At 42.0% G+C, this 144,179-nt stretch overlaps 3 protein-coding genes across 5 annotated transcripts in view; 1 reads left to right on the forward strand and 2 right to left on the reverse strand.

The window, feature by feature from the left end:
- Positions 1-7,810, forward strand: part of Sccpdh (saccharopine dehydrogenase (putative)) — a 21,078-nt gene extending 13,268 nt beyond the window's left edge. Inside the window, exons 7-12 of the mRNA XM_051186396.1 lie at positions 520-637; positions 1,685-1,804; positions 1,903-1,959; positions 4,777-4,888; positions 6,385-6,466; positions 7,190-7,810. Of these exons, the coding sequence (XP_051042353.1) occupies positions 520-637; positions 1,685-1,804; positions 1,903-1,959; positions 4,777-4,888; positions 6,385-6,466; positions 7,190-7,295 (595 nt within the window). The 3' untranslated portion in view covers positions 7,296-7,810. The remainder of the gene's footprint in view (positions 1-519; positions 638-1,684; positions 1,805-1,902; positions 1,960-4,776; positions 4,889-6,384; positions 6,467-7,189) is intronic.
- A 10,153-nt stretch (positions 7,811-17,963) lies between these two features.
- On the reverse strand, positions 17,964-59,426 carry LOC127223684 (kinesin-like protein KIF28). Its single transcript, XM_051186409.1, has 23 exons — positions 58,602-59,426; positions 52,855-53,046; positions 50,690-50,893; positions 48,464-48,499; positions 47,218-47,442; positions 44,816-44,970; positions 41,582-41,693; positions 37,669-37,736; positions 35,806-35,912; positions 35,109-35,221; positions 33,866-33,956; positions 32,803-32,857; positions 31,316-31,439; positions 30,407-30,551; positions 28,598-28,716; positions 27,982-28,089; positions 25,680-25,954; positions 24,273-24,407; positions 23,754-23,920; positions 23,469-23,575; positions 23,130-23,277; positions 22,313-22,500; positions 17,964-18,119 (listed from the first exon to the last, which is right to left on the reverse strand). Exons 1-23 carry the CDS (start codon positions 58,683-58,685, stop codon positions 17,964-17,966), a joined length of 3,114 nt encoding a protein of 1,037 aa, XP_051042366.1. The 5' UTR covers positions 58,686-59,426.
- Positions 59,427-59,570: 144 nt separating this feature from the next.
- On the reverse strand, positions 59,571-111,745 carry Ahctf1 (AT-hook containing transcription factor 1). 3 transcript variants are annotated; one of them, XM_051186408.1, is made up of 36 exons: positions 111,648-111,745; positions 106,962-107,089; positions 103,747-104,000; positions 101,976-102,156; positions 100,069-100,276; positions 98,396-98,512; positions 97,693-97,777; positions 96,475-96,625; positions 95,244-95,376; positions 94,970-95,151; positions 94,446-94,507; positions 93,600-93,728; positions 92,618-92,708; positions 91,332-91,421; positions 90,217-90,357; positions 89,414-89,518; positions 88,005-88,098; positions 85,725-85,848; positions 85,528-85,584; positions 84,248-84,394; positions 83,626-83,813; positions 82,309-82,453; positions 82,095-82,226; positions 80,915-81,065; positions 80,598-80,748; positions 79,946-80,053; positions 77,513-77,705; positions 76,536-76,745; positions 75,545-75,941; positions 73,706-73,805; positions 70,663-70,757; positions 68,242-68,441; positions 65,134-66,898; positions 63,072-63,205; positions 61,103-61,182; positions 59,571-60,017 (listed from the first exon to the last, which is right to left on the reverse strand). In XM_051186408.1, exons 2-36 carry the CDS (start codon positions 107,080-107,082, stop codon positions 59,822-59,824), a joined length of 6,717 nt encoding a protein of 2,238 aa, XP_051042365.1. In that variant the 5' UTR covers positions 107,083-107,089; positions 111,648-111,745; the 3' UTR covers positions 59,571-59,821. The 3 variants fall into 3 exon arrangements, with proteins under 3 accessions (XP_051042365.1, XP_051042364.1, XP_051042362.1); XM_051186407.1 differs by lacking the exon at positions 111,648-111,745 and adding an exon at positions 111,411-111,545; XM_051186405.1 differs by lacking the exon at positions 111,648-111,745 and adding an exon at positions 111,018-111,334.
- Positions 111,746-144,179: the final 32,434 nt, after the last annotated feature.

Here is a 144,179-nt window from a genome sequence, read left to right on the forward strand (position 1 = left end):
GTTATAAAACTACATCTTAGCTGGGTGGGGGTAGTGCACACCTTTAATCCCAGCACTCAGGAGGCAGAAGTAGATGGGTCTTGAGTTTGAGGCCAGCTTGGTCTACAGTGTGAGTACCAGGACAACCATGGCTACACAGAGAAACCCTGTCTTTAACCTACCCCTAAAAGTGATCATTTAACATAATCAATGTAAATAACTTTAACATAGTCAATGTGAGAACTTCAGCAGGTAAGGCATGAGAGTTGGGGTTTGAATGATCTGTAAGTCTCTAGAGAAGCTGATGGGATCAAACACTGTGCGTGTACATGTCAGTAGTATGAAGAACAACAAGTATCATTGTTACTTCTATGGGTGTAGGTATAGAAAATAACTATTAGAAACACAATGAACTAAAGGCACACTCTTTGCCTTATTTAGTCACTCCAAGAAAGGATTCTGGTTTTTTAATTTGGAAATCTATTGTGATCACTATAGTAATTGGAGGAAATGCAACATTTTCCTGGCTCTGTCTTGCAGGTGGCCAGTTACCTATTGTAGAGAGCTGAACTCGTATTCCATTCCTTTTTTGGGATCTGATATGTCTGTTGTGAAGAGGACACAGCGTTACTTACATGAAAATTTACAGGAGTCCCCAGTAAGTAAACATGGCCTATTTTTGGTTATGAGCCTAGCCTTTAATGGCTGAACCATCTCTCCAGCCCAACATGGCCTATTTATTAATAAGAGTAAGCCTGCCGGGCATTGGTGGTGCATGCCTTTAGTCCCATACTCGGGAGGCAGAGGCAGGCAGATCTAAGTTCGAGGCTAGCCTGGTCTATAGAGCTAGTTCCAGGACAGGCTTCAAAGCAATACAGAGAAATCCTGTCTTGAAAAAATAAACAAAAAGAGTAAGCCATGTTTTAGTTTCTCAGTATGTTTAATATCTTAAAATTTTGATGCCCATGTTTGTAAATAAAGTTAGTAAATAATGTATATAAGGTTAGATCATGGGCTTTATGTAGGATTGAAATCTAGCCTGCTTCAGAGTCAACAAAAACCACCCAACTATTTCAGCTGCTAGAATTCTATCCCTATAGGGAGTTTTGGAGGTGTCTTGACCCCCACCCTTTGGTCTCCTTCCTTCCCCCTAGAATACCAGCACACTCTTTTTGGTGAAGGAAATAGTCATTCATACTAAGACATCAAGAAGAAACTACCTCAGGTTAAAAGATAGAGGGTAAACTAGCTTATATAATCTCAGCATTCAGGAAACTGAAGCAGGAGAATTTCTGAGTTCAAGGCCAGCATGGGCTATGTAGTAAGTCCAGGGCCTCCATAGTGAGATTAAGAGGAGCAGCCTGGGTTTCAGATTGAGACCCTGCCTTAAGAGATGAGGGAAGAGGAGGAGAAAAGGGAAGAAATAAAGGGTGAAATGTATTGTCCCCTAGGGGGGAGCAATGATGTATTATTACTACACACAGATAATTGTAGATGATGTGGACTTTGGTATTCAAGAAGAACAAGCTAATTGCCATTTATAATAATTCCTTTAAAAACATAGGCACTCAGTGTTGTCTAAGCAAGCTTTCAGAACATAATGCAGTCATTAAATGGGAACTGCTTTGTTCATTGTAACTAAAAAGTGTGGTGTAGCCATCATTCTTTGAACTAGACTAATACTGACTTTGTATTGTGTACCTAGGTTCAGTATGCTGCTTACGTAACGGTGGGAGGCATCACCTCTGTTATTAAGCTGATGTTTGCAGGACTTTTCTTTTTATTCTTTGTGAAGTTTAGCATTGGAAGACACCTTCTCATAAAAGTAAGTGAGCTTTTTTATGAAACAAGATCTTCAGAAATATTTCTCATGAAATTTGAAAGTATCACTAAGTTTGTTTTCTGTGTTATTTTTTCTTTTAGTTCCCATGGCTCTTTTCCTTTGGTTATTTTTCAAAACAAGGTCCAACACAAAAACAGGTAATAGTTTGTCTAGATCTCCAACATAATACACTTTTAAACTTTCTTGTGTTGTGAGGGGATTTCTGAGATAAATGTTGCTCAGGTTTCCCTCCTTGTCTTTCTGCCTGCTGTGCTATAGTCTCATCTCTCTTCTAGTCGAACACCCCTAGGAACCATGGCACGCACTCACTCCTGGCAGAACTCACTCCCGGCAGAGCTCTGAGCAGGCACACATATCCAGATTGACAAGTCTGCCTGTGGACATTTAGTGTGCTGAAATCTGGCATTCTTTCTCCTAAAACTCTTCTGTATTGTCCATTTTGTTTGATGGCACTACCAATTTCTCCACCTATAAAGAGGCATCATTATAGATTTTCCTCTACATGTATCTTATATGCCTTGGTTCAGACCCCCATCTCCTAGAGTTGGCTCTCTCCTACTGTATGAGTCCTGGAGAATAAATTCATATGATTAGGCTTAGCAGCCTGTTAAAGTGTATGTTACTGAGAATTTGGGAAAGTCCTAGAGAACTGCCATGTATTAGTGGGGAAAACAGGGTCCCTTCTGGGCTTCTTAGTCTCATTAGTGAAAATATTTAAGAATGGATTCAGAAGAAAGCTCAAGGAAAATTTTGACCATATTCTTTCCCTTCCCCCAGCTCCTCCCCTCCTCCCTTCCCACCCCACCTTCTCTCAAAAAAAAAGCCCCCCCCCCATGGAGTCAGTTTTGTATTGGCCAATTGCTCCTGAGGTTGCCTTTGCTTTTCCCTTTCCCAGTGTTTATCAATATCAAATAGCTTCTTAGGTAGTTGGGTTCTTAGGGTTGGAACTTCATGTCTACCTTCTCAGTGTTGGCACTTTGTGTGGTGTGAACCTGTGTAAGTCCTGTGTTCTGAACCTGTGTAAGTCCTGTGTTCTGTTAATCCTGTTGTCTCTGGAAGAGTTTCCTTGGAATAATCCACTACCTCTGGCTCCTATAATCTTTCCACTACTTCCACAAGGATCCATGAACCTTGAGGGGAGGGGTTTTGTGAAGATACACATGTAGGACTGAGCACTCCACGTCTTCCTCTGCAGCATTGTCCAGTGTGGGTCACTCTTAACTCCCATCCACTGAGAGAAGGCACCTCTCTTACGAGGGTTGAGGGGTGCATGGTTTTCCTCATCTGTTGGCTGTCTGCCCTGTCTTGCATTGCAGTCTCTCCAGAGTTACTCAAGGATGGTTTTGTTAGAGTTTAAAACTAAAACTTCAGGGCAGCAAGCTGGAATCACAGTCGCCTTCCTGAGGAGAAAGCTAGATTAAAAAGTGGGAATAAAAAGTCCTGCCTTTTAAGTTGGCATGGTGGTCCCACCACATGGCAGGAAGAGTTTTGGAGAAATAACGAAGCCCAAAATGTTAGGAAAAGAATGCTTTGAGGAGAGACAGAAGGGTTTCTATTGCTGTAAAGAGACACTATGACCACAGCAGCCACTCTTGTAATAAGAAAACATTTCATTGGAGTTAGAAGTTCAGTCCATTATGTCAGGGAGCATGGCAGCTTGCAGGCAGACATGGTACTGGCTGCATCTTGATCAAAAGGCAACAGGAAGTTGATTATCACACGGAGCAGAGTTTGAGTAAAGGAGACCTCAAAGCCTGCTCCCTCAGTGACACACTTCCTCCAACAAAGCCACGCCTCCTAATAGTGCCATTCCCTGTAATCTTACATTCAAACTACCACAGGGGGACAGGTAAAATTTGGAGTAATTCACAAAAGTGGGGAGATTTGGTGGAAACTGCATGGTGGCAGCATAATCAACTACATACACCCTGAGGGGATTCTGGGAGGAAAAGTATACTAGATCATTAAAGGGTTAATTCTTTCTCCTATCTTTTACATGGTTTAAGGTGAACCCACCTTCCTGAGATGTGGTCCCTTGGCCAGGCATTGGACAGTTCCAACTGGATTAACTTTGCTTTGTGTAGCTTGGAATATTGGCTCTTCATCCAGGCCAGAAAAATGACTCCCTAATGGGCACCACAGAGTCCTGATCCTAGCTATACTGTAACACATTTAACATCCCAGCATCTGGGAGGCTGAGGTAGCAATGACCATGTATTAAAGTCTACCTTGGACAACATAGTGAGACCCTATTTCAAATACATAAAAATAAGATCTGAGGCCAGAAAGAAAACTACTTTTGCAAAAGAACTGGGTTCAGTTCCCAGCACCCATGTGGTGGTCCAGGGAACCCTGTCTTGAAAAACAAAACAAAAAAACATACCTTGTGTGGTCCCAGACAAGCCCATGTGTGTTGAGAGTTTCTCTGACTAGCCTCCACTGGGCCATTTTGCTTTTCATAACATAAGGCAGTTGCCATAGCTGTCATCAATGCTGTGGACAGCAAGGCTGCCGGAGCTGGCAAAGTCACCAGGTCTGCCCAGAAAGCTCAGAAGGCTTAAGTGTATATCAGCCCTAATGCCTGCCGTCCCAGGCTCAATCAGTGGTGGAAGAATGTCTCAGAACTGTTTGTCACAACTGGCATTTAAAGTTAGTAGGGAAAATCTGGTCAATGACACAGGCTTTGTGTGTGTGTGTGTGTGTGTGTGTGTGTGTGTGCGTGTGTGTGTGTGTGTGTGTGTGTGTGTGAAAGAGAGAGAGAGTTTAGAGTTATTAGTGTTCAAAATCAGTACTTTTTAATGGAAACAACTAAAAATCTATCACAGGATTTTGAGACCCATTAAAACATTTAGTGAGGAAAAAAATGTCTCATGTGAAGTAGGACAGCAGGGAGTTTGTGTTCTAGAAGCAAATGACATTATCACTAAGCACACCATTTGCATTTTCTTTCACAGATGGATAGCTCATCATTTACGATGACATTATTTGGTCAAGGATACAGCCATGGTGTTAGTACTGAGAAGAACAAACCAAATATCAGAATCTGTACCCAAGTGAAAGGACCAGGTACTGTGTGTGTGGCATAAGAATGTTTGAGTTTTACACTGCCTTAGACTGTAGACTGTAAAGTGGTATTTGTTTTAGAATCCATTTGCATGGGTGGATGAAGTATTTTCAAATTATTCTGTCTATAGCCAAGTTGACATTGTTATTAGCCAATTTTGTCAACACATCTAGCCTTTTTCATAGTTTAATCAAGTTTGAGAATGGCAGAGTTTTAATTAGCAATAAGAAAGCTGACTACTACACATTTTATAAGGGGGCATAATAACTTCTGATAGGTTGTTAAAAGGATCCATTGCCCAAAAGACTGAAGAACTTTCTAGAGCACTGTGCAGAGACAGATGCTCTCACATGAGCCACCAGAGAAGTGTAATTACCACAGTCTCTGACAGGTTTTTGCATCTCACCTTTTTGATTTTAAAACTTGGCTTTTAAAAGTAAAGTGCTAATGATTCACTTAGACTTGAAGTTACTAGATGCAGTCAGTTGTTTTTCCTCTTTTTTAAAATTTCTTTTCATTTTATGTGCATTGGTGTCTTGCCTGTATGTATGTCTGTGTGAGGGTATTGGGTCCCCTGTAACTGGAGTTAGACAGTTGTGAGCCACCATGTGGGTGCTGGCAATTGAACCCTGGTTCTCTGGAAGAGCAGCCAGTGCTCTTAACTGCCACACCATCTCTCTCCAGCCCCCATGTTTTTCTTTTAAGATACTGAGTTGTTTTTGTTAAGTGTAGAAGGATCAGTGTATAGGACTAACAGAAGCTGAGATGAGTCTTCAGCATCCAGTGTTAGGAAGCAGTGTGGTGGTTGCTAAGACTCAGGAGCCCTGGATGAGGGTGATTGGCTTAGCCTCTGTTTGACTTTAGCTTTCTGAGACCAAGTGAAGTGTCCCATGGTCATTGCTCTCATCTGGAAGTGAGATGGAATGGTGTTGCTCACATACAACTGTGGTGCAAACTGAGTTTAGTTCTCAAGTATAGGTGGGGAGCTGTAATCTGAAAATCCAAAATTTGAAATCCTCCAAAATCAGACCATTTTGAACACCAACAATTACACAAGCGGTAGATTCTGCACTTGACCTCATGTACTAGTAATGTCAAATTGCAGGTGTGCTCAAAATATTTATAAGATTATCTCCAAGGCCAGGCAGATTGGTACACACCTTTAATCTCAGCAGAGGCAGGTATATCTCTATGAGTTCCAGGCTAGCCTACATAATGAGATCCTGTCTCAAAAAATAAATAAATTACCTCCAGGGTAATAATTTCAGTGTGTGTACATATTCCAATATATACTAAAAAGAAAAAACAAAACCTAAAGCACAGAAGTCAAGCAGTTTGTAAAGTTATTTAACTACATGATTAAATAAATAAATGTTAATTATTTTTGATATTAAGAGACCAGAATATTTATTGGGAAAAAAAATCTGTATACTCACCATTGATTTTGAGGTGATGCTCATTTTGAGAACATTTTTCTTTGCCCAACCCTTCTCTGCAGAGGCTGGCTACGTGGCTACTCCCATAGCCATGGTTCAGGCTGCTATGACTGTTCTGAATGATGCCTCTGACCTCCCTAAAGGGTAAGTTTGGATTTCTCCTAGTGAAAAAGTGTTTTCAACCTGGTGACATTTTACCTACTTTTGAGTTGGCTTTAGTCTTGGGTCTACACACAAGTTTTTGTGTTCTTTTGTGCAAAGATATATGTTAAAGCAATGCCAGCCAAGGACGTTATCTGCCTTAGGGTATACTGTGAAGGTGAGTGAGCGCCATGTAAGCTGCTTTCTGTTGTTTATGTAGCAATGTTGTCCTGGCTGAGCAACTGGAACTGAGCTGTGGGTGCTGCAGAGGCATTTATGGAGTGTGCTCTCGTACCAGCATTTACCCGGTGCCCTGGAAACTAAGCCAATCTCACCAGGGCACAGAAGACCATAGCTGAAAAGCAAGTCAGGCACAGCCTCAGACTGCATTAAGTAATACACATAGAAGTTATAGTTAAAGAAACTTCTTTTTTATCAACTTTAAGTGCTGAGTGAATCCATTCATGTTTTTAGTCCTCCTGAGTGTGAAGACTCAGTTGTATGGTGCTCAGAGTCCCCTGAGCACCTGTAGTGTGGAGTCTCTTGAACTGAACCTAGCTGTGTAAAAGCCATGTGCTCATTTGGCTGGTTTTAGAGATGGAGCCAGAAGTAGCTATGGTAGGGAAGACCTGATTTTCAGAAGTTAGACAGCCATTCAATCGCTAGTCCTACAGAGGAGGGCTGGAGAGGAGCCTCACAAACTGTTCTCTTGTTACTGTTTTACAGGGGCGGTGTCTTTACACCTGGAGCTGCTTTCTCCAGAACAAAGTTGATTGACAGACTCAACCAACATGGCATTGAATTTAGTGTCATTAGCAGCTCCGAAGTCTAAACATTTGAAGATTAACTGAATCATAAAATGCACCAACAGCTTCTGTATTTGCTATTATGTGGAATCTTCTATAAACCTATCTGACTGTATGTGGAAGACTGTCATTCTACAGTATCTATACATTAAAAGCAGGAACTTATACTAGCTTATCCTAAACTTCATACCTCAGCTACTTTTATGATTTTATTGCTTGTGAGAGAAAACAGATATTCTCCTTACCTTTTTTATTGACAAATGAACTGGAAGGTCAGATAGTGACGGGTCCCTTGTTTGTGTACTAACAGCATTCATTCCTTAGTGATGGGGCTCGACTGGCATTAGGCTATGGCAGTAACTTCCGCCTTCCTTGCCATGGTGGTGTGGAACCTCACCTTCCTGGGAGCTCCTCTGCATAGTGTGTGAGCATTTGCTAAGTAAAACTGTACTTTTTTATTTTAGTCTACTTTCTCATCCACCTACATGGACTGATCTTGGATTGTTTACCTAAGTTGAATAATAAAGGGTTGTTAATTGAATGATGATTTTTTTTTTGATTTGGACTTCCATGCTTTTTTTATGCATCAGCACGACTTTACAGTGACCTGACCTATAGGGCTAGTGCTTTTTGTCCTTGATTACATTAGTTTACATTAGTCTTAAGCAAATGGCTTTTGACTTTCTATTGATCTTGACAACCTCAGAATTTTTCTCAAATTTTCTTTTTGCATTTCAGCCACATTTGGCATTGAAATGCTAAAATAAGGAAAAGAATGTTTCCTTTCCTAATAATCACATGACATACATATACTCAAAGGCTGGGGATGACAGCTGGGTGGTGGTGGTGCATGCCTTTAATCCCAGCACTCAGGAGGCAGAGGCAGGCACAGCTGAGTTTAAGGCCAGCCTGGACTACAAAGCAAATTCCAGGACAGCCAAGGCTACCAAAGAAAGAGACCCTGTCTTGAAAAAAAAAAAAAAAAACTTCAAAATCCCCCAAAAAAAACAACAACTGGGGGTATCTGTGAATTCAAGGCTAGTCTAGTCTACAGAGTGAGGCTACAGCCAGGGCTATACAATTAGACCCTGTCTCAAGAAAAGATGCATTTAAATACATGTACACATTATAGAATAAATAAAAGTAATAGCATCCATCACCTCAGACTTACAACTTCTTTGTGATGAGAACACTTACAATCCCCTTACTTAGTCACTATTAACTGCGGTCAGTTAGCCTGGGGCAGAACACAGACTTACTCTGATTTGTACCATTGACAAAGGACTACTTTTCCCAATTCACCACCTCCCTCAGGCTCCAGGGAGATGCCATCCCACTGTAGATATGAGATTATATAATAGTTCTTCCTATATATTTTTATTATTCCCATACCACAATATCCTCTAGGCTTATCTGTGTTGTCACATATTAGAATTTCCTGCTTTTAAAGAAAACTTGTATTTGTTTGACAATTTCATACACGTAGGTAATACTTTCTGGTTTCTCTCACCCCACCCTCTTTCATTACCCTTTAACCCCTGTCAGCCCTACCTGTTGCTTCCCCACACTCAGGCCATTTTTATTCTGTAACCCATGGAGTTTAACCATGGCTTTCTGGGTACCCATGGTTTTGGAGTTATCATTGGAGCCCAGTGGGCTTATCAGTGAGTATACCACTGAAGACAGTGACTGGGCCCGAATTCTGTCAGTAGTCAATACTTCGGGGGGGGGGGTAGCAGGGAGGCCCAATGAGCCCCTACCCAATCTGACAGATAGCTGACAGGCCCAGTGCAGGCAGCCACAGCTGTTGTGATCTTGGTTGCAATGGCTGTATCATGCCTAGAACAAAGCATTCTACTGTTATTTTTCCTCTCTTCCAACTCTTACAATCTTTCAGCCCCCTCTTCTACTATGTTCCCTGAGCTTTAGAGGGGGGTGGGATAAATGTCCTGTTTAGGAATGCACATTTAATCCTCGCTTATCACCAGCACCTTGACTAGCCACGGTTCTCTGCATTCACAGCCATTCATTGCTAAAAGAAGGTTCTCTGATTATGAGTGTCATTTGCATAAAGGTATAAGTATGAATATTTAGAAGGTAGTTTGGTATCATTAATTTAGTTAAACAATCCTGTTTTTCGTACGTTGGAGGAGCATTCATATATTATATGCCATATTTAAAAATCTGGCCATGCACTAGTGAACACTTAAGCCCTTTCTCAGCTTGAGAATAATGCTGCAGTGAACATGGAGTATGGCTAGCTTTCAACATGCTGATTTCAGTTATTTTGAGTATATAATGGGATTGCTTGATCTGTTGTTTCAAGGACCCTTCATGGAAGTACTGCAAACATTAAATGATAAAATTATTCTGAGAATTAAATGAGTTAACAAAATGTTCGGAATTATAATAAGAGTCTGGCACCTGGTAAATGTGTGTTCAGGCTATTATTTTTTAAACTTTTAAAAATTTTACATTCATTGGTGTTTTGCCTACATGTATGTCTGTGTGAAGTTCTTAGAACCTCTCTTTCAGACAGTTATAGATCCTTGAGTTGCAGACAGTTGTAAGCTGCCATGTGGGTGCTGGGAATTGAATCTGGGTCTTTTGGAAGAACAACCAGTGTTCTAAACCTCTGAGCCACCCCTCCAGCTCCAAGATTCACTGGTCTTGTTACTAGAGGATCCTCTGGCCCTGAAAGATTTTTCCTATAGACCCTTCTTAGAGTACTCAGGGTCTGTCTCTTAGGACTCACCAGCCACTGGTGGAATCGATGTCCACTGCAGGATGGACTGTCTAGAGTTTGCTAACAGTTAACTCTGTACCACAGGGATGCTACAGTATGGCATGGCTCTGTGTGTGTGTGTGTGTGTGTGTGTGTGTGTGTGTGTGTGTGTGTGTGTGTGTGTTTTGGTTTTTCGAGATAGGGTTTCTCTGTGGCTTTGGAGCCTGTCCTGGAACTTGTTCTGTAGACCAGGTTGGTCTCGAACTCACAGAGATCTGCCTCTGCCTCCCGAGTGCTGGGATTAAAGGTATGTGCCACCCACACCCAGCCCATCGTCTGTTTCTGACAACAAAAACAAAACTAATCAGACAGGCTTTTTATTAAAGTGTGGAATGGAAAAGCCAGGCTTGTCAGCTCACATCTACAATAAATAAAAAACAAAAAACAAGACAAAAGCAAACAAACAAACAAAAAACCATACTGGAGAAATGGCTCAGTGCTTAAAAGCATGTACTGGTCTTACAGAAGATCTAAGATCAGTGCCCAGCACCCAAGGTGGAGCTGAGAGCTGCCAGTAATTCTTCTAGCTTCCCCTTTAGCCTAAAATAGTACCACACATGTATATAGACACAGACATACATAGACACATAATAAAATCTTCTTTAAAAGAAAGTTGGCTCTTCTGCCCCCCCCCCATTGGCAGCCTCTCCCTTACAACCTCTCTCCCCCTACCCCGGAACTCCCTGGGTTGGCCTCTGATCCCCTGGTCCTGTCCCCATCAAGAGCACCCTTGGAGCTCTGATACACCTCCACCCATCTCCACCGCGAGCCTTCCCACCCTACCCTGTGCCCTACCCTGCCCACTGTCCCGCTGCTCTGGTTGAGCACTGGGACAGAGGGTGGAGCCAACAGTCCACCCTACTTCGGGGACTCTGAACAAAGGAGACCTGCCTATGCACGTGGGACCACCTGTAATTTCCACCTGCTTGGTCTCTGTCCCCCACCTCCAGTCCTCTGCTGGAGACCTGGGCCCCTCCCAGACACCCGCCTATCTCTGCAGGACCACTTTGAGTTTCTGCTGGCATCTTCTACTGGATCCTCATCCCTGACCCCATCCCTGGGTCCCTGTGTGCAGTGAGACATCCAGTAGAGCTTGGACCACCCAGAGCTACAGACATTGAAACTCTGACCCACAGAAGCCCACCAGGGAAGTACCAGAGAGAGGGGGGAGACCCCACCACACCTACTGGAAGAAGCTATGGGAAGACGGCAATACAAGAAAACAACAACAGAAAGACAAGCATGACACCTCCAGAATATCTAGGGAATCTACACCAACTAGAATGGAACACAACAAAGCAGAGGAATCAGAAGGGAACGACTTAAAAATTACTATCATAAAAATGATAGAGACCCTTAAAGAAGATGTGAGAAAATACCTTAAAGAAATGGAGGAAAAAACAAACAAAAAAGTGGAAGGAATGAACAAGTTTCTTAAGGAAAGTAAAGAAAGTACAGAAAGCCAAGAAAAAACAATTAAGCAGGTGAAGGAAACGGTTCAAGACTTGAAAACTGAAATAGAGAAAATAAAGGCAACACAAAATGAAGGAATGCTGGAAACAGAAAAATTGGGCAAAAAATCGGCAACTACAGACATAAGCAAAACCAACAGAATTCAAGAGATGGAAAAGAGAATCTCAGGCGCAGAAGATAAAACTAGAAGAAATAGATTCATCGACCAAAGAAAATCATAAATCCAACAAATCCTTAACACAAAACATCCAGGAAATGTGGGACACGTGAAAAGGCCAAACCTAAGAATAATAGGCATAGAGGAAGGTGAGGAAGCCCAGCTCAAAGGTGCAGAAAACATATTCAACAAAAATCATTGAGGAAAACTTTCCCAATCTGAAGAAGGACATGCCCATGAGAGTACAAGAAGCACACTGAACCCCAAATAGGCTGGACCAAAGAAAAAAGACCCCTCGACATATAATAATCAAAACACCTAGCATACAGAATAAAGAAAGGATATTAAGAACAGCGAAGGAAAAAGGACAGGTAACATATAAAGGCAGACCTATCAAAATTACACCTGACTTCTCCATGGAAACCCTCAAGGCCATAAGGTTCTGCATAGATGTTCTACAAGTATTAAGAGACCACAGATGCCAGCCCAGGGTACTATACCCAGCAAAACTCTCAATCACTATAGATGGAGAAAACAAGATATTTAATGACAAAACCAGATTTTCCCAATAAGTATCTACAAATCCAGCCCTACAGAAAGTTTTGGAAGGAAAACTCCAACCCAAGGAAGGTAACTACGCCCACAAAAATGTAGGCAACAGATAATCCAACTACACCAGAAACCAAGGGTAAAGCAGAACTAATATATTCACAATACCACTGCCAACAACAAACCTAAATCAAACAAGCATAATCAATCAATGGTCCTTACTCACCCTCAACATTAATGGTCTTAACTCACCTATAAAAAGACACAGGCTAACAGAATGGATACGAAGACAGAATCCATCCTTCTGCTGCATACAAGAAACACATCTAAGCTTCAAAGATAGACATTACCTCAGGGTAAAGGTTGGGAAAAGATTTTCCAATCAAATGTTCAAACCCAAATTAAAAGAGACGAAGATGGTCATTTCGTATTTATTCATCGCAGGAGAAATCCATCAACACAAAGTCTCAGTTCTGAACATCTATACCCCAAATACAAAGGCACCCACATTCGTACAAGAAACGCTACTAAACCTCAAAGCTCATATAAAGCCTCACACATAGTGGGAGACTTCAGCACACCACTCTCAACACTAGACAGGACCACCAATCAGAAATTCAACAAAGAAACAAAAGAACTAACAGAAGTTATGTCTCAACTGGGTTTAACAGACATCTATAGAACATTCCATCCAAAGACAAAAGAATATACCTTCTTCTCTGCTCCACATGGAACCTTCTCTAAAATCAACCACATACTAGGTGGCATAACAAACCTCAACAGATACAAGAGAATAGGAATAGTCCCCTGTATCTTATCAGACCAGCATGCTTTAAAATTGGAATTCAACAACAACAACACAAATAGCAGAAAACCTGCAAACTCATGGAAACTGAACAATGTGCAATTGCACCACTCCTGGGTCAAAGAATAAAGAAATTAAGGACTTTCTAATATTCAATGAGAATGAGGACACAACATACCTGAACTTATGGAACACCTTGAAAGCAGTGCTACGAGGGAAGTTCATTGCACTAAGTGCCCATATGAAGAAAACAGGATAGTCACATAAGAGAATTAACAGTGCAGCTGAAAGCCTTAGAACAGAGAAAAGCGAATTCACCCTGTAGGAGTAGACGCCAGGAAATAATCAACTTGAGGGCTGAAATCAACAAAATAGAAATCAGGAAAACAATACAAAAAAAAAAAAAATCAATGCAACAAAGAGTTGGTTTTTTGAGAAAATCAACAAGATAGACAAACCTTTATTCAAACTAACGAAAAAGCAGAGAGAGAACATGCAAATTAACAAAATCAGAAACGAAAAGGGAACATAACAATGGACACAGAGGATATCCAGACAATTTTCAGGTCATACTTTGAAAACCTGTATTCCACAAAAACTGAAAATTCAAAGGACATGGACAAATTTCTGGATAACTATCACTTACCAAAATTAAATCAAGAACAGACAAACAACTTAAATAGACTTATAACCGGCAATGAAATAGAAGCAGTCATTGAAAGTCTTCCAACCAAAAAAAGCCCAGGGGCAGATGGATTCAGTGCAGAATTCTACCAGACATTCAAGGAAGAACTAATACCAATACTCCTCAAAACTGTTCCACAAAATAGAAACAGAAGGTTCATTGCCAAACTCTTTTAATGAGACCACAATAACCTTGGTACCCAAGCCTCACATAGACACAACTAAGAAAGAAAACTACAGACCAATATCCCTGATGAACATCGATGCAAAAATACTCAATAAAATACTGGCAAACCGAATTCAAGAATACATCAGAGAAATCATCCACCATGACCAAGTAGGCTTAACCCTGGATTGCAGGGATGGTTTAACATATGAAAATCTATCAACGTGATCCACCATATAAAAAATTGAAAAAGAAAAACCATATGATTATCTCCGTAGATGCTGAAAAAGCCTTCAACAAAATTCAACACCCCAGGTCTTGGAGTGATCAGGGATAACAGGAACATACCTAAACATAATAAGAGCATATATACAACAAACCAACTGCCAACATCAAACTTAAGAGAGAAACTTAAGCCAATTCCTCTAAAATCAGGAACAAGACAAGGCTGCCCTCTCTCTCCATATCTCTTCAATATCATACTTGAAGTTCTAGCTAAAGCTATAAGACAACAAAAGGAGATCAAGCAGATCCAAATTGGAAAGAAAGAAGTCAAACTGTCTCTATTTGCAGATGATATGATAGTTTACATAAGCGACCCAATAAACTCTACCAGGGAACTCCTACAGCTGATAAACACCTTCAGCAAACTAGCAGGATACAAGATAAACTAAAAAAAAAAAAAAATCAGTAGCCCTATTTTTTTTCAGACGACAAAGAGACAGAGAAAGAAATCAGAGAAACATCACCCTTTATAATAGCCACAAGCAACATAAAGTATCTTGGGGTAACGCTTACCAAACTAGTGAAAGACCTATATAATAAGAACTTTGTGGCTCTAAAGAAAGAAATTAAAGAAGATACCAGAAAATGGAAAGATCTTCCATGCTCTTGGATAGGTAGGATAAACATAGTAAAATGGCAATCTTGCCTACAGCAATCTACAGATTCAATGCAATCCCCATTAAAATCCCATCACAATTCTTCACTGACCTTGAAAGGATAATAATCAACTTTATATGGAAAAACAAAAGACCCAGGATAGCCAAAACAACCCTATACAATAAAAGAACTTCAGGAGGCATCACCATTCCTGACTTTAAGCTCTACTATAGAGCTATAGTTCTGAAAACAGCTTGGTATTGGCACAAAAATAGACAGGTAAACCAATGGAATCAAATTGAAAATCCTGATATTAACCCACACACCTATGAACACCTGATTTTTCGACAAAACAGCTAAAATTATACAATGGGGCAAGGACAGCATCTTCAACAAATGGTGCTGGCACAATTGGATGAGGTATGTAGAAGACTGCAGATAGACCCATGTCTGTCGCCATGCACAAAATTGAATGGACCAAATGGATCAAAGACCTCAACATCAATCCAGCCACACTGAACCTCTTAGAAGAGAAAGTAGGAGGTACCCTTGAACAAATTGGTATAGGAGAACGCTTCCTGAACATAACTCCAGAGGCATAGACACTGAGACCAACAATTAATAAATGGGACCTCTTCAAACTTAGAAGCTTCCATAAGGCAAAGGACACAGTGGACAAGACCAAACGGCAGCCCACAGACTGGGAAAAGATTTTCACCAATCCTATATCCGACAAAGGACTGATCTCCAAAATATACAAAGAACTCAAGAAACTAGTCAACAAAACACCAAATAACACTATTAAAAAAATGGGGTACAGAACTGAAGAAAGAATTCTCTATAGAGGAAATCAAGAAGGCTGAAAGACACTTAAAGTGCTCAACTTAGCTATCAGGGAAATGCAAATAAAAACAACTTTGAGATACCATCATACTCCTGCCAGGATGGCTAAAATTAGAAACACCAATGATGACTCATGATGGAGAGGATGTGGAGAAAGGAGAACACTCCTCCACTGCTGGTGGGAGTGCAAACTCGTACAGCCATTTTGGAGATCAGTATGGCTGTTCCTCAGGAAAATGGGAATTAGTTTACCACAGGACCTGGCATTTCCCCTCTTAGGCATATACCCAAAGGATTCACATCCATGCAACAAAGACACCTGTTCAACTATGTTCATAGCAGCACTATTTGTAATAGCAAGAACCTGGAAGCTACTTAGATGCCCCTCAATTGAAGAATGGATAATGAAAATGTGGCACATCTACACAATGGAATACTACTCTGCAGAAAAAAATAATGGTATCTTGAAATTCGCAGGCAAGTGGATGGCACTTGAAGAAACCATCCTGAATGAGGTAACCCAGTCACAAAAAGCGGAACATAGTATGTACCCACTCATATATGGATTTTAGACCTAGATCAGAGGATCACCAGCCTATAATTCACACCACCAGAGGAACTAGGATACAAGGTGTATTCTAAGAGATTCATATAAAGTCCCTCACAGAACCAGGAAGGGACAAGTCCCCCCCAGAGCACAGGGGAAGTGGGGGGGGGGCAGTGAATGGAGAGAGAAGTAGGAGAAAACGAGGGGGAGGAAAGGAAAACATGTGCGACCAGGAAGATTGAGCCCGGTTAGGAATAGAAGACAGGAGAAGAGAGAGAACATAAAAAAGGGAGCCAATATTGGTTTGAAGATAAAGTTGAACACAAAGAAAGGTCTAGAGAACAACAAGACTGCCACCAACTAACAATTTGAGCTTCTATGGAAAGGCTACCATAAATGCCCTTCCTGGATAGTGAGATCAACAACTAACTTATCCATGGAGCCCTCAACTAATGCCTGTTGGAAACAGGAGCAAACGCCCAGATATAAACACTGAGTCAAACTAGAACCCAGATGTAAATGGAGAGGATGAGACCAGACTGCAGAAACACATAGAGACAGCTGACCTGAACAAGGAGGAGCTAACAGGCCCCCAGACTGATCGATAGCTGGGAATCCAGCATGGGACTGACTCAGGCCCCCCTGAATATGGGTCTCAGCCAGAAGGACTGAACAGTCTAAGGGACCTCAGACAGTGGAGCCAGGATGTATCCCTGGTGCACAAAAGGACCTTGCAAACACATCTCCCATAGAGGGATAACTGCCTTAACCTAGAGACAGGAGAGAAGCCCTAGTCTCTACTTCACATGACCTGTCAGATCTACATGACTCCAACTGGATGGCATTCCCCTACATATGGAATTGGAGTTGGGGGAAGGGAGGGGAGGGTGGTTAGGGTGCATGTGAGAGGGCAGAGAGGGTAAAAGGGAGGGAGAGAGGGAGGGAGAAAGAGGGAGGGAGAGGGAACTGGGATCAGCATGTAAAATAATAAATAAAATGCTTTGACTACAAAATTTAAGTTCAAGGACATGTTACTGGGGAAAAGAATTTCTATTTTTGTTTCCACAGAAAATGAAAAGCTGTGGATTCCTTCCAGGCTAATGTGGTTTGATCAAGCCAGACCGCCTGAAACAGAGTACCAGGTGATCCTACATTCAAAACAGCTGGACAAAGCAGCCTTGCAGACTACAGCCAGGATTTCTGCACCTTCTTAGAATCCCCCATGACAGCGCCCCTTACCAGCTGGAAGTAGTTTGGAAAGAATGACGCCCAAATTCCTAAATATTGTCTATAAATGTTTTTTTCATTTAAATGGACTTGGTTATAATAAGTAAGAAAGGTGAACTACTTTCCAGGAAAGCACTGATGGTAACTGCTTACTGAGCATGCTCTCTGCCAGGAGGCTGATAGTCATTAACCATCCCAGATAACTGATGAGGAGGAAGAAGCTTAGGAGGGTGAGTAAGTGCTGTGTAAGTGATGGATTTAACCAGGATTGAACTGTGGGCAATCAAATACAGAGCTCCAGGTTCTGAACATTTACCACAGACATCTCCCCCCCCCAATCTGTATAATGTGTTAATTTTTATAAGATTTTAAAATCCAGTTAAGGCCCAGTGTGTTGGAGGCATAGGCCCATATTGGGCCTGGGGATATAGAGGCAAGATAAGGCCAATCTGGTTCACATAGCAAGTCCTTATCAGAAAAAAGGCAAGTGGAGGCATCTTACCTAAAACTGGTAGATGCAATTACGTGAGTCAATGACACTCAGTAACTCAGAGCATGTTTGTCATTTGCTCATCTTCACTGTTGGATATGCAGTACATCCTCTTTCTTCTTCTTCACTATGAAGGCAACATCATTTTTCAGCTTCTGGAAGCTAGATTCAAGCAGGTCCTCCAAATCCTTCAGCATCTGTGACTGTTGGTGCACAAAATGTTGAAGCATTTGCTCATCTTCCTAAAAAAAAAAAAAATCAATGAAGGAAAAAAATGACAGTAGACTTCATATGACTAAGGTTAAAAAAAAAAAAATACTTGGTGTGTGTGAACGAGGTATCCAGTAAATGTTGCCATGAGGCTGAAGAGCTGCACTGGACCATTCTGAGCAGTAGGGACCTAGAGCAGGCGCTTCAGGAAGGGCATTTGAATCTACCAAGAGTAGATGAGATAGATCACAATTTCACATTGGAATGCTGTGTTGTGTCAGTAATGTAGACATTCTGAAGCTTGCACAAGAATTCCCAGAGGCAGGAATTTGCTGATGTCTTCCGTGACCTGTGGAAGCCAAGTGCCCCTGCAAAGGTTTTCCAGAGTTCAGGGAGCATCAGCAGAGGGGAGGGTGGGGCAGACAGGTGACATAGCACTGGGCTCCAGTTTGTTTCCTGGATTGTCAATAGATTCCTGCCTGTTTGGATCCTTTGCACATTATTTCCAATGAATTTTCTGCATTCTTTCTAGTTCAAAACTCATCATTTATATAGTCTGAACATTAATACTTGGTATTTATGGCCTAGCAGTCAGGAAGTTTCAGGTTTTAGAGTATTTTGGCTTTTTGAGTGAGAGATGTTCATCCAGTTAAAGTCCATGAAAACATCCCCAAATCAAAAAAACAAAACAAAAAACCCTGTAACATTTTAGATAAGGGATAGCTGACCTATGATACAAACTGGTTTGTACTTATTTTTATGTGTAGAGTGGGAAGGAGGGTGTGTATGTAGGGACCTGGGATCAGCCTCAGTTGTTCATAAGGAGCAGTGCACCTTGGCTTTTTGAGTCTGACTAGCCAGTGAGCTCTAGGGATCCTCTGCCTGTCTCTCCCTAGGACTGGAATTTTACCCACTTGCTATCATGCTTGGCTTTTGTATGTGGTTCTTTGGTTAAACTCAGGCCCTCATGCTTTTGCTGCAGGCGTTCTACCAGCTAAGCCATCTTCCCAGTCCCTCGTGCTAATTCTTAACTTTATTTATGGGGCCTGTTTGAGTTGGGATTTCTATTGCTTCCCTCATTAAAATCCAAACACAATTCTTCAGAGACCTTGAAAGAACAATACTCAACTTCATATGGAAAAACAAAAAATCCAGTATAGCTAAAACAATCCTGTGCCATAAAGGAACTTCTGGAGGTATCACCATCCCTGACTTCAAGCTCTGCTATAGAGCTATAGTCATGTCATAAAAAACACCTTTGTATTGCCATAAAAACAGATAACATAGACCAATGGAATTGAATCAAAGACCCTGACATAAATCCACACGCCTATGTCTTTGACAAAGAAGCAAAAATTATACAATGGAAAAAATGAAAGCATCTTCAACAAATGGTGCTGGCATTAACTGGATGTCAACATAAGGAGGATCCTGCACAAAACTTTAGTCCAAGTGAATAAAAGACCTCAACATAAATCCAATTATACTGAACCTGATAGAAGAAAAAATGGGAAAGTAGTCTTAAACAAATTAGTGCAGGAGACCACTTCCTGACTATAACACCAATAGCATAGACACTGAGAACAATAAATGGTACCTCCTGAAATGGAGAAGCTTCTATAAGGCAAAGGACACAGTCAACAAGACAAAATGGCAGCCTACAAAATGGGAAGATATTCACCAACCCCACATCTGACAGGATTGAGCTCCAAAATATATAAAGAACTCAAGAAACTCAAAGCATCAAAATACCAAATAATCCAATTAGAAATGGGGTACAGATCTAAATAGAGAATTCTCAACAGAAGAATCTCAAATGGCCAAAAGACACTTAAGGAATTGTGCAACATCCTTAGCCATGAGGGAAATACAAATCAAAATGACTCTGAGATACCATCTTACCCCTGCCAGAATGGCTAAAATTAGAAACACCAATGACAACTTATGCAGGAGAGGATGTGGAGAAAGGGGAACACTCCTACACTGCTGGTGAAAATACAAACTTGTACACCCATTTTGGAGATTACTATGGTGGTTCCTCAGGAAAATGGGAATCAGTCTACCACAAGACCCAGCAATCCCTCTCTTAAGCATATTTCCAAATGATCCTTATCCACGCAACAAAGACATCTGTTCAACTATGCTCGTAGCAGCATTATTTGAAGTATCAAGAACCTGGAAGCAACCTAGATGCCCCTCAACTGAAGAATGGATAAAGAAGGTGTGGCACAATTATACAATGGAATACTACGGAATACTACTCTGCAGAAAAAAATAATGGAATCTTGAAATTCACAGGCAAATGGATGGAACTTGAAGAAACCATCCTGAATGAGGTAACCCAGTCACAAAAAGAGGAACGTGGTATGTACTAGCTCATATATGGATTTTAGACAGAGCAAAGGATCACCAGCCTATAATTCACACCGCCAGAGAAACTAGGATACAAGGAGGAATCTAAGAGACTCGTACAAGATCCCTCACAGAAGGGGAAAAGATCTCCTGAGCATATTGGCGGGGGGCAATGAGTGGAGAGGGAGCTAGGAGAAAGAAGGGGAGAAAGGAAAGCTCATGGGACTAGGAATATTGAGTTAGGGGAGGAATAGATGAGAAAGAGAGAGAGAGAGATCATAAAAGAGGAGCCATTACAGGTTTGAAGAGAAAACTGAACCTAGAGAAATGTCCAGAGACCTACAAGACTGGCCCCAACTAACAATCTGAGCAACAGTGGAAAGGCTACCATAAATGCCCTTCCCTGATAGTGAGATTGATGACTAACTTACCCACCATCATAGAGCCCTCATCTAGTAGCTGATGGAAACAGAAGCAGACACCACAGCTAAACACTGAGCTGAACTGGAATCCAGATGCACAGAGGGAGGACAAGACCAGGCTACAGAAACCCATAGAGACAGCTGACCTGAACAAGGAGGATCTAATGGGCCCCCAGACTGAAAGCTGGGAATCCAGCATTGGACCGACTCAGAACCCCTGAACATGGGTGTCAGTTAGAAGGTCTGGGCAGTATAAGGAACCTCTGACAGTGGAACCACCTCCTGTAATCAGATTGTTGACGACCCCTAACTGTCTTCAGAGATACTCTATTCAGTAACTGATGGAAGTAGATGCAGAGATCCACAGCCAAGCACTGAGCTTAAGATCCAGGAGTTTTGTTGAAGAAAGGGAGGAGGGATTATATGAGCCAGGGGGGTCATGACAGGGAACCCACAGAGACAGCAGACCTGAGTTTGTGGGAGCTCATGTACCAACAGTTAGGGAGCAACCATGGGACTGACCTAGGCCCTCTGCATTGTGTGACAGTTGTGTAGCTTGGTGCCTTTGTAAGGCTTCTAGCAGTAAGACTGGGACCTGTCCTTGGTGCTTGGCTGGGTTTTGGGAGCCTGTTCTCACCTAGCATTGATGCAGGGGAAGGAACTAGGTTCTGCCTCCACTTGATGTGCCATGCTTCATGCTCTGTTAAAGCCCATGGGAGGTCTGCCCCTTTCTGAATGGAGATGGAGGAGTGGAAGGGGAGATGGATAGATGGGAAATGGGCGGCAGGGGGGAGGGGAAGAGAGAAGATGGAGAAATGGCAATCAGTATGTAAAATAAATGGAAAAAAGTTATTTAAATAAAATTAAAAAAGGGTATTTGTCCCAAGGCTGAGCAAGCCAGCCTGTCACAGTTGGGCACCAATGACAAGAACTCATGTTTGCTGAGTTCCTCTTGCATGCTGGAAAAAAATGATACTTTCTATTAAAAAAAAAAAATTCTGTTGCTGTGAAGAGACACCATAACCACAACAACTTGTATTTTCTGCCTCACTGTGCTAACTACAATCTGAAATTGCAGGGATAGATTAGCCAGAACGCTAGACTCGGTCAGTTGTTAGTCATGGGGCACTCCATCTGCCTAAATTTCCCTGATGAGAATGAGGACTGTCCATTTGATTTCTAGTTCACTAAGAATTTGTTGTTGCTGTGTTTTAAGACAGGGTTTCTCTGTGTAGCCCTGGCTGTCCTGAAACTCACTCTGTAGACCAGGCTGGCCTCAAACTCAGAGATCCACCTGCCTCTGCCTCCCCAATGCTGGGATTAAAGGTGTGTGCCACCACCACCCAGCTAGGACCTACACTTTTAAGGCAATAATGTACTCATCCGCTCACACAGTCAGATCTGTAGGCTTAATTGAGTGTTTGGGTGTTGCCGAGAGACTGGGTACTCACGGGAGGTCTGCACTGCCTCAGTCTGAGCAGCTGTCCTCTGGCCATGCTCATGCCTCGATAGAACACCTTCAGAGCTCTGGCCAGTTGTGCATCACTGCTGGCTTGCTGAGCACACATTTGCGTAGCCTCTCTGGCTGTTGGCAGCTGTGACATCAACCCAACTCTCTCTGGATTATCTGGCTCCTGGGCTAGGGCACACAAAAGTATTTTCGTCTGTATTCAAGCATTTCTGTACCTTTTTTTCTTTCTTTTCTTTGAGACATGGTTTCTCTGTGTAGCTCTAGCTGTCCTGAAACTAACCCTGTAGACCAGATTGTCAAACTTGAAGATCTAACTGCCTTTGCCTTCTGAATGCTAGGATTAAAGGTGTGTGCCACCACAATCAGCTTTGGTGACATTTTATGTCTTCACTTATCAGCATATGTCTTTGGACCCACTCAAAGAAATCTTAAGGGCAAAAGAAAAAAAGTTTTTTTATTTATGGTCTTAGATATAAATCAACTCGTTGAGATTTCCTATTCTTCTGGAGCTGGAGGTATGACTCAACAGTTAAGAGCACTGGCAGCTCTTCCAGAGGACCTAGGTTCAATTCTAAGTGTCCACATGGTGGCTTACAACCCTCTGTAGCTCCAGTCTTAGAAGATCCATCTGACATCTTCTACTGGCCTCTGTGGACATACATACATTGAGGCATACATAATACATACTCATAAAAATGTTGTTGTTGTTTTAACTAATTCCTATTCTAGACAAATAGCACATCCCAAACATGGGCATTGGGAATGAGATGAACCACTCGAACAATACCATTTCTCACCCTGTTGAGCAGAACCAGTTTTTTCCAGTGAGGCCTTGAGAAACAGGTTTTCTTCCCTAAGGGCTCTGTTAACATCTCTGAGTAGCTCAGTCTCCTGCTCCAACTTGATCAGCTTGTGATACATTTCTGGCACCTGGTTTGACATGACCTACAGAAGATACGTCAACTCAGCTTTTGTGGGATTACCTGTATAGCCATCCAGACCTCATGTAAACAAGGATGGAATGGGAAGGCAAGGACACACAGAAAGGCACAAACCCCACTTTCACTGAAGGGATGACTCTTACGGGGCTGTCACCAAGCTCATTTGGCCCCTTGTGATCTGCCATGTATACACACCTGGCTCACAGTCTTCACACTGGAAAATTTCTTGGTATCTACCATGATGTGGCTCTCTCCTGGGAGCAAGATGTCCAGATGAGAGAACCCTAGCTCGGCACAGCCCTCTGCAGTGTGGGAGAGAAACTAGAAACTAGAGTCTGAGCTGTGGAGCTAAAGTGAACACCAAAGATGGCGCTTACCCACTGCTCCGCAGACACTTCCCCTTCCCCCACCTCATCCCCTTCAGCGTTAGATCCAGTTGAATAGCACACACTGTAGGAAAGAAATGAGTGAAAACATTACCTTGGAGGCCCCACAAATCAACAATTAGGGCATTTGTCAGTAAGTAATCCAGAAACTCTCGGGATGCACTCAAGGCTACAACATGGACAGTCTCTTCAATTCTGGGATTCACACTTTTCCACACAGGCTTGGTATACAGAGTGTTTGGGAGATCATAAATTTTGTACCTGAGGCAAGAATGGAAAACAACTGAATACCAGAAGGGGAGTTTGGATCTAATGAATTTAACCCTTTCTGGTTGTGTCTGTACCATTGTAAGACATTTTACTTAACATAGTTTGGGCAATTTTTTTTTAATGACAATTAAAATGTCTGACCCTGATGCTTTAATCATGTAAGAGACTCAGGAACCATCCTAGTAATGGGGAGGGCCATGTGGCTTCTCTACCCGATGGAGAAAGTAGCCATTCTGCAGTTGAGAAAACTGAAAAACTTAAAATGTTATGATAAACTCATCTTGTAAAAGAAATAAGGCCCCTCCCACCAGGACCCACACCTGGGTGGTGTGCAGACCCGTACCCCATCTGAATGCCCCGGGTGGCATCTTCCTTTAGCCATTTGACATCAAGGCATCCAACAATGTGAATCTGGAAGTCGATCCTCTTGCCCAGTAGCTCCACAGGGTCAATAATCATGTCTTCCTCACCATGTGCCCTACAGACAAGAGTTGAACCTCAGTCTCTGGATTAGGCTGGACCCAGGCTAGTTAGCACTCAAATGTCTCAGGAGTGAAAGAGTCCTTAAGAGACAGACAGAGATAGATGATTGCTCTGAAGAAGGGTTGGGTGCTAATCTGCTGTGGAATCCATTCACTGAAGAGCCAGTTCTTCATGGTGCTTCTGGAAAAGATACCATCTCCAACAGCTCGAAGCCCAGAGAAGAGTCCAAACATCTTCATGCGATGAATGTGTGTGGATATGGTGCTGAACCCACACTGAAGACTGAGGTTGGTCCCACTGGGGAGGGGGAACGGCCAGCTGCCTGCTCAGATGCTGCAGCCTAATTTGTCATCCACCTCGGTAAGTCATTCATAGTCCAGTGTCGACATCATCCCTCTATCCTCAGAAACTGACTTGGGACAGCTTTCTAACTGGGGACCTCTCTTATGTCAACCATGTGTAAATCTAAAACTTAAGCACAGAATATCATGTTGTTCACTTTCGCTGTGACCACTGGGCAGCTGAGATAGCCAGAGTAGACAGGTGACTAGCCTGTGACCTGAAGTCCCTATAGACACTGAGGTTGTGGTCAGTTGGCCTTTTGGACCCAGCACACTGAGGCTCTCCTACTCCCTTCTCAAGTGGGTTTCCTTTCATCAAGACAAAAGGTCACACTGGCTGCTTGTACCCAGCCCAGGACTCATGCCACCTCTGTGCTTAGGATTGCTAAAATACTTTTATATAAATGTCCTATGTCCTAAAACAAAATACTAAATACTAAAACAGGAGTTGAGGAACAGCACAGATGGAGTCCAGATACCTAACACTCCCCTCAAGCCAAGGAGCAAAGTTCTGGCCTCTGCCTAGAACCAACTTTCTGCTTCTGGCTCCGATGCCCACTAAGTATGACAAGGCATCCTGTGGCGTGGATGCCATACCTCCAAGGCACCAGGAGTAGGCTGTGGGTAAGCATGTCTACAACATAGGCTTCTTTCCCAGGTGTCCCCTCATAGAACCAACCCAGGCCTTTGGGTTCAGTGTTCCTTACTCCATCTTCTGCTTTATGGGATTGTCCTCCTCATTCCTGGGTTCCCCAGGGCAGTGATGAGCCATCTCTGATGCTGGACATTTGGCAAGAATCTGATTCAACAAGGCCAAGTCATAAATGAGCTCATTCACTTGTCTCATTGGTAACCCCTTAAGGGTTCCCTCCCCTCATGAGAACCCGGGCTCTTTCTGAACATTCTGGGAGGGGACCGAGACTCACCGTCCCTCGGGGGAGCAGGGGGTGATTTGGATATGCAGCACCGCCTCCTCCAGGCCATCGCAGTTCAGAAACTCCACCTGCTCCTCCAGCATCATGCAGTAAGCCAGGGAATGCAGCCAGATGTGCGCTGAGCCCAAGTGGACAACCTCCACAGGGTCCCAGAAAGGGTCATCTTCCTGAGCCACCTGGCTGTCTTCTCTCTCTAGGAAGCGCTGGTAAAGTTCTCCCATCAGGGATTTCCTATTGATAAACTTGGCTTTTGACCAAATCCATACCTGGGGATGCAAAGGGCATCACCCAGCATCTTAAATTACTTTATTTCTGTGAAGAGACACCATAATCAAGGCAACTTGTAAAAGAACATACTCAACTGGGGCTTGCTTACAGTTTCAGAGGGTTAGGATGTGATCATCATGAAGGAAGGGTGGCTGAGGTAGATAGGCATGGCCCTGGAGCCGTGGCTGTGAGCTTTATTTACATCGTGATCCAAGGTGGAGACAGAGAGAGACAGACATACACACACAGAGACAGACTGGGCCTTCCATGAACTCCATGAACTTCCATGACATACCTCCTCCAACAAGGAGACACCTAATCCCACAACCGTTCCATCAACTGGAATCTAACTATTCAAATATATGAGCCTATGGGTGCCTTTATTATTTGAACCACCAGGCCATGTGTGTTCTTTCTTTTGCTGCTTAAACAACCTATCTTTTTTCCATTCTGCTCCTCCTAACGGGTGGAGTTTTGGGAAGACCACATACTACTCTCATCAAACCGTTTTGTGAGGCCCTTCCAGAACACCATATCTAATGTGATGAAAATGGAGCCAGAGAGGTAATGTGTGGCTCATTAAAGATAGAAAGGTCATGAGCCAAGGTATATTGGTAGTGTCTAGAAGTTGGAAAAAGCAAGGAAATAGATTTAACTGCGGGTTTTTTCCAGAACAACATGGCTAAGCAAGACCTATGTTAGACTGTCTGCCTCCAGAGATTGAAGGTTATAACCTTGGGTCATTAGTGAGTGAGAGTTTGTTATATAGACAATAGATGACAAATACAGGACAACTTGCCTGCAGAAAAGCCAAGTGGCAGCATAGCAGATGCACAGCCCTGAGCTGGGGGACAACCCCTTCCGCCTTTCTTGTAGCTAAGCACACAGGAATGTTAGCTCCTTTTCTCAGACACCCCTAAAGGGGCCATTCTTGTTCAGGGGTTCACCAGTGAGCAACAAGTCCGGGACATGAATTGCTCTCCTCTCACTGGGCAAGGGCAAGGCCTCTGTGAATTACCAGCTATGGAGAGAAGCTTACACTGCAATATACAGAAACCCAGATTTTCTTGACTGAAAATGTCCCACTAGAGGTGGTATGAAGTAAAACCAACAACCTCTTCTCTGGGCAACCAGAATAAGAACAAAAGCCAATGGACAAGGGCAATGGAACATCCCCTTCAATGGGACATTTGCACAATAAACAGTTTTTGCTGTCTCTCTGGCCAAAGCACCATAGAGAGACTGTATTTCTCTCTCATGCACACACAAAGAGACATGGTCACCTTTACCATCTGGGTAAACTTCCAGACCCTCCTTTTTTTGTTAATGTCCAGGCAAGGTCTCTTTGTATTCCTAGCTGTCCTGGAACTTAGTATGTATACCAGGCTAGCCTCCAAGATCCACCTTCCTCTGCCTCCCAAGTGCTGGGGTTAAAGGGTATGCACCACCACCTTGGATCTCTGAGTTGGAGGCCAGCCTGGTCTACAGGCAGAACTATACAGAGAAACCCTGCCTCCAAACAAAACAAAACAAAACCAAAAAAAAGCAGGTTATAGTCAGGTCTGTAGAGCATTTATTAATTAGTGGTTGATATAGGAGGATGGAGCACATGGTTTGGACCACCATGGGTTGGTGGTCCTGGGTCCTGTAAGAAAGCAGGCTGAGCGAACCATGAGGAGCTAGCAAGCAGCAGTCCTCCATAGCCTCCAGGTTCCTGCCCTGCGAGTTCCTGCCCTCACTGCTTTCAATGATAAACTTACATGGGAGTGTGAGTAAAATAAGCCCTTTTCTCCCTAAGCTGCCTTTAATTGCCATGTTTTGTCACAGCTGTAGTAACCCTAAGTATAATGTCACCAGAAAGAATCCTATGAGAAAAGGACACACGACAAAGGGTCCCCAGACTCAGCTCCCACTCAGAGAACATCTAGGATTTTGTCTAGCTTTCCTGGATGCAGCTGGCAAAATGCCCTGTGTACTTTGGAAGCCTCCCAAGAAGATGCATACCTGCCTGCTGATGGTGTCCTACCTCGTGAGTCCTTGGTTTGGTCACCTTCACCATGACCTCTTTCTGGAGGTCAAAGCCCCTGGAATCCAATGCTGCTAAGTTCTTCACCTTCAATTCCATTTTCAGACCCTGGTAAAGAGACATCTCGCTGGACAATCCCCTAGTTCGTATTCTTTTGGCAGTCTCTTCCCCATTCTTCCCATCCTTGGATTTGTAAAAGAACATGGCCCATCTCTTCTTGTTCTGTGGAGTTCCTGCCCACCCAACAGCAGAGCACCAGCACAGTCCCAGTACCCTGGAACTAACATTTGTGTTTCCTAAGTTGGTTAATTCCCTCCCAAGGCTCCTACTGACTGGGGTCAGTAACCCCAGCCCAGGTCCCCTTTGTGGCTTATCAGCAGCCCCTGAGATGTTGGAGAGGCACTGGGGACATCAGAGGTATCCCCAGTAAGTGTTGGTCTAGGATGCTGGTGGCTCTGATAAGTAGAGCAGGTGCTCAGCTTGCTCCCAAGGCCTGAGGGTTAGGGCTAGTCTAGTTCTGTCACTAGCTCTCAGCACCATCACGGGAAAAAGCTTCATCCTTCCCTAGGCTTTTTGGGACCTTATGTTGTGCCATCATCAGGAGGTGGAAGGTCACCTTCTCTAGCTCCTCACTCATCTGATTTGCTTCCTCAACCAATGGCATGAGTTTGATGTAGTCCTGGAACACAGCTAAGACGCTGGGGTCAGCTTGGCCATCTCTGGGGCTCATGGTACCTAGTGAGAGAAAGTTGAGTCTGATTCTTGTTCTATGATACTTTTCAGTTGTCACAAAACACACACACTCAGCTGTTAGAGTTGTTCATCACTACCTTGAAATTGTGGCTATCCTTATCCTTGATTTCAAGGACCAGTGTAGCTCTGGACTATCCAGGAAGGAGGGTTAAAGTGAGTAGAAGCCAGAGGAGGGGCTGAATCCTCAGTGGCCCAGCGAATAATCTGTTCTTACTCCAGTTGTGGGTGCTATGGATTAAGGGTCATAGCGACTATGGGAGGCCCTGATCCCCTTTCCCTACTTGGAGGAATATGGCCTTGTATTAGGATCTGTCTTCTCTTTAGAGACTCCCTGCCCATATGTCACCACTTCCCCATTCTGGGAAGGCATTCTGTATAGTCAGTTATGAAGAACTCAATGTAAGGTGGGTTATTTGTGGATAATCTTGCTTACAGTTGTGTGTTCGTGTACGTACAGATGTGCATGCAGAGAGCAAAGAAGGGTGTCAAGCGTCCTCTCTATCACTTTCTACCTATTTCCCTGAGGCAGCATCTCTCCATGAACTTAAACAAGCAGCCACCAAGCCGCACAGACATCCCTCTTGTCTCTGTCCCCCTGAGACTACACTCAGCTCTTTATATGGATGATGGTATAAACGCATGACCTCATAGCTATGAAGCTTGCATTCTTAGCCACTGAGCCATCTTGTTAACCCTGGCCTTGGATTTATACCAAAGACTTCAGAAGAATGTAGATGTGGTAGCATACACCTGTAATCCCAATACTCAGCAGGCTGGGGCAGGTTAACAAGTTGATACCAACTTGGGCTACATAGTGAGTTTCAAGATAGTCTTGGATACCTAGTGAGAACTGAAAAACCAAAACAAAGCTAGATATGGGGGGCTCATACCTGTAATCTCAGCACCCAACTGCCCCTCACCTGTGGCTTTATTAAGGTAAACAGAGCATAGGCGCCTCCACTGAGAAGCCAGCACATTACAAAGACCTCAGTGGGCTCCAGCCAACCCTGTGCCGGTGACTTGCGGCTGGGGGAAGAGGTGTGGGAAAGTGTTAGAACTCCCCACCTGAGGTGGACGGGCACAGGGTGAACCCTCTAAGAACCTGTGAGGAATCCAAGATGGTGTAGGGGTGGAGGATAGGTTGAGGGGCAAGGGGGTATCTTTCACTCGGAAACCTAGAGCTCCAACTTCTTCCAGACCAAGGCCTGGCCCTTGGCCCTCACCATCTCTCAGGGCCTGCCGTTGAGCCTTCCATTGGCTGAAGGCCTGTGTCTGACCCATTGATCTCCTGTCAACATTCTCACCTCCACTTGCTGCACGTGACTCTCTCCCATACCAAGCTTCCCCCTCATCCCTGGGGAACGGTTAGTGAGCTCAACACATCTTTGACAGGTACTCAGTTTTCTCTATTTCTATGAAGACCAGATTTGGGGGCTGAGATTGGGGCTCGGTGGAGTACTCGTCTAGCATGCAAGTTCTTGGGTTTTATGGTCAGCATGCACAGAGAGGGGGATGGAAAGGAGGAAGAGAGAGAGAGAGAGAAAGAGGGGGGAAGAGGGAGAAAGAGAGGAGGGGAAGGGATAGAAAAAGCATGCTCACATTCTAACTTCCTCCTGCATACTGTATTCTGACTCCATGAATTCACAGGGAGGTGCCCGAAGGTGGCACTTACCAAGCATGTCCACACTCACTCCCTCAGCAGCTGCCCGTTCCAGCTGGAAAAAGTCATAGTCGAATCTGCTCAAATCTTCACCACGTCGCTCTGAGGGAAACCCGATGTAGAGGAAGGCACTGTTGGATCCCAAGATGATGCGGTCCTGGGAGGGAGATCTTAGGCAGGAGAGGCCTGGCCTGCTCTGGGGACCCAGGCTTCTACTCAAGCTGAATGGAAAAGGGCTGAGAATGCTCTTGTCTCCATGACCACCCAGGCTCAGCCCTCTTCCGGGATGAAGTCAGAGCCTCAGAAGAAAGCACAGGTATGGAATGCACTAGGTCTAATTCAGACTAGGACCTCAGAAGAACCCTGAGAGGGCAGAAGATTCACGTGCAGTGGTTGTGCGGGGGCTTTTCGGTGAGGTAGACCACACTAAAGGAAGTCCTTGGAATGGGGCGTGTGCTGGACAGTGAAGCTCACCCAGTGCTTCTAAAAAGGTCGTGGCTGAGCTACCTGCCCATCTTAGAAGCGTGTGACCTCTGATATAGTGACTGGTGAAGGGAAAAGGCTTCGACTCCAAGGAGGGTGGCAAAGCAAGTGTGAACAAAGGGAATGACGTAAGCAGCAACCATCACTCGCCATCAGGCTCTCTCAAGCCTCAGATCTCATCAATGTGAGCACTGAGGAAGGGCACTGAGATCCATTCCCACCCTTCTTGTGTTATGGGTGATGTTTCTGGATGATGGGAACGGGTCTGTCACCCTAGCCTATTCAGTCTGGCAGAGAGAGGAAGCCCCAGGCCCGGCCAGCCCCTCTCTGTATGACAGGAGACATTTCACAAGACAGTCCTGTCCCCACCCCCTCCCCACCCTGCTACCATCTTGAGGGTCGCACTGAGGCACTTGTGTGGCTGGGCAAGGAACATACCAAATGCTGCAGCTTTGTCCTGTTGGTGACAGGTACCCCATTAACAACAACCTTGCACTTGTCATGTGGCATGACTGTCACTTTGCCATTCAAATTCACGAAGGAAGCATGTTTATCTGAAATTCTAAGACAAGAGTTTGTGTGGGTCACCCAGTAGGTTATGATTTCATGGCTGGCCCAGTTGCACAGTGAGATCCTCAGCTGTGATCAATGGGAAATCTCCCACTGTCCCTTACCCCACACAGTACTGTGGTTCATAGGCATTGGAGGCTACAGGGCCTGGCCCTGGGAGTGCAGGAGTTGGAAGTCAAGGAAGGTGCTAGTCTATTCACAGAACAAACCCTAGCTGAGGGCCCACAGCTGCCAGGAACCACCGGCTACTGAGACAATCACAAGTCCTTGAAAGCTACAAGCTAGCAATGGAGAAATGAAAGCAGGTTTCAATAGCCAAGATATAGAATAAACCCATGTCCATCAAAAGGCAGTAAAGAGATGCGCTTATGTACACCAGGGAAAACTATTTGTCCAGAAAGAAGGAATAGATTTCCATTACGTCAGCAATTAGATGCCGCTGGAGGGCATTATGAAATCAAGCGAGCACAGAAAGATAACATGTTCTCACCCTCATGAGGCCAAAACACTGGCGTCAAAGAGGCAAAGAATAGAAGAGTGCTTGCCATAGCCGGACTGGGGAGTTGGGGGGGGTTAATGGCCACGGAGTGGAGCTTGGTAGGAAGAGAGCCATCTGGTGTTCTACAGTATAAGTTTATGATGCTCTAAGTCATTAGCTGAATGTTTCAAACCCCCTAGTACATCTGATCACTAACTATTGCATGTGTGTTCTGAAAATCACTATACAGAACACACACGTAACTACGATGCCAATTAAAACATTACTTTAAAATTAATTTGAAAAGCTGCTTCAGTCAGAGTTTCAAATAGCTGCGGATGCAGTCACCTGAAGATAGTCATGAAAGGCCCTCCAGGATGTGCTTGGCCTTTCATCTCCCCTAGTTTTTGCAGGGTCTCCTTACTTCTGCTTGTGGGGTTCCGTCTTACAGGCCCTAGCCACTGGCGTCCCTTTTCTCCCAAGATGAGCGGAAGGAGACAGGCAGTGTGTACTGCACACTGGACTTCAGCAAGCACTCTTCATGAGTAGTGGGGGAGTTGCTGAGGGAAGTCTGGCAACTTTTTATATTGCCCATCCAGCAGGACTTAACAGCTTGGCATACCTATGACCGGATGGATGGCTTTCCAGAATCTTCTCTAGTGAAGCATGTTACAACCTGACAGTGCTGCTCAGAGGAGGAGGAAAGGGGAAACCCTGGCAACCCAGCACTCAGAGGAGGCGGCAGGGGGTTTCGTGTTTGAGGCCAACCTGGGCTACATAGCGAGATCCTGTCTCAAAACATCTAAAACATAACAAGACAGATCTCTGGGCTGAGAAGTCGGGGTCCTCTGGTTCAGGCCCCAGGTGCTGTTCTTACCCCAGGCCTTGAAGACGGATAGCATTTGAAGCAGCTCGGCCAACGTCACAGGAGCCTGTAAAGAGTTGGGACAGTTTTTCTTAAAATCGTCAGCATTTGGCCATGATGAAGTAATGTTCTTGGTAATTTGAAAGTGGCATTTTTTTTCTTCAGTAAGAGCATGCAAAGAGTTTGGTTTGTTTCCCAATTGGAGCTGCCAATGTAATATCGCCTGGACATGAGATTGCTTTATGGATAATTGTTTTACTTTCTGCTGTCTTTGTCTTAGGATCCCCAACTCGATGCAAATGCCACCTTCTTCGTGGGCCTTAGTGCTCAGTGACCCAGTGAAGCTACGCAGCAAAGGCTCCTGGAAGCTCCGTTTCTGTGGTAGCTGGCCCCTCAGAGTGCACTGTATACCCTACAGCTCCTGGCTGTCCTGCCACCATCATGCACACGGCTTAGTTAGATGTGCACAGTGGCCAGGGAGGGGAGAACAGGGATCGAATGTCACATATTGGAGAGACAGTCCAAAGGCTGCCACCTCCTCAGAAACCACCAGGCAAATGTGATGTGGCAATGCAGGGTGATGGGTAAATAACATGCAGTGCTGGTGTATGATAGGGACCATTTGCCTTAGCCAAGGAAAGAAATGCCAAGCCATGCTAAACCTTAAATGAGTTGATGATACTCAGTGAGACAGACACAAAAGATCTTGCTGCTATGAGGCACCATGCATGGAGAAATCCAGATACAAAAAGAATGGTGGTCGGTCACCCAGGGCTCATGGAGGGGCTCATAATCGATACAGAGTTTCAGTCTGAAGAGATGGAGAAAAGTTCTGGAAATAGATGTGGTGATGGTTAAGAACCTCTGTACTGTATGTACTCAAGAGTTGTTGAAGAAGTGAATTTTATGTTGTATGTTTTAATATAAAATTTAAAATATCAAAAAAAAAAAAAGAAAGGAAGAGAGGGGAGGGGAGGGAGCAGAAGGGAAGAGGGAGAAGGGGAAGAAGAGAGAGGGGAAGGGTATGGAATCAGAGCTGGCCTGGGGGGGTAAGGGTAGCAGGGGGATCAGGTACCATTGTGAATGAAGTACTTGAGGACCCCCGTGAGCTGCGGGTCCTCATTCACATTGAGAAGATGTGGGAGAGTCTTCACCATCTGCTGCTCCTAAAAAGATAGAGAAGCCTGTAGGTAGAGACCTGAGCCTGTCCCAGGAACCTCAGAGGAATGGGAGCTGTCCCAGCAGGCCTATTCCAGAGCCCAGGGGCCTCCCTTCCTTTCTCCCCCTTCTCCACCCCCACCCCCCACTTTGCCACCTTCTATTGCCCTCCCCTTCATTCTGCCCCACCTGTTTTCTTCAGGCCCCTGGCATCCTCGGGCTCCTTGCTCTCCACTCCCCACGGCCCCTCCCTGGGTCTCTCTTAACTTGCTGGTAGCACACTGCCCTCCCCCCTCAGTGACACCCAAGTACATTGAAGTCTTCCGCATAGACTAGGACCTTATTGTACTTATAGAGGACGGACAAACTGAGCAAACACCATGGCTTAGGATGATTTTTAAATCCTGAAGTTCCTTCTGATTAAGAACACGAAAGCCCTGGTGGTTGTTCACTGAAATAGTTTTGTAGACCTGTACCCTAAATTCCACTTAAACCTGGAATCACACAGGGCCACCCCCTCTGCAGGATGCTATTTAATGGGGCTTCTGCTGTCACTGAGTTTTGCCTAGACCTTCATGATCCTTGACCTCTAACTTGATCTGGGGCTGTTGACACCACAGACCACACCCTACTCCTACCACCTGAGGATTTATTCTGAGCTTCATGAACCTTCCTGAAGTCAAGTTGGATTTCCCCCTCTCTCCCAAGAGTTCTGAGTCCGGTCCATGACTTAGGCATTTGCTCGGAGCCTCGTGGCTAAGAATCAGATTCGAGTGAGAGTCGGGGTAGTAAAGGGAGGCAGGGAGGGCAGGCGTCTTCCTTACCCAAGGATGACATTCACAGCCCAGCCCAGAAGCTGGGTGTGACTCGGTGCTGCACAGGCCCTGGATTTCACCCCAGCACCCAAAACAATAATGATGGCTTGTTAGGATCTGACAGTGAAAGTGAATGCCAGCCAGGAGGGATGCAATAGCTCAAGCCAATCTATTGTCCCCAGAGGACACTCACACCAACAGCCCTAACATCCGTCTTCACTCATCAGAATGCCATGATCTCCTTGATCCCTTCAGGCCCCAACTCCATCCTCCCCACAGTCTGGAGCCTGACAGCAGAACAGGCAGTCAGCTGTGTGGAGGGAGAGTAGACAGTGTGAGCCTCACCTGCGAGAGAGCCGCGTACTGTTCCTCCCACTCCTTCCGCGCCTGCTCCAGCAGCCGGGCCCAGGTTCCCCGAGTCCCCAGCTGCCATTCTGCCAGGAAGCAAGCTGAGTGCTCTAGAGGGAGGGCGGGCCTTTAAGCATCATCACATTGAGATGTAGGGCGACTGTCGCTGAGGAGTGGGGAGCTGCTTCTGTGTGAAGACTCAATGGGCTCAGTCCTGCTGCATTAACCCTGGGGCAACTCAGATACCAGAACACAAAGGATGGTTCTCGGGGAAGCATGGAGCTCACAGGTCCCCTTTTCTCCTGTTCATCTGTGCAGGCATGTGACCATGTGTTCAGGGAATTCCCACCAACTGGAGGTTCAGAAAGAATTAGATGCTTCTGGTCACCCATAACTGTGACCGGCAGAGCCAGGTGTGTTCCCTTGGGTGTGTGTGCCTGCCCTGTGTGTGAGCAGTGTGGGAAAGCACGAGGCTGCTGTCTCACGTCAGCGGTAAACGAGGCCACACTGATGTCAAAGCTGGAATGTTTCAAGGTTGAACCAGAAGCTCCTTAAAGTGTGTGCCCCCACCCACCCACTCTACCTGGCCAGCCCTCCCTCTGCAGCCCAGCTGGTGAGCAGGCCACCCCTCAGTCCTTCCAACCGGGCTCTGGCTGTCAGGTGTGGCTGAGCATAGTGTGCTGACTTGATTTACCTGCTGCTCCGGCGTCCCCGAATCCTAGCAGCCGCTGGTTCTCAGCCCTGGCTGCTCTGACCAGTGTACAGGTGTTGATTGTAGCTCTGTTCTGAACCTTTTTAGCTCTGTCATGCAATGGCAAACACTGTCTCAGGCCCCTTTGTAAGCCTGTACTACCAGCCCTGGGGCAGCAGTGGGCAAACTCAGATCCCAGGCAGAACCATGTTAGTTTTCACAACCAGGAAGGTCCAGCCTTTTGACATCTGTCATCTACAAGTTTCTTGGGCCACATTCACAGGTGGCTTAGGATGCATTGTGGGCCCATGGGCCACAGGCTAGACATATCTGCAACCATTAGGAACAAAACTTACCTAAGTAACCTACATGGTTCAGAAACTCACAAAGCTCAGCTGGGTCCTATGCTAGGCCTCTGAATGTCCTGGGTCATGACCACACTTGGCTAATTCAAGAATGTGACTTTCAACAATCAAAACCCTGGGGGGAGGGGCGGGAAGCTACCACCCAGCTCCCAAATAAATACACAGAGGATTATTCTCAAACACCTGGCCTTAGCTTGTCTTATTTCTTGCCCGCTTTTCTTAACTTAAATTATCCCATTTATCTTTTGCCTCTGGTCTTTTACCTTCCTCTATTTCTGTATTTCTTTCTTTACTTCTTATTCCACGGCTTGCTGCATAGCTTGGTGGCTGACCCCTGACGACTTCCTCTCCTTCTCCTTTGCTCTTTGATCTTTTCTTCCCAGATTTCTCCTATTTATATACTCTCTGCCTGCCAGCCCCGCCTATCCTTTCTCCTGCCTTGCTATTGGCTGTTCAGCTCTTTACTAGACCAATCAGGTGTTTTGGGACAGGCAAAGTAACACAGCTTCACAGAGTTAAACAAATGCAACGTAAAAGAATGCAACACACGTTTGCATCATTAAACAAATATTCCACAGCATAAACAAATGTAAAGTCTTAAAATAATATTCGGCAACAGGCTACAGTCAACACAGAGGCTTCTGTTCCTGTCCCTACTCCCATTGTTACCACAGAAAGCGCAGGCATATGGTAACATGACTTATTCTCTGTCTGAAATTCAAATTCTACAAGGGTGTCTTATACTATTATTACCTTGATGTCGGGGATTAAACGCTAAGGCTTAACTCACAGATGTTTTATGTTTTACCCTTTCATTTCACAAAAGGAATGTATGGATTCCAATGAGCCCTGCTCTAAGCACAAAGACAGAGTACAGAGTACAAAGAACCCAGCGCCGCTGTGCACCCCTCCCAGAGATCCACAGTCAGCAGGACTGCACGGATAGGCAGGAAAAAAGGAACATTCCAGACATTGCTACCGTCAAGTTCTACTTAAGATCTGAGCTTGCACTGCGGATTCTGGGAGAGAATGCCATGGCATGCAGCGGTCCTGTGTCTGAGCAGTGAAAACAGAGTGGGCAGGAGTCCACTCACAGGAAAGGGCTCCGTGGCTGAGAAGTGTCTGGAGGGCAGGTCAGGAGAGGCAATTTGCTGGAGGCATAATCTGAATGGTAGGGTTTTGTTTTCCTGAGACAGGATCTCACCTGGCTGAAGCTCTTGATCTCACAGAGATCCACCTGCATCTTGCCTCCCACGTGCTGGGACTAACGGCTTGCGTCACCACACTAAGACCCAGAGCATCCCTGAGAGAGCAGCGCACAGTGAACATCTTGCTGCTCAGCCGCCTCTGCAGACCCTCCTTCTACTCCCATTTGTTTTGTTTTTCCATTCCTCTCTCACTAGTCACTTTATTCTCCTGCTCCTGGATTCACACACCAAACAAAGGAGTTGTGACTTAGGATGTGGGACCTGTGTCCAGTTGCTGCTCACAAACCACTTACCTCTCAGCGTATCTCAGGGTCGACAGGGTTTCCTCATAGCAGATATCGGCTGGGCTTATGGCTGCAATCTGGAACCATCCCAAACAGACTTTTGTCATCCAAGCATTTATTACCATGCAAGCTACTAAAATAGCTACTATTTGGGTCAGGGAAATGGCACTGATAAGCAAGAAGAACTGAGTTTGATACCAGAACCCACAAAAAAGTGCCATGTATGCTGATATTTACATAATCCCAGCACTGGGAGGCAGAGACAGGAGGCTCCTTGGGGCTCACCGGGCAATGAGCTCCAGGGCAATGAGAGATCCTGTCTCAAAGGAAGTAGATGGCACTCCTGAGGAGGACATTCAAGGTTATGGTCTGTCTGGCCTTCACACATACACACAGAGACAAGTTTGTACCCCCCCACACACACATGCACCTCATGCATGCACATGCTAATAAAAATAATGTTCACAAAACAGCTTGTATCATTTAATTTTCAGTACTATTTAACTTTAAATCACTTACTTTAATTATTTATTTTTATTTTATGTTCACTGGTGTTTTACCTGCATGTACGTCTATGTGAGAGTGTTGGATTCCCAGGAACTGGAGTTACAGACAGTTGTGAGCTGCCACTTGGGTGTTGGGGATAAAATCCGGGTTCTCTGGAAGGGCAGCTAATGCTCTTAACCTCTGAGACATCTCTCCAGGCCCCTCATTGACTTTTGTAGATTTACTTAATTATTTTATGTGTATGGATGTTTTGCCTATGTGTGTGTGCATGTGTACCATGTGTGTGTCAGAAGAAGGCATCAGATTCCCTGGAACTGGAGTTGTTGTGAGCCACCATGTGGGTGCTGGGAATCAAACCTTGGTCCTCCATAACAGCAACACGTGCTCTTAACCACTGTGCCAGCTTCCCACACTTCTGACCTTTAAATTTTCAAAAACTAAATTTATTTTTACATTTACTTGTGTGCGTGCGTGCACGTGTGTGCGTGTGTACGCGTACACACCACTCCAGCACCATGATGTACATATGGCAGTCAGAGGACAAGTTGCAGGAGTTGGTTCCCTCCTTCCCCTCTGTCCTGCTCCAGAAATAGAACTCAGGTCATCAGGTTTGGCAGCAAGCACCTTTTCCTGATGATCCATTTCACTGATCTATTTAAACTTTACAAGCTGGAAAACTCTGCTTAGAGAATAGTAATACAGCCAAGGTCACCCAGATGGTAATCGGCCAGAACTGAATTTGAGCTGCTGGCCTCTGGCTAACCCTGAAATCTGCCGCTGTCCTGCTGACTGCCACAGGCTCTGTGTGCTAGGCCCTCAGCAGGCTCCTCAGGAGATTGCTCAGTGTTCTCAGGGTAGGAGAAAAAAGCTTTGCTCATTTCAGATCCCGTCAAGAGCACCGCAACTAATCCTGTGTGACCTTCCCATCCCTAAGACAAAACACCGTGGAAAATCAACCATAAGAAGGGTTCCTTTGGGCTCAGACTTCTAGAGGATTCAATCATCCCAGAGGGTACTGAAGGCAGCGCATCACACCCCACAAGTGGATTGTGGGGCTAGGAGAAAGACTATGCTGTGGGCTTGCTTCCTTTTCCTCCCTCTTATCCAGCCCAGACTGCAACCTCGGGAATGTTACCGCCCACATCAGGGCCAGGGCAGGTCTGTCTTCTTTGCTGAATCCTCTCTGGAAACACTCTCACAGACTCAGGCTGAGGTATGCTTCAGGAATCTCCTATCTGTGGTATTAAATGCTTGTGAAACCTCTCACATTCTACGAGAATGGAACTTCAGCTGGACCTTGCAGCCAGAGTTAATAACACACCTTGAGGTCATTAAGACTTATGACTGCTGTCCTGCTGTGTGCTCAGCCAGTTCCTGTAGCCTGTCTTTAAGGTTAACAACCTTGCTTGCCTTGGATTTTCCATGTAACCAACATTTACAACCTAAGGTAACTTAGCACGGCTGTGAGCTCAGGTCGTGTACTCTTCATGCCGCTGACTAAGAACAATGCGTGTGTTAGCATTTGCTGAGCAAATACAGAAGTTGAAGGCAGCTTCCTAACATCTACCCTAAAGTTTGAAAGTGGGTATGGATATTGGCTGATAAACACTGATGTCTGGAGTACTGTCTGCTGTCTGGGTCAGTTGGAGCCAGTGACTAATCCCTTTTAAGAGAATGTTTTGTTGATATTCATAGGAGGCTTGCCATTTTTCTAAACAGAAAGGGAAGGAGTGGATGGGGGAGGGAAAAGGAGAGGTGGGAGGAGGGAATGGGAGAAGAAGGAGGGGAAACTTGTCAGGATATGAAATAAATAATTAAAATTAAAAAAATAAATAAAGAGGGCTGGAGAGATGGCTAAGCAGTTAAGAGCACTGCTCTTTCAGAGTTCAATTCCCAGCAACCACATGGTGGCTCACAACCATCTATAGTGAGATCTCATACCTTCTTCTGGCCTGCAGGCATACATGCAGGCAGAACACTCATACCAAAAACAAAAAGAAAAAGAAAACAAAATTTAAAAAAGATTTTTGCTGAAATCAGGACAGGTGTCGTAGAGCTTGGAGGAGGTTGACTGTGCCCATTCTGTTTTTTTATTTGAGTCTTGGAACACTCAGTATTCATCTCCTACCTCCTTTTCTCCAATAATCCCAGCATTTGGGAGGCAGAGGCAGGCAGATCTCAAGTGAGTGAGAGGCTAGCCTGGTATACAAAAGGAGTTCCAGGATATCCAAGACTGTTACACAGAGAAGCCCTGTCTCGAAAAGCAACAAAACAACAACAACAATAAAAACCACTACAATCGGGGCTAGGGGCTGCCTAGAAGAAATGCCTAGGATGGAACCCTTTTGTATTTCCAGCGATTTTTCAGGCTGGGCTAAGCTATACAGTGAGACCTTCAAAACTCATGAATCTTGCAGATCTGCGAGGTGTCCTGGCCTTACTGTCTCAGGTGACTTTACTCCAGTGAGATTGCTGGGTTGGACACTCAGTCGGTGTCTTGGGAACACTGCTTTTGTTTTTGCTTTTCCAGTACTGGGAATGGAACCCAGAATCTAATACTTGGTAATGCTGTACCCCGAGCTCCCCAGCTCAGAGGAGTGCTGCTGTTCTATTCCAAGGTCTTGGTGAATGTACCACTGGGATCCACAAACAATGGACACGGGAAGGACTTTAAGGTGAAGTACTTAGGCAAGTATTTAAGCAAGGCTGTGTTTTACTGTAAGATTGGGGAGAGGTGGCCTTTAGTCTGTTTTGTCCCATTCTGCGACTGGAGAGAGAGGGCTCTGGCTTAGAATGTTGCACCCATATAGCTGACTCTCAGTGCTAAGACTGAAACTCAGTCACCCTGAATATTGTACATCTGCCTGGCAACTAACTTACTTACAGAGTGAGGTAGTGTTATTGTTAATTCTGTCCTTATAGAAAAAGTAGTTATATATACAATTATATATACATAGGGCAGTGGTAGCATACACCTTTAATCACAACACTCAGGAGGCAGAGGCAGGTGGATAGCTATGAGTTCGAGGCCAGCCTGGTCTACAGAGCAAGTGCAAGGATAGGCTCCAAAGCTAAACAAAGAAACCCTGCCTTGAAAAACAGAAACAAAAAGTAAAGGCTGGAGGCATGGCTCAGTGGTAGAGGGCTTGCCTGGTGTGTGCCAGACCCTGCTTTCCATCTGCATCACAAAACAGTACAAATGGAAAGCAATATATATTCCAGTAGATACCCTGAGAGCTGCAACAAAGAATAAAATATTTAATGTTGTGGAACCCTGTGACACACTGCAGTGGACAGGCATCAGGGACTGGGAGATGATGCAGAGGGCAAGCACTGAGTCCTGGTGTGTTGAGAGGGACTTCAGCCACAGAACTCTAAAGCTGAGCCAGTGCTATTAAGAAAGAGGCTCTCTTACCAGTGTCGTCCTGCTGTTCCCGCCCAGAGCCGACCGGAGCAGTTTGGTTAGAACAGAATCTCTGTAGGGAATGTGCAGGACTTTCTTCCCCATGGCTGAATCAGCCAGAGCACTGCATGAAGGAGAAAACATAAAACAACGGAGGGGATAAGAAAGATACTGCCTCTCCAGGAGTAACTAGAGATGGCTCACACATCCCTGCTGTGGTCTTGTGCTGTGGTCTGAAGGTCAACCCTGTGGGTAAGCCAATGTTTGTTTCTACCTCCAAGGAACCGCCATGCTTTTCCTCCCTAAAGATAAATCCTTCCTCCCTGAAGTGGCTTCAGGTCAGAGAAGTGACTAATGCACCCTGTAAAGTGATATTAATAACACAGACTAGCAGACACCTGTGCAAAGGTGCCCAAGCAAGACAGAACACAAGCTAAAGACCTTGTGCACAAAGCCTTGGACAGGGACTGGAGAGATGCACTGAGCTTAAGAGCCTGTACCACTCAAGTAGAGAACTCAAGTTTGACTCCCACACCCATAATAGGTTGTTCACAAACACCTGTAGCTCCAGCTCCGGGGGATCCGATGCCCTCTTCTGGCCTCCTGGGGCACCTGCACCAATGAGGGTATACCCACACTCATACACATAATTAATATTTTTAATTATAAAACTCAAGACAATTAAGCAAAAATGAATCTGATGGCAAAGGTCAGCTTGTTTTGGTGGTGTGCCAACAGGGAGGGGCTGTGTTCCAATGGGGGGGTTGTGTTTGTATGTCTGTTCCAACAGAGAGGGGTGTGCCCCAGTGTGGTGGGCTGTGATGGAGACTTGTGGCTTCTGTGTGAACCCCACTTGCTCACAGGGTCTCTGAACATAGGAAAGACAACAAAAAGGCCAGTTCTGCATTCTTAGAGGCTACTGCTGATGCTACCAGCCGCGCAAGGCCCCGCCTGAACACTCAGCTTTTGACCACACTTGGGCGCAACCCCAGCTTGTGGACGACACGTCATCACTGTCGTAGCAGCAGCACCAGGCACCTTTCCACTGTTAACTGTGGGACACACAGGCTGAAGTGGCCACCAGACAGTTCCCTCCCTCTCTCGTCTCTCCTGCCTCTCTTGTCTGTGGCCTCTCTTCTTGCTTGTTCTTTCTGTCTGCCTGCCTTCATGTCCCTCTTTAGCTCTTTCATGCTCCCCTCACTCCTCTCCCCAATAAACCTCTTGCACTAACTCTGTTGCACCTGGCATGTTGGCTTAGTGGCATACCTTGGCAGGGCCTGAAAAAAGATACCAACTTCACCTTTTAAAAAAAAATCCTTTCAATCATCCCTCACTACAATCTATAAAGTCTCCCTGCTTTAGTTCAGGAGCAGGACTTCTCCAGGCTCGAGCTCTGAGACTGGTGAGCTCGTTGCTATACTTTTTCAGTTCAGCTTGATCTGGCACATTGCATTAGAGGAGAAACTTATGGGGGGAGACACAACACCTATTACCTTTATACATGAATTTTAAAAGATGTGTCCCATATATGCACTAATATTCACATGCTAAAACAAGATTGGAGGGGGCTCATTGGATGGGGTGTGAAGACTGGGGTTCTAAGCACCCACATAAAAGCCAGGCAGGTGTGGCAACCCACCAGAACTTGGAAGGTGGAGACCAGAGATCTCCCTGGGCAATCTGGCTGGCTAGACTAGCTGAACCAGCGGGTTCGATCTTCATCAAGAAAGCTCACCTCGGTAAATACAGGGGAGAGAACTGAAGGAGACATCCTACATGAAGAAGACATCTCTGGTCTCTGCACATATGTGTACATGTGAGCCCACCCACATGTGCCCACACACATACAAACACCTCCCTGGCAAAAAGAAAAACAAAAAAGAAAGGGAAACAAGGAAGACCAATAGTCGGGGAGGGGCAGTACCACAAACCCCACATGGTACTTACCTCCAAGAGGGAGAAGGCACAGGGACAAAATTCTGTACCAACCACTTTGCTTGGTAGGCTTGGAACTGGGGATGGGATCCAGGCTTGGGCTCACCAGGGAACTAGGACACCACCCTCTGCCCTCTTATATGTCATTGTTTCATGTCATGGTGTAGTGGTTTGAATGAGAATGGCCCATATGCAGAATATTACTTTAACTATGTAAAGGTGTGTTGCATTTGTTTATGCTGAATTTGTTTAATTAGGCAAAGATGTGTTGCATTTGTTTACTTTGCCTGCCTAAGGCACATGATTGGTCTAATATAAATCTCAACAGCCAATAACTGGGCAGAGAAAGGATAGGCGGTGCTGTTGGACAGAGAGAGCAAGTAGGAGGAGGAATTTAGACGGAAAAAGAAGAGGGAGAAGAGAACGGGGGGAGAGAGAGAGAGATGTTTGAGGCCAGCCAAACAGACTTGGAAGAAGCAGGAAAAGTAAGACATACATAATGAAAGAAAGGTAAAAAGCTCCAAGGCAAAACTTAGATGAATAGAAACATGGTAAATTAAGTTAAAAGAGCTAGTGAGACAACCATAAGCTAAAGGCTGACTTGTCATAATTAATAAGTCTCTGTGTCTTGATTTGGGGGCTGGTGGTCCAAGAAAGCCTGCTATCGGCCTCCATAGGCTCATATGTTTGGATTCTTGGTGGAACTGTTTGGAAAGGATGAGGAGGTGTGGCATTGATGGAGGAGGTGTGTCACCAGGGGTGGGCTTTGCGGCTTCAAAAGCTCACAGCATTCCAGTTAGCTCTTTGTGTCTCCTGCTTCTGGATCACGATGTGAGCTCTCAGCTACTGCTCTAGGACCATGCCTGCCTGTCTGCTGCCATGTTCCCCACCATGAAGGACACGGACTCTAACCCTCTGAAACTGTAAGCCCCAAATAAATTATTTCTTCTTTAAGTTGCCTTGGTTATGGCGTCTTTTCAGAAAAAATAGAAAAGTGTTTTAATACCTTGTTTATACTATAACAAAGTTTGCCTGAAGATCAAAGGGTGGTGCTAGCCTCCAGTTAACCACAGAGGTCTGGAGGACTGTACAGACAGACAGGAAGTGATAAAGCAGGAGGAGACAGGAGCTCAGTCTCTTTTTGGCTGGGAAGTTAGAGGGGTAAAGATGGCTGTGGTTTGCTCCTTTGTCTCTCTGACCTCTCAGCATTTTCCCCTACATCTGACTCCAGGCTTTTTTATTAAGACCTATTAGAACTCGTTCTACAGAAAGTAACTAAGGCACATGAATATCTGTGTGCTGGTCACATACCTGATAACATTTCCTAAGCTGGTTAGGCTTAAGTTGACCCTGGATCCTTCCTTCAGCCTGTCTCCTTCAGACCCTGATGACTTCTGCCTCTCACTTCCTGCCAAGTCCACCATGTTGATGCTGGATTTTTTGGTGAGGGCCATGTCCAGGAAGACCTGTAAAGACATACCTCAGGCTGTGAGACTGATGCCTCAGAGACAGACTGTTCCACGAGCTTACGTGGCTCTTCAAGGTATGTCACAGACTCCAAATACAGTAAAGCAGTGGCAGCTGTCACTGAAGGTGCTGTCCCTGTTCAGTGACAGTTGACAATGCCAATACCACGATCCTGGGTTCAAGAGTCCTGCTTGCCTCTCTCTAGTTCTGCAAAGCACTTTTGAGGGGCATATTAGATAGCAGCCATTATAGGCATTTCAGTAAACTTTCAGCACATCAGATGCTGTGAGCCCTGCAACATCATGAGCATCCAAAACTGTTCAGTACTGTGGCTCGAGTGAACACACAGGGTTTCCTGCTGGCTACAAGAACTTTTGTTTTTCTTTTAACATTTTAGTTTTCTCAGTTAAAAGAAAAAGAGGGGGCTGGAGAGATGGCTCAGTGATTAAGAGCACTGACTGCTCTTCCAGAGGACCTGGGTTTGATTCCCAGCACCCACGTGGCAGCTCACAACTGTCTGTAATTTCAGCTCCAAGGGACCCAACACCCATGGCAAAACACCAATGCACATAAAATAAATAATTAAAAAAAGAGTTTCCATTTATTTACCTTCATCCAATTTTTCCTCTTGTGCCTAGATAAAAAGTTCAAATAACGGGGTAAACCACATATACAGTATATGAATTTTTCTAACACCGTAAAATTCTTCCAGGGAACAGCACTTACAATGTACAAAATTCTCTGTTGTGGGCTATTTGTTTATACTGTGTGAAGATGCATCACTGTGCGTGGTTAATAAAAAGCCGATTGGCCAATAGTTAGGCAGGAGAGGATAGGCAGGACTTCCAGACAGAGAGGAACTCAGAAGGGCTAGAATTTGGCTCAGGAGAGATGCCAGCAAGACACAGAAGGGGTCAGATATGCAAAATGGAGGAAAGGTCAAAAGTCATGTGGCAGAACACAGAATCATAGGAACAGGTTGATTTAAGTTATAAGAGCTAGTTGGGAACAAGTCTAAGCTAAAGGCCAAGTTTCATAATTAATAAGTCTCCATATCATTATTTGGGATCTGGTGATCCTAAAAGGAAGTCTGACTACAATTCTCCATGTCTCTGTGTGTGTGTGTTTATGTTTAGGTGCTCGTGCACGTGTGTGTGTGTGTGTGTGTGTGCAGGTGCACATGTATAGGACAGAGTTGCTATCACGTCTTTCTCAACTGTTCTCCACATGATTTTTGAGGCAGTTTCTCACTGTCCTGAAGCTCACTGACTTGTCAGACTCCTGGCAGGCAAGCCCCTGTAACCCCCTAGTCCCTGCTTCCCCAGTCAATTATAGAAGCATGCTATCATGCCTGGCTCTTTTACATGGGTGCTAGGGATTTAAACTCTTGTCCACATGCTTGCACAGCACATGCTTTACTGTTGAGCCACCTTCCCATCTCTAGAGAATTCTTTAGACTGCCTCATCTCAGCCTCCCAATGTGCTTTCACCCCATTTTACAGAAGATGGAACGGGTGTTGGGAAGATGGTCTCCTCAAAGTCTCAGCACTGGTACCTAACAATCACTGATGTGCCCACTGTTCATGTGGACATGATGCTTTTCTGCCATTGCTGATTCAGCTCTGAAAGGACAAGGGTCGTGTAATCACAGCTGGCTGTGGCAGTCACCCAGGAGCAACTGTTTCTAGAACAAACTGGGGCTGCTGCTCAAAGACATCCTGACACCCACGGAGGAGGATGGAAAAGAGAGGTCCTCTCTGGTTTATCAAAGGCTGTAGTTAATGGATGTTACAAGATTTCCAGGAACTAATCTCGGCCAGGCTTTGTCTCAGAAAGATGTATTAGCACCTGGCTGTGCCCTTGGCTCATGGCTGAGCCTCTCAGATGATAACCTTGGTCCTGCTGGTCTTAATTCTCCATGCTAGACCATAATCAATATCTTTACCATGGACTCCTTTAGCAACTTGGCCTCAAAATTCATTCCTCATAGTGTAGAATTTACTTGAGGAAAAACAGCCAGCCATGTCCTGTGGGTGCTCCAAGGATCGGACGACAGTAAGACCCCTCTGCCATAAGCAAGGAGCTGCTTAGTTGAGGGGTGGGCAGGGTGAGCAAGGCCCTCAGCTCTTCCCACCCTGGCCCCGTGGTTTATGTTTTACCTTAGCCCACTGGTCCACTTTGGACACATTCCATGGTCCCACCCCTACTCTGTCACTGGAGCCTGTCCCATAGACCAGGACTCCTACCTGCTTCAACCGGATGGTGATGACCATGTGTGACCGGCTGCTGCTGGCATTCATGTTGGTTGACGCTGTCATTCTGATTTTGGATCCCTGCTCCATGAGCTTTTCAATTTGTGCATAATTCTCACAAGGCACCCACTTCAGACCTTCCACAAAAAACCCCAGCTGTTGGTCTTCCCTGACTTTTAACCCTCCAGGAGTCTTGGTTCTGGACAGCAAATCTCTTATCTGTAGGAGGAAAGGGAAGAAGTAGCATGCAGTTCACTTCCTTCCTTATCACTGTAACCCCCAAATAAACCTTTCCTTCTATAAATTGCCTTGCCATGGCATTTTATCACAGCAAAGGAAAGTCACTCAGACAGCTGCTGTGTGGCTAAAGCATAGCGTGTGAGTGAAGGGACTCTACCCAGCCGGGCCTGGTGGCATGGCTCTGGCAGGCCTTGTCCTTCTCCCCAGCCCTTCTGCCTTGCTACAGACCATTAGATCACATCCCTAAAGCTGGCCACCAAGGCCTATTCCCTTATTTGACCACTTCCTCCTCCTGTCAAGGTTCCAGTATCAAAGTATGGAAGTCCAGCAATCAAAAGCCCCCTTTGGCCACCCTAATTAACATGCTCCATGAAAAGCAAACACATCCTAACAAGGGGTTTCTCCTTGTACCTTTATAAACTGCCATTTGCCTATGGGTCACATCTGTCTCCTCTATCCAGAGACAATCCTTTGTCCCTCCAGGGCAAATCTCCTTTCCCCTCCCTTGTTCTCTCCTCCATCTCCCTGTCCTCTGTCTCCTGTCTTTGTCTCTTATCCACTGTCCTTTGTCCCTCTGGGGCAAATAAATCTCCTTGTGCTGAGAACTTGGTCTTGGAGTGTGTTGAGCCAACTCTGAGGTTCTCTACAGTGAAGGACAGGGGATTTGAGATGGTACTGGAGAGGCAGGTGGGCTACATTCAACACAGGGTGGCCGGTGACCAGAGCCGTTGGTGCTGGCTATCCATGGAGTTGCTCCGGCTGTGTATGCTGTTAGCACAGGCTCTTGGGATAGGCGAGGCTCAGTGATAGAGCCTGTGTTTAGGTTGTTCCAGGACCTGGGTTTGATTCTCAGCAGAGACAGACAGACACAGACAGACAGACAGACAGACAGATAGGCAGGCAGGCAGAGAGGCAAACACACACAGACAGACAGAGACAAAGATAGAGGCAGACAGACACACAGATAGACAGAGCGAGATATAGATAGAGAGAATGTTACCTGTTCATTGTAGATTTCCAGCATGCTGAACATGACCTGTAGGGAAAGCAGTGTGTAACGTTGTCCTGAGTCCAGAAGTGATGTAAGAAGGACATAAATATTCAACAACGGTAAAGGCTAACTAACATTATAATAAACTGTTTCAAACTGCCTGGTTCTCAAGGAATTTTACAGCAATGGAGATTCTCTCAATATACTTTTTTTTTTTTTTTTAAGAACAGGCTGGGGATCTGCTCAGTGGGTAAGAACCCTGGCTGTTCAAACACAAGGACCCAAGTTTGGATCCCCACACCCACACACAGAGCCATGCGTGACTGTGCTCATCTGTAACTGTGGGGACACAGACAGGAGGAGTTTGGGGCTCTCTGCCTGCCCGTTTACCTAAAAACCATTGAACTCCAGGTTTAGTAGAGACCCTTTGTCAAGGGAACAAGTGGAGAGTGATGGAAGGGACACCCAATGTCCTCCTCTGGCCTCCACACATGTGCACGGAAGCATGTATACCTACTGTGTGGATATACGTGCTTGCACTTTTCTATCAATCATACATGTACTCATGCATACACAGAAGCTAAAGCAGGACGACTGACTAGACCATGGACAGGAAGAGAAGAGGTGGTTTCAACCGTTTGGTGCTGTTGGACAGTTTTAGGATGGGCTTTACAGGAATGACCGGCACTATATATATATATACTTAATCTACTAAGCCAGGTGATCCAGAGGCCTCTAGCCGTGGATGCAACCAGCGATGTATAAAAAGCAGTAACATGCAAACCCTGTCGCACGGAACAGTGCAGGCTTTTGTCTCCCTTCTCTTTAGTCTGGTCCCTGCTATCTAGAATGAGCAGAGACAAGGACTGTGCCTCCAGGTGTTTACTGACAACCAGCTGTCATATTTCAGAGCTAGTCACATCAGTGACTGCCACCAACATTCAATGCATCCAAAGTTTGCTCTGGAATCTTCTGTGCCGGGGACAAAATGACCACCGTTGGTGCTTGGGTGTAATTCAGGGGTGTAGTTCAAATGCAGAACACATGCTTATGCTTTACGTCAGGCTGGGTTCAAGTCCTATCACCATATATGACATATAAATATGTACCTATTTTAGGACACACGCGCAGGTGGCATTTTCTTTCTTAAGCGCCTACACACAGTAACCTGTTTAAAAGTAGTTTACAGTCTGCACCTGTTTTACTGTGCACGTGTAGCATTCTCTGACCACATAAGCCAAACCTTAAACTGCTGAGCAGAAGTTAGCCGCCCCCCTCCTGCCCGCCCCCACACACCATGTTGTTCTGGCAGTTGTCCCCACCCATTCCCTCCAGATGGACGGACAGTGAGAGCCAAGCCTGGGCCTGACCAAGAGTTGCATTTTCCTGGGACCCATGTTTAATTGAGACCTGCATTTAACCACCTCAGCTCTAGGAAGTTGGTTCCCACTGTGGCAGGCATTTTTCACTTACCTTGTTTCTACTTAGTGTGCACAACAGCGCCTCTTAAAGGAGCAGTATTTTTTTTTTTCCTTTCCTATCTTTTTCAAGCCCTATGTGGAAATTTAGGCCCAACATGGGATGACAATTTTTTTTTTTTTTTAACTTCAACACAGTTGTTTTAACTTCAGCCTTAACCTACTGCTATATCAGCCAGCAATTGTAACTCTGTAGTTACCAGCCTATTTAATTAACAGCGGCTTGGCCACTCAGGCTGCATGCAGCCTGGTGAGAATTCTGCTCCCATGGGGAACCACCCTGTCACTGCCCCTATAGGTAGCTTTAACCAAATCTCTATCATTCAGTTATGAATAAGACTTGAGATAAAGGCTGGGGTGAAAACCTGTGAGCTCAGAGAGGCTGGGTAGCAGCTAGCTAACCCTCTCACCTTGCTGACATCCATGGAAGGCCCATGCTTCCGCTCTGAGGACAAAAAACCCCGTGCTACTCCAAACCACACCCTACTACTTCCCGTTTCACTCTGTCCCTCCCAGATGCCCTCTGAGGCTCTAGGATTACTTTCTATCAACTGGTCGATAACTCAGCCTCCCGACCCAAGGTTAATTTTATTTAATTAACACAAATGAAAACTCAGGATTCACAGTGTGATGGGGTATCCCCAACACACACACACACACACCCCTGAAAATACAGATGCTGGTGCCTTCCACTTGTAGAAAAGGAAAGGGGCAGGCAATTCCCAAGAAAAAAGGATTCTAGAATATGAATGCACACCTGGGGTTCCATGTTTTTCTTCTGTGTCTTCATAGCTTGGAAGAGCTCTTCACACACTCTTGGAATAATACCCTTGTTTGTGCCAAAGCCAACCATGGAGTAGCTTTTCCCAGAGCCAGTCTGGCCATAGGCCAGGAGAGTAGCATTGTAGCCTCGCCAGGCACTGTCTAGAATTCCCCTTCCGATGTCATGGAACACATGGATCTACAAAGGAAATTGTGTCATCCGTCACTGCGTTTGGCTCTAAAGCTTTTTGTCAACACATATACAAATGTGTGCACACACTCACACAACACAGACCCCTCCACAGAACTGCTGTTTGTATCCAGGGTTGGTAGCACTGGGAGGCTGTGGAAACCCCAGTCTCTTCCTGTCTTTATCTCCTGCCATGAGATCTGTAGCTTTGCCTCCCCCTGCCTGCTGTAATCATCACTTTCACCACAGGCTGAAAAAGTAATGGGCTAGTACCTCCAGAAGGAATGGAGTAAGCCTGGACTCTTCAAAGTGCATTATTGAGGGTTATTTCTTTATACTAACAGAGAGTTGCCTAATGCATACACTCTTAAAAAACAAACCTTCCCCCCCCCCCCCCCCCCCCCCCCAGTGCTCAGCGACCACTGAAGAAAGGCAGTACAAGCCAGAGGTCAGGGGGCGCCAGAGCTTCTGGGACATGACATGACAGGAAACTGCACTCATGAACTCTCAAGACTGCACAACCGCAAGCCAGGCACCACTGCAGCACAAGAGTGGAGCAGCTTGTGAGCCCCACTCCCTGCCCAGGAGATCCTGACAGGTGTGGCCCCTGGCAAGTTGAGAGGCTACAGTCAGTGGCCCCACACTCCTCAGTATATGGACAGCTAAAACTGGTCTCTACTGCAAAAGAAAGAGAGAGGGAAGGAAAGAGGATAAGAAATTGGGAGGAGGTGGGAGATTGGGGGTGGACCTAGGAGGAGTTTAGGGGGAGGAGCAAGGGGTGAATACCATAAAAATACAATGTACCCATGCATGAAATTCTAAAAGAATTAATAAAAATGTTTAAAAACCTGTAACATTTTATTATTGTATGTGCATGGGTATTTTGCCTACATGTATGTTTATGTACCACACGTGTGTCCGGTGTCCTTGGAGACCATCAGATCTCCTAGAACTGGAGTTACAGCCTTTTGTGAGTCATCATGTATGTGCTGGGATTGAACCCAGGTCCTGTGGAAGAGCAGCCAGAGTACTTAACCACTGTCTCCAGCCCCTAAAAATACATTAAAATAACAATACCAACCAGGCATGATGGTATAGTACTTTGGGAGACAGAAGCAGAAAAGAAAGAAAACATTTTTAAAAATGGAACCAAAAGATATTTGTACTACAATTGTTCAAAAGGCAGGGTGTGGCCTGGCTCCCCCCCACCCTTTTTTCTGATCACAAAAGTCTCAAATAATAAAACAGGAAGATTCATGGAATCCATTTGTCACAATATATACATTTGTGGAATTTATGTAATTTTTATTTCTGAGAAAGACACACACACACACATAGTATGATCTACAGAGGAAAAATTTTAAATAACCAGTTTAAATACTACTTGTTTCTAGCTAGCCAGGCAGTGGTGTTACATGCCTTTAATCCCGGTACTCAGGAGGGAGAGGCAGGCAGATCTGTGAGTTTGAGGCCAGTGTGGTGTATAAATCGAGTTCCAGGACAGCCTGGGCTATATAGAGAAAACCTGCCTTGAAAAACAGGAGCAACAACAAAAAATACTGTTTTGTTTTTCATAGAAAAGAATAGAAAACTTCATGCTCAGTTGGCTCCATTGCTATGGGTTTGTGGTGGTACAATGTATCATGGCAGGAGCATATGACAGAGACTTGTGTCCTGAAGCTAGAAATCAGAGTAAGAGAAAGGAGGAATATGGGTCCCCACATTTCCTTCAAAGACATGCTAGTACCCAGAGTTCCTCCCACTAGGTCTCGCCTCCCTCTCATAAGCACCGTAGGCTGAGAAGCAATGCTTGGTGTTTGCACAGATCTAACTCAGGTCCCCATGCTGCCACAGCAGGTGCCTAACCAACTGAGCCATCTCTGGGCTCTGGCATGGATCATGCTGAAGCTGGCGTAGAACATCAGAAAACACAAAACCCAGTCTACCACTGACGTCTCTAAGCGACTTACCTGGCCTGCGAATTTACTAGTTGCATTAGATGGAATAAGTACGCCATCTTCGTCCTTTTGAAATCCGTCATGAGACCAATATGCCAGGTCAAAGGTGAAGGTCTTCAAATGTCCTTTGTTCTTAGGGTCTCGAATGGTGGTGCTTTGGGAATGCATGGAAATCACACATTGGCTTCCAGAGTTCTTCTCTCTCTGTAGTCAGGTTATACATTCAGAATTACGGTACATTCTGGCTAGAAGTTTCTTGTCCTGAACACTTGTGGTGGTTTGAATGAGAATGGCTTCTGTAGGCTTGTATTTGAGTGTTTGGTTTCCCAGATGGTATGGCATGGGCTTTTGAAACCTCAAAGCCCACCTGAAATGGCACAGCTCCTTCAATAAGGCCGCACCTATTCCAGTTTCCATTTCTCTGCCTCTAATTTGCTGATGAGATGTAAATTCTCAACCGGTGATGGTGGTGGTGGTGGTGATGGTGGTCGTGGTGGTGGTGGTGATGGTGGTGGTGATGGTGGTGGTGGTGATGGTGGTTGTTGTTGGTGGTGGTGGTGATTGTGGTGGGTGGTGGTGGTGATGGTGGTGGTGATGGTGGTGATGGTGGTTGGTGGTAGTGGTGGTGGTGATGGTGGTGGTGGTGATGGTGGTGATGGTGGTTGGTGGTAGTGTGGTGGTGGTGATGGTGGTGGTGGTGGTGGTGGCACACACCTTTAATCCCAGAACTCAGGAGGTACTACTCTAGGGCCATGCCTGTCTGACTGCTGCCATGTTCCCTGACATGATGTCATGGACTCAACCCTTTGAGACTATAAGCATCCCCCAGTTAAATATGCTTTATGTGTTTTCTTGGCCATGGTGTCTCCTCGCAGCAACAGAATGGTGAGAAAGCCTAACTTACAAGCCTTGTCCTCTGGCCAGAGTTGTAGGAGCTTCCTAGCCCCATGCTTCTGCTAGTAAAGGCTCACTCTGCAACCCCAATCTCTGCTGCTTCCCTTTGTCTCATGGCACCTTGTGGCTGTTTTTCATATGTTGGGACTGGAGTTTTTCTAGAACAATTGGCAAGCTAAGCAGAAAACTGAGGAACTGGACAAGAGAAGAGAAGCTTGAGCAAGAGGGCACTCAAGAAGGAGACATGATTTTTTATGGGAAGGGGGTCCTCTGTATGGTAATGCTTGTATGAATGTACCCCAAAGGCATTGCTGGTTTTTGAAGAACTATTTGCACCTCTGTCAAAAGAAGGGCAGTATTTCGATACTGTAGTGGGGTTGTTTCCATGGATTGGGTGGCCACCCATGTACAGATGGCTATGGGCAACGGAGCTAAAAATTCAGAGGAGTTATAGCCTGTACAATGCTGGGGAATGGAACCCTGGGACACAAGGAAAGAATCCCAGAGACCAGCTTTGTGCAGGAGGTAAAAATGGGAGGAGTAGGGAACCACCACCTCATCAACACATTGAAAGAAATGAGGACTGAGACCCCACTTTCTCCTGACCCTTGCTTTTCTGTGACTATTAGTGACTATTAACACAAAGGTGTAGAATGCACCAATAAAGGCAGAAATCGGGACTGTTCAAGACTGCAGGATTCCTAGACAGCTGGCAAAATCTTTTTGCTTTGGTTTTTCAAGACAAGGTTTCTCTGTATAACCCTGGATGTCCTGGAAGCTCTGTAGACCAGGCTGGCCTCCAACTCACAGAGAGTCGCCTGCCTCTGCCTCCCAAGCGCTGGGATTGAAGTTGTGCAACACTACGGCCTGGCTAACAAAATCTTTTCAACAAGTATTCCTGAGAATCTTGCCTTCATAAGTGAGTACACTCTGGGATATGAGAAGGGCATTTCTATGAGAGGAAATGGAGCTGAGAGCAGAGTAATAGTACCCATCATCTGGCCTAAGGAAGAGCATCCAAACTGCCTGCCAGATCCAAGGAACTTGGTCCATGGTAGAATCAGTCGTTGTGGCCATAAAAGAGGCATGGCCAAATGAGAGGGGTGTGCCAGGGCGGGTAGCTCACTGCAAGCATCGAGGAAGTCTCGGGTATTTTGTGGGAACTGTATGAATGGGAGAAGCCATTTATGCCTAGGGTATGAGGGTATGCAAAAGACTGCATGCATGTGTGCATGCATGAATCCTCACCATGGTGCATGTGGAGGTCAGAGAACTTTTGGGAGTTATTTCTCTCCTTCCACTGTGGGTTCTAGGGGTCAAACATGTCATTAGCTTGTGCCATCTCACCAGCCCAAGAAAGCCATTTTTATGGATAGAATGAAGAATTTACCAACTACCTCTTGAGAATGGAGAGACCCCATCCCATTCCCCATCCTCTGTTCATGTGATGGTTTTTAAAATGAGAATGGCCTCTACAGGCTCACATTTGAATGCTTTGTCCCCAGTTGGTTGACCTGCTTGGGATTACAAGCTGTCACTTGTTTCAGAAGTCCCCATCATTCCAGTTGGCTCTTGCTCTGCCTGTGGTTGTCTCAACATGTCCCTCAGCTATGGATCCAGTGCCATGCCTGCCTGTCTGCTGCCATGCTCCCTGCCCTGATGGTTATAGATGCAGTTAAACCCTGGAACCATGAGTCCCCAAATTAAACATTTCTTTTTGTAAGTTCCTTGCCCAAGGGTTTTGTCACAGTAAGAATAGTAACTAAGCCCAGAGTTTATGATATGGACAAGACTATTGATGGTCTTTGAGAAAATGTGCACACATTGTCATAAAGCCTGATGAGAGAAAGAACAGGCAAAAATGAAAGGGAAAAGGGAGGTAGGGTGGGTGGCACTTGGGCTAGACAACAGGAATGGTGTGGTGTGATTTGCTCCATTCCTGAACTCCAGAAAAAGATAACCCAGAGTGATCTTGGTAGCCTAGCAGATGAGAAGTAGGCCCAAACCATAGTTCTCACCTTTCTGCTACCCATAGAGGATGAGGCTTCTTGTAGGGCAGAGGAATGGGTCCCCAAGTCCATGTTATAAGAAGTGGAACTTAGATTCTCAGAATAGGCTTTAGAGGGTGACACAGTCCTCCCAAGGAGCTCACTATGTCACTGGGCCTGCGAAGACAAGGAACACACTGCTCTGGTGGATACAGGAGCTGTAGGCACATGGGCTCATGGCAACTGAGGACGTTTTCCAGGGCCATGTACAGTAACTGGTGGAAAGGGGCTAAGATCATCAGAGAAAAACAAGTGTTCTGTGCCGGGAATTAGAATACCTCCATTCTATTTTGTACTAATATCCCTGATCCCTGAGAATATTCTGGGGGTCTCTATTAGGAGAGACATTACAGACCTGGGAAAGGGAACAATTCAAAACTCAGGTTGTAAAGACCCTTGACTTCCTCATCTGGAAGTAGTTACTTTTCTCATGCCCATGACAAGGTATTTGAGCAAAGCAATTTAAGGGAAGGGCTTGTTTGGGCTGTTTCAGGGCTAGGCATGAGGGTGGGGATGGCTGGGGTATTGGTGACAGGAACTTGCAGCAGTTTGTTCATAGCTTAGCATCTCAGTATACAACAATGGGATTCTAAGCAAGCTCAGGCTAAAGATCTTGGTAGCTTTCATAAGCCCGTGAGGCCACCCCAAAGGCCGCTCCACAATCTCCCAACACAGTGCCCCTGGCTAGGAAGGAAACACTCTGACATGCAGGGTGGGAGGCATTTCATGTTCAAAACATTTAATACACCACAGGGTGTTGGGGGGGACCACAGTAAAAACAGTTAACATAAGCTGCCAATGAACCTGAAGGGATTGGAAAGTCTGTGGAATAGAGGATGGGATTTTGACCTTCTCACTTTGTGAGAAAGCCAGATGGGACTTGACTTGCAGGAGCTCAGTAAGATACCTCCCATCCTGACTATGCACAGGTGATAGAGGAAACTGGACCTTTCTTGGTTCTGTGCACACCACCCAAGCATTAGGTGATAGCATTTTGAGCATCCCTTATAATTAGATCCATTGAACTGGACATTCTAGGTCCTGCCTAGTAGTAGTTATAGGACAGGTATCACAAAGCGGAGTGGCTGGGAACCTGGTTCCTTTTCTTGCTGTTAAGACCTGGCTCTACTATAGTGGCATTATGCTAACCAGTGAAGATTATAACCCTTTAGAGGACTCATCTACTTACCCATGAGGGTATGAGCTGGTTGTGTCAAGATTCAGGACCCTCAATATCTGAGACATTTTTAGGGGTGACTGGTGAGTAAAATCCTTTTGTGACACAGGATACATATTTGTGTGTGTTTTGGGGGTAGGTGTATAAAGTGCACACTGTTCATCTCCTGTATGGAAAAGATGTACAGGGTTTACAGAAAATTCTCCTTCCTCATGTAGTGCAAGGTCTATGCCCACAGTACGAGCTAATGAAAAGAGCCACGTGAGGCTGGGATGGTGTCCAAGGGAAGCACCCTGACATTCCAGGCCTCACGAGGTAACTAACCTCTTATCAGGGTATCAGTCAAGTTAGCTGCCATTTGTAGATTCATGAGCTTGGCTCCCAGGCAAGAACAGAAAAAGTACCTCTAGGTTTTTGGTCCCAGCTTAGGAAAGGTGTAGAAAAATCAACTGGATACTTACTTAGCCTTTATTTAAAAGTTCTTAGACTTTTGTATTTTGACTGCATGTAATATGTGCATGTCTGGTGCCTGTGAAGGATGGAAGAGGCCATCAGCTGCCCTGAAACTGGAGTCATGGACAGTTGTTAGCTCCCATATAGGTACTAGGAACTGAACCTGGATCCTCTGCAAGAGCTCTTAACCACTGAGCCATCTCTCTCCAGGCCCCTAGATACTAACCTTTAGAAGTAGCATTTCCTGGCAGTTTTATAGCAACAACACTTCACTGGTCACGGTGGGCAAGTACAAGTCTATGATATGGGAAAGGTGGAAGGCAGGTTCTGGTACAATGGGTACAGTGCAGCTCTCTACCTGGCAAGCCCATTACAACACAATATCCTCTTCAAGTTCTCCACTCCTGCAGAGGGGCTTAGGTGCAGGGCTTGACCTGTGTGGTATGGACAGTGTGCCTACAAGTGTTAAAGTAAAATGGGGCACAGCCAAAGGAAAAGGGGGCTGTGTGTACATGAGATAGGAGCAGAAGTGTTTCCATAAAGGCTATAGATTTGCAAAAAACCCACCAATATTCAGGTGTGGCCTGCAAACTTGATTCTCCTACCACAGCATTCGGTGTTGAGATCACTGCTGTGTGTCCACAAATGGCAAGACCTACTTTTAAGAAAACAAATTGTTTTGGGTGTTTTTGAGGAAGAGTTTCATGTAGCCCAAGCTGACCTTGAATGCACAACACAGCCAAGGATGACAGCTTCTAGTTGCTGGCTGACTCTCTCCTCATGCTGGAAGTCCACGTGTCACCATGCCTAGTTTTACTGAGTGCTGGTGAGCTACCCTAGGGATTCATGCGTGGTAGGTGAACGCTATAAACTGAGCTACACCTCTGCCCCCATACATGTATTAAAAGCAGATACCACACATTTTTATGCACAAAACTGCACTGGTTTGAATAATTATTAACTTGACAATATTTCTCTTGTCAGTATTTTATTGTGCTACTTGTACCAAGGAATGAAGTTGTTTACTAAATTATGCTTAGACCTCTGTTATTCATTTGACAAATTCATTTAAATACGTTTAATATTTCATAAATGACAAGCAGCTCAAATACAAATTCAGCAACTATTAGTAAAAAACGAGTAAAATCAGGCAGTAATTGTCAACAAGGCAATGAACATGGACTGACCTGGCTGAAAGGCCGGACCCGAACCGCCACTCTCACACTGTCTGGGCTTGGCACAGACATTTCCCCCATTTTCTCATTATCCATAATGCTATTTGGTAGAAAAATAACATACAAAGCACACTGCTACACTTCACACGAAAACATCCAAAGCTTAGCTGACAAAGGCAGTCTGTTTCTAGGAATCAATTATTAAGAGTCCATTCATTACACACTATCAATTACCTGTCATAAATTATTTGACAACACTTATTTATTCATGAGTTTCATAGCCTCCATCAAGTGACATTCGGTGTGCACACTCATACTGTAGAACAGGGCGTTTCGTTTCTCCTTCCCACATCTACTCAACAACATTCTTCCATTCTGGATAATCTGTGCCTGAGGTCCTGTGGTAATTGCAGTTTTAACCTGAATACTAAGAGGCTTCTGTGATTCAGTAGCTTTTGCAGCATGGGTAGTCAGTCTAAAATTGGTCCGGACCCCTCTTCTCAACATCAGGCACACACCAGGTGTACTGAGTTATCTGTAGATTTATTCACATTTCTTTCTCAAACCCTTTCATGAGGTTGCTAAGAAGCAGTGAACCGGTCAATCTAACCTGGATAATTAGTCTCTGAACTGAGAGACATGATAGTCTTTAAGTTACTGAACAAGAAATGCCAGCATTATAGTTAACCAATGCATTACTGGAAAATTACTCTTTTGAGGTAGATTACACAAAATTTGTAAAACTACAAAAAAGGCAGTATCACATGCCCACAATTCAAATTCAACACACTATCAGGCAAAGCCCAAGGAAATCTGATTAACAGACTCAAAGTGCATAAATTATAAAACAGCAACTTTAAAAAATAATCAATAGTCCATCCTCATTTCAGGACTGGTTCTAAAATGGACAAATGTCTAGTTGCATATAAAACCACGACTAAGACAGAGATCCCCTCTCAAAAATCTAACAGACACACAGCATATACTTTACAGTAGTTTATTTAACATCCCAATAATAAGTCATATTTACATATTATATAAACGTATGAAGCTTTATAAAACGCCTGGACTAGAAGAACCCCACTCCATATGGAGCTACTTTACTTATTTACTTGTTTACAAAATTGTACAATTTATATAAATTATTTCCTTCCAAATCAGGTGACTTTTAATAATTCACACAAATACTGATGACTTTACAAACGGTGCATGTTAAAATCTTGAGCTAAAAATTACAGCATCTTCCTGCGTAAAATTTGCTTTGGAAAGGAAGATAGCTTCTTTCTGCCCCTTCCAAGAGTTTTTCCTGCTGCTTCTGTAGTTCTTCTTGGTTTGTTGATCTTTATTTCATCAATCGGGCTTGCCAAGGGAGAAAGCAGCTTAATTTCTACAGGAGGAGGTGACCAAGAACTTTCTTTTTCTGTGTTTCTGAAAGAGAGATACACTCAAGTAGGAACAGCACAATGTGTCGTCAAGTGCTTCACTTCGCAGACAGGTAAAGGGCGAAGGGAGCCAAAGCACAGCTGTGGGCTAATGGCAGGCAGGGTTAAAGTCAACCCCCCAACCCATCCCCATGTATGCTGACATACTTAGCTACATATACATCTAAAATAACTGCTGGGTTACAACTATGGGCCAAGCACCTATGGTTAGTTCATTGGATAAGTGTCAGCAGGCCAATGGAACTTGTAAAATTCCAATTCTAGCCAGGGGCTGGTGGCACATGCTTCTAATCCCATCACTCAGGAGGCAGAGGCAGACAGATCTCTGTGCGTTCCAGGCCAGCCTGGTCTAGAGCCCAGGACAGGCTCCAAAGCTACATGAGAAAGAACACTGTCTCAAAAAAACAAAACAAAATTCCAATTCAGACATTAGGTGTAATGGCTAACAAAATTCCAGTACTCAGTTAAGAGAGGCAGGAGGATAGCTGTTGAGTTTGAGGTTGACCTGGTTTACTTAGCAAGTTCCAGCAAAGCCAAGACTACATGTTCTAAAGACCTAGCCTAAGGGGGTTAAAAAAAAAAAAAAAAAAAAAGGTAATTCAAGGCTCAGATTTAGGTGTGCCACAAAAGGCATGGGGTGGGGTAGGGCAATTACTCAACAAGCAACTGGTAAGCTCACATGTGAGCAGTGTCATTAGTCAACTGCATCATGTTTATTAATTTGTGTGTTTATTAAATTTAGCCATGCCTAAGTACAGCATGAACAGAATAACGGAAACAAAAACGATCTCAAATGGACTAATTTTACCACAGATGCAGTAATAGTGCTAGTAGTGAAACAACTGTGGGACTTTAGTGAAAAGGCAAACCATCTTCTCTCCCAATCACATCCAGTGGATGATGAACTACTTACCTTTAGACCACCTTTAGTCTCCACAGAGTGGAGAATGCTAGCTACCTGCAACATTGGGATCTCTCTACCAATGAAAAGGAGGCAGTGCTAGGCATGTGTGAGAGGCCCCCTTTCCTATTGACTCCTGTTAACTCTAAAAAATGAATGGAAAGGCTTACCTGCTCACTTTAGTCTTCACAGTCCTGCTTCTTTTTGTTTTTTGTTCTTCTATGATTTCTAGTGGTTTAGGGTCAGTCTCCTATGGGTTAAAAAATTAAAAAATATAAAATGCCTATGCAATTAAAATTTTCCTGTTTTTGATTTTCAAGACAAAATTTCTCTGTTGGTTTCTTTCTCTGTATAGCCCTGGCTGTCCTGGAACTTGCTCTGTAGACCAGGCTGGTCTCAAACTCAGGTAAAGGTCTCTCAAGTGGTAGGATTAAAGATGTGTACCACCCAAAGTCTGATTTTAAAAGTATCCTGCTGGGCTGGAGGTGGTGACCCACACCTTTAATCCCAGCACTTGGGAGGCAGAGGCAGGCAAATCACTGAGTTTGAAGCCAGACTGGTCTACAGAGCCAGTTCAAGAACAGCCAGAGCTACAGGGAAACCGTAAACAAACAAACAAAATATCCTGCTCAGCTAAGGAGTCAAGCATCACTAAAAACACTAGGTCCTAGATAGGCCCTCTAGCTCTTTAGAAAATGTGATGATCTAGGAAAGAACTGTTCTTTTTCTCACTTCCACAAGGCACCCATTCTCCAAGTCTTGCCACAATTTCTCTTTGAATGCTTCTGGCCACTACCCTGAGTTAATATAGCTTCAGCTTGAGCCCACTTTCTCGCCATCTTGAAGGCATTGGGTCATCAGAGATGGGTTTCCTCCTTCCCAGAATACTTTCCACAGAAACTACCTGAAACCTATACATGTCTACTCAGTAGCCACCACCCTTCCATGCTTCTGAATTCCTAAAACTGTTGCTTTTATTAAAGTTCACCTCCATCCCTATGTATGCAGAAGTATTTGGGCTGAATTACTTTATTTAAACTAATTACTCATTTTTGTTCATATTTCCATGTAGGGTCTGATCTGAGAAGACTGGGGGGAAAAAGAAAAATGGTATAGGGCTCCTTTAAGAGTTTCTGCCATTAGACATGGAGATGCAGAGTTTAGAGTTTGCCTAGCTGCTTTTGGGTCTTGCCCTGGTCCAGTATTTCCTTGCTATGCCGTTAAGTATATGCATGATTTTATGTTTCTACATAAAATCTAAAACCACATATGAGAGAAAAAAAGGTTTCTCCTTTTGGGACACCAATACCTTATATAAACACCCAGATAATTTTGAGGGGGATCTCACTGTGCACCCTGGCTGACCTAGGACCTAGCATGTGGTGCAGGCTGGTGCTGAACTCTGCCTGGAGCCCTAGGATTAGGGATGCATGTCACCATCCTGGTAACTACTTTAATTTTAAAACTATCATTCTAACAGGTAACTGGAAAATTGCTGAAGTTATAAGCCACACACCACAGATCTGTCTTAAAGGTAGGAGACAGAAGTTTTGTACTTTTAATACAAATGCAAATTATCATTCTTTTTTCTTTCTTTCTTTCTTTTTTTGAGATGGGGTTGTTCTGGGTAGCCTTGGGTGTTCTCAAATTCAGAGATCCCCCTGCCTCTGCCTTCCAAGTGCTGGGATTAAAGGGACTGACTCATCACCACCAGGAGAAAATTACCTTAAAAAATATTATTATTATTTTTTTAATTGGTCTTGAGTATTTTGCCTACATGTGTACCACAACCATGTATGGTGTCCCTGGAAGCCAGCAGAGAGCACTGGACCCCCTAGAACTCGAGTTAGAAGTTGTGAGCTGGGAACTGAACCTGAGTCCCCTGCAAGGACAGCTAGTATGCTTAACTGCTAAGCCATCTCTCTGGCTCACATGTTATCATTAAATAAACTTATTTTTCAACAAATTTACTTAGGAGAAATTCACTTTAAAATCTTTATAATCCCAGCACTGAGGACCTGAAGGTAAGATCTCAACGTCAAGACAATCCTGGGGTGTGAAGGGTCTACTAAAATAAAACAGAAAAATAGTATTCACAGAGGATGTTTAAAAGAATATATATACTCATGCATTCCTTACCAGTTCATCTAGAAGCTTGGAGGTACTGGATACATTTTTCCTCCTGGTTCTCAAAGTAGGAGGGGAAACAACAAACTGAGATGATAAATCTGATACTAAGTCTTTCAGCTGGGCAGTGGCCTCCATCTTTTCAGCTAAAGGCAAATGGGAAACAAAATACTTAGCTCTATGTGTGGTTTAAAAAAACAACATAAAGGCAATTATATATACTGCATCAAAAAGCTTGGAATAAATGAAACACACTAGAAAGACAGTAACATCCCCATTCAAGGAATACAGCACATATACATCCATTATCCAAGTCAGGATATAGGAATTATTTTGGAAAAAAAAAAAAAAAAAAAAAAAAAAAAAAAGCCATTATCACTTAAGTAAACCAAATGACCGCTACCACATCACAACAGTATCCAGGAAGTACAACTATCACACATTAGTTTGATCCTCCATGTTCCTGAGCCCCTCTCAGGAAAGCATGAATCTCCTGAAGACAGTGTCAGTCTCAATTTCTAGATGAGGTTCATATTACACAGTTAATTTTATTTGCAAAGAAGTGACTCACTTTAAAACCCTTCTAGCTACCTTATTCTGAGCTACTCGTCCTAGTCAAGGGCAGAGGGGCAACACAGAAGTTCAAGTCGTAAAAGCAAAAAGTTAAAAAAGAAGCTATAACACAGATTAGTTTGAGAAATGATTTGGAGGAGGGGCTCATGGGGCTCTACCCCTTCCTGAGGTTTTAAATAGCTAAGTTGAGGGAGGTGGAATAGTCATTGGTAAGGTGGGCATGCTCTTGTAAACTACTCCCTAACTGAATCATACAAAATAAAAATAAAACAAAGAGTAAAACTAACAGGGGAACCAGCTGAGGAGAGTAAGGGGAAGATAGGGTAAGGGAGGTGGGCTGAATATATCAAAATACAGTATGTCATATATGAAAATGTGATAAAAGTATGTATCATGTAGACTCTACTTTGAACCTTTTAAATAATGTCTCTGTAACAAGGACATGTGATCATGGAAGCAATAGTGTTGTATGCCAGAGATTACATGCCAGAGTTTGGGCTTTGGCTGTGCCTCAGCTAATAGAAAATAGGACACAGGTGACAACTGTTTCACAACTGTTCTGTGATAAGCAGGTCAGAACAATCTGACACATATAGCAAGTGCTTTATAAACAAATGTCTGTATGACAGGCATGCACACAGAGACACAGACACAAACAGACTGGCTGACCAACATCAGATGTCAAATCCTGCTATTATGACCGTTGCTGGCATGAAGGTCCATACCTAAATAGATTCAGCAGGAGGTAGAGGCAAAAAAGTGACAAGTTTGGGGCCCAGCTGGTCTGATCTTACCTCAAACAAAGCAAATGCTACCACTACTCCCCAAACCAACAACAAAACCAAACCCCAACTCTCTGTGCACTCAGGTGTGGATGTAGGTGTACATCGATGGACATCAGAGGACAGTCTATGTGTACATTTGTGTGTATGGAGGTGTGCATTTATGGACGTTTTGGGTGCTGGTCCTCAGGTATCTTGGAATTAGACCAGGCTACCAGGCACATGATCATCTTGCCATTGTTGGGTATGTGTACTATGCCAGCTTTTCACAAGGCCAGTCTGGGCTACAAAAGACCTTTCCCTGGTGTGCTTTTCTTTTTTCCCCCCTAGACAGGGTGTCTCTGTGTAGCTTTAGTTGTCCTGGAACTTGCTCTGTAGACCAGACTGGCCATGAACTCATGGAGATTGACTAGGATTAAAGCATGATCCACCTTCACCCAGCTCAAAAAGAGTTGTTATTTGAAGGGAACAATAAAACCTATGTCAACAGACTGTGGTATACAGAAAGCCATCACAGTCTCTGGATAATCTTGAACCTGAAAACCAACTAGTAAACAAACCTTTATCTCAGGGTCTGTTTTTTGGGGGTAATAATAAACTTTTTTTTAAAGGAAAACATTCAGTGCTTCAAATTAATGAACTCAAATAGTGTTTTTTAATGACCAAATATCAGGCTGTGCATTCTAAATAAGATAAAAATAAAGAATAAAATTAAATACCTTTTGCTTTCTTTGGAACCTTCACTGAAGGAGGAGAAAATAAAGGCTCAGCTTTGGGTTCTGAAAAGTCTGTCAACAACATGGTCTTTCTAGACCTAGTCCTTGTGCTCCGGGAAGATTTAGTCAAAGCCACAGCAGCAAGCAATCTTTCTTCCTGGTCAGCTGGCTCTTTGTGGGTTGTTTCAGCCTTAAAATTTGATATTGCTGGTAATGGACTTGTTTGGCTTTCGTTTGCAGACTTCTTTGTAGGTTTTTTATTAGAGGTCATCACTATAGCAACTTCCTCATTTGGCACTAAAATGGATTTTCCTGACGTACTCACATTTCTAGCTGGGGTGTTCCGAGTAGATCTTCGGACACTCAGAACTTCTGTCTTCTGGGGGCTTGTCTGTCCCTCAGTAGCCATGGAGCCACCATCTTCTAATGACACTACTTTCCTTGGTCTACCACGTTTCCTAGGTGTGGCCGGCACATCAAATTCTGTTTGAATTGGCAACTGGGATGAATCAAGCATAGGCTCTTCTATCACACCCGACACACTAACTTCTCTCTCTCTGACCCTTCTTCGTTTAAGAGGCAGTTGCTGGTCACTGGGTCGCTCCCGTTTATAGTCTACATGTTGAGAATCTTCTAAGTTAGCATTCCTCCTCTTTTTGTTGGTCCCGCTCTGACTCGTTGCTGTATTGATGTCTAGATCTCTTACAGTGTTAGCACTTTGCCCATTTTCTACAGATTTCTTAAGCCTTCTAGGAGTCCCTTTTTTAACGGATGAGAGCATGTCTCCTGTTCTGGAAGGCATTTCCTCAGTGGCTGGCTCTAGTGGCTGCGGTCTCAGCTTTTCTGGTGGATCTTGTGGCTCCTGCTCCACAGCACCAGGGGTTGCTAGTGTGTCTTGGCTAACTTCCCTTTTCTTCCTCCCTCTCCTAGGAGTGAGAGAATCCTGAGGGGCTAGCTGGGTCTCAGATGCTATGTTTATATCAGAACGGGTACTGTCAGAAGACCCAGAAAATTCTTTTACTTTTCTAGTTTTCCTCTTAGGAGTAGCAACTGCTGAGGACTCCTGTTGTTCTGATGTGACATTCAGGTTTCGGGCACGCTGCCTTCTTGTGCGGGTTCTAGTAGAAACCATGTCATCAGCCTGGCTGGTGTCTACAGTCTCAGCATTTGTTTCCTGAAGAGTCTTCAGTGCAGACTTTGTTAACTTGGAGGAACGTGTAACCTTTGGGCTTATAAAGGCTGTATCTTCATCAACAACCTGTTCCACTACTGCTGAAGCCACTTCTTTACTTCTTGTGTCTTTAATTACATCCAACAAATTTTCTGCAATTGCCACTTTAATTGGTTCAGGCACATATGGCAAAGTCTCTACCTTGTGGGATTCCTGGCCACCAGTTACATCAGACGGCAAATCTGTAACATGTTCTTGACTATTAGGTTCCATTGGGGACGCAGGTTTTTCCTTGGCTGCTAAGTTAGTTGTTTTTGATGACATATTCGTTGCTGCTGAGTCACTTGCCTCAACTTCTCCTTCTTCACCTTCCAATATCAAGGTAAAGTTGCTCTGTGCCACAAAAAGTTCCCCATCTACTTCAGCGACATCACATTCAGCAGAGTCTTTATCATCAGGTGAGTCACAAAATTGCTGCTCAATAGTATCAAAATTATACTGAAGGTTAAGTGTTCCTGAGGGATACAACTCATTAAAGGAAAGATTCTTGGCTCCCTCTTCTGAATTTTGAACTTCAAGTTTTTCGTGTCCAATCAGCTAAAATAAATGAAAGGTAAGAAACTAGTTAATGAACTATAAAATACGTTTTAACTTAAAGCATACAGGATTTTAATGACCATCTCACTCTTTGTGTGTCCATTTTACAATACAAACTATACTTTTGGCATATGCTAATGGATTTACTTCATGAAATATTCACTTAAGAAACAAAACCTCAGTCAAAATAACTATACAGAAAAAGATATTGAGATTATGGTTGGAATTAAACTAGAAATTCCACATTTCCTTAGCTAAAAAGACAGTACTAATAAAATCATTATGTTAACAATTCTAAAATTAAAAACTTATTCACGTATCTAAAAAAAAACTTAACTAGAGAAAAGGAAATAACCCCAAACAATAATTCCCAAATTACCTAACTATCCACACTTTTCTAAACAGCATGATCCCCGTAAGGTTGAAGAACAATTCACCTACATAAGCTCCCTTGGGCTAGACTCAATCTTCTTCCCTTTGCTGGGGTTGCACAAACCATGAAATTCCTAAGGCTGTCAAGTTCAGTACCTCTCCTGCAAGGGTTTGGTGGAAGAAGGAATGGTCCTTGCATTTACCTTTTGGTAAGAGGGAAGGGGAGAAAAAGGAGGAGGTAGAAAGTAACAGAGAGATCTCCTGACCAAGAAGGAAGACATTATCACCCACCTAGACAAAGACATTTTCCCACTCCCCATAGTGAGCTAACAGGCTGGACAGGCTAGAAATGAGGAGTCCCGTTACACCACACCCACATGTTTGTTAGCACTCAAACTGAAGAAATAGGAAATTTAGTGCCATTTACTTCAGGGAGAGAATACTTATAAAGATGAATGTGGATGAATTTATACCCCTCTCCCCAATCCCATACAATTAGATTTCTATGAGTAATTAGGATGATTAGAAGAGTTGGCTTTTAATCTTCATTTACTGAAAGTTCCCTTGACAATGAAAGGGATTTGGAATAAGATTTTAGGAAAGCAGGAAGTCCTATCAAGTACTAAAAGAATCCTTTTCTCTAATGTCTTTCTCCCACAGAAATGGAGGGAGATCCTATTTCACTGTATTCACTTATCACAGATGGAGTCTTCACGTCAAATAATCACTATGTTTACTGATAACTAAAAAGCTTCCATTTAAAGTAAGCAAAAAATAAATAAATAAATAGCTAAATTTTGGCATATAATTTGGTTTTTCATAAGAATCTCTTAAATGTTATTTTATATTCCAGAAAATATTTTTTTGAGCAGAACTTTATATTGTCAAATGAATACACTAAGTTTAAGTGATTATCTTTAAAGCCCAGCTAAATAAAAACGTATAAAGCATTAAAAAATTAATATTTTTACATGAATTTCTTGAGTATCAGGAGGACTGACAGAAATTTGAGGCTTTTCTTCTGGTAAGCCAACATGTACATCAGCTTCTACTTCATGATGTTCTTGTAGGTTTAGTGTTACTTTCTGGTCAAGGCTATGTTTGGAGGTAGCAGGGCACTTGGATGTGGTGGGCCCAGAGCTTTCACCATCTTCAACCATGTTGGCCACTGCTGAAAAACAAAACAAAACATAGTAACTTCTTATATTCCAAAACCCAAAACCTGATTTATAAAATTCAGAAAGCAACAGATTACCTTACTTAAGAGTATCTGAATATGCTGTCACAAGATTTGTGATGGCTTCAGGAGGAATACCTATCCATGGCTTCCCATTTTCTTGGATAGTAAGTATTAAATTGAAACAGTATATACCCGCTCCCCACAAAGGCAAACACGGAAGATAAACTTCACACTTGAAAGAAAACCACATTGGCCTTCCCAAAATGGAATACAATCCTTGCCATTATTGTGAAAGTTTACTATGATGATCACTACACTAAGGGGACTCAGACTATAGAAAACCAGCTACCCTCATTGAATCTTACAGAATTCCATGAAGCCTACAACCTGGACTTTGAGGTAGCTACAAAATGGACGGATGGGTGTCGTCCTTTTGGTAGAGAGCATCCAAGTGCGTACAGATGTCTTCTTTGGAACGCCCTAAGTTTATGGCCCACTTAAAAAGGAAACCTCTTTTTTTTTTTTTTTTTTTTTTTTTTTTTGTTTAAGCTTTGTACATTACTATGAGGCTTGACATTTGTGACTGACACAAAACACAATAATCTCGAAGTGGTTAACAATGTCTATATTTAGCCTAATTAAATACCCCTATACTTTTAACACATAATGGTGTTCATATCCCTAAAATGTAATGACTAGTACAATGGGAAACGATTCACAGACAAGTTTGGCACCATAATCCACCTCCCTCTCTCTATACATGAAGTCCACCACCTTTAATTAAAAAAAAAAAAAAAAAATTAGAAGTCTACGAGCGGTCTTTGACCCTCTAAGCTATGTCTACTGAAGAGAAATATGATACCTACTAAAGAAATAATGAAACAATAGCTTATTACAGGACATCCTTATTCAATGACAGGGTACAGTATTAAAGGACAGGATGATGTATGTATTGCTGCTATGGAAAAAAATCTTAAATATTTTAAAAGTTTTTCTTTTAGTTAAATGTAGTGATGATGTAATGGTATTTGTAACAGCAGGTAGCATGCATTAATTTTTACTGAGTGCCAAACACTACTCTAAACATTTTACATACATATAAAACATACCCAGGAATAGCTCAGTCAGTACAGACCTGAGTTAGGAAACCAAAGCAGTCTCCATCATATCTGCCCATTCTGCAGTTACATTACTATCTCCTCTTTCCACACGTGGGGACAACTTAAATTGGTAAAAACAGAGCCTAAAAGGCTTCTACTTACATGTTACAATAAACATATAATTATATCTCACATTCCTTTTGTTATTGCTGTCTGTCTATTTTAGAGACAGGCCTCTATATGAAACAATCCTGGCTGTATTGGAGTTTCCCAGTAGACCAGGATGGCCCAGAATTTAGAGTACTAGGATTAAAGACATAAAATCACCATGCCTAGAACATTTCATATTCTTAATCTTGGGGCAAAATTCTTAAGCTTACCCTGGACACTACTGAAACTATGATAGGCCAAAAGGTGTAATAGTGGAGAGTATGTATGTGATCTAGGCCTGGATAGCCCCATCAAAGCACAGTGTTAGGAAGATTGAATGAGCTAATACATATGAGATGGGTCTGGGAGAAGATATCCTTGATTTAATTGGAACCCAGAGTAAAAAATACCACTTTCAGCCAGGCAGTGGTAGCACACATCTTTAATCCCAGCACTTGAGACACAGAGTTAGGTGGTTCTCTGTGAGTTCAAGACCAGCCTGGTCTATAGAGCTAGTTCCAGGACAGGTTCCAAAGCTTTAAAAAAAAAAAAAAAAAAAAAAAAAACCCAAAAGCTAAAAAACACCTACCACCTTTTCATTTGTATAAAACAAAACTAAACATATCAAAAATTTGAAGTATTTAATATATATTTATGGATTTCCCTGAATAAAATGCTATCCCTTCCTGTCCAAAGCAAAGTATGTCCACAAAATTCACTGAGAATCCTAGTCCTTTTTGAGACAGGGTTTTTCTGTGTAATAGTTCTGGCTGTCCTGGAACTTGCTCCTGAGTGCTGAGATTAAAGGTATGCCAATCCGAAATTCCTCCTAAGAGTCTCTTGATAGCCTTAGAATTCTTTTACGCCAAGGAAGCTAGCCGGAGGAGAACAAGAGAGAAAAGAAAAAAAAATCTAGTAATATTCTTCTAAATACATGATTCAAAACACTAAATGATACATACATTCATCGTAGTCTGCCCTGATTGTGGAGGCTTGGCTTTCAACAGACATTACTCCATCCAAAACTGATGCCTTGGATCTTGACGTGGGGATTTTCCTTGAGAAATAGAAATGTACACTTGAGTATATGAGATCCACCTGTCCTGTCCTCTCCTTTCTACTTTGTTATGAAATCCAAAACACAGAAAACACTATCAAGCACATTTAGGTTTTATAAAATTTACAAGAAAATTACGGTTGCATTTGTTTTTCCTACTTTCTTGTAACAATGGTATGGCCTTAAAAGTTCAAATAAAATTATTACTGAGTGTCTGCCATGATATAAATTTACATTTCAGGCATTTAAAAATAATCAGCAGCAGCCTGGCATTGTTGGCTTACACCTTTAATTCCAGCACTCGGGAGGCAGAGGCAGGCAGATCTCTTTGAGTCCGAGACCAATCTGGTCTAAGGAGCTAGTTCCAGGACAGCCTCCAAAGCAATACAGAGAAACTCAGTTTCAACAAACAACAACAACAACAACAACAAATCAGTAGCTATTTTTCAAATTAAGTCTGTCAGGTGTCAGGGTTTTCTGATTTGGTAGGCTCAGGATCAGCACTTTAATGCTAACTGGAAATATTAAGGCAAATGACTCAGAATGGACAACCAAGGAGAATAAGGTTGTAAAATGTCCTGGCAGTTATCGTCACCTATCACTGGCTTTTCCCTAAGTCATAACTAAAGTATGCTGAATTTTAAAGATAGGATAGACAATATATTCCCAAGAGAGCGGTTTCTGAATACAAACATCTGTACATGTTTGTGAGATTATCTTGATAACAATATTTATAGCAATGATGGTTAATACACAACAATTAAATCTCCACAATCTTCCTGATAAGTTTGTTTCAAAGAAACTAGCTTGTCAAAATATTGATATACACCTAGATTCTCACTGAAACAAACTTTTCTGATATGAATGGTAATTTGCTTTTTGATTATTTCCAACTGAAATAATACTCATTTTTATTAAAATGAAAAATTAACAAAATAAGCAATTAAAAAAAAAAATCAAGAAAATCTTTTATTTCTCCTACCTTTTTTAAAAAAAATTGAAGTCCTGGGAGATTCCAGTTACTGAACTTTTATTTCTCAGCAGAAAATGTGACTGAGTTTGATAAAGATGACAATCCATGTTTTGTGAATAGCTTATAATGTCATACCCAATGCTTGCTCATAAAGAACTATTTTTGTATCTTATAAAATCATTGTTTATGTGGGCTAGTTTTATTAAATTTAACTTATTATTTCTAAAGAAAGAATTAAAGCTGTCACTGTTTTATATACAGTGCTACTCCAAGTGCTGAACTCAATCAAAGGTGATCATACAATCAATTAGGTCAGCTGACCCTCAATAATGGAAGCAGTGTATTTTAATGTAACCTTACATCCGATTGTAATTTTGGAAGAGAACTAAATTGCTAGACTGGGCTTTCTTCCCCACTAATGGAGATAGTCTCCCTGTAATAACCCAGACTGACCTCTAACTCATGTTTCTCCTCCCTCATCCTCCCAAGTGCTGAAATCATAGTTGTTAGCCACCATACCTAGCACACCATGTTTCAGATAGCAAGTGCTAAATAAAACACATCATCTAGTACAGCTTGGCTTTGCTGGCACTTGAAGCATAATATTTTAAAATGACCACTAGAAAAATGACTTTTGGGTTTTTTTTTTTTTTTTTTTTTTTTTTTTTCTTTTAAATCGTTTTGCCATTTAAGCTATGGCCATCCTATTCAGCAACTGCAACTCTGCTGATACCAGCAGCAGCTAGCTAGGCAGTAAGAGCTGAAAGTCTGAGGGAATTCTGTTCCCTCAGGCACCAACTTTTTAAAAGCTACTAAGGAAATTTATTTAAATCTCTCTCTGCTAAAGAACTTAAGATTCAAAGGCCGATACAGAATCCTGCTTTCTAGAGAGGCAGATCACCTAACTCACCTGTGAGTCTCCCAAGAAGTCCTCGTGTTCATTCTCACCCCTCATCCCTTCTTATAAACCTGGCTCCTCCCTACAACTTCCTGTCAGCTGCTGACCCAGCCTCCTGACCTCAGGTGAATTTTATTTAATCAAACATATATTTGCATCATTAAACAAAGGTAATTAACAGAGCATTAAACAGAGCATGAACAAAGGTAATACACCTGAAAATAATATTCTACAACATTTTGGTCTTTTGTTTTTTGACACAGGGTCTCATTATGTAGCTCTAGCTGTCCTGGAATTCACTATGCAGACAATGCAAACCAGTCTGGCCTTTAATTCACAGAGATCTGCCTGTTTCTGACTCTCAAGTGCTGGGATTGGCATGTGCCACTATGTCTGGCACATTTTTGGGTCTTCTATCACACTCAAAAAAGGAATAAAACTGTCTTAGGAGGTGACGACACAGACTGGAAGGGGCAGGGCAGGAACCAACTGTCTGAATCACCTTCTATACACACACATATATATATATGTGTATAGCTGCATGCACATGGAGGCCGACCTCAGATCTCTATTATTTATTATTATCTTTTTTTTTTTCTTTAAACTTTTTTGGGCCGGGGGTATTTCCAGACATGGTTTCTCTGTCTTGGCTGTCCTGGAACTTGCTCTTTAGACCAGGCTGGCCTCTGCCTCCCAAGTACTGGAATTAAAGGCATGCACCACCACCATCTGGCCCCAGGATCCTCTTGTGTGAACAGAGCTGGTAGTCTATGCATACAGTATGATTTTAAATAGGACACTGGAAACAGAACATGGGTACTATGGAAGCATTCTTAAACGATAGGCCATCTTTCCAGCCCCCATTTACTTTAAATATATGTGTAAGTCTGTGGGTGGGTATGTGAGAGTGTCTAGTGTAGGAAGAGACTTCAGATCCCTGGAGCTGGAATTATTGGCAGTTTTGTGCTATCCAATGCAAGTGCTTGGAATTGAAGTTAGGTCCCTTGGAAGAGCAGTGCACAGCCTTGACCAACAAGCTATTATCTGAAACCCCCTCATTCATTTCCATAAACTCACCCTTCAGAGACGGAGGACACATTAAGAGAACCTTCAACTCTTTGAACAGGGCTTGAGCGACTGAATTCTGAAAATGCCTCCACTGCAGCTTCCACAGTGCCTGGGAGTCAGACAGACAAGGCCATGGTGAACTTCTTGCCATCACTTTAAAGAAACTGCTGGTCCTACTTTTGTTCTAATTCTTTGGCAATAACAGGCTGTTAGCATTTCCTTCTCATTCTTTGGGCCTAGCTCAAGAGCCCATTCTTAACTTCCCACATTTCTTTCTTTTTTGATATAATGGATGGTCTCTCTAATATAACTCAACCCTCAATACCCAAAGAGATAGTTAAAAAGAAAATAAACAATCAAAAAACTCAAAGCATAAATCTACATGCATGCTTAGCCCTGATCACAAACCATGTTTAGAAACTGAGCTAAACTTCAAACTTAATGTATTAAACTCCAGGGTTTATGTTATATGCTATCCCTACTTGAGAATACTTAGTAGAAACAATTAATAAGATACTGATATGAGTATCCTTATCTAAGGATGACCATTTAAGTATTTTAGTGAAATATAGCATATTAAAAAATAAAGCAGCATTACATTCTAGACACATTTTCTATTTATAAGCCAAATCCTAAAGGTCTTAGAATAATTAATGTCTATTATTTGCTAAAGACACCAAATGTAAATAGACTTACCTGTTACAAAACCTTCATTCTGTCTAGGCTAAAAACATTAAATACAATCTATTTATGACACAGATTTTTTAAGGAGGTAAAACTTCACATATCCCAGGCTAGTTTCAAATACTATACAGGCAAGGAGGACCTGGAACTTGGGTGGGATTACAGTTCTACTATGCCTGCTTGACTTGGTGCTGGGAATTGAAGCCAGGGCTTTGATGCATGCTAGGCATCAACTGAGCTCCATCCAATAGACAAATTTTTATTGTATGTATTTGGTTTTATATATCTAAAGAAATACCTTTCATACAGTTGCTAAAAAACATAATACTGTAAAACAGGTATTTGATCTACCAATTCTAAGCCAAGTCTCCCTTTTTATGTTCACTTGGCCCGTATCACAGGACATTATTAACCAAGTTGAATTTTAAGTGTCTGCCAATACAGTCTACTACACACTACATAATGTACAGGCAAATAGTGTATCTAGCACACTCACTACTGATAGGTAACAAAAGCCAGCACTTATTAGGGGGTGGAGAAGGTGATTTTCTACTAGAGCACATACTTTAGGGGCTCAAAAAAACAAACAAAACAATAACAAACTTTAAATAAATAAACAAATAATAACTCCCATCACCAATAAAACAACAAACTTTTCAGTAAATAAATGATTATTAAGGCAATAGAATACTGACTGGGCCTGAGCACATTTATGTGCTTATTTTAGAGGTGAGGGCAGACAGCAGAACCAAATTCCTGATTTCTAGCAAACAGACTACTAGAAAAGTATAAAATTACAGTATTCACCCAGTCTATAAAGTTGGCACTATTCTCATAGTTACTGGAAAACCTTCAAGGCAGACTACGTATGGAGTGTTAGGTCTCTATTTTAAATACTACTACTGCTGTTTTCCAAATGTCATGGGTAAATAAAAAGGTAGCACATATAAGTTCTCTTGTTGTCAAATGTCTTACACCTACTTATGAAAGAACACACGTTTTCCTAAGCTAAAATAAAATTTACTTTGTCTATGACCTAGTACACTGTGAGAAAGAAAAAAAAAAAACAAAAACAAAAAAACAACTGTTTATTTAGCTTCAACACTTTCCTATAGTAGAAAATATCCTATTATGAAATTTTGAGTGTATACAAAGAGTTCCTACCCATTTGTTTCTCCACAACTGAAGGAGTACTTTCTGACTTAAACAAATCTTTATCATTCTCCTGCTCAGTTGGTAGAGTCGAAGCACTTGCTGGCTTGGGGGACACAAAAACACCATCTTCAAAGTCCTCTGGTGATGGTGCATCATGATATTCTAAGGAAGTCTGGTCTGATCTGGTTGAAGCAATGCTGTCTTCCTTGCTCACATCCTGTTTCTCCAGAGTTTGTGAGTGGGTGTCCAGCAATCCTGCAACTTCCTTTTGATGACCCTTTGCAGGGATATCCAGAGGAAAATATGCATTTTTATCACCAGTCTTCATCCATTCACTGTCTGCTGGGAGTCCACATTCATGGAAAGATGTACTAACAAACACTTTTGAATTATGGTCATCTGTAGCCTGGAATTTATGAAAAGAAAATTAAAGCATCAGAACCCTTAGCTAATCAACATAATCACACCCACTGATCCTTTCCACACTTCATATTTTTTGGAACTTAATTACAATTCATTTGTTTCAAATCAATTTTTTTTAGTTGCAGAACTAAAAGTGAACTGCTATTAACATTAAACATTTCTCTATCAGTAATTTATCACCCATTAAAACAAAAGACAATGTACAAAACAGACAATGAAAAAGTATCAAGTAAGTAGATTTCTATTAATATTAGAGTGTCCACAGACACTCTTTCTGCAAGAAAAGCAACAAGATACTGGATGAAAATCAAACCACCATCAGGAGGTTATATATCCTTCTGTTATTTCTGTCCTTTAAGATGTAGATTCTCAGTCCCTTTATTTTAATAGCATAATAGTGTAAACACACACACACACCCCTACTGTATTTTACTTGTAGAAAATATATACTGGCTTAGCCCATGTTCTAAAGGTTTTTGCAGGACTATTTTGTAGTTTTAATACAAGACTGCATTAAAAAAAAAAAAAAAAAAAAAAAAAAAAAAAAAAAAAAAACTGCAATGTTAATCAAACTTACTCTATCTCTATCAGTCCAGTGTGTGTTCACCCCTTCTTCCATGAATGAAATCCTGGTTTCTTTAAGTCTGAAAGGTGGAGTGAGAGATCTTCTAGGTGATAGAGAGGGAGATGCTAAAGGTGTTGTTCGAAGACCAGACCTTAGGATGGATGGAGGAGTAAACTCGGCAAATCCAGAAGAAGTAGCTGACAAAGCCAAAGATTTAGCTTTCTATGGTGAAGAGCAAAGGGAATCACATTATTAATGTTTGTAAGTAATTTACACAAGGGCAGAGAATAATTTCAAAGCATATATACATTTTTATCTTCAAAAAAAAAAGTACAAAATTTTATTTCAGATTGGTGGAAAAATACAAAATTCAATTAGAACTTTCTGTTCAGTTTGCAAGACAAAATTATTTTTACATTCTTTCTATTCTAAAGGCCCTGACTTTTTCCTCTTTAACTAATAAAAAAATCATATGCAAAAATACTTGAAAAAATGAAAAATATGTATGTCTATTACTACCAGTCATCACAAGTTTGGATTTATTTTCTTCTTAGTAATTTATCTAGGATGGTTGATTATAAATAGTATTTCAAAGTAAAACAAGTAAAAATAAGCCTAAAACCAAAGTATTTGGAAGAAATAAAATACAAATATGACGATTATTAGCAATAAAGTTTGTGTGTGTATTTCAAAAGGACAGCCTCTATATAGTACTTTGAAAATATAAGCACAGCCAGGCATCGGTGGTGGCACATGCCTTGAGTCCCAGCACTCAGGAGGCAGAGGCAGGCAAATAAATCTCTGAGTCTCAGGCTAGCCATGTCTAGAGATTGAGTTCGTGCACAGCCAGAAACAATACCTCAAAAAACAAAACAAAAACCCTAAAAGTAAAGCATTTAACTACCCATAGTTATGCCATAAACAGCTTAATTTCTCTATGCTACTTGAAATATGCTAATTTCTCAAGAAAACAGATAAGTAATACTAACCTTAACTACAGGAGGAGTTTCAAGTAAAAGTAATTCTGAAGGCCTGGAGGTATTTTGATGTGGCCTTTTTAATTGTGAACTTAATGGCAATGAACTGGATAGCAGACACAGAGGAGGTCTTGAGGGACTTCGCTGAATAAACTCCAAACCCTGAGAAGGCTGGGGGATAGGATGAACAACCAAATCCAGTAATCTGCAATTAAATAGAAAAAACTTAGTAACTTCTTTAATAAGTTCAAAACAAAGACTCATATTTGTGTGCTCACTACTAAATACTACTACTATACATGTAAACAATTTTAGGCAAGTATACTAAAGAAATAAAAATGCCAGCATTAGTTTAAAAAGTCTGAAGTTCTCTCAAAAGCAAAAGGGAATTAGGAATTGTAGCTAACAGTTTCAAAACAAAGAACTTTAGTTACCTACCCTCCTTTTACATGTAATTTCAACTTCCAGGAAACATCTTCAGGTCACAGTGTCTGTTGGACCTCTTGTATAGGTAGTTCTTCTGGCTATGTTTTATTTAAGATAGAGTGTGTGCATGTAGCCAAGGATGGCTTTTAACCCCTGATCCTGTTGCCTTGCCTCCCAAGTGTAAAGATTATGGGTATATACCATCATGCCCAGCTTATGACTAAAATGTGTATTGATAAAACCAGCGCCATCGCCAAGCAGTGATGGGGCACATCTTTAATCCCAACACTCAGGAGGCAGAGGCAGGTTGATCTTTGTTAGTTGAAGGCCAGTCTAGTCTACAGATTGGGTTCTAGAACAGCCTGGCCTACATGGATAAACCATGTCTAGAAAACACCCCCCCCAAACAAACAAAAACAAATAACAAAAAACCCAGCACCATGTACTTCCTCCAAAATGCAAGCAAGACCTCAGCTGACAATGTTCAGGAAAGTGTGATCTGCTTCGCTGAGGCCAGAAATAACCTCTGAATGAGGTGTTTTCCTCAGAATCCCAGTCTTTTGATTCAACTTCCCACTATTAGAGGGGCACCAAACTGTTACCCGCCCCTCACACAGATGACTAAAATTATACTTTAGGTCTTGGGATTTCCTCAAGATTTTTTGGTGTGATCCAAATAAGAATGGACTTTCTAGCATATACACAAAACAAACAATAGAAAACAGCAGGTAATCCTTAGGAAAATGCCAGAGTTGACTGATAGTACCCATTGGATTCTACTTCTTCAAAAGGTGACTCATTCTATTATTTCCTGTCCAATAATTTACACCAATATAAAAATACACAACTGGGGAATGCATTAATTTTTCTGAGAAGGCATACAGTCATAGTTAATAGGATAGCTGTATCTGACTTAATATTAGTTTCTCATTACACTTGATCACTGAAGCCCTTTGGCTGAGTCTTCACAATGGTCTTACTGCCTTCTGTTACTCTATGCTGCTAAGTTAAAGGGACAAAGATGGTGACTTGTTGGAGATAATTATAACTAATAAAAAAGACAAGAGAAATCAGTTAAAATTTCATTTATACCAGTTAATTATCATGAGGTAATGGAAACCATCTAACTAAATTTAGTCTAAAAAGCAGGTCCTTCTCAAATTTCAAACTATGTCCAATTATGAAAGTTCCACAAACATCTTTGGTTTCAATTATTTGTTATAAATTTATGGCAAGTAACTTGTCATTGTAAAAACTGAACTTTAATTTTAATAAAAGTGTAACTTTTGATAACACAACCAAAAATTTAAAATACTGAGGTACTACTCAGAATTAAAATATTTTGTTAGTAATATCTATGAATACTTTGCAGCTATCCAATGTCTTAAATGTATATTTAGTCACAATTTCATTTTTTATGTAAGACTTTAATAATCATTTAGGTAAGGTCAAAGTATTACTACAACTAAGCAGCAAAAGATACTTCAGTAAACCTGGGAGAAATCTTCACCAAGTCAATCAAGATTTAGTAACTACTTAACATGAACAACATTCTTATAGAGATCAAAAAAAAAAAAAAAAAAAAAAAACACCCAAGTTTGACAGATTACTTTCCTAAAGGTTTTCGTATGGTATGCTTATTTTCACTAAGCTGCATGAGGTAAGTAAACAGAAATGTTAAGTATACTAACAGCTAATGTATAATTTCCTATTATTATTATACTCTTATCCAAATTTTAATAGAAAGTATTGAAATTTTTACTTAAGAACTTAAAATAGTACCTGTTAAACCCTAATTGCAGCTGGGTGCATGCCTTTGATCCCAGCCCTTGGGAGGCAGAGGTAGGCCTGAGTTCAAGGCCAGGCTGGCCTACAGAGCTAGTTCTAGGACAGCCTCGAAAACAATACAGAGAAAAAACCCTGTCTCAAAATACCAAAAAATGAAAAAAACAAACAAACAAACAAACAAAAACAAAACCTAATTACAGTTTTTTTCAATACAATCCAAGAAAGTCTCACCTAGAAATTCTCTGGGATGTTTTTGAAATTGGTGTTCCAACAAATGCCTCAGGAAGCTCTGGATGTGAGAAACGATGTACTACAGAAGACGGTTGTTCAGTTTTAGGGCTACAGAGAAATAAAAACTCAAATGTAAGTTATATACCATATGGGTTACTGGCAAAAAATTCTAGGAGATTAGATGGAAGATAAAGAAAGGATGTCCATTTTTCACTTTGAAAAAAGGCCAGGAAGGATCAGCAGGAAAACATGTCCCAGTGACCGAGTTCAATCTCCAGATCCCACATGGTGAGGAGAACTGAATCCTACAAGTTGTGCTCTGATCTACACACACACATGCGCGCACACACATACTCACAGACAAAACAAATCCTTTAATGAGCAGCTAACTTAAAGAAGTTTCATTTTTTATATTCTATAATAACCTTGCTAACACCAAGGTGCCTTGCTAATGAACATTGCTGCTGTTCTGCAAAGAGTACATACTTGCCTCATACTCTGAGCTTGATCCCTGGGACAAATATGGTGGAAGGGCAAAACCAACTCTTGTAAACAGGCCTCTAATCACTGCACAGACTCTGTGAGCTGCATGCCTTAACCCTCCACCACACACACAAAGTAAGTAAAACTTAAAGGTAATTAGAAACAATACCTATTGTAAAGTGAGATGCCATTTTTAGGTTCATGACTTGCCCACACCTCTCCAATTTTAGATAATACATTATTGATGAAAGTAGATCTTGTTAACACTGTTCCAGTTACAGCTTTCTTTGGAAATGCTGATAATGGTTTGGGTCTAGAAACTGAAAAATAAAGAATACAGGACTCAGTCCCATCTCTGACAAGGTTTTTATAAAAGAAAAAAGGAAACATGACTGTACAACACAAGGAAATGATGGTGACTCCAGGAAGGGAATCACTCGGTATCTTTCCCAGCCTGAGTATAAGCATTCTGCAATGGAATTTTACCTTCACGAAAAACTGATGATGTTGATAGATGGTAAGGCTTAGCTCGCTCAACGGCTAATTTTCTCTGGACTCTAGGTAGGATTTTCCCATATTGGTCTAATATAGAATTTCGAGCCACTGATCTCTCCCGCAAACGTGGGTCACGATCACTCTATTGAATACATTATAATTAACAAAAATTTAATTTTTATGTTAGATGCCACTATATATTTATACCTGAAATTATGAATATAGTATCTTTCTTCTATCTACGTTTTTCCAGCTCAGATTTCATATACTCCCTTAAAATTGTGCACACATCTACACATTCCATATATCCACTACCAAGACTTGATCCTTCACAATGAATACAAACAATGTATCATGAATGTAACACTCCTTTACATGTAGCTTCATGTGTGGGGAGCAGAGGAAGCCCTGTGTTAAGATCTGAGTGAATGTGTGTTGTTGACATGGCTATGGGTATGTCAACACCCTGCCACACATACATAGAAAGCAAAAGCTTCCTCTGGTTCATATGTGTACACAGAATATGTAGCTTTCTTCCATTGGATATTTTTGGCCTGAAGACTACTTCTACCAAGATTAAATAAACCTGTCTCCTTGATCCAGCTGTACACATACCACAAACCCTACCTTCTCCTCATTTATCTGTATAGAATGCAGATAATAATTATCTGTCTAATTGCATATAATAAATAAGCTGAACTTCCAGGGTGCTTGGCGTTCTTCCTAAAAGAAGAGCCCAATCCCCCGGATTCCAGCTATTTTGTGTCTCTATGTTTATATTTCTTTACTCTCTCGATGGTTCAGTCAGGTCCATCCCTGGGACCAAGGTAGATATGACATCCAGGCAAACAAGTTCCCAAATATTGTCATTTTAGTGATCACTAAGGCTCACAAAGAGTGTCCTATGTGCACAGAACAAGCTAAGAGTCAGTGTGACTTCTGAAGTTCATTGTTTTCTATATTACACAACTACTCTCAGAGTCCTCCTTTCGTTTTCACTATCAGAACACAGTGGCATGTGCAGATAACCACACCCATGAGGATTCTTTAAGCTCAAGACAACATAAAGCAAATGGTCACGCTGAAACTATGTTCTTGTAACACAAGTAAAAAAAAAAAAAAAAAAGATCTGTTTCCTTTTTTTCACACAGTGAGACAACTTTAATCATACCGTGAGATTATTCTTCAGTGTTTGGTTTAGTTTCAAGGCAGAAATATAATTTGCACGCTGCAAATGGTGAACTAGAAGAAATTCATGATTCTGAACACTGGTACTGGATTGTAAAAATTTCACTAAACATTCCTAGGGAGAACAAGAGAGATTTGTAAACTTATCAATTTACCCTAAATTTCTTTTAAGTCTACACTGATTGCTGATTAATTACCTGCTCAGTGTCTGTAAATGGTAGCTTCAGTAAATCCTCCATTAAGCCCATTTCCTGACAAACTTCATAAGCATGCTTTAATAGTTCCTCTATATTCACTCTGTTTGAGTTGTGTCGCAGTAAGTTCCAGGCCTCAACCATGCACCTGAAATCAGTACCAAAGGTTAAAAAAGCCATATAAGACAGAAAAGGTACCCGACACAACATTTTAAAGATAATTTGCATGCGCAACTATAAAATACTTGAAATTTTTATTGAATATTGATACACAATGAGTCTTGCTAATGTCAAAAAGATAACTGGGCACTTGCTCCCCCACAAGACAGAACTTACTATGTAGCCCTGGCTATCCTGGAATATACTATGTAGACCAGGCTGGCCTTAAACTCAGAGAGATGCCTGACTCTGCATTCCCAGTGCTGGAATTAAAGGTGTGTGCCACTACATCCAACTACAACTAGGCACCTCAATTTTATGCAGCTTTCCAATATTTAAGCGTTGCGTAGTAGACAAACAAAGCTGACTGACAAGGTGGCAAAATCTTAAGGGTGGCCTGAAAAGAATTGAAGGTTTGTGTGGTATGACAGAGAATAATCAGGATATCATGGTAGTGACACTTAGCATGAGCAGAGCATGGGAATAAAAGTGTGACGACCTGTAGTAGATTGACTTTGGCTGATCTATACCAAGGTCTAATTAGAAAGCCTGAGTGAACTTGAAACAGCAAGTGGAAGCTCTGAGCAGTGACACCATTTCAACGAGGCACTGCTTCTTACATAGGAGTCTAACAAAGTGGGTTTGATATTTAAAAGCCTGAGCCACCATTCTCAGTGCTCACTCTCCACTTCATGCTGAAGGTAAGGAAGTAAGCTCTCAGCATCACTCCCCAGCCACCTCATCTCCCTGCCACGGCAACTCTGCAAACCCAAGTCCAAATAAACTTTCTTCTAAAAGTTGCCTTGGTCATGGAGTTCTATCACAGCAACAGAAAAGTAACTTAATACTCAGATCCCACTGAGAGACTTGTCTTTCAGAGATTTACTCTTTCACTCAAAGTACTTGTTATTTATCAATTCTAGTTGGAAGCCACCATGTCTTTCTTATAAGGATATTAGATAATGTGACTGATATGATATGTATTTTTATTTTCTTGAGATGGGGTCTCATGTATCTAGGGCTGGGCAAGAATACATAATTCTCCATTTCCTGAGACTTGGGATTATAGATATATGCCACTATTTACTATACATTTCATTTATTAACCAATTCTATTTATTAAAATGTGACTAAGAATTTCTATTTTTAAGATGTACATACCTATTAAAAAGCAGAACAGTGAGGTGAAGGATGACATCACTGCTACTGGACACTGTTGGCTTCATTGTTTGAAGATATCGGAGAGCCTGTTTGTGCTCTCCCTGACTCATAAAGGCTTCAATTATCTTTGAATGCTGCCACGACGCAGGTTTTGCAGTAATTGGGTGAAAGAGAAGGTCTAAACCATTCTGAAAAATGATGAAGTATTAAATATAAATACTTCTTTGTATTTAGACAAAGTAGTTGTCCCTTAAAAGGGCAAGTAGTATTAAAAATAAAACCAAAGAAGTCAAAATTAAGTAAGTTTAATGTAAGCTAAAAGGAGCTAGTCTATGGTAAGAGTTCAAAGAACAGAAGTATCATACCTTTAAGGCCTCATATATAAAATTCTTCCTATGCCCATTTCATGCCTCATTCACATGCCTCATTCACAAATCTTTTTTGGCTTACGCCAAAACCCAAACACATCTCTTAACAGTCAGTGCTAAACCATTCCCAACCATCCACCTGTATGCCCTCTTCTTTCAACAGCAAGTAACTTGAGGATTCAACTGGAATTCTTGCTGCTTGGGTGAGGGAGCTAAAGTTATACAAAAGCTTATATTCCAAGTGAAATACTTACCTCATAGTCATTATGATCTAGAAGCCAAAATCCTTGAACTAACTTAACTTGGCCCCAAGAAATAGCAAAGGCAGTTGGGAAAGATTCGATGGGAGTATCCATTTTGTTTGGAAAGGAATACATAATATCAAGTAGCAAATAAATCGTCTTTTAAAAAAAGGGTTAAGGATAATAAACTTAGAAAATCCTACATATATACTTAGAATAGGGAGTAGAAGGTAGAATTAAGAGGTTTTTAAAAACTTAAGCTTGTAAGGCCATTAGGGATATCCAGTTATGGAAACAGTTCTTTAACATAGGCAAAAGAAGTCCCATGCCACCCTTATTTATTCTCTGTATTTTAGTGCTACAACAAAAGACTGAACAAAAATATATCTCATTCATTAAAACAAACAGTAAATCCCAGTAACTGGTTTAGTAAGTTTAAAAAGAGCTATAGATCAAACTCTTACTTGGCAAAAGCTGGCAGTTTAAACAAATACATCAAGTACCTTATATGTTATGAACAAGCAATACATTAGACTAAAATGACATTAGGACAAAACATTGCCACAAAATGCATTAAGGCAGAAATAATGCCCAAGGCTGTATCAAGCTACCTTTAGAAAGCTGTTCATGTGTGGGCGTATGGTGTGTGGGCATGTGCACCCATGTACTTATGGGTGTTTTCAGGGACATTTGGAGGCCAGAAAGATAACTCACCAGATATTGTTCACACCTTATTTTCATTTTTTTGAGAAAGTCTCCCATACTGGACCTAGATCTTATCATTTAACTCAAATGGCTGGCTAGCAAGGCCCCAAAATCCATGTCTTCTGCTTCCTTAACACTGAGACTGCAGGCACACACCACTCCCTGGCTTTTATGTGGGTACTAGGGATATGAACTCAGGTCCTCATGCATAGCTAACAAGCACTTTACCTAAACACTGAGCCTTATCTCCAGTCCTATGAGTGAGCCCTTAGTGTAGTAATCATCTACAACACATAAACTTTTTTTCTCCTTTTAAGTGCTGGAGATCAAGCCCATAGCCTGACACATGCTATGTAGTAGTACATGCTAGGTAACTACCACTCATCTACTGACTCCTCTCACCCCAACTGCCAGCCTAAGACTTCTACAGCTAAGCCTTACCAACTGATTCTGAGTTAAGAATACATACTTAGATTGGGGGGGGGGGGAGATGTTTCATGAGACTGGATTAAATATTTGAGAGTCCCACTACTGGAATTTTATGATTTAGGCAATATACAAATACTTATTAAAAGTTTAAAGGATACAATAGTATGCTTGCTTGTTTCAGTAATGTTGTCTAATAAATATATGTCAAGTAGTGCCTATAAAAGAAAAGAAAAATGTCAGTGCTTTTTAGTCTTTTCTTCATGTCCCACTTCTCTAGCCTGTGTCAGGCATGAAAACTTCAAATACTCCCCCTCCACTCAGACTCTTTAAATGATCCCACATTACTGTAACATACATGGATGCTAGCAGGAGGATATTTTCCTGTGCCTCCTTCATCCCGCTTCCACAACTTCTCAACTTGATCTCCTAATTGAGAAACTAATCCATCAATCATCAAACAATCATGGTTCCACTTCCCTCTGCAATGTAAGAAACATTAAAGATTATCTGCATTAATGTTAACTATTGATATCAAAACAGTAAGCATTAAATGTTCAAAAAACAGGTGGGAAGCAGACTTCACTTAGTATCATGAGACTAAAGAAATAAAGTGGCACTAGTCAGAAAAATCCTTAAGTTGCTTCAAGTTCAGTCATTACCAAGCCAGCCAGTGAAGACTAAATACTATGAAAGAATGGGTCTAACCAGTAAAATAGCTGAGACCATTTTATTTTTCACCATTCTGAATTAATTATGAGCAGCCCCAGGTACTAAAAATATTTCTGTTCCAACTGAGCTGAATCCTGATTTAGTCATTCAAAAATGTATTACTGAACACTTCTAATGTGGTAAGCTTATCTCCTCACCTATCAACAGCAGCAGCAGCTTTTATTTATTCAGACATATACTAAGTGTCCTTAACATCTGACTTCTATATTTATATTGCAGCTTACAAATAAAGCAAAGCTTCCAAAGGATACATATTTTAAAACATGCCTAGTCAGAACAGGAGTAGAGAACTACACTAGAATTTCTGAGGTAGGAGAGTCAAGTTCAAGGTTATGCTCAGCTACCTTTAAGTTCTACAACATGAGTCACTGCCCAATTTCCAAAGTTCACATCCATTATCCTAGAACAGTTACACTAAAGGGCTGGTTTCCAAAATTCAAAGCAAATTAGAATTATAGCTCATTCCCAGGAGAATCTGACCCAAGAAATCTGGAGTCAGTGCTTGACAAGCCATCCCCTAAATGCTATTTGGTCAATCTAAAGAAGACAACTATCTAATTCCAGAGACAGAATAGAATTCAGGTTCTAACTACTACTTCTAGCATACTCCCCGCCCCCTTTTTTTTTAGTTACAAAGCAACTAACAAGGCTATTTTTTTTTTAAATTTTTATACAAGAACTACATAAAATATGAAAAGGAAAAAAAGATCCAAGTTTTGAAAACCACTAAAATAACCAATTCATGTTGTAGGAATAGGTTTTCGATGAGTAAAAGATTCCAGTCTTTTTTCCAAATAAGAATTCCTGGAGAGTGGAAGAGTGATTGCACAAATTACTGTGACAAATCACTCATGAATAACATTTTATTTAGGAAATAAGGGTAGTATGCTCTAGTTTAAAGTGCAGGCATTGGGTCAGACTCCATTTGTATTTTATTAATCCTACCAACCAATGAGCATGGGAGACCTTTCTAGCTTCTGAATCGTCTTCACTTTCTTTCTCCAATGTCTTACAAAATTTTAATTATACAAGTCTTACACTTGCTTGATTGGAGTACCACAAGATATTTTTTGAGCCACCATTAAAAGTACTGTTTCCATGATTTCTTTCTGTTTGTCCTTTGTTCAAAGAAAGGCCACTGATTTCTGTGTATTAATTTTTATCCTGCTACTTTGTCAAAGTGTTTAACAGCTATAGACTTTTCTTCTTGCTATTTTGAGGGTCATTATGTATACCATTGTACCACCTGTAAGGCCCAATACCCTGACTTAAGAATACATACTTGGGGGGGTGGTGGTGGGAGGGGATACATTTCATGAGACTAGGCCGGATATTTGAGAGTGACACTACTAGAATTTTATGATTTTGGTACTATACAAGTAGTTGTATATTACCAGCAGATAGATGGCTAACACAAACTCAATGGTATTTTGTTCCCATAAAGCTTTGTCTGGGCATTTTCTCCTTGCCCTACTGTCTTTTGCTTATATAATTTCTGATTATGTGTTTTCAGGGAATTTCTGTGCTTGTCCAATATGTGTTCTTGTGATTTTCCTTTGGGTCTTTTAAGTTTTTTTTTTTTTTTTGTTCATTTGTTTGTTTTGTCCTGATCAGGTTTGCTTTTACCTTATTTATTTTTGTTTTTAGATGCCTGTTTGCTTTATAATGAGAGCAAGAAAGGATCTGACTTTGGGTGGGTAGGAGGATATGGAAGGAGTTGGGGGAAGGAGAGCCAGAATCAGAATATACTGTATGAAAAATTATTGTCAATAAAAAGATATAGACATGAAGTTAAAAGCAAACAATCCAATTAGCAGTGTGAGTTACGACAACAGTACTTGGCTGGGAAGTTCACTTAGTCATTTTACAGTCTGAGTGTGAACGCTGTAATGAGGCTGCACCATACCTGGGCGAGTGCTCACACTTCTGCCGGCGACTGGTATAGAAGTTCTGAATAACAGGGTAGTTGTAGCGCACCCTTGATAGCTGCAGGGCATCATCTGGAGGGTTTATTGATGTTGGGGGGAAAAGTTAGTAATATTGCCAAAATATCTCAAAATTTAGGATGTTATAAAACTCCCTTTTCTCTAATTGCATAATAAATTCTTACTCTAGCTAAAATTTGTTTACCTGTTTGTTTTTCAAGACAGGATTTCTCTGTGTAACCCTGGCTGTCCTGGAATTCAGATTTATAGACCAGGGTGACCCTAACTCACAGATCTGCTTACTTCTGCCTATTTATTGCTGGGATTAAAGGCATGTGCCATTACCGCCTGGCCTAGTCTTGCTAAAATTTAATCAATACAAGAAGAACACAACCTCTTTAAAATATATATGTATAAAGTTGGGAGGGAGCAGGGAGAAAGAGCATGGTTAATCAAAATACATTGTATACACAAATGAAATTCTTAAACTATCGAGTGTTTATTTAAATACATCTAACAAACAAATAAATGTATAAGTAAGGAAAACAGTCTCATGAAGTTTGTAATAAGAATGCTGGATGGGACTTAACAGTGTGGAAAGTACTAGTAAATTTACTCCTGAGGCACAAAAAAGAATTTGAAAACAAATAATATTGACCATTTATTCAAGTTAGAATGTAAACAAATTGTAAACGAGTAAGATCAACAATTACATATATAGTAAGCAGAGAAACTTTAAAGTAGAGTCAACTGTACTTCCTAGAAATGTAAGTCAGGTCTTTGTTGTAAACAAACTCTATAGAAGGCAGTACTGAGAAACTCTCAAGAAGTCTCTAATTAATTGGATTAAAGGAACCACTTAATTGATGGCAAGTATTAATAAATATATTAATGCCAGCATGGGATATACAATTTTAATCCCAGTATTCAGAAGGTAGGGGCAGGTGGCTCTTTGTGAGTTCAAGGACAGCTTGGTTTATATATTGAGTTCTAGGACAGTTAGAGCATCTAGGAGGCAGAAGCAAGTGAAACTATGATTTTGGGATTAGCCCAGTCTACATGAGTTTCAGGCCATACAGGGATATATAGTGAGACCCTTTCTCAAAATAGAACAAAACAACAACAAAAGAACGAAACAAGACATCAGTAAGTTAGGTTATAAAAGCCATACTTCTATGGGTGTAAGTGATATTTTAGAAGTCATGTTTTCTCAGACTTGCTCTTATTTTACATGCTAATTCAATGAACATACATGGAGTGTCTGTGAGGTAATGCAGACACAAAGTAAGGAAAAATGAAGATTAGAAACATATTATGAAGGCTCAGAACAGAACAAGAACATTATGGAGCTAGGACATTTCAATCAATATTCATTTATTAAATACTTTACCTAAACCTTCAGGTAAAAGCCCAGAATGAGAAAACCACAGAACCATTTGTGCATATTGACAGATAAGTTGGGTAACCATATGCTTATTGCTCAAGTCCACCAGTCCTACAAAAAAGAATTAACATTGGTTGTGTTAACTTTCAATGTATTGACCACAAATGACAATTCAAAATGAGCATGAATACACATACATACATACATACATACATACATATCTATGTATATTTATTTTTAGTATACAATGAGCCAAAGTGAGGTTAAGCAAATCTCTAAAACATTAAGGTAACTCACTAACTAAAATAGGCATTTTGTAGAAACTACAGTTAAGTGTTTCATGCGAAACACAGTTAAAATACATTAAAAAATAGATTTTTCAAATTAGGCCTTTAAATAAAAGCGTACTTTTTCCCTTGTTGAAAGGGCAAAATAAAGACACTTCTTTTCATACAAAAATAAATGTTAACCTCAAATTTTAAATTCTACTAGTAGTAAATTCTAAGGCCAGCAAGATGATTCAGTGAGTAAAGACACCCGCCAAAAATAAATGAATAAATAAATAAAAGCCATAAGACCTAGGTTCACTCCCTAGAACACACATAAAAGACAGAAAGGGCCAATCAGAGCAATCTGGTGGCAGCTGCATAATGACGTGTGCATGCACATCCACACACACCACACAAATTACTGAAAAACTTTCATCTTAGAGAACTAGCTTCCTCTACAAAACGCCTCATCAAGTAAATAAGAACTTTAAGTGAATTAAGTAAAATTTAACAAGACACTCATTTGTATAACATGCATACCTCTTTCAGTGATGCCCTGAGCCTCCATTGCAAAACAGCTTAAGACTGTATTAAGGTTGCTGAGGAGTAAATGGCACTGCTGGATAGACTGTATGGTTTGTGGATCGATGAATCGACATGAACCATCAAATAATGGTGCGCCTTCCAAGGATAAAACACAAGGTCAGAATCAACATCAACGTACATTTTCTTCTAAAGGGTAATAGGCTTTAGAAATATAGGCTAAAATTGGCAAATATCAAGGAACTCAGAAAGTGCTTTCAATATAAAACCAGAGTCAAACTAAGATTATAAATTCAATTTAAGTCTACAGCTTATCCTCCTAACTACTATGTGTCATAAAATATGCATTTAACATGTGACTAATCTAAACAGTAATTAGCCTGGCGATGGTGGTGAATTTGTGAGTTTGAGGCCAGCCTGGTCTACAGAGCAAGTTCCAGGACAGGCTCCAAAGCTATAGAGAAACTCTGTCTCAAAAAACAAAAAAAACAAAAAAATCCTAAACAAAAATTTTAATTTCTGAGTTCCTTAAATCAAGTTCTAATTTGCTTCTAATAAATTGCTAATACAATTCCTTCACTTGAATATCATAAGAGGTTAAGAAAACAAACAACAATAACAACAACAAAAAGCCACAAAGTCTCTCTCCATTAACCAGCATAAAATTTAAAGCTTCCACAACAGCTGAATTACAGCCAGGTTCAGAGGCACATAACTATAATCCCAGTACTTGGGAGATATAAAGGCAGGATCATCTCTGATACATAGCAAAGACGATATGCTTATGTAGCTTATTAATCACTGTATTGCCAGTGAAAAGATAAGTTGTTTTAACCACTTTGTTTTCTTCTAAGACTATAAATCTTAAGATTTTATATCCCCAAAATATTAAAACTATTATGGAGCTAGATGTGGTAGCTCATGCCTGTAATTCAAAGCACACAGAGGCTAAAAGGAGGCTCAATAGAAGTTTAGTGCAAGCATGGACTACAGTGAGGTTCATGTCAGCCTATGTTACTGAGATCTTGTCTCAAACAAATATCCTATCTGTAAATAAAACATCAAGATTAGCTTTTAACTAAAATTGCCCTGAACCCAGACTTAATACTTACAAAGCCTGTCAAATTCTCCTTTTGTGAGAACCACCTTATTCCATGTCCATTCAAGAACAAAACGTAAATTAGCAGCAGAATTTGGTTGTTCTTATTTGCATTCATAAAAGAAAAAAGATAAAAAGGATTACTAACTCCAAAATGAAAATTAGTTCTTTTTAAGAGGAACCAGGCAGGCAGTACCTTAACCAAGCTCAGGAATTAAACATCAACTTTTACCAAATGTATCTTGGTGCATCTTATTGCACGAACCATGCTGCCCAAGGTACAAAACCCAATGGAGCTGAGGAAGGGTAGGGAGTCTTAAACAAACAAACAAACAAACAAACAGGTCATGAAATCTTTAATCCCAGTCCAGGTAGAGCTAGAAGGACCTCTGTGAGTTTGAGGCCAGCCTGGTCTACAGAACAAATTTGAGTTCCAAGACAGGCTGCAAAGCTACACAGAGAAACCCTGTCTGGAAAAACCAAAACTAAAACCAATGAAATAAACCAAAATCAAAAAAAGCTGGCCTCTAGTCTTTTAAATAAGACTTTAGAAATTTCTGAATATTAAAAGTCTGAAAATTTATTAGGCATGGATTAAAGGCATATGCCTTTAATTCTAGTACTCAGGAGGCAGACATATTAAAATCTGAGTCTGGGGTTAGCCTGGTCTACACAGTGAGTTCCAAGATAGCCAGGGCTACAGAGGAACCTGTCTAGAACAAACAAACAAACAAAAATCTCCCAAACAACTCAAAAATTCTTCCAAACCCCTCTACCTATAAAACATTTCTGGAACACTGCTAAGTTCTCAATTGGTATTACCCTTCATTCTGTAATCACAGAGTTTTTATAGGTGAGCATCATTTGTTTTCAGATAAAATTGAAATGAGTAAGAAATAGGATGCTTTCTTTCAAATGGTTTACAACAGAACAATATGGGGGCAGAGTGCACGTATGCATATGTGCATAGATACACATGAAGAGCAAAAAAAGATATACACAGTGTATCTCCAGCGAATTTAGCTGAATGGAAAGGTATATAAAGTTATATACTGCATGACTCAGTTTATGACCATATGAGAAATGACACTATAGCAGTAGAGAGCTCAGGATCTTGGATATGATACTGTACAAGGGGTCTGCTAGATTACATTACTCACTTGGGGGAGAAAAGTGCTATAAAGCATACAGAGATTCACGCTATTGTGAGATACATAATTATCTCACAAGAAATGTTTAAAAAGTGAAACCAAACTGTAATTTTAAAAATATAAGTTTTAAAAAGTTAAATAAACTTACCTTCTGTTATCCATGTTCTAATGTAACCAGTCAAAAGTCCCAGGGAACTTGTCTGAATTGCTGCTGACAATATAGCTTCTAATTGTTCTTCCTAAAATGTGTTAAAGAAAGCAAAAAGACTCCTTACTTTGGCTAAAGGCAGAGAGACAATAAATCACATGCCTAGAACTCCAGCATTGGGAGGTTAAGACGGGAGGATCACAAGTTTGAGGTCAACCTGGGTAAAACAGTTGAGAAAAAAACAAAGGACAGTATTAACCAACATTGGTGTGGAGGTGGGAAAATTGGAACACTCAGAAGACTTACACATCATGTTTGACGAAACCCACTAGACCACTAAGGGAATCACACACAATTTTTACATTTACTGGTGGTACAGGGGACTGAAACAAGAGCCCAGGAAACAAGAGCCCAGGAAATGTTAGGCAAGCACTCTACCACTGACCTACATATCCTCAGTCCTCATTTTATTTTAAGATAGAGTCTTAGCTAAATTGGACAAGCAAGCCTTGAATTCACTCTGGCCCAGCCTAACTAAACTTGTGTTCTTGCTTCCTCAATAACTAGGATTACTTGCTTCCTCAATAACTAGGATTACATGCTTACAATACTAAGCCCATGTGTGACTTTTTTTTAAAAAGGTGTTTTTGCCTAATGCACGTATATGCACCATGTGTATGTATGCATGGTGCCTGCAGCAGTCAAAAGAGTCCCCTGGAACTGGTGTTACACATGGCTTTAAGTTGCCATATTCCCAGGAACTGAACCAGGGTTTCCTGCAAGTGCAGCAATTGTTCTTAACTGCTAGCCATTTTTCTAGCCAAATTAGGTGACTTGGAAGCCAAGCATGATAAACAGTGTGAGAATATAGAATGAGCAAGGTACCACATTACCTACTTTTGCAAAAAAATATATAATAGATTTATATTAATATTGAAATAGATAGTAACATGCAATTTGAAAGAAAAAAAGAATATCTCACTTGACTTAAACTGGAAGGCTGAATGTCAATAAGTCTTGGTGACAGAAGACCAGCAACAAGACACCGATTATAACTATCAGGAATGACTTCATTGAGAGATGGTCCTGATTTCTTTAAAAATGTCAAAGTCTGTAATAGAAAAATCAGTCAAAAAAAAAAACCCAACCAATAATCAATTCAAATCCAAATTAAGAAATACTTTATATATTTAAAATTGGAGTAAAACAAAAATAACTATGGAAATAACGAAAAACTGACTAAATTGCAGGATCAAGTTATGGAGCTTACAGGTTCCTGAACTCAAAAAACATCTCTAAGACAGCTAAGTCACAGCAACTATTTACATGTGACTACCACATCTGCATATCCCATTGCCCCAGAAAACTATTTTTGCATCATTCCCACATCAACTTGGTATTGTTTCTGAGAAGAGCCAAGGCAAAGACCTCCCCAGGCCACCACACAAAGGATGACCCATAGTTGCAGTGGAGTCGTTAACCCTAGCACTTAAAAGGCAGAGCAGATGGACCTATGGTTCCAGAACAGCTGGCCACCTGAAACCCTGTCTTCCCAGCAACCACCCAGATGTGATAAGACACTGACTTACTTGGCTTTCAAGTAGATAACATCCACACAAAGCTGCTAAAACACTTCAATGTCTCTTCTAGCAAGCTGTCATTAAAACTGAGGTAGCAAGATGCTAAACTCATAAACCTAGCAGAAACTACTATTTAAAATGAATTAGTTTACAAATACCATGAGAGTTTAAATCCATGAAAACATGTGTATATTTATATTCAACTTCAGCTTGATTACCACGAACTATGTGTTGTTATTCATACATACCTCCTTCTGAAATCCAGTACAAGTTACATGGATTACTCCAGAGTTTAACAAACAAGTGGCATCTTTAAAAAGAAAAAAAAATTTAAAAATTCAAATTAAATGTTTACTGTAGGTAACCAAATTATTTTATAGAATAAATCACCATCCTCTTAAAAAAAAAAAAAGGACAGGGTCTCACTGCATACTGGCCTGGAACTCTACGTAACCAGGCTGGAATTAAAGGCATGTGCTACCACACCCAGCAAGAATAAATTCTTAAGGAAACATCTTCAGATATTTTCTTCTGAGACAGTGACAAACTTAATCAATAACATATTAACTGTCATATTCTAAAAGATTCAAAATAGTATTAACTTACAAACATACTAAATTTCTCATGTACATGTAACTACATATTAACAAAGTTATCTAAGTTAAATGCCAGTGAGATATGAACAGATAACACATATAAACTGAACAAATATACAACTGACATACTACATACATTGTACACTATTTTTCCAAAATACTATGAAAATACATACCAAAATTAAAAGTACTTGGATTAAAAAACTGCTCTGGAGGTGGATATGAAGGAGGAACCCCTCGATTTAAACTTCTCTCGTGTACTAATATGTCCAAGATGTGATGCGGAGAAGTTCTACTTACAACTGAATCCAATGACCACAATGCAAAATAAGAGCAATTATGTAGAGATTCTCCTGACCTAAAAGAAAATTTAAAAAGTACTGAGACACTGATCAGCTATGCATAACAACACCTGATGGAGAAGGGGATGAGAAAACAGAGTAATCATACCTTAATGAATCTGGCATCTGTGCATGATACCAACGATTTATGTCAAAAAGTCCTAAGTACACAGAAGGCTTTCCCTGTCCATATATATTCACTTGCCAGGTGAAGACAGAAACACTAGTGTCAGGGGATAGAGCTGCAAACAAACAAACAAAAAACCAACTATTCTTCAAAAACAGAATAAAGAATCTGTAAGTACAACGACAACAGAATCACAGTAATATTTAATTCCTATCCATCTATGAGTCTCACTTATACTCTTGATTTTCTTCTTTAGGTACTGGGAAGTTCTCATCAGAAAGGTCTTGGTTTTCAATCAATACTTCAGTGACTTTGACACACCAAAGTAGAAACTACAAAGTGATTTCAAAGAACATTTCCCCAAGGATACACACCTAGCACAGAAGTTTATCCAATACTCAAAACGGGTGTCTCCAAGTACTGAGGTTTAATTCTTTAGAGGAACATAGTTGAGAAGACAGCTAGCCAAATAGTGAAAAGGGGCCTCAGCAGAAAGAGAAAAGTAAAAACCTCAGATAACACTAATGGCAAATGAAAAAGGAAGGAAGACACGGACAAAGAATAAAAGGAAAGATGGCATGTTAAGTTTTTGACATGTTCAATTAGATGTGGAAACATAATCACAAATTACAACGTTAGAACTATGACACAGAACATCCGTGAGACGAAAGAACTCATTAAAATAAAGTAACGAGATACATGTGCAGTTGAAGGCATCTCCAGAATTGAAGGGGCAGTGACACTCTCCTTTAATGCTTATAAAAAGCATAGAGAAACAGGATTCAGAAATACAAAAGTCAAAGGCTACACCTGAATGGAAAAAGGATCAACCCTGAATGTAAACAAATCTATCCCAGGATCTTTACCCAGAAGACTAAAGAAAATGGAGGAGTGGGGGCGGGGCAGTTTCCAGGGAAACACCGCATGGCTAAAAATAATAGCTAAAGATAAATAACAAATAACAAAAAACACAGAAAAGAAAATCAAGTTACACTAATGAAAATGGAGACCACCTTGTGTTTGGAGTCAAACACAAGGATCACTCATTCTTCAGTTCCTTAGAATAATCCAGAAAGTAAGAAAAAGCTAAAAGCCTAAATAAATGACATAACCAAGAGCTTAATTTTCAATTGTCAGAAATATTAGTTCTAGAAACCTGTCATAAATCTTAAGTCATCACAACACAAAATAGTTAAGAGTACTTTTAACCAACCTTCTCTCATACTTTCTTCCCTGTCACCATGAGATGGGAATCTCTCTATACTCTGGCATCCCAACAATTTAGTATTACTAGTCTGTCCTCTTAAGGGGAACATGCCACCCGCTAGATCCAGTGTGTATCTTTCTTCACAGTATTCTAATCCCTGCAACATAAAATAAGCACAAATTTTAACATTATCTAAGTAAAAGTGTTCTAAAATTATTTCCATGATAAGTTTTCCACACAAAAGGCTTTAAGAGAACTAATCATTCCAAAGGCTACAAAACTATATAAATGCAAATATCAAGTTAGATTTACTCTCAAAAATAATCACCAATAACTGCTATAAAATTGTATAAACATGGGAGCACTCATGCACTAGTAGCTGGAGTATAAAGTGGAACACCATAGGCCAGCAGATCTATTTCTGTGTTCACATGTAAATTCTTAAGAGTAAGATTAAGAATAGGAATAAAATCATTTTTTTTTTTCCTACAAAGACTCTTTATGCAGCCCCTGGCTGCCTTTTGTCAAAACACTGAATATTAATTCTTAATCAAAAGAGAAACTTTTGCTCAACGAACAAGATTAGTTTTTAACACTTCTCCCTCCCCACTTTTTTGAGACAGATCGCTATATAGCTCTGGCTGCCCTGGAACTTACTATGTAGACAAGGCTGGCCTTGAGTTCACAGAGATCTGCTGCTACCTCTGACTGGTGCTGGGATTGAAGGCTTAGAATTCTTTCTTAATCAGATTCCCTTATGATCTAAAACCCAACCCTAAAACCCAACCAGATACTTCAACACTAAGTTCTAAAAGCCTGTTGTAGAGTAACATTCCTCTTTTAAATTTTAGATATTTGGTTAGAAAAATAAGCAGACATTTGAGCATTCTGATACATATGCCCTGATGTTTCCTCCATGGCGTCTGTATATTGCTTGATATATTAGAACAAAGCTGGGAGCATTTCTCTTGGGCATTACATTAGGTCACACACATGAACCAGTCTAGTCTCTCTATTGTGGGGGAAATACCCAGAAAAATCTAGAGCCCTGAAATGGCAACACAGATGAGAACAGTAAAAACTCGTGCTCACTAGCCTAATATTTCTCACTACATGAAGCAGACAATTTTAATTTGAGTAAGAATAACTTCAGTATGATAAAGCAAAGAATGAAAAACAGAAAACAAAAATCCCAAAATGGTAATATTCTAATTAACCACTTACCTCATATAAGATTTGCCCTGAGGCCAAGCATTTTCTATCACCAAAGGCCAGCTGAAGCAGATGCAAACTCAAAACATCTCCTTCACTAAAAGAGGAAAGAGAAATTACTGAGACACTAAAACATGGAGCTTACCTCTTATCTTCCAAATTTTTCACATAACACACTGCATGTGACAAACTTCAGTTGCACAAAACAGATTATTTTCTTGTTTGTACAAAATGTAATTAATACAATATGTAACATAGTCTATCATTTTTTAACCCAATATTTTTTCTCGGATATTCCTCCTCCAATTAGTGTATTTTAGTTTTATATACATGGCTGCCTAAAAATATCAACTGCATTTCCTACCTTCCTTTTGCACCACACTAAGTCCTGGCCAACAGAGTATGAACAGAATCATCCAATGGCAATTACACAGAGCATTCCTTCAGAGACATGCCCTTTTCCCCTCCACACTCTTACCTATGAAGGTCAAGCCCTACATAAGAAAGGGGGCTTTACAATAGGACATGAAGCAAGGCACCAAATGAATCATGTACAATGCATACATAGCATGAGGTGTGTTACCATCACAACATCTGGCAGTGGTAATATAATTCAAACTTTTCAAAAGAAACAAACTGTTCAGTTTCACTCCTTTACTGCTATATCCTCAGCCTTAATAACATGTATTTTTTAAAAAAACACAGGCATACAAACCTATCTTGTGTGGACTGAACAGCCCATAAGTAACAGCAATTACGAGGATCATTCTCAGGTTCTTGAAAAACAACTGCATAGACAGGAACCCTTCCACCTTCTAACTGTGTATAATACCTAAAACAAACAAAATAATATATTGCTTATTTTCAAGTTAAGATTTTATCTTTGGAGGTTAAAAAAAATTTCCTTCCGTAAAAATTCAAGAAGACACTGTTCATACATTTCCCTAAATTCAGTGATCTGGGGGACCTAAGTCATTTTATCTTCAAGAACACACATGGGACAATGAGACCATTTAGTCATGCTAGCTCTTACTCCCAGGCAGAACGGGAATGACAACTGCTAAATCACATGCATTTACTTATTATGTAATAACTAGCTTCTAAGAGTCACATGAGTACACACCATACAGTAAAAGAGACAGAAAAACTTGCTTCTTCAGAGAATCTCATGTCACCCAGGTTGCTCTCAGATTTGTTAGGTAATTGAAGCTAGCCTGAAACTCCTGATCCACCTCCATCTCCTCAGTGCTAGAGGTGTGATGGCACATGCCTAGTGCTTTCTGGGTTTAAGTCAATTTTCTACTATAAAAATAGTAGATGAGGGTTTAAGATGGCTCAGCCTATAAATCATATACACCAAGCCTGATGGTATGAATTCAATCCCTGGGATCTATATGTTGGTCATATGCACACTGCGGCACATGTACACACACACACACACACACACACACACACACACACACACACCACTTAGAGACAAAAAAAAAAAGGTGATGAGCAAGAAACTGAAGAGTCTACATAAGCAGCTTAAAAAGCATAACAAGCCCCAAAATAAATGTTAGAGAAAAAACAATACTTAAATAAAACATTTTCCAGATGTTGTTTCAGGAGCAATTCAAAAGCAGAATTAATAAAAGGGTAAAATAAAATATAACAGAGAGGAAAAGCTTGTAAGATAAAATACCCAAGAAAACATAACAAAATACCTGGGATTTAAAAAAAAAAAAAAAAAAAGATAAAGAAACTGAAAAACTAAATGTCCAATAGACATCAACATATCTCTTAACTAAAAACTAAAATCTGATGTTTATTTTTTTATTTTTCAAGACAGGGTTTCTCTGTGTAGTTTTGTAAACCAGGCTGGCCTGTCTCTGACTCCTGAGTGCTGGGATTAAAGGCATGCGCCACTACTGCCTGGCTTAAAATCTGCTGCCTCCATCAGTATTATATGCTGTTTTACTCCCATACAAGTTTCAATTATATAATATTTAAGGGAAATTTTGACAGCATAAAAAATTTACCAAGTACACGTAAATTGGTGCTTTTAATAAATTACAGGCAACCAGGGCTCACAAGGAATTCATACTATACACATATTTTAACCATACTCGATTGACCCTTTTCTTTCTTCACTTTAAGCTAGGGTACACATAAAACCCAGGGCTGCCTGGATCTGGCTTTGCTGTTCACACTAGCCTCCAATCTTCATCCTCTGAAACACTATAAACTCTGAAGAACCAACCTAAATTCACATGATAATTTCCTTATCAAACTACAACTTGATTCACAAACTTTTCTGTCATTTTTCTCATACTAATTTTCAAATAATTAATACATTATATTTTAAAACAATCAGTCATCAACTAAAAGAAAAAGAATTATACTTACTCTCTTTTCATGTTTTTCATATTCCAAAGTGCTAAGTAGCCATCGGAAAACCCCACGGCAAGCTGATTTGTCCTGTTAATGTAATTGACAGAAGAAATGGCTATCCCTGATGGGCTTACTAGCTGGAAACACAGGTGGCGCCCTTCTCTCATCACATTCTCTCTGATGTGTGGTACTTCAGCTGGGATACCAGTAATAACTTCAAGGTCTAAAATAAAAAAGACAATATTAAGACACTAAATGAGAGCAGGGTGGTGGTGGCGCACACCTTTAATCCCAGCACTCAGGAGGCAGAGGCAGGAGGACCTCTGTGAGTTCAAGGCCATCCTGGTCTACAAACTGAGTTCCTGGGCAGTCAGAGTTACACAGAGAAACCCTGTCTCAAAGAACGAAAAAGAAACTATGTAAGTCCCAGAAGAATTCAATTCCTAGACTCCATGTAAAGGTGTACATTGAGGTTTGTGGAGATGGCTTACCTGATAAAGACACCTGACACTAAGACTAATGACCTGAGTTCAATTCCTGGGACCCACATGGTAGAAGGAGAGAACCAACTCCTGAAAACAACCTAGATTCCCCACAACCAAAGAATAGATAAAGAAAATGTGGTATATTTACACAATGGAGCACTACTCATTGGTAACAAACAATGATACCTTGAAATCTGTGGGCAATGGATGGAACTAGGAAAAACCCATTCATAAGCGGATATTAGACATAAAGCAAAGGACAACCATCCCATAGTCCACAACCTCAGAGAAGCTAGGTAACAAAGACATAAATGGATTCACACAGAAAGGGGAAATAGACAATAACTCCTGAATAAATTGGGGGGGGGCTTGAAAGAGGAGAGAGGAGGAAGGGAGTGGGGGAGGAGAACATGAGGGAACAGGATGGTTGAGTTGGGGAAAGGACAGAGAGAAAGAGCAAGGAAAGAAATATCTTGATAGAGGGAGCCATTATGGGATTATAGAGAAACCTGGCACTAGGGCAATTCCCAGGAATACACAAGTATGACCCCAGATAAAACTCTAAACAATAGTGGAGAGGGTGCGTGAACTGGGCTTCTGTAATAAGATCCAGGACTAACTGTAATTGTTATCACAGAATCTTCATCTAGTAACTGACAGAAGCAGATGCAGAAATCTACAACTAACCACTGAGCTAAGCTCCCAGAGTCCAGTCCAAGAGAAGGAGGAGTGATAATATGAGCAATGGAAGCAGGACCATGATGGAGAAATCCACAGAAACAGCTGACCTGAACCAGCAGGAGCTCACTGACTCCTGACTAACAGCAGGGGAACTTACATTGGACTGAACTAGGCCCCCTGAATGCAGGTTGAAGTGGATCGATGGGGCAGTTTGTGGGGCTACTGGCAGTAGGACCAGGAAATTCTATCCTCAGTGCATGAACTGGCTTTTTGGAGCCCATTCCCTATTGTGGGTTACCTTGCTCAGCCTAGACACAGTGGGGAGGACCTTGGTCCTACCTCAATGTGGTGATGGGATAGACTTTGTTGACTCCCCATGGGAGGCCTTACCCTCTCTGAGGAGCAGATGGGAAGTGGGGGGGAAAGGAAAGGGGAAGAGAGGAGAGAGGAGAAACTGGGATTAGTGTCTAAAAAAAAAATAAAAGAGATTAAGCAAACCCCCCCCCCCCCCAAAAAAAAAAAAAAAAAAAAAACCCAATCCATAGTCAGGTAGTGAGGGCAAACACCTTTAATCCCAACACTTAGGAGGCAGAGAAAGGCAGATCTGAGTTTGAGGCCAACCTAGTCTACACAGTGAGTTCTAGAACATCCAGGATTACAAAGAGAAACACTGATCTGGAAAAACCAAAACCAAAAATACCATTACCCCAACATTGCAATGCTCTTTTTTTCGTTTCCCAGTAAAAAATACATTACCTGATGCCTCTACTTCATTTTGACTGCATGACAAGTCATCCAAACATAGGTCAATAAGAAGGATCTGTCCAACATCAGTTACCACAGCTGCCACTCCAAAAAGCCATCGAAGACTTGGATGTAAATGCTGGGTACTTGCGCTGGCTCCTCCATGATTAATTATAGGCTCAATAGCTGTTACCTAGGAACCAGGATATATGATTAGCTTTCCTAAAGTGAAGAAATACAACCAACTCTATAACAAATAAGACTGGACATTAAGGCAGTTTGTAACTTGGACAGACTGAAACATTATATGGCATCACAACTGCATGACTATATATATCCAAGTAAACAGTGAAATTCTCAGAAACACTACAAAATTATGCTAGTTCAACATAATAAAAAAGTGAAAATTATGTTTATTGATAGCCTAATCTATGCTAGTCATTTGCTAACTGGCTCATTTAATGTTTATATAATCTTTTTATTGAACTATATACAATTACCTGTTTAAAGATGAAGTTGAAGCTTTGAACACAAATTTTAAAAGTCATAAAAGTTTTAAAAGCTCTTAAGCAGCCACTTTAGTATTATCCAATGTAAACTAATCATTTCAGAAAACTTTAGTTTACCCTTCTATGGTGGTTTGAGTAAGAATGGCCTCCACAGACTCATCTATTTGAATGCTTAATCACCAGGGAATAGTAATGTTTTAAAGGACTAGAAGCTCCCTCTTTGCTTGTGGATCAGAATGTATTTATCTAGTTGCTGGCTCAGATACTTCTCTACCATACCTACCTGCCTGCCACCATGCTCCTTGTCATGATGGTAATGGATTAAGTAAGCAAGCCCTCAATTAAATATATTCTTTTCTAAGAGCTGCCTTGTCAGTTTCTTCATAGCAATAGGACAGTAACTAAGACACCTTCCAAGTAACATAAGAGCCAATGTGCACACCTTCCCAGACAAGATGTTTGTTGTATTTTCTACCAAAGGGAGTAAAATCAGGTATGAAGAAATGGCTCAGTGATTAACAGCAATGGCTGCTCTTCCAGAGATGCAAGGTTCAATTCCCAGTACCCAAATGATGGCTAACAGCCATCTTTAACTTCAGGTTCAGCAGATTCAATGTCCCCTTCTAGCCTCTATGGTTACTAAATGCACATAGCACATAGTACACAGACATACAAGTACGCAAAACATAACACATTAAATTTCAAAATCTTTTAAGAGAGGAGTACAGACTCTCTAAATGAAGTTATAATTACCTATTTTAAACTTTTTTTTTTTTTTTTTTTTAAAGACAGGGTCTCACTGTGTAGCCCTAGCTTACCTGGAACTTACTGAATACACAAATGAGGCTTGCCATGAACTCTAGAGACCCACCTGTTTCTACCTCCTAAGTGAGGATTAAATGTATATACCACCATGCTTGGTCATCTTAAATTAAAATTTCTGAAAGGGCAATTAAAATGTCTCAGATAGTAAAGCTGCGCAGTGATATAAGCCTGACAACCTGAATCTGATGCCTGGAACCCATCCATATAAAGGTATAAGGAGAGGGTTGAGTCCTACAAGTTGCCCTCTGACCTCCATATGAGCATATGATGCAAGTATACACACATACAATCCTAAATAAAAATACATTTTGTATTTTATATTGAGGGGGATAAATATATGAAAACACATTAATTGTTAAGTGTACAATTCTGAGTTTTTAAGGTAAACATATCTTGTAAGCTTTCAGCTTAGAAAGCAAAACTATCAAGGTATCTTAAATAGTACATACCCTTCCAGGAAGAACAACAGCTTTGACTACTCTTGATATACCAAGGTCATAAAGACACAGGACGCTCCCGTCTGCTTCTTCCAGTCCTATTAACAATCCAGTTCTCTTATGCCAAGAGAATTCTTTCACTGCAAGAACTACAGGAGGCTGTTCATTTACTCCATTGAATCTATATGCAGACAACCGCTCTCCCGTTAGAGAGTTTACAACTTCAAGTTGTGGCCCACAAGCTAAGCATGCTAGTCCATTTTTTCCTATGGAGGGGGGGAAAAGAATCAAAATCACTGTTTATTGTAGTAGTAGTGCAACATAACAAGTCTGGTAGTTAGCTCTTTTATATATGAATTACATAATTACAAATCCCTTTTGAATTGAAAACAAAGCATTTATAGACTAGCACAGCAATCCTCATATAAATAAATAAAATGAAGAGTAACTACAGCAGTAAAGAGACCATAATGGTGCCCAAATTCGTCCTGTTATTTACGTCTTACACAGCTCAGTAGAACATAAAATAACCTACATCTTAATGCATCGTTAACTTATCTAAAGTCACACAGTTACAAAGTTAACACCAGTATATTCAGGTAGATCCCAACACCAGGTATTGTGGCACACCCTGAAAAATCCACTTCAGTGGCAGTGAACAACAAGATATGAGCTGTGGTAGTTTGTAAGCTTAGGAGATAAGATGTAAGAGTTTAACAACAGAAAATATTGCACTCTACTGTCTCTGAAGTCATTGGTTAGTCCAAAGCAGGTAAATAACAATCTAATTTGTTTAATGTTACTCAGCCACTAAACAAAAGATAGACAAGGAAGCAGAGTAGATATAATGGAAGATTAGCTGGTGACTGTGAATGGAAGGTCTAGTTTCATCTAACAGAGAGAGAATAGGATTTGCTTATTGATGGGTAGATATTAAGAATAAAAAAGAATTAAGAACAGCCCCTAAACTGGACATGGTAGTGCATTTAAGAGACAGAATAAGAAAGGAGTTCCACAGTGAGACCTTGTCTCAAGGAAGAACAAAAACCAAACCAAAATGATCCCACATTTTCACATGAGCAACTAGATGAATGAAGGGAACTTTACCACTATATGGAAATGCCTATTGTGTAACAATTTTCTTCTAATGGAAACCCTACCCCTAGGAGAGGGGAGATTTGTAAAACCCAAAAAGGAAACAAACTGTACACAGTTGAAAAAGCTTAAACTTGTAAGAGTTATGGGACCCCTCCTGCTGAGGAGACTCTAACCAGAAGAATCACCTGCAAATTATGATCTCTGAGGGCTCTTTTTCCATATGGCACACATGCATACATGCAGCTAAAACACTCAAAAACATAAAAAAATAAATCTTTACATTGTGACTACCTACTATGTGAAGTTAGACACCCTTTAGGAAATAAGACAAAATCTTCTGAGAACACTATCAAGAATGGCTTTTTGTTTTGTTTTGAGATGGGTTTTCTCTGTGTAGACCTGGCTGTCCTGGAACTCACTCTTGTAGGCCAGGCTGGTCTTGAACTCAGAGATCCACCTGCCTCTGTCTCCCCAGTGCTGGGATTAAAGGTATGCATCACCACTGCACAGCAAAAATAGCTTTTTAAAAAGGGGATTTTCAGATTGGTGAGAAGGGTCAATGTGTAAAGGCCTGATTCAACCTGAGATCAATATTGTAGAATAGACTGACTACTCCCAAAAAGCGGCCTGATTTCCATATGTATATCACAGCACACTTGACCCTCCCAAAAAAACCAAAACAAATAATATATGCATATATTTTTTCTCAGTGGAAATTTTAGAGATTCATGATGAATGAACAACTGTCTTCTAATCTGAAACATGTACATCTATTACATTTTGACATATAGTCTCTTCAAAAATTCAACAGTACCACAATGTCAGGTGGCTGGTATATCCCTTTTGGTTTTGTTTCCTTTGCCATTTCTTCTTCTATAACTGAGAGAAGAAAATATGCCTATGTTAAGAATTCAACATGGTCTTGCCCACTTGAAGGCCAGGTAGACTCCTGAGATTTAAGGTATCCTAACAACACTAAACTAAGAGCTTCCTTAAAAAGTTTATAAAGAAAAAAAAAAAAAAAAAAAAAAAAAAACACAAAAAACAAAACAAAAAAAACCAAAACTAAAAGTTTATAATAGGCATTCTAACTTCTTGCAGAGAATTTTTTTTTAATTTCTAACTTCTTCCCAGATAAGGAAATGAGGGTTCTTCTGACTTATATAATACTAATGACTTGTATAAGTCAGAGGAAAGTATTGGGTGTCTTGCTTCATTCCCTTGAGACAAGGTCACTCACTTGAACTTGGACTAGGATGGCAGACAGCAAGCCCCAGTAACCTTTTTGTCCCCACCCCACACAGCACTGGGATTATAGGTATATAGCTGGGCATGTATATAGTTGCAATTGCTCATATGGAGACCAGGGGTTAACTTTAGGTATTTTTGTATATTTCACTGAACCTGGAGCTCCCCATTTTGACTCCAATAACTGAAGAGTGAGGCCTTTCACATGACCTGTCTCCTCATAGCAATGTTGGGGTTAGATATGTACCACTATGCCCTGCTTTTACTTATATGATGCAGACTTGGAACTCAGGTCTTCATACTCATGTAAACACTTTACTGAGTTATCTCCTAACCTCCGAATTTTAAATAAAGCAAACAATTAGAATCTACTGTGCCATAAATTTACTGATGTGGTCAAAAGCATATAGTTTTTACATATATAGTTAGTTATAGGTCTTATATAAGAATATTCTAAGTTGGTTTTTTATAGAAGCTATTATATATTACAAACTAATATATACTTACTTTACAAATTAAATTGGTAAACCTATTAAAAAGAAAACCTTATTGTACTTATGTGTAGGAATATAAGATTACCTGTGGAGGTCAAAGGAGAGTGTTAGATCTCCTGAAGCTGAAATTACTGGTTTAAGATTGGCCCAAATCCCAGCCCCAGACCTCATAATTAAGCAGCAAGTGCTCTTAACTGTTGAGACCACTCTGCATTTGTGTGTGTGTGTGTGTGTGTGTGTGTGTGTGTGTGTGTGTAGAGATGTGCATGTCCGTGAGGTATAATGGAAACTAAATCTAGGAAGAACTATAAGGAGGGCCAGGAAGCAAATACTCTTTACCACTGAATTCTAGTCCCAGATTCGTGAATCTTCAGCAAGGTTATTTACCTGCAGCAAACTTTCCACGAAGCACAGACTCTAATGTTATCTCATCTTCTCCAAGAGCTTCAACAGTCACTTCAGGGAAATGCAGGAGATCACTAGTCACTTGAGCTGTTAAGTCTTGCATACTTCCACTGTAAATATTTTTAAATAAAATAAAATTAGTATCATTATTTGTTCTATTGAACAGTATACTTCACTATTTCTAGTTAGATGAATGTGAGGGAAAGCAAGCCACATACAAAAGTAAATGAAGTAAATTAAAGTATCTATCTACATATGGGTCTAACATAGTCTATTTCCTAAGAAAATATTTCTTTCAAGCAGCCTTAGGAGGCTATCCTGAGGATATCCTTCATACCCATATTCTGTGAAAGGCTTCAGTGTAATTCACCTTACTGCCCAATCTTCAGAGAACCATAGCAGACACAGGTAAACAAGGAACAATCCCATTTTAGGAGATACCACTTCCCCACACTTCTTTCCTTTTCCTTTCTGTATGCTGGGAATTGAATCTAGTATCTCTGAATTAACATTTTTCAAATCTGAAAAAGTTGATTTTTCAGTAAAAAAAGAAACTCTGTAATTAATATTCAGATTCCCCAGAAACCTCTAAACTTGAATCTGATACCTATCTTTTACTAGATAGAAATGAAAAAAAAAAACTAAATTATTTTTAATTTCTTATGTAAGACCTGAAGCCCCTTCATAACTTCTGTTGTAAATAACCAAAAAGTAGGGCTGAGATAGCTCAGTGATTAAGAACACTTGTTGATTTGGGGAGTGACATAAGTTTGGCTCTCAATATCCACGTGGTGGTTCACAACCACCAATATAACTCCAGTTCCAGGGAATTCAATGCCTTCTTCTGACTTCCACAGGTACCAGGCATGTGGCACATATACATTCGTGTGTTCACACATATACACACAGGCAACATGCCCATACACATAAAATAAACCAAAAATTCTGTTTAAATACAAAAGCATCCTTCTGAATGGTTGAGATAAAAAGCAGAGAGGGCAGGGGTGGGTGGGGTGGACAATACGAGTTCTGAGAGACAGGCTGGCTGTGGTCTTGAATATTAACAATCAAATCTTGTCCTAGTGACCCTATTTTGTTTAATGCACTCCAAAGAGGCAGCTAGACATAGTGTCACAGACATTTAGTCTTGAGATATTTGGAAGGCAAAAGGAGGAAGATAACCACAACTTCCAGACCAGCCAGGTCTACATGGTAAGTTCTAGAACAGGGATATATTACAAGACCTTAGCTAAAAATAAAGCTCAGAGCTAACATAGTTTAATGCAAGCCTATGTTGTCAGAATTACTATACAAGGTTGTTGCTTCAGCAAAAGCCTCAATGTCCAAAAGGTATAGAAGCAGGAAAAAAAAAATAAAATCACTTGAAAGAGACAGTAAGACTAAGTTAATGTAGAGGGGGAAAATACACCAGATGGATACAGTCAAGATTCATAAATTCCAAGACTCACAAAAGGAAGTAGTAAAAAGGGAAAAGACTGGGCAGGTTGGATTAGAATCCAACCTGAAGCAGCCTACTATGTGTAGTTAGACTAAAAGGGAGAGAAAGAACTTGCTTTGTAAAACAAACTGGCCTCAAACTCTCCTGAGCAATAGGATTAAAGGTATGTACCACCACACATTGCCACAATAAATTTTAAGATGTAATTTTAAAACCCCTCAATAAAAGCTTCTTTTTTTAAAAGTATCACCATTTTATTATGAAGAACAAATTTTATAAGGCTGCTGGGCCATGGTGACACATGACTTTAATCCCAGCACTCAGAAGGCTAAGGCTGTTACATACAGAAAACCTGTCTTAAGCTCCCCCCAACCCAAGAAGCTAAGAAATTTAACCAAAATACCATAAATCAGTTTTTGAAGTGATATTTACACATTCCCTAAATAACTGAATTCTATCACCAAAGACAGAACTCTAACCTAGCTATTCAATAAGTATCTGATCTAAAAATAAGTGGGCCAATTCTTTCAATTTCAATCCAAATAAATATTAATCAGCCATTGCTTTACTTTTTGTTTAGTTTTCACTTTCAGACAAGATTTCAAGAAGCCCAGGCTGGTCTTGAACTCCCTAAATTTTGTGCCTCCACTCCACTATTGGCATGTACCAATATTTCTAGCTTCTACTTTTTTTTTTTTTGTTTTGTTTTGAGAATGGGTTTCTCTGTATTGTTTTGGAACCTGTCCTGGAACTAGCTCTGTAGATCAGGCTAGCCTTGAACTCAGAGATCCACCTGCCTCTGCCTCCCCAGTGCTGGGACTAAAGGCGTGCACCACCAACACCCAGCTCTAGCTTGTACTTTTAAAAACACTGTGCTTGGAAAAATAAAATCCAAGGGCAGAGACCTACATTCTGACCTCCAGAAGTTTATATTCTAGTAGAGCACATTCATAAACACATTATCAGACACAAGAATAAAGGCTACAATAGAGATACATATGCTGTGAAAGGAACAAACTGAGATTTAAAAAAAAAAGTACAGGCAAAAGGTGGTAGTTAGGGGCAAGATTTGAAATGTGAGAATTTTAAAAAGCTAGCATGCCAAACTGAAGATGAGCCTCGAAATGTCAAGCACCTTTTTTCAAGAATGTGAGCCCAGAAATGGTACTGATTCTATGGCCAAAATAGAAAATGTGAGCTAAAGCTGAATGGAACAGACATGCTACAAAGATCTTTAAGCTGACCTGAAGCACACTTCATTCTTGGAGTCCTTGTAAAATTATAAAGTTAGGATCTAAAAAGGCAATGTTTTATAATTAAGCAGAGATCTACACCCCAACTTTAAATGTTTACAGAATAATTAGGCTGTCTTACAAATTGGCAACATTTAAATACTAAGTTACTATATGCCTCCCGCTGTAACCCCAACTATTCCCAGGGCTGAAGCCAGGGTCATGCAAATTCAAGGACTGCCTGGGCTATGTAGTGCTGTATCTAAAGAGAAAAAAGTAAAGATAGTAGCTTTCAATGGTAGTTCCTGAACCTAACAGTGTGAGGCTATCGACTCAAACCTCAGAACCACCAAAAATACAAAATAAGTCACAGAATAAAGTCTTCACATTTGTCACCACCACATGAAGTACCCCAACTTCCGTCTTCCAAGAAGCTGACAGTTAAAGCTCACCAAAAACAGTTCTTAAAGCCCAAGGATTCTTTGAGATATCAAGAACCAAATTATGTTTTGTTCTAAAGAACCCACGTTCTTTGAAATACGTCTCCAACTGTCTTTTTTTTTTTTTTTTTTTTTTTTAAATCCCAAAATCAAAAAACAGCGGCTTGGAATAGAGCTCGAGCTCGGTGGTGGAGCGCGTGCTTAACATGCGCGAGCTTCGATCACCAGCATCAAAAATAAACAAAAATAACAACGCTCGTTTTCCTATAACAACACACCTCTCGAATGAAAATCGTTCGTTTTGGGAACCAAAAACCAACCGATCCCATGCTGGGGACACAACTCAGTGGTAGCACGCTTGCCTGGCATGTGTGAGAAGACCTGTAGGCGATCCTCTGTACCAAAAAGGACCCTTCCACAAAGTCAACAAAAACCACCTGTACCTGTCTGAAACAGACCATGTCTACCTCCCTATCAACTCTAAGTAAGAGCAAATATAACAGACTCCCCCCAAAAGTCAACCAAAGGCTTTGAAAGTAATCGCCCCTAAACCTCGCAGATGAGCCCTTGACGCGGTTATCTTAAATGCCCCGCACCAGATCCATTCACTCTTGTGGCCCACACAACCCGCCACTGAGAGTCAAACTGTCTTCCCCGCCCAGGACTCTCAACAAAAATACCTGTACCCGTGTCAAACAGACCATGTCTACCTCCCTATCAACTCTAAAAGCAAATATAACAGACCCCCCCCAAAAAGTCAACCACAGGCTTTCAAAGTAATCGCCCCTAAACCTCGCAGATGAGCCCTTGACGCGGTTATCTTCAATCCCGCACCAGATCCATTCACTCCTGTAGCACAAACGACCCGCCACTGAGAGTCAAACTTTCTTCCCCGCCCAGGACTCACCCTGGCCAAGCACAGGACCATGTGGAGCACATGCCAACGTAGGAAAGGTTCAGAGAACCTGCCACTGCCCGCGGGGAACGCCCCACAAAGGTCTCCATCGCTCTGCTACACCACGACGGGTCGGGGTCTCGAGTCAGGCCCGCCTCGGGTGGCCGAGATCCCGCCCGCGGGCGCGGGAGAAGAGCGCGGAGGAGCGACTCTGCCGCCATGTGCCTGCGCTCGCCGTCAGGGTTATATAACTAACGCCCGAGCGCTGGAACGAGCCGCACCGGTCACCGCGGCTCGCGGATGCCGCTTCCCCGCGCGGCGGAGCTCCCGGCCTAGGCCGTGGGCCTCGCCGCCTCGCCCGCCCTCCCCTCCCTGGGCGCGCGGGCCTGCCGCTCCCCACGCTACCTGAGCCCGCGGGCCAGGCCGCCGAGTGCCGCGGCGCCTGCTGCTTCCGTGCAGTCCGTCACAGCATCTCCCGGGAGACACGGCTCGGCGCGCGCCCCCGCCCGCGGAAGCCGCTTCTCGCTCAGCCACTCGCCGGGCCCCTCAGGCCCCGGGAGCGCCTTCACCCGGTCGCCCAATCCCGGCTCCGAACTCGGCCGCTGCCCGCGCCGCGTCCTCCCCGCCGGCGACTCGACTTACTGGGCTGGCACTGCGCGGGCCGCGCTCTGCGCAGTACCCCGGGCGCACTGCCCGAACCCCACACACAGCCTTTCCGCCGAGGGAAGGATCGCGGCCAGGGCGGGGAGCCGAGCGCAGATCGCGCTTGCGGGGCCCAGACTTCTCGCGAGGGTTCCGGCCTCGGGCGCCTACTCCGCGGGAATTTTCAAACTTTCCCTGCCAGGCCTTGCGGAAAGAGAGAATAGGGAAACAGCTTTGGGAAGAAAGGTTCGTGTACGTAGAGCAGGGTCTCCCCGCCTCCTGGGAGTGGATTGGGAGAAAGACTACAAGTCCCACAGTGCTTTGCGTGCTGGGCGTGGCGCGGGAGTGGCAGGCTTCGGGGAGCTCAGGGCCGGGGTATTCTGGTGGCGGTTCCTGCTACAACACTTGCCTTCGTGTTTTCCGTTCTGTGCTCCATCTTTTCAAGGAAAAAGCGTGCCCCAGGCTTGAGAAACGTTTAAGTGTGCTCACGCCGCCTAACATAATCTTTTGTCATCTGAACCTGGGTGTTTTCGGCTGATGGAGCATGTGCTTGGCATGCACGAAGCTCTGGGTTCCATTACGCCAAGCCTATGTTACCTTTTTGATTTGCTAGTATTGAGAAACCAGGAATTAGACAAACTCCCTGGTAGACAGACAGACAGGGAGGAGAGCTGTAGCGAATTATCAAGATAGCCAGTTTCTTCCTGAACCACCTGACTTTAGACAAAAGCCTGGCAGCTTTGTCTCCTACCAGCAGGGCCCCTGCTGATGGACTGGTTCAATAAGTTCAAGGCCTGATCAGAACACATCAACCATCATGTCTGTCTTCAAACTGACCAACCCTAGAGAGAAAGACTCAATAAAGACTTTAAGCCCCCAGGCCTCAAGAAGAGATTGGATTTTTCAGCTTCCCTATTCCGAACTTTGCTTCCCAAAGGGTCTTTTCTCAGTGTGTCTGCTGCATGTGTGTGTTCCCCACCCATAAATGCCTTTCTTTACTGCTAATTCTGCTCTTTGTTCACTTTGCCTTTTAATTATCTTCCTTCTTTTTAATTGTTTATTTTCCGAGACAGAGTTATCCTGTGTAACAGCAATGACAGTCTTGGAACTCTTTGTAGGCCAGGCTGACCTCAAACTCACAGAAATCTGCCTGTCTCTGCCTCCCAAGTGCTGGGATTAAAGGTGTGCACCACTAACGCCCGATGGTCTGACTGTTTCTTCAGGCTGATGTTTGTTAACATAAACATTATCAAAGATCCCCAGGGTAGGGGAAGTAGCTGGAGATGGCTCATCAGTTAAAATACTGGCTGTTCTCCTGTTCTCTAAGACCAGAATTGGATTTCTAGCACCCACAGGGTGGCTCACCATCTGTAACTCCAAGTCTGGGGATCCAGCACTTTTTTTCTGACCTCCACTGGCACCAGGTAGCCATGTGGTACACATACATACATGTAAGCAAAATACTTATACATATAAAAATTAAAATAATTTTTAAAACCCTTTAGACTATAAAATTCAAAAATCTGTCACATCATACCTAATACCCCGATCAATACACAACCTTTCAGATCTTAGTCTTCTCTTCCATCATTACTCATGGACTGAGTTTTTCCTTTGATTGACTAATCAAATAGCTGAATCAACCATATCTGTTCTATTTCCCTACAAACATCCTGATAATTTCTTTGCTTTTTCCCCAAATGTGTTTTGCCTTTTTGCATTCTTTTCTCTCCCCATTTTATTTTCTACCACTTAATTACATTCACACTTCTGTTTGTTTGTTTTGATACAGACTATCTCCTAATGTAGCCTGGGATGACTTTAAGCTGTTGATCACTCCTCCCCCACCTCCTGCAAACTGGAATTATTGGTGTGCACCACTGCAGATTTTTTTTAAATATAAATTTTTATTTAAATTAAAACAATCTTATTTTATATACCAATCCTACTTCCCTTTCCCTCCCATCCTCCCATGCCCCCCAACTCCCAATCCCACCTCTCTGACCAGGGAAGGTGAGAAGCCTTCTGTGGGGGATCATAAAAGTCTGTCATAACATTTGGGGCAGTACCTAAGCTCTCCACCCTGTATCTAGGCTGAGAGAGTATCCCTCTATGTGGAATGTGCTCCCAAAGTCCATTCATGCACTAGGGATACATACTGGTTCCACTACCAGCAGCCTCATAGACTGACCAAGCCCCCCAACTGACACCCACGTTCAGGGAGCCTGGTTTGGTCCTATGCTGGTTTCTCAGCTGTCCCCAACTGGAGTTTGTGCACTCCTGCTTGCTCAGGTCAGCTGTTTCTGTGGTTTTCCCCAGCATAGTCTTGACTCTTTTGCTCATCATTCCTCCCTCTATAACTGGATTCCAAGAGTTCAACTCAGTGCTTGCCTGTGAATCTCTGCTTCTAGCAGCTACTGGATGAAGGCTCTAGGATGGCATATAAGGTAGTCGTCAATCTCATTATAGGGGAAGAGCATTTAAGGTAGTCTCTCCACTATTGCTTAGATATGCAGGAAGTTTTATGTGCTGCCAGGGATTGAACTCAGGGCTTGGCACATGCTAGGCAAACACTGAACTATACCCTTAGTTATTTGGTTTTTGCTAACTGTCCAACTGGTCCTAAGCTTAGGATCCTCCTGGCCTCTGTCCACTTATAGGATTATGTCATTGCACCTAGCCTTGCATCTAAACCTGAATATCCCTGTGAGTTCAGCTCAATCTTTCCTTCCTGTGGCAAATCCTCTCTGTCATTTCAACCCACATAACTAAAAACTTGCACTGGATATGTGCTGCATTATTTCATGCCTGTTTCCCTTTTTGCCTCTGACTCTCTCCACCCACCCACCAACCCCATCCCCCAACTACCCCAGGAGCACAGACTACATCTTTTGAAAATGCTTCCTTGCTACTTTTTAACCATAATTATTTTGTAACCTTAATTTCCAATGTAAAGCTCTCCAGCTTTTCTTCATCTTTCATTCATTTAAGCAAATACCAGATTATTTTAATTAGTTTCCAAAGACAGTAATAAATGTCAAGTGTAAAGAGAAAAACCTAGGCTCCATAGTTATCAGCAACTATAGAAAGGCTGATTAAATATGTTAAGCGTTTCTTTTACATAACACTTCATCCTCTTTGACATGCATGGCATTTATCGAAACTATTTGACTGTGATGTCCACTTATACTTGGGGTAGACCTTGTCTCTTTGGCAGGCCACAGAATAGACTTGGGTAAATACAGTTGCAAAGTGTTCTCCTTTTGGAAGTAAGAATATGAGCCCTAGGCTTGTTGATGTTTGTCTTTAGTTCCAGCCACTCAGGAGGCTGAGGCAGTAGGATAAAAAAAAAAAAAAAAAAAAAAAAAAAAAATCAAGTTGTACTCAAATTTGAACTCACTAGTTCCAATCTAGCTTGGACATTTTAGTGAGACATGATTTTAAAAACTCAAAAGTTCAAAAAGGGCTAGGAAGCCAGAAGTGATGGCTAATGCCTACAGCCCCAGCACTTGGGTGACTGAGGCAGGAGGACTGCACTTGGTTTGAGGTCAGCCTGGGTTCCAGGATGGTCTGAAGTACAGATTGAGATCCTGTCTAAACAAACAAATAGAATGATTTTTTAAAGGGTCAAAGGGCTGAGTGTATCTTGGCAGTGGAGTTCTGGCCTGGCATGTCTAGACCCTCGGCCCAGTGCCCAATTCTGAAAAAAGAAAAACAGAAGAGTGTAATGATGTGGAGATACACTAAGTTGTAATGCTTCTCACTGCTTCTAGCTACATGCTGCTAATTGGATTGCTTCCCTTTCTGAGACTGTTTCTTAGCCAAGAAAAGGTAATCTGCAGGGATTGGGTCCTAATTCGCTCCCTTTTCACCCATGTAACCACATTTCAAAGCTGAATGGCCTGGAAAACAGCAATAGCTAGCCCAAGCCCCAGTGCCTCCACAGAAGCATTTTATTCAAGATACTGTTTGAACATCATTGATGTTGTGTGACTTGAGCTCCATTTGTTTGGCAAAGTAATAGAGAAAGGCACTGTTACTTTATCATTAACAACAAAAATAGAGCTGCTCTGACTGAAATAAAGATAATGGTCTTCATTCTTTATTTGAACCTTTACCTTTTCATAATTTTCTTGTAGAGAATGTGGGTCTCAAAGTCCACCCTAGATTTCGCCAATTAGCAATTCACGCGGTAAGCCACTGCTCCCTCTCTTGTTCCATGTTCCATTCATCATAATGTTGGAATGGCCAGCTAAAGTAATCATTTCATGCATGAACAATACCAGTTTCATCATTCAAAACTGAAAGTTCATAAGCGGCTCAGAGCCTAGTGCAGAGGACCCAGTTTCTATTCACTGTGTCAGTTGATTTCCATCTCCTGCAACTCCAGCTCCAGGAGAATCAGGCCTCCAGCCTCCAAAGGTCCTTTCACTTTCCTGCGTGTACACACACACACACACACACACACACACACACACACACACACACATCCCTCTTGAAATAAATCTTAAAAATACAAAAGGGAATCAGGGAGGGATGGTGCACGCCTTTAATCCCTGCACTTGGGAGGCAGAGGCAGTAGGATCTCTGTGAGTTTGAGGCCAGTCTGGTCTACAGAGCAACTGCCAGGACAGGCTTCAAAGCTACATAGAGAAACCCTGTCTTGAAAACTAAAACAAACAAACAAACAAAAAAGAAACCAGGTGTACAGGCATACACCTTTAATCCTAGCACTGGGGAAGCAGAGGCAGGCAGGTATATGTGTGTATGTATGCATGTATGTATGTATGTATGTATAGCGAGTTCCAGGACAGCCAGAGCTACATAGTGAGACCCTTACCTTTAAAAAAGAAAACATATAAAATATATATATTACATATAATATATATCCATATAATCTAGAGAGTCTCAATCTCTAGAGATATTCTAGGTCAAAGACCTTGTTCTTTAACTAGAAAAAAAAATGAGTTGTCAATGATTTACCACAGTATTTTAATTTTTTGTTTGTTTTCTGTATGCTCCTGAACTTTCTCTAGCTCTTTTCTTTATGTTGATCTGTTCGTTATGTTGGAAACCTTATTAACTGGAGACTCATAGCTACACACAAACATACGCACAAATGCATCACACACATAGGAATGCTAGTGGGATAGATTGGACGAACACACACACACACACACACAGGTACACACACCCACACACCCATACACACACTCATACACACACACACACACACACACACACACACACACACACACACACGACTGACTGGTCAGCAAGTCCCAGGGATCCTCCTTTCCATCCCTCCCAGTGCTGGCACACCGCTTTTATGTGGGTGCTGGGATCAAACTCAGGTCTTAGGGTTCTCTTGCTTGCAACCAACTGAGTATTACCTGGTAGTATTGGGGAACCAAAACTTTGTAATTCCATTCTTGGGATTTCCAGGTGGATCTATGAATTCATTTGACTTGAATAGTTAACAGGGACAAAACTAAAAAAGAGTAAATGCTTGTGGGTTGCCTAAACAGAGGTGATTGTGGGAAAATAGCTAAAACACTCAAAGACTGAAGGTCTTTTTATATAGATTTTTCTTTTTTAAAATATTTATTTACTATATATACAGTGTTCTGCCTGCATGCAACCCTGCAGGCCAGAAGAGGACACCAGATCTCATTACAGGTGGTCGTTGAGCCACTGTGTGACTGCTGGCAATTGAATTCAGGACCTCTGGATGAGCAGCCAGTGCTGCTAACCGCTGAGCCATCTCTCCAGCCCTTTATATAGATTTTTTTCTATTCCTTGACTTCCCATCCCTAGTGACAAAAATGTTTCTTTTGGACTGGAGAGGTTAAAAGCACTTATACTACTCTTACAGAGGGACCTGGATTTGTTCTGTGCCATCACATGGCAGCTCACAACCTCATGCAGCTCCAATTGGAGATAATTCAGTGCCATGACTGGCTACCACACGTGCTATGGAATAATCCTCTGTACACTGTGACAATATTTTGCTCTTGTTAATAAAAGCTGACTGGCTGATAGCTAGGCAGGATTTCCAGGGTAGAGAGAATGGTGGGAAGAAGGGCAGAGTTAGAGGCATTGCCATGGAGACAGAGGAAGCAGGACATGCAGGAGAGGTAAAAGATGTATACCACCAGTCTCTGTGGTGCTTAAGACCAAACCCAAGGAAGCCAAAGAAGGCCTCACATGTGTTCATGTGTGTTAGACAAGCACTCTACCAACTGAGCCAAATTACTAGTCCTTAACCTAAAAGGATTGTGTGTGTGTGTGTGTGTGTGTGTGTGTGTGTGTGTGTATGTGTGTAAGTCAGAGAAGAACTTATGGGAGTCAGTTTTCTCCTTCCAGCCATGTGGGTTCCAGGGGTCAATTCCAAGCACCTTTGCCTACTAAGCAATCTTGCCAGCCCCTAATTCAATTTTTAAAGAAGACAATGTAATTTATTGTCATCAAAATATAGACTTTATGTATTTGAAAAAATTGTTAGCATGAATAGAACTGCAAAGAAAAGTAAATTTTATTTCCTTTTCCAAACATGGATAATAACCTGTCATCAACATGGTACCAAAACCAATTTATTCTTTTTGTTTGTTTTTTCGAGACAGGGTTCCTCTTTAAAACAGTCCTGGCTGTCCTGGAACTTACTTTATAGACCATTTGACCTGGAACTCACAGTGATTCGCCTGCCTCTGCCTCCGGAACGCTGGAACTAAAGGCATGTGCCACCATACCTGGCCCAATTTATGCTTAAAATTGTTCTTTCTTCTTTCTGTCCTTTTCTTTCCCATCATCTCCCAGTTTTGAGCATTTTTTTTTCTGGTAGTATATGCATGTGGCCCTAACTGTTCAGGCCACTGAGACCAAAAGACCCTTAGAGACTCAAGAGTTTGGGGGACACCAGGGTAATAGAGTGGGACTTCATCTCCTGAAAATTAATAAACTGTAGGTTGTGCGAATATTGCTTTTATAAATGCTTGAGAGGAGACCCTGGATGATAGAGATGAACTCTGCTATGGAACCCATAATCAACCCATTTTTTTTTATTTTTTTTTTTTTACTATTACCTCTTTTACATTTTTAAAAGTTTATTTTGTATGTATGTGCATGTTGGTTTAGTTTAATATAAACTTGACACAAGCTAGTCACCTAAGAGAGGAAATCTCAACTGAGAAAGTATCTCCTAATATTGGGCTATAGAGCTGGGTAGCAGTGGGGTACACCCTTGGTCCCAGCACTCAGGAAGCAGAGAAAGGGGGAGCTCTGTGAGTTCAAGGCCAATCTGGTCTGCAGAGTGAATTCCAGGACAGGCTCCAAAGCTACATAGAGAAACCCTGTCTTGAAGAAAAACAAATTTAGGCAAGCCTGTGTAATATTGTCTTAATTATTGAGTGATGAGGCAGGGCCCAACCCATGGTGAGTGGTGTTAACTCTGGGCTGGTTGTCTATAATGAAGCAGGTTGAGCAAGCCATGATGAGGGCAAGCCTGTCAGCAGCATCCCTCCATGGCCTCTGCATCAGCTCCTGCCTCTAGGTTCCTGCCTTGTTCCCAACCTGACTTCCTTTAATGATGAACAGTGCTGTGGAAATGTAGGTTGCTTTCAGTCATGGTGTTTCATCAAAGCAATAGTAGCCCTAACTAGGACAATGTGTGTGTGTTGGGGATGTGTGTGTATGGCATATGCCAGTGTATGGAGTTTAGAGGGTAACTTCGGGGAGTCTGTTCTTGTCTTCTGCCATGTGGGGTTCTGGGATCAAACTCAGGCTGAGGCTCTCTCCACTGAGCCATCAAGCCAGCCCTCAGCACTTAGCTCTAGCTCCTCACACTCATGCTTTCCTCAAATCACAGACATTTAGATCTCAGAAGAGACCTGGTAGTCATGTTTCTTTGAGGCAATGGTATTAAAAGTCACCAATTAGCTACATCCCCAGCTCCACTTAATATTACATAAAGAGGCTGAGAAGATATCACCCCAGCAGAGCAGATAGTAGGGAACAACCTCAGAAAAGGAGGGTGGAAAGAGATTCAGAAGCACAGGAGAAGGAATAATTGGCTCTTCTTGTTCCAGGGTTGAAGGGTTTAAGAAAAAAAAAAAAAAACACCCTTCAATCTGAAACTCCCAAGGTTTCAGAGAGTGAAATGCAGATCCACTAAGTAATGGGAACAGGCTGCTGAAGCATTAGAGGGCAAATAAGGCGAAGGAAGGAATTCTGCAGACTCTTGTGTAAGTTCAACCCATTTACAAACCTTATGCTATGCAGACTGAACTTCATTAAGCTACCCAGTGACCATTGTGGGGAGAGTCCTGAAGAACCAAGGGCCTCTGGTGGCTTTTAGTGACTCATTCCTCCCCTTTAGTAGCTTTTTGGACACACTCAAACCCTGTCCATTTTCTGGAGAGCAGATCTTTCTTTTGGGAGGGAGGTTCAAGACAGTGTTTCTCTGTGTAACAGTCCTGGAACTCACTTTATAGACAAGGCTGACCTCAGAGATCTGCCTGCCTCTGCCTTCCAAGTGCTGGGATCAAAGGTGTGAGCCACACTGCCCAGCTTGGAGAGTAGATCTATCATCTATCTGTCTGTCTATCTATCTATCTATCTACCTACCTATCTACCTATCTATCTACCTATCTATCTACCTATCTATTTGTCTCATATGATATATATCATATTTATTAATTCCATATTATTATATTGAACATATTGACACACTCAACTTTTTCCTAACCACCCCCTCCACCATCCCATCATTTCTCACCCAATTTTGAGATTTTTCTTTCCCTATTGAGTGGAGTCTTTGTCGCCCAGCTTATCTCTGACATAGGGCCTGGTTTGCCTGTGGAGAGTAGATCTTAAACAGTATTTCTTTCCTAGCTTCATGTGCTGCCTGTTTCCCCAGACGATGGGAGTCCCATGGGTCAGTACCAGCCAAAGTGAGTTAGGTCATATTCTACATCAGGTCTGTAACATAAATGCAATAGACTCAACCCTTCCTGCAATAACAGAAAATGAACACTTGAGGAAGCATCATACAAAGCACTCAGTTGAGATGAAGATACAAGTTTGAATCCTGACCTCTAGGCTGGGGCCTGCAAGGCTGGGTCTCCTCACTGTAAGGATTAGTTTAAGAGTTTGAATAAACTCTGAGCCACTACCATCTGTTTGTTATTGAGTGACTAATTAGAGAGAGACATCAGCATAGGGGGCTAGGCAAGGTGGCACATAGCTGTGGTCAAGACCCTCAGAAAGCTGAAGCAGGAGTATGTCAAGCTGACCTGGGCTATATAGACAACAGTCTAATTTATAAAGCAAAGGCCTTAGACATAGAGAAGGTGTGGAGGTGGGGGAGGGGGGAGACTAGGGAGAAGGGGATACAGTCAGTAGTAGAACGTGATTCTACCCACAGCAAACAAATGCACTATATGACAACATGGAACCTTTTCTTCACTGTTTGACTAATTGTTCTAATAAAGTTGAGGCCATATTCCATCACTGTATCATCTGCATATTTACTTATTTTATTTTGTGGTGCTAGTGATTTAAACCAAGGACCTGTGCATCTCAGGCAAGCTTTTTACCACTGAGCTATAGCCCAACCCTTGCTTCTTCTTCTGAGGTTTCTGTGTTTATTTTTGTTGTTTACTTTTCTATGTCTCCTTTTCCTCCTCCTCTTTCTCTTTTTCTTTCTCCTTGTCATCCTTTTTGGACATAAATCACACTATGTTGCTCAAGCTGTCCTTGAATTTCTAGGCTCAAGTGATCCTTCTGCCTCAGCTGCACAGTTTGTTACAGGTATGCATCGATGTGCCCAGCTCAGCCATTGATTTAAAAGGTTAACCCATTTAATGCATAACTTCATATACAAGTCATAGATTGGCGGAATCATAAAGTCCAGTAGAAGCTACCTAATCAGAATTGTTTAAATGACAAAATTTTTCATCAAAATCGTATGTAATTTTGTGCTAACCTAAACAATCACCAAGGCTCAAGGTCCATCCTCTCATTTGTTCTCTAGGAAGAAAAAAAAAAAAGAATTAGTTAAAAAAAAAAGTTTTTTTAGCCAGACCTAGTGTCACACACCTTTAGTCCCAGAAGTCTGAACAGTCTGAACAGCCTGGTCTACAGAATGAGTTCCAGGACAGCTAGAAAGCCAGTCTCAAAAAAAAAAAAAAAAATTGTTTTAAATAAAAAGTTAATTAGTGGCTGAAAGAATGTAAGAGCAGGAGAAAGGGTACAATGTTGGGAAATGCTCTGTTCTCTGGTCATGAAGTGGCCATTGCCCTCTTGAACTCTCTGACTCCTGCCCAAGATCAGACCCATCAGCAGGTAATCACCAGGTCACCAGGCTCCACCTCTCCCTGAAGATCATAGTTTATGGTTGCTTGAGAAGGGAGAGTATAGTCATTAGTAAGTCGTCATGCTCCTATAAGTCACTCTAATTAAACTCATTGGTTCACCAACATCAAAAAGAGAAAAAAAGAAATTTATTTATTTATTTATTTATTTATTTATTTATTTATTTATTTGAGACAGGGTTTCTTTGTATAGCTCTAGCTGTTTTGGAACTTGCTTTGAGACCAGGCTGGCCTTGAAGTCAAAACAATTATCCTCCTGCCTCTGCCTCCCAAGTTCTGGGATTATTGTTGTGCAACACTACCAGCACAGCCTGGCCAAAATAAATAACTCTTATCACATAATTGCAAACAAAATAAATAAAATGTATTGTCTTGCATACTTTAAAATGTAAACAGGGATAATTTGGAAACAAAAATGTGAAAAGGAAACAAAATATTTTCAGCTTAAGGAACCAAACAAATATCTTACACTCCAGGCAAGAGTAGTTACGGAATGATATTCTCAACTGTCTAGAAACTGTTGCCCTGATATAGGGGAGGGGACAAAGGCAAAGTAGAGCATCTGTCACCATCCCTCCCTCCTTCTCTCCCTCCTTCCCTTCTTCCCTTCCTTTCTCCTGTTGAAATTTAAGAAAATCAGCATGAGAAAGATAAGGGATCATAAAAAAAGGAACCAGGAGTGGGGAGACTGGCCTCCCTCTGGGGATGGGAGCAGCAGGAGATAGGAAAGGGGAGGAGAGAGAGAAACGACAAGAGGGCCTTTTTAAAAGGGAACATAGTGAATGTGCCCAGGTGGTGCTCTTAGAGGCAGCAGCTGAGGATGTATCCTGTTAGAACTCCAAAGGCAGACCAGTACAGATGACTGAATACTAACATTCTTCCCTTTTCATTTATCCTAAAAAGACGAGGCATTAGAAAGGGGTAGCAGGTGAGGCGGGGATGAGGACACCATGTTCTCGGGTTCTCAGGACTACTTCCTGCTGACCTTCCTGCTGACCTGGGCGCCGTTCATCTCTGGGGAACCTGGGAAAGCTGGGGTGCTAGTCACATCCTGGAGTAGCTGGCTGTTTCACTTCACTGTGAAGGTCCTAGACTGGCACAGGCCACGGGGGAGAGGGGATCATCACATAAAAGGTGGGGGCCAAGGGTTCAGAACCCAAGAGAGCGGTGGTTGCCTTGCACAAGAACTTGAGGCCAAAAGGCCACGCTCGAGAGTCAAGAGGAGATGAGTCCTCACTCGTGGGAATAGCCCGAGGTGGGGAAGGTGGAGTAGCTCACCAGTCATGACGATTTGGGATGGAAGGACCCAGCAATCTGGAGAAGCGAGGCTGTCATATGTGAACCGGGTTCCAAGGTCTGACATGCCTCAAACTCTCCCAATACTCTATTGTTTCCTTCCCACGATACCAACCTCCCTCCTCCCTCCTAATTCTTTCCTAAGTTCATGCCTTTTGGTTTGGTTTTGTGACTGATTTAGTTTAACCAGGGCCATCTGTGTGGCCATTGGATTAAAAATATCCACTGGAGCCTGCAGAAGCTAGCTATGCTTTAATCTACACCTACCTTATGCCGACTAGACTAGGCTGGACCTTGCAGAGATCCACCTTCCCAGGTATGAAATCCAGATGCATTTCACTTGGAACTCTGGCTCAGGGTTTGCCTTGCCAGAGTCCCCTTTCTCAAGGACAGTGGCTTGTAGTTGACACAGTCCTAGAAGTTGATGCATAAAAATTCTAGCCAGGCATCATGCCTTGTGTCTCTAACCCCAGCACTCTGGAGGCAGAGGTTCACCGTGCATTACATAGTGAGATCAGATCCTAAACAAAACAAACAAAGGCTGGGAGTATAGCTCAGTGGTAGAGATCTTACCTAGTTTACACAAGACTTAGGTTCCACCCCCAGCATGGTAGGAGGGAAAATAATCTTGCTTATAGGTTTGCAACTGACTATTTCTCACCTTCCCAGGCTCCTTATATGCTCACTCATCTAGGCCTTTTTCCCCCTCCCCAAAGCAAATAGCAAACCAAGTAAATGAAAGATTACTTGGAAATCACGAAATCTAAGTGTGAAGGGGGCTGTTCTGGAGGAAGATTTCATTCCGGGCTGGGAAGCCAGATGACTCACAGTTGCTTCTAAGCAGAGAACAGGCTGTGCTATGGGAACAGCCAATTCCAGGCCTCTGGCTTACTGTACTGTACTAGATTTGCCTCAGCCATTCTGAGTGCCAGGCTACTGAGATGTGGCACATCACAACAGATGGGGTTTGCTGATGGGACTATAGCCAGATTCAGTTCTTGTGACTGTTTGTAGGGCACTGTGAGTAGTGTGATGGGTGTTTATGCTTTTTAGCCTCCCACATAGTCAGCAGCTTGATTGACACCCACTGATGGTCAAGTATATCTATAATACTGTTTGTTTAATCTTCTGTGGTTTCATTTGTGTAATTTCTAAAAGGCAATGTTATTCACCATGTATCATTTCCCCCAACTTGGGGAGCAACCAGTGCTAATGTCATGTTCTTCCATGACTATAATAGAATAATTCTAATTGCTATAAGTTCTCTTAACATTACTTAGAGGCTATAAAACTATGGCAAGGAATGGGAGAGATAGCTTAGCAATTAAGAGCCTAAACATAAGCTGAGTATACCAACATGTCTATGATCTAAGCACTTGGGAGAAGGAGATAGTAAGATCACTGAAGTTAGAGTCTAGCCTGAACTATGAATAATGAGACCTTGTCTCCAAAAAACTAAAGCAAAAACTCAGTAAAATGCTTGCCACACAGACATAGGACCTGAGTGCAGTCACAGAACTTGTTTTGTTTTGCTTTTTAAAACCAGACATAGTTGTGCATATTTGTAATCCCAGTGCTAGGGAGGTAGAGGCAGGAGGATCCTTAGCTTATTTGGTGAGCTCCAGGCTAGTGAGAAACAGTCTCAAGTTTGTTTGTTTTTTTTTAAATTTTGTTTGTTAGTTATTTGTTTTCTAAAGAAAGAAAGAACATGGAGTTGTATCTGTGGGGAAGATCTGGAAAGAACTGGGTGAGGAGAAAATTGCAATCAGAATAGAATAGCTGATATAAAAATTTTTTTTCAAAAAAAAGAAAAAAGGGAGTCACTCAGGAGGCAGAGGCAGGTGGATCTCTGTGAGTTAGAGGCCAGGCTGATCTACAGAGTGAGTTCCAGGCCAGATCCAGGGCTACACAATGAGACCATGTCTCAAAAAGAAAAACGAAAAGCAAAAGCTATTGTTAAAGCTCAGTAATAGAGCTCTTACATGTTAGGTCCTGGTTCAATTCCCAGCAGCAAAATACCCAATACATGAGATTTACAAGGACTATAAAGCTAGTCAACATTTTGTTTGTTCTACTGAGTCTTGCTTTTTAGTAGGCTAGCTTGCCATTCTTGATCCCCCTGCCTCAGCCTCCTGAGTTCTGGGATTATTGGTGTACTGAGCCTGGCTAGATTTTGCCAACATTTTCTTGCTATTGCGGCTTTGCCTTCCTACCTTGATCAGCTTTGGAAAAATTACTCATAACCACTCCCAAATCAGTTTCCTCATTGTTAGAACGCAAGATGTAACAACTTTATTACTTTGACAATTAAGTGATCTACTGTGTGTCAGACATTTATTAAAAGTATTCTGCTTGGTTTCTTGCAAGTGCTTAAAAGCAATTAGTAGAACCAGGCATGCTGTCCTTCAGAGTGCTTGCCTTGTGTATGAGGCCCTGGTACCCAGTACTGGAAAAAAAGTATTCATATAGTCACTCCAAATGGAAAAATATTAACCAGGTATGCCTGATTTTTTTCAGACAGTAAGAAGTGGAGGGCATGATCTAATTTCTCTCAGTCTATAGTTCTATAGAGTGGATACAATTGCTATTGAGCTTCTCACACAATTAAAGTATTGCCATGCAAGCTGGCTGTGAATAGACATACCAAGACACCATCAGGCTGTTCTTCAGCTGCTTCTTCCCCAACCAGTTGGTTAGGGAAAACTGACTGGGTTCTTGTTCTTTGCTACAGGCTTAATTATACCCCTCTCCTCCTGGACATTTAGAAATCCTAATCTCTGGGACTTTTAGAATGTGACCTTGCTCCAAAATATATTGTTGCGGATGTGACTAGTTAGATTGTTAAATTGGTGATTGCTAGATGGTGCAGAAGACAGGGGACTATGACTGTAGTCAGCCTGGGCTACCAAGCAAGAGCCCCTCTGAAATACTCCATGGTAAAACCCTTAAAACTGGGGGTGGGGGAGAAGCTCAGGTACAGCACTTACCCTGGATTCATTCCCCAGCACTAAACATTAATAACTAACTAATTAATTAATCTGGACCTAATGTTTGATTGTCTAAAGAAAATTTACAGGGAGTTGGATATGGAAGTACTGCATGCCTTTAATCCTGGAATTTAGGAGGCAGAGGCAGGCAGAGTTCTGTGTTCAAGACCAGCCTGGTCTACAATGAAATTTTTACCCAGTTAGAGTTACATGGTAAGATCCTGTGTCAAAAAAGAAAAGAGATAAATAGCATACAGGGATCTTTAGAGGAGCTTGTAAAACGTTGCTCCTCAGTTCTGGGCTGGAGGAAGGCTTCAGACAGCACAGTGCACAGCAAGGGGGATCCTGAGGAGGAAATGGATTTGGAGGAGTTCTTGTGAGGGAAGAAGGCAGAATGGCCTGCCATGGACGGTTTTTTGTTTGTTTGTTTGTTTGCAAAAGACCATAAGGAAATCTGATTTTGGGTGTGTGTATAGGGGGGGGTGGGTATACATGCATGTTTGCATGAGTATGAGAGCATGTGTGTACTTGTGCCTATAGAGACACAAGGTTGATAGTGGGAATCTTCCTAGATTGCTCTCCCATGTTCTTCTTTTGAGGCAAGGTCTCCCAGTCAAATTCAGAGTTTGCTCACATGATAATCTCCATAGCCAGCTCTGGGATTCCCTGTCTCCTCCTTCAAAAGCTGGATTTTTCGGTGAGCTGCCCACCATAGCAACAGGGTATTCACATTTATGTAGGTTCTGGGGGTCTTAGTCCTGGACTTCTTGCTTCCATTGCAAACACTTCAACTACTAACGTGGTATGCAGGACAAACTGGGAAAATCCAAACCCAGTGCTAGGCCATGTGAGACCTTGTTTTAAAAACAAACAGGCCTGAAGACAGCTCAGTTGGTAGAGTGCTTGCTTAGTGTGCACAAAGCCCTGGGTTTGATCTCCAGCAACCCATAGCTGCTACTGCTCATACCTCCAGGAGGTAGAAACTGCTAGAGGAAATCTAGATAATTCTCAGCTACATAGAGAGTTCAAGGCCAGGCTGGGCTACAGGAAACATTGCCTAACAATTAATGAACACTTAAAACATAAGAAACACTCAGTAACAAAAGCAAAGAAACTTAAAATGCAAGATAGGTAACACACATGGGATCTGATATGGTCCTAGGCATCTTTGGGAGATTTCCCCTTAGTATTGTAAATTGTCAAATCATCCATGTTTCCTTTCTTAAAACAACTGTTCCTGTGTACAAAGACACTAGCATAAGGATGGACAAATGGCTTGTTTGTCCTCCGCTGGACAGAGCATGCTAATCAGGCCATCTTCCTACAGTAACACGAGGAGCTTGTACTGCATCTCCCAGAGAGCTGAGAGTGCCAAGAACCATTTAGCTGGAAAGTGAACCCCACGCTTTGGCGTGCTTTCCCAGCCTCGTGGCCGGGCAGCTTACAGCCAGGCCAGGCAGTGCTTCTAGCTGTCCCAGGGAAAAAGTGCAAACTGACTTTCATGCCAGTTTTACCCAAGTTCAGCCCATATTGCTCCGCCTTCCTGGGAAGTTCCATTTCCTGACTGCCAATCACAGAAACACAGGCCTCATTGTTACTGCAGCTCTTACAAGACAATCAAGAAGGCCCGTGTCACTGAAAGATGAGAGGTACGGGTCAGGATAATGGGGGGTTCAATCCTCTACTGTTTTAATATGACGGGTTTTTGTTTTTTCCCTTTTTATAGCAGAGAGCATTAAACCTAGGCATGCCGGGCAACCACTCTACCACCAAGCCAAAGTAAAAAGTTTTACTTTATAGACTTATTCTTTATGTGTATGGGTGTTTGCCTGCCTGCATGTATGTGCACAATGTACATGTAGTGCTTACAGAGGCCTGCAGAGGACATTAGAAACCCTGGGACTGGAGTTAGAGACCATTGTGAAATGCCATCTGGGTGCTGGGTACTGAATCCGGGTTCTGCGCAAAAACTTTAAAAAGTGCTTTTAACCTCTGGCCCCTATAAAACATTTCTTTAAAGGAAAAAGAAAAGCATACAGAAACAAATTTTTTAGTGTAGCCATTTTTGGAAAGTAAAAATCTGTCATAATGGGTTCCTTGAAAGATTTTTGAGATTTATCTCATAGAACCTGTATGTTTAAAAATTTAATAGATTTCATTATAAATATATTATCTCATTATTAAATGTTTAGAATATGAGCTAAGCCTGGTAGCACATGCTTATAGTCCTAGTACTAGATAGGTTGAGGGAGGAGGATTACTGTGAGTTCAAAACTAGCCTGGGGCTGAAGAGATGTCTCAGTGGTTAAGAGCCCTGGATACTCTTTCAGAAGTTCTGAGTTCAATTCCTAGCCCCCATATGGTTGCTCTTAACCGTCTATAACTATTGTCCATGGCACCCAATACACTCTTCTTTTGTTTGCTTTTTTGTTTCAGGTATTTTGTTGTTGTTGTTGTTTTGTTTGTTTGTTTTTAGATAGGCCTTCTCTGTGTAACAGCCAAGCTTCCCTGAAACTTGCTTTGTAGACCTTGATGGCCTCAAACTCACAGAGATCTGCCTGCCTCTGCCTCCCAAGTTCTGGGATTAAAGGCGTGCGCCACCACTGCTGAGCAGTGGTGTAATGATGTACAGATTAAGATACATGGGACAGGGATAAAATATGGGGCATATATTTTATTCTGGGAGAAGTCACTTACATGAGAAACCAGAGAATTCCCACTCCAAGGATCCATACCCACGCTGCTGTCCGTGACCTGATGGGAACCAAGAGAGAACAAGCCTGTCTGGGACCCCAGACCAAACACCGCACGCTCACCTACACACTCCAATGAGCGTGGTCAGTGCCACAGGTGCAGCTGGGTGGATCTCTCACTACAATGATGTGCAGACACACATGAAGACAAAACACCCAACACACATAAAAGACAAAGCCAGACTGGGTTTCATAGTAAGTTCTAGGCAAGCCTGGGCTACACATCTTGTCACAAAACCAAAACCAAAATACAGTTGAACATGTGACACACACTTGAGGATCAGGAGTCTTGCTTTGTAGTTCAGGTTGGCCTGATACTTGCTGTGTAGTCCAGGCTAATTTCAAACTCCAAGACAATCCTCCCCCACTGGCCTCTTGAGTGCTGAAATGACAACCACCACACCCCTGTGTCCAGTTGTAAAACATGGCACATTATGTGATAACTGTGCTGCAAGCTACCACATTTCTATAACAAATTAAACTAAATCATGTCTTTTACTGATTTAAGAAACTGAGTTTTATAACTAACTTAGACTTGTTTGTTTCTTCCATCAGGTTTTGCCATGTCATTACTTAAGGAAACAGATTGCAATACTTCCTGTTTTCTGTTCAAAGAAACTGTAAACATATCAGCAAAAAGGGAACTGTGTCTAAAACATTCAGAGACTGACATTGCCACTCTAAAATTTCCCTCTTAAGCAGGGAATAGGCCTTGGGGGAAAACTGTATGCATATATAGCTATATATAATATAGTACAATATACATTGTTTTAATGGTTTTTGCAATGATGATACACTGCTTTCTCCAATGCTATTTATCATATATGAACAATAAAGACAAGTTGGTACTGGGAATTGTAACATGAAAAATAAAATCCCAGAGACAGATCAGAGAAGCAAAGCAGCCAAGCCAGTAGCTCCTACCTCTACCCAGGTTGAAACAATCCTGCCCTCAACGTTGCTGGAGACCAAAATGCCTCCAACTGATTATCTGCTCCTGCTCCTATCTTTTTTTTCTTTCTTTCTTTCTTTTTTCAAGACAGGGTTTATCTGTATTGATTTGGAGCCAGTCTTGGAACTAGCTCTGTAGACTAGGCTGGCCTTGAACTCACAGAGATCTGCCTGCCTCTGCCTCCCAAGTGCTGGGACTAAAGGTGTGCACCACCAACACCCAGCTTCTGCTCCTATATTATATACTTCAAGTGCTGTGACTAAAGGTGTGTGATTCCCAAGTGCTGAGATCATTTTTGTGTGAGCTATTTCTCTTTTAGACTGGATCAATTTCATGTAGCTCCGTGTGGCCTTGCCTTAACAGAGATCCATCTGCCTGTCTCTTGAGTCCTATGATTAACCGTGTGTGCCACCACCATCTGGCTCTATGGCTAAACCAGTATGGCTGTTGGGATTAAAGGTGTATTTCACCACTACCTGGCACTATGACTTGTGGCTAGCTTTGCACTCTGAAACCTCAGCAAGCTTTAATAAATCATAAATAATATATTGCCACAATTCCCCTTTTGTGCCCAACACAAAAAGAAGAAAACTACAATTAATATAAGAAAAATTACATACAATAAGTACAATAAGTATATATAATATGTACAGCAATGTCTAGTTCATTTGCATTTGACAAATTCAGAGAAAATACTTTGTTAACTATTCTATCTTGGAAAGTCCAAAGTCTTGTACCTAATTTCTTTTCTATTCTAATTTGCATTATTAAATTATCTTTTAATGTCTCTCAATCTTTTACATTTTACACCATTTTAGTGAGTTTCCTTTCTGAGTCTGGTAAATAAGGAAAACTATAACTATACTATCTTCAACTCCCTCAGAGACTCAAGAAGGAATTAGCATTAACTAATTAAACAGAAAGTGTGAGCAATCAACTTCCAAAAAATATGAAAAATAACAAAAACAGCTGGCTGCCTGGATAGTCACCCAAGATTCTTCTGCAACATTTGGGCATCCATCCTTGGCCATCTAAGTAGCTAGGATTAACTAGGATACAATGAGACTCATTTATTACTTTTTAAATGTTCATGAACTTCCTGACTTGATTCATGCATTCAAACTCACAGAAGGGTCAATTGAAGGTCAAAAAAGCCGGCTATTTCAAAGCCACTCTTAAAATCAAAGAGTACATGCTTAATTGCAAGTGCCATCTAGCATCATGATTTAAACGTTTACACTCGTACCATTCCTATAAATAGGCATAACACCTCATTATATTAAAAGCCACCTCTAGTTGTTCTAACCTATGATGGTTTGTTTATTCATTCATGTGATAATCATGTATTACTACCTGCTATTTCATAAGCATATAGGAGCTTAAAAAAGGCTTTTAAGTATATGAATGTGATTATTTAAAATTCTAACCCCATTATTTCCATGCTATACTACTGCCTCCACTCCATAAAAGGAAGAGCTATTGCTCCAAGCTCCATTCCTCCTTTATAGGTAGATTTTCAGCGATCCTTCTAGAATGTCTGCTACTTACTCTCCTAAATCTACTTAGCTCCTGTTGGTAGCCCTACTTGTAGTCCTTTGGTTTCAGACAGATCCACTTGCTTCAGGTGGATGAAAGGCATGGCTACTTTCTTCTTGGCTGGTGTCCCTGGGCTCAGTATCCTACACAACTGCCCCACTCAGCCTAGACTGGGAAGGACCTTTAAGTATCCCAGCTATGAGAACTGCCTGACCAGTTAACAGCTATCCTGCTTCTGTAAACAATGTTTGCTTGCTGCAGATGTCCAGAGCTGCCTTCCTGTATATGTCACAATTGCAGGTTTTGCTTTTAAAAACTCAAACTGGAGGTCAAGCAGCTTCCTGCAACTGTGCTTGGGACAGCCCCACTAGTGATAAATAAAGACTCCATGTGATTTATTCAGGCATTTCAGGGTTTTTTTTTTTCTTCAGATACCCCATAACAGAACCACACAATAACCCCACCCTATGGAGTATATTCTGTGCTGTTACCTTCTCTTTAATTAAATCTGTATTTTCATTGCCTCTGCTCTGCATCTTGCTCAGCTCTTTCTTTGAGATGCTAAGAACCCTGACAATGCATCATGGGATACCCTGAGATTACTTCCAGCGACAGGAGGTTTTATTTTGTCTCACAGTTTAAGGGTACAGTATGTCATGGCAGGAAAGGCCTGGTGGCAAGGGTGTGGGACAGTGGGTCACATCATATCCACTGTCAGAGAGCAGAGAGCAAAGAAGACCAATGCTCATCTCATTTCTTCCTTTTTAGTCAGTCTAGGACCCCAGCCTAGAGTATGGTGATGCCCACATTGAGGATGGGTCCTCCCTCTTGAGTTAAACTTTCCTGTAAACACTCTTACAGACACATCCAGTGGCAAAACCTCAGCAAGTACCCGGCATGGTAGCACACACCTTTAATCTCAACACTCTAGAGGTAGAGGAAGGAGGATTGCTGTATGTTAGAGGCCAGCCTGGTGGTCTACATGATGAGTTCCAGGACAGCTAGGGCTACACAGTGAAACCTGTCATAAAAAAAGATAAATCCCAACAAGCTGACAGTGAAGATTAACCACTACATCCCATAATTCAGTTTCTATGCTTTCAAAGCTCTCAACAGAAAGCAGGTTCTCATTTTTATATATTTTCTATGTCAGAGATTGAACTCAGGACCTTGTTCCCCAAACAATCCAAATATACATCTTTTAATATAGATATTTTAGGTTTGATATTGATTCAGATAGAAAATCAAGCAAAAAACTTCTATTTTGTCTGTGGGAAAAAATGATTGAAATGAACTTGGCTTTCTGGCATAAGCAGCCAGAAATCTGGACACATACAGGAAGCAACTATTTTCAAACAAGGACCCATAGTCAGTGCCAAATTTGATCTCTGAGATGGAACAACTAAGACACCGTATGATCACCCCAGCTTTTGCCTGAAGGCAGGTTTTGAATTACTGAGGTGAGGGGCAGGAACAACCACAGAACCCAAAGAGTTGAGGACACAGAGACCAGAGGGCCTTGAGGCAGATGGAAATTCCTAAGGCAGAATAATGAAGAGGAAAACATTAACCTGGACATGGTGGGAAGAAACTCTCCAGGCATGGCAAAGAACAGCTAATGCCAGATACCAGTTCTTACCATGCAGAGTGTACATGCTCACATTCGGGGTGTGTGTGTGTGTGTGGTGTGGTGTGTAGTGGGAATGCTGTTGGGCTGGTATTGATGTCTCTGGAGGAGGGGACTCCCTCCCTGGTACTGCATTTCTATGGGTCATGATGAGGCTGGTTCAATGCATGTTAGAAAAACTACAAACTGGATGCAGCTGTTAGCAGGAACTGTCCCTGCAGGAGTAAAGCAGACTCTAGAGATGAACATGGAAGAAGAGACAAGTACAGTGAATTCAAGACCCACTCCTTCTTGTTACTGTTCTCTCAAATAGAGCCTCTTCTTACTAAAACCACAAACAAGAAAACCACTGCTTGTTACACAGACCCTTGCAGATGATAAGTGTTGACTCAGATTAATTGTTGCATATTTGAAAACAAGGAAAGCTTTAGTTCATAGCCTGACTCCATGGTGACTCCTGTTTACCCAGGCACAACTAAGGAACTGCATTATTCTAATACTGTTTGGGGAAGTTTCAGTGGGTCTGTATTCCATGCAACATCATGATGATAATTAGACCATAAGTGTTTCCTGTCCCACCCCTCAGTGATGCTGATGGAGCCCAGGGCCTGGCACACCATTAGAGCTGTACCTGGATCAATATAAAGGCCTTTGTGATCTGTCTCATCTCACACAACTCCTATCTCCAGTCCAGGTTCTTCAGGCACACCACTTTCTTTCTTTCTTTCTTTCTTTCTTTCTTTCTTTCTTTCTTTCTTTCTTTTAACTTCTGAGAGAGGACCTTTTCTTGTCTTTTGGGTACTTTCCCCTCTGCCTGGAATGGTTTATGTGGCTCTTTCTCTCAGACAGGACTCTTGCCTTCCATGACCTCCCACTCATCACTAGGTATGATGAAAAGCCACTCACTCACACACAGCATCCCTGAGTGTGTTCTCCCTGTGTGTCTGTCTGTCTATCTCTGCTCCCCATCATTCTCTCTCTCTCTCTCTCTCTCTCTCTCTCTCTCTGTGTGTGTGTGTGTGTGTGTGCACACATGCTCTCACATGCACACACACACTTGTTACTAGGTATGGAACTCAGGGCTTAACGTGCTAGGCAAGTACTTTACCAACTAGCTAATCCCCAGCCCCATCCCAACAGGTCTTTTTCTTTTTATCTTTTTCGAATCAGGGTTTCTCTTCGTAGCAGTCCTGGCTGTCCTGGAACTTGATCTGTAGATAAAGCTGGCTGTGAACTCACTGAGATCCATCTGCCTCTGCTTCCCAAGGGCTGATATAAAAGGTGTGCACCACCACTGCCAGGCTCCAGTAGTCCTTTCTAAAGTGCTCTATAGCCCACAACTGTCTGCTTATTACTTACTTTATATGGCTTAACATGATAAATAATTATTGTTAGTATTTATCTAGTTATTTATTTTGAGACAAGATCTCTCCACTAAGCCCTGGATGTCCTGGAACTCACTATGTAGACGGGGCTAGTCTTGAACTCACAAAGATCTGCCTGCCTCTGCCTCCAGCATACTGCTTGGCCTTGGTACTTGTTTCTTTCTTTACTTATTTATTTATTTGCTTTCTTTTTAAACTATCTGTTTCCTCCTCTTGAAATGTACCTTGCATGTTTCAAGGACATTTGAACTTAGCATATGTTCTGGCATATGCTTGGTTGCTTGGTTCTTAATAAACACCTTTCTTTTTTTTTTTTTTTTTTTTTTTTTTTTTGGATTACCATGCAGTAGGTGGATGAGTCTCAGTGCTAGGGATAATGAAGATAATTGAGGAGGTGATATATAGGCAGTGGCAAACAAAACTTGGATGGGATAATTAATAAAGTCCATTCTGGAGACTGAGAGTTAACTAAATGTTGAGGGCAGTAGCAAGGTTACAGTTGTGAAGCAACAAAAATAATTTTATTATTTTATGGTTGGGGTCACCACAGTATGAGGAACTGTATTAACGGGTCACAGCATTAGGAAGGCTGAGAACCACTGCCATAGAAGGTTTTAAGCTGAAGTGTGATCTGACCAGACCCCTCTGGGTTCTCTTAAGAGAACGGAATAGAGTAAGGGGAGAGACTCCAAGGCCTGTCAACTGATACAGTAGAATAGCTTGGAATTCTGGGAAACCATGAAGAGAACTGACCCAAAGAGGAACAGTCCGGACATCTGTTAATAAGACCAAGTTCTGCCTGTAGTAATTCAATAATCAAACAAATGTTAGTGGTGTGGTCTTAGTTAGGGTTTCTATTGCTGTGAACAGACCATGGCCATGGCAAGGTAAAGGAAAACATTTAATTGGTGACTCGCTTACAGTTTCAGGGGTTCAGTCCATTGTCATCATGGCAGGGAGCATGGTGGCATGCCCAAAGACATAGTGCTGGAGCTGAGAGTCCTCACAGCTTGAGAGGCAAGCAACAGGAAGTGGACTGAGGCACCAGGCAGTATCCTGAGCATAGGAAACCCCAAAGTCTGCCCCCACGGTGACACACTTCCTCCAACAAGGCCACACCTCCTAATGGTGCCACTCCCTATAAGATTATGGGGGCCAATTTCATTCAAACTGCCACAGGTGTGGAGTGGGGTTGTGGCTTAGTTGGTAGAGTACTTGCCTAGCACACACAAAACTGTGGCTTCCATCTCCAGCAACACATAAAGCTGGTCATGATGACACAGTCCTGTAATCCCAGTACTTGAGAGGTGGAGGCAGGAGGATCAGAAATTCAAAGTTATGCTCAGATACTTCATGAGTTTAGATCAACCTAGGCCATAAGAGAACCTATTTCAAGTAAATAAGTAAATCTGTGACCAGCAAGATGACTTAGTGAGTAAAAGTCCAAAGGTCCTTGCTGCCAAGTATGAGGATTTGAGTTCTATCCCTGGGACTCACACACTGTGGTAGGAAGGAACACACTCCCACAAGTTGTCATTTGAGTACACATATACACCATTTGCTCAAACACACATACTCAGCTGGCTCACGATTTTAATCCCAGCAGAATTAAAGGTGGGAGGCAAAGACAGGTGGATCTCTGTGAGTTTGAGGCTAGCCTGGGCTACAAATTCCAGGACAGCCAGGGCTACACAGCAAAACCCTGTCTCAACATCCCCCAGCCCAGATCCACACATACTTATGCTCACTAAGAGACTAGGGAGAGATCTTAGTATGAGGACTGGATCTCTAGCACCTGCGTCGAAAGCCTGGCGTGGTGGTGTGTGCTATCAGCCCCAGTGCCAGGGAGGCAGAAGCAGAAGGCTCTCTCTGGGGGTTTGCCTAGTGCCAGTGAGAACCCCGTCTCAAAGAACAAGGTGGATGACTCTTGAAGATACACACCTGAGGCATTCACATGCATCCTCATGCATGTTCACTGCACATACAAAAATGTGCACCTTTGTGTATACACACACACATAGACACATTAAGAAAATTTAAAAAGTGAGAGACAAATGTGAGGAATCTGTGAAGTCACAGTGGTTGCTTCTCTAGGCAGGTATTCTAACACCGGGGTCATAAATGATAGACTTTAATTTAAAGGTGTTATTTATGCATTCATTCATTCACTTGATTTTGAGACAGTTTTGCTATGTTTCCTGGGCTGGCCTTAGACTTCTTGGGTCAACGATCTCCCTTCCTTATCCTCCTGAGTAGCCAAGGCCACAAATAAGACACCTATGATGGATCCTTTTGTCAACTTGACACAATCTAAATTTGCTGAGAGGATGGGCTCAGTGGGGGTTATCTAGATTAGTCTGGCCTGCAGGAATGTCTGTAGGGGCTTGTCTTAATTACATTAATTAATGTGAGAAACCCAACCCTCTTTGGATGGCACTATCCTTGCCAGGATCAAGTCCTGGCTGAATTAGAGTGGAGAAATTATTAAGTTGATGTAGTACTTATCTATTTTTTTATCAATATAAAAATCTGCAGTCACATAATGGGATAAGAACCTCAATGATCAGAGAAGCGATAGAGCCCTTCTTTGGTCCATCCAAAAGAGATGAGATCCTCTCTAACCCCTGCCTTACTTCTTCCTGTCTCTCTATCTGTCCTCAGTCCTCCAAAATCTTTATGGTTAATTTTGGTCAGCTACTGGCTAGCTTTGCCTTTTGATTCAAAACAAACTTCATTGTCAGAATGCAATCAGAATACCACACAAGTTAACAACCAAGGTTAGTTATCATAACTGCTCAACCTCGGTTCCTCGGAGACATCTTCTCTGACCTCCCAATTAGGACAGTTCCCCTTACACAGCCGTGTAAATTACCTTTCCTTCACAGGGCATTTGTCACACTCAGCCCTGCTTTCATTTGTGTGGCTATGTGTAAATGCTCATCTCCCAGGAAGGCTCCAGCATCCTTCTGACTGTCTCCTGGGAAAGCAGAGACATGTTCGACTGCAAAGCTGTGACGAGAAGGGAAGCAGGGTGTGTGTGAAGAACACTGGCAACCATGTCAGCGAAGGTGATTAAGTCTCTGTGTTTTCTGGAGATGGGGCCTGTGACAGAGGCTTGGGGGTTCATTGAAGGGCTATCTCAGACAAAGCTGCAAGGGAAGGGGAGAAGTAAGTTGGGACCGGGAATCAAGCAAGAATGTGACCTCTTCTAGAGGCTTACAGAGAAGGGCAGGAACACAGCCAACCCCGAGGCAAAGACAAAATATATATCCCTGCATTTCTCAGTTCATGGCTGGGCCTACCTTCCCTGACACTTCTCTTGGATAGAAAGGATTCATAACTTCCCAGCAGGGCCATTTACATCCACCAAGGAAGGTGGTCCTGAGGAGGGCAGGTAAAGATGGGCAGCTGTGATGTGTTAGCTAGACATTTGCACGGCTGGGGAAGGGATCTAGCAAGGTGCTATGAATTGGCAGCTAAGAGCTTTTCTTTCAAATCATGCATGGTGGAGCGCAGTTAATGATGCCGATGATCAAAGGCCTGGGTTTTCTTCTCAGAGTTATCACAAAAGGTGGGATGTGACACCACCCATAAGTCCCAGCTACCTCTCTCTCTCTCTCTCTCTCTCTCTCTCTCTCTCTCTCTCTCTCTGTGTGTGTGTGTGTGTGTGTATCTATTTAGTACATAGAAGCTGGGCAGTGGTGATGCACATCTTTAATCCCAGCACTTGGGAGACAGGGGCAGGTTGATCTTTGAGTTCAAGGCCAGCCTGGTCTACAGAGCTAGTTCCAGGACAACCAGGGCTACACAGAGAAATCCTGACTTGAAAATCAAACAAAGCAATACAAAACAAAATAAAAATCCAATTAAAGAAAGAGGTTAAGCTGGGCGTTGGTGGTGTACACCTTTAATTCCAGTACTCGGGAGGCAGAGGCAGGCAGATTTCTGTGATTTGAGTCCAGTCTGGTCTAGAGCTAGTTCCAGGACAGGCTCCAAAACAATACAGCGAAACCCTGTCTCAAAAAACAAAAGCAAAACAAACAAACAAACAAACAAACAAGAATGAGCTTAAATTTGGTAGAGGGGAGCTAGGTATGGAGCATGTGTTTGTACCCCAGGTAGTCAAGAATAGGATTGCAAGGGTTGCTCATTTGGGGATAGCCTGAGCTACAGAATGAGTTAATTGGAAGCCATCCTGGTCATATAACAACTTTTTAGACTCAGCCAGGTAGAGATACTGTTAGAAACAGTTAGAGTCAATTGGGAGTGAGAAGGAGGAGAGGAAGAGGGTCTGATTTGGTGGTGACAGGATCACAGTAATACACTACCTCCAGTGTGACCAGTACTAGCAGTGGTGGTTGTTATAGATATGAATACTTTGTATTGGAATGGATTTTCATTTATTGATACAATTTAAGGTCAATTTTGTGATGTGTATATTTCTCCTCTTGTTTAGGTATTGTGTTTATATAGCTCATTTAGAAATATAATGTATAATGTAGTACAGATTATAGATATGATAGTCAAATCTTAGAGTTAAGTTAGTTAGGTTTTTCAAGATACACAGAGATGTATTTGAGATAGATAGAAATTCTTCAAACCTTTCAAAGGCCTACAAAATATGGCATTTAAAATGGTTTAGGGTTTTTTTTTTTTTTTTTTTTTTGACAGTGAGACATAAATGCTCCTGGCAACACCACCTGCGTCAGAAAGAAATATGGACATTGAAGAAACGCATTATGAAGTTTGCTTTCAATATAGCAAGACTACCCATTTGGACAAGATACTGCTCTTGTCTGGACTGTTTGACTTTGTGCTATATAAACTGGACATGCAGGACCCACAGGAAAGTGACTGCTAAAACAAGATGGACATTGTTACAGAGTTCCTGCTTCATGGAAGAGTCTGCCAGACAGTCTGCAGGACACAGAGAAAAGTGACTGACAAACTGCCAATACAAGAAGACAGTTTAAAGTTTCCTGCTTTGCTGAAGAGTCTGCCAGACACACTATGGCCTATGGGCTGAAGATGGAAGATTACAGAAGAACTTCAGGTAACTGACAAGGCAAGATGTCTCTGTCATTTCTGGAGTTTATATATTATCCTTCTGTGGTCTTTGAGGGAGTTGAAGACAAATAGTTATGGTTATAGTTTTCCTAAGTTAGGATTAAAGATAAATTACATAGATTTTAGACACACCAAGATAGGATAGATGATGGAATATTTTCTTAAATCTTGCTAAATGTTAATGAACTAAATATTGTTAACTGTGATTCTTACTTGATAATTGTTGTGTGATATATTATGCTATGTTAAGGTTAAAACCCTTCTTTTTATTTTAGACATAAAAGAGGAGATGATGGGAGATGTCATTCTGTAAATATGTTTCTCATACTGATTAATGAATAAAGCACTGCTGGCCAATAGGAAAGGAAGATAGGAGGGACTAGGAGACAAGGAGGAAAGAGGATGGAGTAAGGAAGGGGGTCAACATGGAGAGTCTGGAGAGAGCAGGATGCTGGCTCTTGGTAAGATGAGACCATGTGGAAATGCATAGATTAATAGGAATGGGTTAATAATTAAGACAGAGCTAGCCTATAAGAAACTAGTAACAGGCCAACAGAACTATATTAAATATAGAGTCTCAGTGTGTTAATTGGGGCTGGCGCGGCGGCGGGACAAGACCAGCAGCGGGCAGAAAAACCTTACTCTTTACAAGTGGCCTTGTTGCCTCCTGTCCTGATGAGCAGTGTCCTTGCCGGCCGCGCCCCCCCCCCCACACACACAGTAGTCTGTATCTTTGTTTCTGTTTTTGCCTCTTCTGATACTTCTTTCTAGCAAGTCTGTGTATTACTCAATGTCTTTCCAGGATAGCCTGGGCCTGGTGCCAGCCACAAAGCTCCTGATCCTGTTACCAGTCTGTGGCTGCAGGGAGGGATCCCTTTTACAGCAAAACATTTGTGGTTTCAAAGTATGGGAGGTTGAAGAGCAAGCTCTTGCTTGTTAGGGCAGGTTTTCATCCTGACCTGGGACACCCTGGTGGATGCTGACATGAGCAACACAAGTCCTCTGAAGAAGGGGCCCTTTTCTCAGCTAGCTTCTAGGAGTGTGGCAAGAGCTTGGCAGCATTGTTCCCTGGCCTAACTCTATGTCAAGGGGTGCCATCACCTCAAGGACCACACTGAGATTCCGGTTTCCATCTTTGCCAGGAACGCACTACCTCTGTCGTACTAACCTTGACCTAGTCTAGCTGGAGAGAAGGCTCAGCAGCTAAGAGCACTTGCTGCTCTTGCAGAGAACTGGAGTTCAATTCCAGGCACCCACACTGGGTAACTCATGGTCATTCTTAATCCAGGTTCAGGGAATCCGATACCCTCTTCCAGCCTTCATGGGCACCTTGCAAGCATATGTACATGCAAACATATACATAAAAAAATGTAAAGGAAAAAAAGGAAAATAGAAGAATTAACAGGGAGGGGTGCCTCCCTCTCTCTGACTCTGGCAGGTAAAAGGGCCAGACATGGGTTATGAAAAGGAGCATTTTTTTCTCAGTCATGTGCCTGATGACATCCTGAATTGTGGCACCATCTCAGTCATCTGTCCCTGAGGAAGGCTGAGGATCTTTGCAATGCCATATTTCCCAATATCCCAGGAATATGGATTTTTCTGAGCTCTGTTTCTGACCTTCCTTGCTTATAGATCCTGGCTTCCTCTTGTAGTGAGGACGGTTTCAGTAAAACAGTACGTTAGGGTCAGTGGTTACAAGGGCTTGCTGCTCTTCCAGGGTTCAGTTCTTAGCACCCACTTTGGGTATCTCACAATTGCCTGTAGCTCCAGGTTCAGGGGATCTGATGCACACCTCTGGCCTCCAAGGGCATGTATGTACAACACACACACACACACACACCTTTTAAAAGAAAAGAACTTTCATGTGCCATGCACCTTCCTTCTCTTGCTAATTAGTACCCCCTTGCTTAGTTTCCCAAAGCTGCAATGGACTGGACTTCAGATGCCTCCAGCTATATCCTTTCTTGGTAGCTCCTATTCAAGGCTTTGAGCTGTGACCTCCATCTGTATTTAACTAAGTAGAAGTTATGAACCAGATACTAGTTTTTCTTGATTCCTTGAGGGCATAAAACACAATCAGCTTTAGCCAATCAAACAAAAGGAGGGTTTTCTGAGCAGCAATCAGGTAGCTCAAAGCCAGCAGGAGGATGGAAAGCCGGTCATGAAATGGGACAGGTGCCAACAGAAACTGGTCAGCTATTCATCTGGGAGTTAAAGAGGGGATGGGGGTGCTCCAAGCCCTCATTTCTGATGATGTGTGGCCCTGTCTGTGATTCAGTCTCAGGGGGCTGGTAGCTCACATAGTAGAATGCTGTCCCAGGATTCATGAAGTTCTAGTTTTGATCCCCAGTACTATAGAAGACAAACAATAAAGGAGATGGAGCAGTTGGTAAAGTGCTTGTCATGACATGCAAGCATGTATCCCTGAGTGTGGATCCCCTGCACTCATAAAAAGCTGAGCATTGCCACCTATAAGCCCAACAGAGAGTAAGTAGGGACATGAGGATCCCAGCAGCTTGCTGAGCAGCCAGTCTAGCTGAAAATATAAGGCGGGGAATATTGAGGAAGAATCAGCATGCATCTGCAGACATTTGAACATACATGCACACAGAGGAACATGCACACAGGTGAACATGCACACAGATGAACATGCACACAGATAAACATGCACACAGGTGAACATGCACACAGATGAACTTGCACACAGATGATGAACTTGTACATAGATGAACTTGCACATAGCACACACACATTCACTCTCAGAGCTTCTCTGAGTATCCTTGCTAGACTGTCACACCAAAATATAAGGAAAAAGATTAATTCTAAAGCCAAAAAGTAAGGTTCTGTTTTGTTCAAGGAAGGGGATCAAAACACAGTAGTCAATCACAACAAACGGCCACTGTAGATATCTGTAGAGCCACCTGCTTGGCCTTGCAGAAAGGGCACCTTCCCAGAGCCCCTGACCCAGCCTGCTGCATAGTTATCAGGGCTTGGACTCCAGCTACAATCATAATCAGTGCCTGCATCCACGACAAGCTGCCCAGAAAAGCCTCACGAGTGCCTTCTGGTGTCTAAGAGGAGTAACAACTACTTAGGGAAAAACTTAAAAGAAGGGTAGCTAACTGAACGAATCCCACCTGCCTGGGCTTCATAATACCGCACTCAGGTCTGACTCCCTGCTGCTGTACAAATTGGCAACACATATTCCGAAATCTGGAGAGAGTGCCTGAGCGTGTCCTCATTAGTTTTAGCTGACTGCTTGACACAGTCGAGAGTCACCTGAGCCACTAGTGAGGGATAGCCCAATCAGATTGGCCTATGGCCATGTCTATGAAGGATTGATGATTGACATAGAAGGGCCCAGCCCACTATGGGTGGCACTATCCCTAAGAAAATGGGCCTGGGCTATACAAGAAAGCTAGCTGAGTATAAGCCCAAGGGTGAGCCATCAAGCAGGCTTCCTCCAAGTTTCTGCCTCCAGGTTCCTACCTCAAGTTCCTGCCCTGACTTCTCTCAGTGGGGGACTGTGATGTGGAGTCATAAGTCAAATAAACCCTTTCCTCCGCTTAGCTGCTTTTTGGTCAGATGTTTTATCATAGTAACATGAATTAAGTTAGAACAGAGGGCTTCAATATTTTCTTTTATTATTATTTTTTTTCCTGTGGTACCAGGGATTGAACCCAGGGCCTCACACATGCTAGCAAAGTACCCTACATTGAGCTACACCTTTGGCCCCATTAGGATTTTGGAAGTCATCAATCTGGTGGCCTTCCTTCCATGGCCTCTCATTACCTCATTTCTCAGTTCTGTTCCATTTATCCTATGTTGAAAATCTAATTATTCAGCTTTACCAATAAAGACTCGGGAGCCAGATGTTGGGGTGAAAGCCCGCTAGCTCAGAGAGGCAGAGAGAACAGTCAGCTGACCTTCTTCTGCCGATGCCCCAGAACCAGAAGCCTTCCTCTCTCCACTGTCCCCATCCCACCTCCTCAAACTCATTGTCCCTCCCTTCTACTTCCTGTGTATCTCTCTATTCATCTTCTTACTTTCTATATTTTTTAAAATAATTCTATGTTCACTTCCTGTCACCTGGTTGCTTGTTCTGCATCTTGACTATGGTTGACTTTACTGAATCCTGTTTACAATATTCAACAGGCTGAACCATACCACAACTAGAAACAGGGTTTTCCAGTAAATAACACAATCTCGGGAGCACAGTCAAATATCCTGCAAAAATTCTACACTTCATTTCGCCTTTATCCACCAATGCACTTCCGCCATGGTTAATACTGATTGTCAGCTTGGCAGGACCTAGCATCTTCTGCATGTCTATAAGGCATTTGTAGAATGGGTTAACCGAGGTGGGAAGACCAACCCTAACTGTGGGCGGCACCATTCCACAGGCTGGGGGCCCGGACTGAACAAAAAGGGGAAAACAAAGCAGAATGAGGGCATTCATGTCTCTGTGCTTCTGTCACTGAAGATTCAGTGTGACAGTGCTCTCTCACACTCCTGTGCCCTCCAACTGTGAGTCCCCAAAAATCCTCCAGGTCCTTCAG

The sequence above is a fragment of the Phodopus roborovskii genome, unplaced genomic scaffold (assembly GCF_943737965.1).
Source record: "Phodopus roborovskii unplaced genomic scaffold, PHOROB, whole genome shotgun sequence".
Classification (NCBI taxonomy): domain Eukaryota; kingdom Metazoa; phylum Chordata; class Mammalia; order Rodentia; family Cricetidae; genus Phodopus; species Phodopus roborovskii.

Coding starts and splice junctions, on each gene's coding strand:
- LOC127223684 (XM_051186409.1), bottom strand. CDS start 58,685: ATGGATAATGAGAAAATGGGGGAAATGTCTGTGCCAAGCCCAGACAGT. Junction 33,957..35,108: donor AGTACGCGGCTCTCTCGCAG/GTGAGGCTCACA, acceptor CTATCTTTTTAG/GAGCAGCAGATGGTGAAGAC. Junction 18,120..22,312: donor TGAGGCAGTGCAGACCTCCC/GTGAGTACCCAG, acceptor TTTTTTTTTTAG/GAAGATGAGCAAATGCTTCA.
- Ahctf1 (XM_051186405.1), bottom strand. CDS start 111,226: ATGGCGGCAGAGTCGCTCCTCCGCGCTCTTCTCCCGCGCCCGCGGGCG. Junction 88,099..89,413: donor GCTTTTACCTGAAGGTTTAG/GTAAAGTATTTA, acceptor TAAACCCTCCAG/ATGATGCCCTGCAGCTATCA. Junction 75,942..76,535: donor ACTGGACTGATAGAGATAGA/GTAAGTTTGATT, acceptor CATAAATTCCAG/GCTACAGATGACCATAATTC.